The following is a 144,179-nucleotide window of genomic DNA, read 5'->3' as shown; positions in this document are numbered from 1 at the left end:
AACCTTGGAGAAAGGGCATTTAGTTGTTGCGGGATGGGAAGGGTTTGTCTTTATCTATCTCAAGTCCAGCTAATTCTCTGTAAAAAGCATATATTTTATGAAGTATATTTACCATTCTAAAAACTCACAAACATTTGATACATATATTTGGGGTTATAACAAGTAACAATATAATCATTCAATTAAAAATTCCTAGGTTGATCCTAGACAATTTTTAAAAAAATGTGTTATTATTACAAAGTATTACAGCCATCAGCATACATTGTACCACACATGACTGTATTGTGCACAAATAATGGCAAACATAAAGTACATCGCGTACATCCAATACCCCACCCAGAATTGCTGTGCCCTCAGGGGCAACCCGGAATGAGATCTCTTCCTTCTGTCTTAGGGTCCACATTTCATTGATGGAAGCGCTGTACGACTCCAACAAGAAAATCAATTGTCTTGAACATTAAATAAAACACAGAACTGGATGGAATCTAGAGAACACTGGCAGCAAGTGGCGGGAGTAACCCATCATATATATCTTGAAGTCATCTAGAGCGACACAAAAAATACATCAGTGTCCATTGCCCTTACTCCACAGAATGGACCCACAGTTCACCAAAGGACATGATCAAGGGGCCAAAACATGGAGCACCTAGCCAGGTCCACAACCATCAGCCGATAAGGCAGAGAGGTGCTAGACACCATGCCATAGGTTCATGAGACACCACCATCCCATCCCCTTGGAGACCCAGCTTTTCACAATTGAGCCTACCTCTCCACAGACCACGAGGCACATGATGCACTTGCAGGTCTCACAGTTAAACTGGCCACCCTCACTAAAAACAGTCATTCAGCCCACGCACCGGATTCCTGCATCTGCGACTGAGTACTGGAGTCTCCTACCTAGGATGTGTCCACTGTGTCCCCAACCAAATTCCCAGCTTTTGCATTCTACCGGCATTGCCCCCTAGTCTTCAAAGGTCACTTTGCATTGTCATCCGAATGAACTACGCACAGGTGGCCCTCCTCAGCTACTCCCCCTTCACACACATCAGCTCTCCACACATCCTGTTGAGGTGGTTCAGGGTGCAGCCAGTGGATAGCAGTATGCTGCTTGGCCAACATGAGCCCCAGCAAGGTAAATCTATGTTGCATTTGGGCCACAGACTTGGGGATCTGCTGGAACCAATGTTTGGCTGTCACCTCCACTAGGACCCCCGTGGCTTTCCATAACAGCTCTAAGTTCCTTGACCAATACAACTGAATCTAACCAGTGGAGGTGTCAGGTATGTGTGATGCAAGTAGTGGAATAGTGTGAGTTTAAAATGAGCATTGCTAGACGCCTCCTGAACCCGCTCAAATGTGTGCCAGCACTTTCCCTCTGTAAGAGATGATGGGCCCCTGACCAGCTGTCTTAAACCTGAGAGACATCCAACCTGCGGTCTGCCTTCAAGGCCTTACACAGATGGGAGATCAGTCTCCTGAAGAAGGCCCGACCCAGGAGCACTGTCCTCAGGTTCATCTAGAAAGGTAATCCAGAATTCAAAAGCTGTGTGCAATATTTTTGTATATTGGTATAGGTAACATTCCCTTGCGTCAGCAAAGGACAGAAAGGTCCAGTTGAAGTATAAGTCAACTGCGGCCACACATCCACTATCAAATCATCCCATCAGGTCCATCACCATTTGTAAGTGGTGGAAACTATGGAGCCTCTGAAGGAGGAGTGCTGGTGCATATGGTGCACGTCCCAAGATAAGGGTGACTGCTCGCGCCCCACGCCTACCCGACCTGGCAAACCACAAACGGCCATGTTGAGGGGTCCTTAATCCTAACATAAGGTAGCTCGGTAGACCTGCCCCCATTCAGCCAGTAGCTCCTTCTCTGTAATTGAACCTTCGGCGCAACACTGTACTGCATACTGAACGAGACCAGCAAAATAGTAAAGGACAAGGTCTGCCAGGCCAATGCCCCCCAAATCCATATCCAGTTTCAGAATCTCCAATTTCACCCTGCTACTCCTCCCAACCCAGACTAAATAGTTAAGGAGGTTGTTGAGGGTGGAAGAGGTGGATCGGGGAATGACACAGAAAGAGTTCTGGAAAACACAGAGGCAATGACGCAGGAGGATCATCCTGGCCAGGGCCACCCGTCCCATAATATACCGGGGGTGGTTCCAGAAGTCGATAGAGGACATCAGAACCAAAAGGACCACTCCCATGTGAAGGAGTATTGAGCCTCGGCGGAGTGTGTGACCTGTATACCCAGGTATCAGAAATTATCAGATTCCCAATTGAACTCTAATGCAGGGAGATCCCCTACCTCTTTCCCAGCCAGACTCGCCAGTGGAAACATAACCGGTTTCTGTTTTTTGACTCGGTTTACTTTAACTGGTATTTTATAAGTTGCTATATGCCACAATTGGCTGCAGGGTTACCAGATATGTCTGCTTTATTTGCTGCACCAGGCTTCCGGTTCTGGAATTCTGTGTGCCCTATTACTTCATTTAATCAAGGAAAGATAATTGGTAAAAAAAATATATAAGGGATTAATGAGATCAACTGACTGACTGACTGACTGTGGAGCTCATTAATGAAGCGCACTTCTTACTTATATGGAGTTTTAAATATCCATTTAGCTGGTATTTTTTGGGTATTTATCCCTTATATCTATTTTTCACCAATTATCGTTCCTTGATTAAATGAAGGAATAGGAACTATATCCAAATGGATTATTATATTTTTCTTTAGGTCCTTTGACCCACCAACTAGAGAGTCCTAAATCACGACTCTGGCGATTTCTTTGATTGTTACTTCGTCACATATTCAGGTATTAAAGACTGTTATTATAAATCTTGGTCCTTTATTTTACACCTTTGGGTATTTTGACCTAAAATGGTTCATAATAATGTTGATATCCAAAGTATCATACTAAAACCCTTTCTTTCTTTCAACAGACCTTTTTTACTTCTTATCAACTCTCGATTTGGAATAAATCCCACCGGAATTTACGTATAACAAGAAAGGTATAATTAGATATCCTTTCATTCCCCTTTTACCAACACTTGTTTGTGGCCGTGTTAGGACTAGACACCGATTTCGTATTGTCCTTCACCCTTTCCCTGGTACACATGTAATTTTCCGTTCTGTAGGAGTGAATTTCATAGTACACTCCTCATTCTTGTTTCTTGGCGCTTATTCATCTCAATTCCTGTTCACGTAACTAAAGATTCGCAAACACTTTCTTACTTTCTTGAGAACATCATCACTGGGTCTTTTCCATTCTTGGTGATTTGGCTTTTATTCAAGTCTCACAACAAGTTTCTCGTAAATAAGTGCATCTTAGGAGCTATACAAATTAAACGGTTTACCATTGCTCTTCTCTTTCGTTTGCAGCCTTGAGAAAGTTACTGTTTAAGTAACGAAACAAATGTCGGCTGTCCATTGCATTTTCGATCTGGACATATGTATGAAAGAACACGCATTGTAAAATATGTGCAGACTGTATCATAAAAAACCTTATGGAATGGTCTATGTTTTACTGAACAGAAAAGCTTAAAGATCAAAAAACAAAAAAATATTTTTTCAACATTAAATCGCACAAACTACTCAGTTGTTTTGGATGTTCTCTTGGTAGTTCCTTTTTCTAAAATAATGTATTACAACTGTGGTTAATGCATGATTCCATAACAAAGGTCATGTTATAGACAACTATTTCCATGGTAGCACTTGCCCCCATGATTGACACATGATTCGAGTGCCGAGGTACCATCACGTGTGATTAACTTTAGGTGTCTCAATCTCCTTGGGATTTCTGACATTTTTTGACATCTGTGGTAGTGGGATGTCATTGTTACCTCTACTGGCACCATCTAATCCAAAATAGAAATTAGTGTTTAAGAACAGAATTGATTTATTTGGGAAACCACAATCCCACACAAAGAATTGGCAGTGCGACTGTTTATACCTTCACTACTGTCTTGTCTTGGTTTGTAAAACCTTTAGGAGTCTAGTGAGGCATGGCTTGTGTGAATCCCCACCATTTTTCCCTGCAAAGCTCAAATTTAGCTGATAAAATCCCTTTTTCCACACATTTTTGTGTGGGATCACAATGCCAGCACTAATGTCTTACCACCCAGTGTTCCTCTTGTTCTCCCAAGTAAACTGATACCTCACTTATGTGGGTGGGCCAAAGGCCTGTGACTGTAAAGGGCCAAAACCATAGGGATTAAAAGTATAGTACAGTGAATTCTAATTCTAAGTGCAAATACTTTTTACAGCTACACAAGTGGGGTATCATTTGACTCTAAAGACAAAGGGGAACTCTGAGTGGAAGGACATTTGTTCCGGCAGAGTGATCCCAAACCAAAATCTGAGGGGAAAAGGGATTTTTTTCAGCTATATTTGTGGTGTGCAGTGCATTCTGAGTAGTAAAAGGTGGGGGGATCCACACAAGCCATATCTCACTGGACTCCCTAGGGCCCAAAAACCAGGTCCCCCCCGCACAACCAGATAGTTTTATTAAAGGTAATTTTAAAGTCACCACACTACAATTTGGGCCATTTCCTGTTGCAGCCACTATGTCTACCCACACAAGCGAGGTACCATTTTTATTGGGAGACATGGGGAAAAGCTTAGCGGTAGGAAATTTGTGTCAGCCTGGTGATCCCACAACTTTCCTACACCAAAAAGTGAGGAAAATGTGATTATTTTAAGCTAAATTTGAGGTTTGCAGGGGATTTTGGGTAGAAGAGCTTTGGGGGATCTGTGCAAGCCATAATTCACTGGACTCCCCAGGGTGTCTAGTTTGTAGAAATGTGAGGGTTTGGTATGTTTCCTGTGGTGTTGTTAGATGAATAAATAAGCAAACAGGAAACAGAAGTACTCAAGCGTAGGTTTATTAAAACCTCAGCCACGAACGCTCAGAGTCAACTGACTCACGAGTAATCTACATTCTGGAATCCAGCAGGTTCACATGGAATCCAGAGACGTGTAACTTAAAGAAACAGAGGAGAAATACAGAGAAAGCATAACATCACACATCTTCCTTCTCAATAAAAACACAAAAGAGAATGGAAAGCATAAGGAAACAATTAAACATAATCTTTCATATACATAGGAGCACTACACAATCTCATGCTCCTCTTACGGGGAGTACAAGGAGTGGAAGAGTCAGCTGCAGGTAAATTGAAAGCATTGAAAGAATCATTTTCATTTGACAAATCAGAAACAAAAGAATTAGATTTAGACTTAACCAGTACCACAGGACTCTTATTCCAAATCCTCCCATCCTGTGTTTTAATAGCATTCTTGAAGACCTTAATGACCGGTCTTACATTTGTATATTTGGACCATAACTTACATCCCACAGGCGCTTTTATTTTAACAAGATCACCCACGTTAAACTCTTGATAACGTACACATTTTTTCTCATCAAAATAAACCTTTCTCAACATCTGCTTATTCAACTCCCTTTCTCTCCATTCACCTATACTATTATCAACCAAACCTTTATTCAGGTTCATCCAACCAGGACACCACAAAGTATTGGGTATCCAACCCTTAAACAACTCAAAAGGAGATCTTCCAGTAGAGGAAGGAGGAGAAAAACGATAAGCATTTATCCTTTCTTGCAGAGCAACCATCCAGTTCAAACCATTGGACCTAGCCAATTGTATAGACTCTTTGAGTGTTTTGTTCACCCTCTCAACAGCACCATTTGTCTCAGGATGATATAGGGAACACCTTTTGTGTACAACACCACATTTTTTCAAAAAATCAGAAAACAAACCAGAACAAAACTGAGGACCATTATCGGACAAAAGACTATTAGGAAAGGTCTCCCTTTTAAATATATCTTCCAAAAACTTAATGACAAAGCTGGAAGTAATGTCTCTAACGGCAGTCACCTCAATCCATCTGGAATACAAATCAATAAGAACAATCAAATACGGAGTATCAGACATACCACTAAGAGGACGAAGAATATCAATAGCAACCTCATCCCAAGGATAACTAGGCAAAGATCTACACACCATAGGCAACTGTCTAGTTTTTAAAATCTTGTCATTTGCACAACATTCAACACACTCCCTGACCAACCTCTCTACCTCTAAATCCATATTTGGCCACCAAAACTGCAAACGCATCAACTCCTTTGTTTTTACAATACCCAAATGACCACGATGAACATGAGACAAGAGTTTTTTCCGAATACCCAAAGGAGGAACTAATTTAGTACCACGGTTCAGTAGACCATCCGTGACAGAGAGTTCGTCAGCCACAAGTGCCCAGGGTTTATTCAAACGCACATTTTCCTTCAAAGAATTAATTACAGAAATCATCTCATCATCCTTCTCCAACTCACTTTTCCAAACACTTTCTTCCACAGCACCATCAGTGACCTCACACACATTGATAACCTCTTCCATATCACACATGTCCTCCTCATCACAAGACTCACTACTAACAAGTCTTGACAAACTATCGGAAGATTTGTTCGCCACACACGGAACATATTGAACTTCAAAATCAAATTCCTGTAAAGAAATAATCCATCTCCTAATCCTTGAAGAAATAGAATCCAAACCTTTCTTTAGAAACACTTCTTTCAAAGGCTTATGGTCAGAAAATACCATCACCTTAGTACCCCAAATCAAATTCTTTAATTTTCTTAGAGCCCAATAAATAGCCAAAGACTCTCTTTCAATAACAGAATAATTTAATTCAGACCCTCTGAGACACCTAGAAGAGCAACAAATCAAAACTTCTTTTCCCTCATTCTTCTGAAGCAAAACAGAACCAAGACCCTTTTCACTCGCATCAGTAAACATGTAGGTGGGGAGACCAGGTACAAAAGCATGAAGTGAAGGAGCTTTTTTTTAACTCATTCTTAATACACTCAAATTCCTTCTTGCAGTCAGACGACCATTCATACGCAACATTTTTTGCTGTCAATTTCCTCAGATTGAATGATTTGTCTGCAAAGTTCGTAATGAACTTTCCATAAAATTCAACCATACCAAGAAACGAAAGTAGTTCATCTTTGTTAACAGGTTATTTAACCTTATCAATAGTGTCAACTAATTCTCTTTTTGGAAAAACCCCTTGACACGTGATGCGATGACCAAGATAATTTACCTCTTCCAAACCAAATTTACATTTCTCCTTTTTTAAAGACATTCTTGCCACACTCAATCGTTCCAAGACAGCACACACCCGAGAATTATGCTCCTGAATGTTCTTTCCATAAATTAAAAGATCATCCTGATAGCATTTAACCCCCTTAAGTCCTTTCAATAAGCAGGACATAATACGTTGAAATACAGAGGCTGCCGATACGAGGCCAAAAGGCATCCTCCTAAACTGAAATCTACCCATGGGTGTAATAAAGGCAGTCAAATCTTGAGAAACTTCTTCTAACTCCACCTGGTGATAGGCGGAAGCCAAATCTAATGTGGTGAAGTATTTTGCACCCTCTAATGTACCAACCATTTCATCAATGTTAGGAAGGGGAAAATGATCTACAACCACCTCTTTGTTTAAAGCACGTAAATCAATGCACAAACGAATCTCGTTGTTCGGTTTTTTAGCAACGACTACTGGGGCCAACCTTTCCGTGGCCTCAACTGATTCAATAATTCCATTTTTAATTAGCTTTTCAATTTCCTTTTGTACACTGGCCTGCTGAGAGAGAGGAATTCTTCTTACCTTCGCTACAACAGGAACAGCTTGCTCCTTTAGCCTAATGTGATGTTTGTATCCCTTTAAACATCCTAAACTTTCTTTAAAAACATTGGGGAATTTTTCAGAAAACAAAGACGAAACTTCACCAATCTCCTGAACTATAACTTGAGGAACCGAATTAGGATTGAGTTGAACACCAAGATCACGCTGATGTAACCAACTCAACAAGGAATCACCTTTCTTCGTCACATAAACTTTCCCCACCGTTATGCGACTACCCAATTCAAGCTTTGCTAAAAAGTAAGCCAACATTTTGATGGGTTTATCACCATAACCTAAAGGAGCAACATCACATTTGAACAATTTAACTTTTCTCTTATAACTCTTTATACACACTTCCTCATCAATCATAGTAATATGTGAGCAAGAATCAAATTTAAAATTAATCATCACATTTTCAACAGAAACCAAATGAGAGGGATGATCAATTTTCTCACAGTTGACTTGAAAAGTCACAGTTTTCACTTGTGGTTGAGACCATTTCTTATTTGAACTTTCACCCGTGAACATTTTTGTTCTACAGAATTCCGAATAATGTCCTCTTTTCCCACAAGTGTTGCATAAAGATTTCAACGCAGGACAATTTGAAGAATTTGCTAAATGACTAAATTGTCCACATCTAAAACAAGAAAATCTATTACTAGAATTAGAATTAGGAACATATTACATAGAATTTTTCTTTTCAAGATTGGGATTAATTTTTTGCTTAACTTGACAAACGACTTCTTCTGTCTTAGTTTCACTTTTGGTTTCTATCGTAGATGTCTTCTCCTTTTCACCTTTTAACTCTTCAACACATTTAGTCATATGTTCCACCTGCTTTGCAATGACCAAAACTTCATCCAGAGGTGGTTCATCTTTCAACCACAATTCCTTTCTTATGTTATCATGAGCACATCTCAAAACAAATTGGTCTCTTATTCTCTCATCTAAAGTTTGACCAAAATTACATGATGACGCCAATTTTCTTAAAACAGAAACATATTCTTCTACAGTCTCATCTTTCTTCTGTTCTCTTAAACCAAAATGATACCTTTCCATAATGGTACTCAGTCTTGGTAAATAATGCCGATCCAGCTGAACAATAGCGATTTCATATTCATTTAGATTTCTTTGTTCTGCTGCACTTAGTTCAGGTAAATGTTCTAAAACCTCTTGACCTTCTCCTCCCAAACAATGTAAAAGTAAAGAATGCTTTCGCTCAGCACTTAAATTAGTTCCACAAACTCTTGCATAATTTGCAACATTTTTCTTCCATTTTTTCCATTTAACATTTGGTTCACCAGGACTGGTCAAGAAAAAGGCTGGTTGCGTGACGTTCTGCATTTTCCAAGTATTTCTTATTCAATTTTAAAAATATGTAAACTCACAACTTTATTTTTTTTTTTAATTTTGAAAAGTTATTTCTTCTTTTTTTTATTTCTTACTTGTGAAATTTATTTAATAACCTTCCCTTTTGACTCCTTTCTCAGTGGTTCAAATATATTATATTTATGTATCAGAATGAAGATAAAATGTATTTATTCTTTTTTTTTTTAAAAAGACTTTTCCTTTTAAATAAACTTCAGTCATTAATCCATTTACATCACTGAAGCGCAAGCTGATATTGTATGACACGCCGTGAATATTCAGACTCTGTTGCGCAGAGAATTAGCAGACGTCACAATGCTACCAAGCAAGCAGGGTCACTGAACCGCAAGCTGATTAGCTTGAAACGCCGTGAAGAAACCAACTCAATGACGCTGATCTTTCGTAGACGTCACAATGCGTGTTTAGTCACTGACACGCAGAGAAAGAACGCCATGCGTCATTGACACGCAGCAAGGAATTGAGACGCATCAAGGAATGCGCTGATGAGCTTGAATTCCTCTCGCGCTCACAACGATATTTTCAGCTCAGCTCACGCAAAAGCCCTTTCTCTTTTGTAAATCTTCCCGATTTTAAATAAATTAACCTCCCGCCTTACTCCTCACCATTGATTTCAGGAAATACATCCGCTGGGAAGACAACGCTTCACTTGTTTGTTTTCAACCGCCGCTGGAGGAGAGACGTAGGTAGAAGGCTCAAGTTCTTATCTTCTTCGTCTGTGTTGAGGTTTTTTTTTTTTTATCTTCCAATCGTCGCCAATTTATGTGGTGTTGTTAGATCAATAAATAAGCAAACAGGAAACAGAAGTACTCAAGCGTAGGTTTATTAAAACCTCAGCCACGAACGCTCAGAGTCAACTGACTCACAAGTAATCTACATTCTGGAATCCAGCAGGTTCACATGGAATCCAGAGACGTGTAACTTAAAGAAACAGAGGAGAAATACAGAGAAAGCATAACATCACATTTCCCTAAATGGCCACTGAGCCCAGGGCCAAAAACCCAGGTTTCCTCCTCTTTCAAAATCAGGTAATTTTGTGGTAATTTTGATGTCTCCACAATTCATTTTGGGCTCTTACCTGTCGTGGGTACTTGGCCCACCCACACGAATGAGGTACCATTTTTAACAGGAGACTTTGGAGTATGCAAGCTGGGTGGAAGTTTGTGAACCAACGCAGATTCCTGAACATTCAATCACAGAAATATGGAGACCATTTGTTTGTTTTTTTACAAAGTTTGAGGTTTGCAAGGGATTGATGGTAACAAAACCTGGTGAAAGCCTAACAATTCACCCCATTCTAGATTTCCCTGGGTGTCTAGTTTTCAAAAATGTATAGGTTTGCTAGATTTCCATAGGTGCCGGTAGATCTATGGTTCAAAATGTACAGCTAGCCTTTTTGCCAAGAAAGGGTCAATTTTCACTGTAAAAATGTGGTGTGTCCATGTTGCATTTTGGGCCGTTTCCTGTCACTAGAACTAGGCTTACCCATACAAATGAGGTATAATTTTTATTGAAAGACTTTGGGGAATGCGGGGTGGGTGGAAAGTTGTGGATACACTCTGATTCTAGAACTTTCCATCACAGGTGTTGGAAGAACTAGGGTTCAAAATCTACGGGTAGACACTTTGCAAAACAGGGTCAGTATTCACGGTAAAAATGTTGTGGGTCCACGTTGCATTTTGGGCCATTTCCTGACACGTGCACTAGGCATACCCAAACAAGTGAGTACCATTTTTTTCACAAGACTTTGGAAAATGCGGGGTGGATGGAATTTTGTGGATCTACACTGATTTCAGAACTTTCCAACACAGAAATTTGAAGAACATTTGCTTTTTTTTTTACAAAGTTTGAAGCTTGCAAGGGATTCTGTGTAATAGAACCTGGTGAGAGCCACACAAGTCATGCCATCCTAGATTCCCTTGGGTGTATAGTATTGTAAAGTATAGGTTTGCTAGGTATCTCTAGGTGCCGTCAAAGCCAGGGTTCAATATCTACATCTAGGCCCCTTGCCAAAGAAAGAGTATGTTTTCACTGTAAAAATGTTGTTTGTCCACGTTGCTTTTAGGCCCTTTCCTGGTGCGGGCACTACCCCTGCCCACACAAGTGAGGTCCCATTTTTATCAGAAGACTTTGAGGAATGCGGGCTGGGTAGCATTTTGTGGATCCATGCAGGTTCCAGAACTTTCCATCATAGTAATGTGAGGAGGATGTGTTTTTTTGACAAAGTTTCAGGTGTACAAGGGATTCTGGGTATCAGAACCTGGTTAGAACCACACATGTCACCCCATCCTAGATTCCCCTAGATGTCTAGTCTTTAAAAATGTATACATGTGCTAGGTTTCCCAAATTGCCGGCAGAACTACGGTAAGAAAACTACAGCTAGGCACTTTCCAAAACTGTGTCAGTTTTCACAGTAAAAATGTTGTGTGTCCATGTTGCATTTTGGGCCATTTCCTGCCACGGCCACTAGGCCTACCCACACCAGTGAAGTCTCATTTTTATCCGAATACTTTGGGGAATGCGGAGTGGGTGGAAGTTTGTGGAACCACGCAGATTCCAGAACTTTCCATCACAGAAATGTGGGGAAAATATGTTTTTTCTTTACAAAGTTTGAGGTTTGCAAGGGATTCTGGGTTACAAAACCTGGTGAGAGCCAGACAAGTCACCCCATCCTGGATTTACCTGGGTGTCTAGATTTAAAAAATGTTTAGGGTTGCTAAGTTTCCCTTGGTGCCAGCAGGGCTAAGGTTCAAAATCTACAGCTAGGCACTTTGCAAAAAATGGGACAGTTTTCACTGTAAAAATGTGTTGTGTCCAAGTTGCGTTTTGGACCATTTCCTACTGCGGGTTGTAGACCTGCCCGAACAAGTGAGGTACCATTTTTATCAGGAGACTTTGGGGAATGCTGGGTGGATGGAAGCAGATTCCAGAGCTTGCCATCACAGAAATGTGAGGACAATTTTGTTTTACAAGGTTTGACGTTTTCAATGGATTCTGGGTAAAAGATCCTAGTGAGAGCCACACAAGTCACCACATCCTCCATTTATCTGGGTTTTTTGTTTTAAAACATGTATAGGTTTGCTAGGTTTTCTTTGGTGTTGGCTTTGCTTGGACCCAGAATCCACAGGTAAGCACATCCCGAAAAAAAGTAAGTGCCTAGTTGGGATTCTGGGTATCAGAACCTAGGTTAGAGCCACACATGTCACCCCATCCTAGAATCCCCTGGAAGTCTAGTTTTTAAAATTGTATAGGTTTGATAGGTTTCCCAAGGTGCCGGCATAGCTAGGGTTAAAAAACGACAGCTAGACACTTTCTAAAATGGGGTCGGTTTTAACAATAAAAATGTTGTGTGTCCATGTTGCATTTTGGGCCGTTTCCTGTCACAGCCATTAGGCCTACCCACACCAGTAAAGTATCATTTTTATCAGAATACTTTGGGGAATGCGGGGTGGGTGGAAGTTTGTGGAACCACGCAGATTCCAGAACTTTCCATCACAGAAATGTGGGGAAAATATGTTTTTCTTTACAAAGTTTGAGGTTTGCAACGGATTCTGGGTTACAAGTCACCCCATCCTGGATTTCGCTGGGTGTCTAGATTTAAAAAATGTGTAGGGTTGCTAGGTTTCCCTGGGTGCCAGCAGAGCTAGGGTTCAAAATGTACAGCTAGGCACTTTGCAAAAAATGGGACAGTTTTCACTGTAAAAATGTGTTGTGTCCAAGTTGCGTTTTGGACCATTTCCTACTGCGGGTTATAGACCTGCCCAAACAAGTGAGGTACCATTTTAATCAGGAGACTTTGGGGAATGCTGGGTGGGTGGAAGCAGATTCCAGAGCGTGCCATCACAGATATGTGAGGACAATTTTGTTTTACTAGGTTTGACGTTTTCAATGGATTCTGGGTAAAAGATCCTAGAGAGAGCCACACAAGTCACCACATCCTTAATTTCTCTAGGTGTCTTGTTTTAACCCCTTCGGTGCTGATGACGGCTCCCGGCCGTCATGAGTTACGGTGGGCATGTGCTGATGATGGCCGGGAGCCGTCATGACCATGCCCGTGATCGGAATATCCAGCACAGGCGCGGAATTCCGGCCGCAGCCAAGGTGTTTAAACATGTATAGGTTTGCTAGGTTTTCGTTGGTGTTGGCTGTGCTTGGACACAAAATCCACAGGTAAGCACATCCCGAAAAAAAGTCAGTGCATAGTTGGGATTCTGGGTATCAGAACCTAGGTTAGAGCCGCACATGTCACCCCATCCTAGAATCCCCTGGATGTCTAGCTTTTGAAAATGTATAGGTTTGATAAGTTGCCCAAGGTGCCAGCACAGCTAGGGTTAAAAAACGACAGCTAGGCACTTTCTAAAACGGGGTTGGTTTTCACAATAAAAATGTTGTGTGTTCACGTTGCATTTTGGGCCGTTTCCTGTCAAGGGCACTACGCCTACCCCCAGAAATAAAGTGTAATTTTTATCAGAATACTTTTGGGAATGCGGGGTGGGTGGAAAGTTTGTGGAACAACGCAGATTCCAGACCTTTCCATCACAGAAATTTAAGGGAAAATATGTTTTTTTCTTTACAAAGTTTGAGGTTTGCAAGGGATTCTGGGTTACAAACCCTCGTGAGAGCCAGACAAGTCACCCCATCCCGGATTCCCCTGGGTGTCTAGATTTAAAAAATGTATAGGATTGCTAGGTTTCCCTGGGTGCCGGCAGAGCCAGGGTTCAAAATCTACAGCTAGGCACTTTGCAAAAAATGGGTGTGTCCAGGTTGCGTTTTGGGCTATTTCCTGCTGCGGGTAGTAGGCCTGCCCAAACAAGTGAGGTACTATTTTATCGGGAGACTTTGGAGAATGCTGGGTGGGTGGATGCAGATTCCAGAGCTTGCCATCACAGAAATGTGAGGACAATATTTTTTTTTACAAAGTTTTAGGTTTGCAAGGGATTGTAGGTAAAATAACCTAGTGAGAGCCACACAAGTACTACATCCTGGATTTCCCTGTGTGTCTAGCTTTGAAAAATGTATAGGTTTGCTAGGTTTTCTTTGCTGCTGGCTGTGCTAGGACCCAAAATTCAGAGGTAGGCACATTCCAAAAAAAGTCAGTTCCTAGTGGGCTCTCTGCCTCTATGGGGAGAGGGTGATCAGTGCAATAAAGGGGGGAAGAAAGACTATGGCTTTTTTGGGGGCAGGGACATTGGGATGCCCATTCTGGGCCGCCCCCTCCCCTATGTATAAAAATGCCAGCATAATCACAGGAGCCTAGTGGGCTCTCTGCGCCCCTTGGTGCAGATCAGGGGCTACTGCCCCATCTGCCTCCTGGGAGGCAGAAAGACTGTGGCATCTTCTTTTGGGGGTGGGGGCATTTGCATACCCATTCTGGTAAGACCCCAACCCTGAACTTTGAAAAAATATGTATCAGCGGGGCCTAATGGACTTTTTGCCCCCTGAGGGGGCAGATAAGAGGCTTTAGCTCCCATCTGCCTGTCCGCGCCTGGACCGCGCCTAGTGCCAGAACCCCTGAACCCCGCGCCCCCCGCAATGCCAGACTGCACTACGACTCCAGCACCCTCCGCGCACTCAACACCGGACGAGACCACCCCTGCTACCGGTCCACCCCTAAGCGCACCCAAGGGCCGCTCACCTGCCGGAACTGCAGATTCACCAGCATCCAGCCCACCAGACCACCTACCAGAGAACCCAACCACCTCCGCTACATCCTCCTCAACACCTGCTCTGCCCGCAAGCACGCCATCGAACTCTGGGACCTCCTAGACTCTACCGCCCCCGATGTGGCCTTCCTGACAGAGACCTGGCTGAACGCCACCTCGGCACCAGACATCACTATAGCCATCCCACAGGGCTACAAGATCACCCGCAGAGACCGCACCAACGGAGTTGGAGAGGGAATCGCATCATCCACAAGGACATCCTCAGAGTCTCGACCAACACAGACAACACCCTCACCGCTGCCGAGCACATGCACTTCCAGATCCACACCGACCCCAACACGACCCTCTGAGGAACACTCGTCTACAGACCACCCGGACCAAGACCACAGTTCAGCGACACCAACGCTGACCTCGTCAGCACCCACGCCCTCGCTTCCACGGACTACATCCTCCTCGTGGACCTGAACTTCCACCTCGAGAACAACAACGACGCCAACTCCACCGCCCTGATCGCAACCTCACCAACCTCGGACTCAAACAGCTCGTGACGACACCCACTCACGCAGCCGGACACACGCTGGACCCCATCTTCTCCACGAGCCCCCATGTCTCCTTCAACCACACCACCGAACCCCACTGGACCGACTACAGATGCGTCCACTTCACCTTCAGGAAGCCCACCACACAACACCGCACCCAACAGCTGCCACGCCGCTGCTGGGGCAAGGTCACCAAGGACCAACTGACTACCACCCTCACCATGAGAACACCTGCCAACCCCACCGACCCCGACACCGCGGCAACCAACCTCAAATAGTGGATCAACGACTGCGCCATAACCCTCGTCCCTCTCAAGACCTCCACAACCAACCACACCAACAAGAAAGCCGCCTGGTTCACCGAAGGCCTCTGGATCGCCAAGCGCACCTGTCGGAAGCTGGAGAAGAAATGCCTCCACAACCGAACACCAGACAGCCACACAGCCCACAAGAGCGCCACCCGCTGACACCACCAACTCATCAGGACCGCCAATAGGACCGCCTTCAAGGACCGCCAAAACAACAACGCTCACAACACCAAAGAGCTCTTCAGCATCATGAAAGAACTCTCCAACCCCCGCTCCAACACCAATGACATCCCACCTTTACAGGACCTGCGAGACTCCCTTGCCTCCTTCTTTCACCACAAAATCACCGACATCCAGGACAGCTTCAACTCCGAGATCCCCACACCCACCACCAAGTCCACCACCCCCGCGACCACTACCCGCACCAGCCGCCTGACCGCCTGGACCAACGTCAGCGACGAAGACACCATCAAAACCATGAACTCCATCCACTCCGGATCCCCATCCTACCCCTGCCCTCACCACGTCTTCAACAAAGCCAGCACAACCATTGCGCCCCACCTCCGGAAAACAATCAACAGCTCCTTCGAGACAGCAACCTTCCCGGAAAGCTGGAAGCTCGCCGAGATCAACGCCCTTCTGAAGAAGCCCAAGGCGGACCCCAAGGACCTCAATAACTTCCGGCCCATCTCCCTGCTCCCGGCAAAAGTGACAGAGAAGATTGTCAACAAACAGCTAACCCGCTACCTCGAAGACAACTACATCCTGGACCCTTCCCAATCCGGTTTCCGCAGCAACCACAGCACCGAGACTGCCCTCATCGCCGCCACTGACGGCATCAGGATCCTGATGGACAAAGGAGAAACAGCCGTCCTCATCCTCCTGGACCTATCAGCTGCCTTTGACACAGTCTGCCTCCGCACCCTATCAGCACGCCTCTATGACGCCGGAATCCAAGAGAAGGCCCTAGCCTGGACCACTTCCTTCCTCTCCGGCAGAATCCAGAGCGTCCGCCTACCACCCTTCTGCTCGAAAACCACCGAGATCATCTGCGGCGTACCACAGGGATCCTCCCTCAGCCCGACGCTGTTTAATATCTACATGGCACCGCTCGCCCACGTCGCATGACAACATAACCTCAACATCATCTCCTATGCCGACGACACCCAGCTGATCATATCCCTCACCGAAGACCCCCACACCTCCAAAGCCTACCTTCACAGAGGAATGAGGGCCGTAGCCGACTGGATGAAGGACAGCAGACTGAAGCTGTATTCAGACAAGATGGAGGTCCTCATTCTCGGACCCACCCCACCAGCCTGGGACATCTCTTGGTGGCCCACATCGCTAGGCACAGCCCGGAACTCACAGACCACGCACGCAACCTGGGGGTCATCCTCAAATCCACCCTCTCCATGACCAGGCTAGTCAACGCCGTCTCCGCAGCCTGCTTCAACACCCTCTCAATGCTCCGCAGGATCTTCAAGTGGATCCCTCCCGACACAAGAAAAACCGTCACCCAGGCCCTCATCACCAGCAGACTGGACTACAGGAACGCCCTCTACTCAAGAACAACAACCAAGCTCCTGAGACGACTACAACGAATCCAGAACGCCTTGGCACGTCTGATCCTCGACGTCCCCCGACGCAGCCACATCACACCCCACCTGAGAGGCCTGCACTGGCTCCCCGTCAACAAGAGGATCACCTTCAAACTCCTCATCCACACACACAAAGCACTACACAACACCGGACCCACATACCTCAACAACCGACTCAGTTTCCACATCCCCACCTGAAGCCTCCGCTCAGCCAACCTCGCCTTCGCCACAGTCCCTCTTATCCGAAAAACCCCCGCCGGCGTCAGATCCTTCTCCTACCTCGCGGCCAAGACCTGGAACGCTCTCCCTAACAGCCTACGACAGACTCAGGACCTGCTAGCCTTCAGGAGACTTTTCAAGACCTGGCTCTTCGATCAGTAGCGCCACCCCGCCAGCGCCTTGAGACCCTCACGGGTATGTATCGCGCTTTAGAAATGCAGTGATTGATTGATTTATCTACCGTTTGGACAACCTTGGTGCCTATTAGGCTTTCTGCCCCTCATCCCCGGAGAGCAGATAAGAGGCTATTGCCCCATTTGCCTCCCAATGGAGGCAGAGAGACAGTAGAATTTTTGGGGAGGTGGGGGGAAGGGCATGCCCATTCTAGGCAGGCCCCACCCATATGTATATAAAAAAAGACCTTGATGCCTACTGGTCTTTCTGCTCCCCCGGGGGTAGATCAGGGGCTACTGCCCACATCAGCCTCCTGGGGGGTCCAAAAAGACTGTGACATTTTTGGGGGGGTGGGGGCTTTTGCATTCCCATTCTGGGAAGACCCCACCACGAACGTTGGAAAAATCCCTGATGCCTAGTTGTGTTTCTGCCTCCCCGGGGGGGGGGGAGGGGCAGAAATACTGTAGCAATTTTTTTCAGTTTGGGGCAGCCCCCACCCCATCATATATATAAATCCCTGGTGCCTAGTGGGCATTTCCTCCCTGGGGGAAGATCAGGGGCTTTTGCCCTCATCTGCCTCCTGGGCGGGCAGAAAGTCTTCTGCCTTCTTTGGGGGGTAGGGTGGGGGCATTGGCATGCCCATTCTGGGTAAAACCCACCCCTGGCCTATAAAAATAATCCCTGGTGTCTAGGGTGCTTTCTGCCGCCCCCCCCCCCCCCCCCCGGGAGATCAGATTGGGTGCTACTGCCCCCATAGGCCGCCCTGGTGGCAGAGAGAATGTGTGAACATTTTATGGGGGGAGCAAAGGTCCTTGCCCAAGGGGCTGCTGCCCCCTCCCTAGGGTCTAGTGGGTGGATCCCTGCTTGGAGATCGCACTCCTGGCCCAATCCTCAAGCAGGGATCCACTAGAGAAGCATACCATTGGAAAGGGGAGATTCTCCCCTTTGCAACGATACCTCATCCAAGTGTTTCGGTGCTTGGGGGCTGAGATAACTCAAGAGGCGGGGAGAGGTTGGGTAGGTTTTTCAGACCTCCAATCCCTTTGAGAACTATCTTGAGGATTCTCTCAGCCGCACCTCATGGAGCAATTTCCCTGATTTATTTACATCATTCTTCTCATTAGTCTAATACGTCTATTTGAGAAGCCACCACACTATACTAGCACTCACTACACGTTTACCTTGGTCCTGAAGAAGCTATTGGGATCTACCTGAGAGTCCATTCACTGCACGAAACATGTTGAACTTCAACATGCCCATTGGGGGTATGTTTTCTCTGTAGCTACTGACGGCCATCATCACCCTCAAGCAGCTCAACCTTTTGTTTTTTTACTGTTGACAGAGGCGCTATTCTCTATTCAATTCTCTAGCTGCCCCTCCAGCCATCTTTCAACCTCACACTAGGAATCCACTGCCACTCAGATCTGCAGGCACCCTTATAGCTTTATCTCATAAAAGATCTCAGACAAAGTGACCCTTTGGGGGACCTGTAGGGCATTGCAGCACTGGTCCAATGAGAAGCACTGCCCAATGACGAAGCATGACATTCTTCAGGGTGTGTAAGGGTACCAACTTCAGGACACACTGTCCCAGACACTATAGCTTGAGAACAACAACAGCTTTGTATTCTGATCCGACCTGACCTGGTCAGTGCCGGTCGCTCCTCCCGCCCCATGGCTGCCGCTGCCCTCCTGAGATAAGTACTGAGGCTGCATTCATTTGGTATTGAGGCTGCATTCATTTTGTATCATCGTCCTCCGTGCCCCTGCTGCCATTGTTGTGTATTGTGGATTATTTGGAGGCTGCATTCATTTTGTATCATCTTCCTCCGTGCCCCTGCTGCTATTGTTGTGCCTGCTTTTGCCCCTATTATTATTGTGCCTACTTTAGTTTCGTTTACGTCACGATCCCCGCCGCTGCTCCCCCGCGGCCCCACCCCCGCTCCCTCCAGCATCACCGATCCCCTCCCCACTCGCCACCCCGCTCCCGCCTCCCAGCTGCTCCTCCCTCCCACTAGAACCAAAAGGAGAGGTCCGCAAAGCGAGGAGCTGTGATCCGACCTGACCTGGTCAGTGCCGGTCGCTCCTCCTGCCCCATCGCTGCCGCTGCCCTCCTGAGATAAGTATTGAGGCTGCATTCATTTTGTATCATCGTCCTCCGTGCTCCTGCTGCCATTGTTGTGTATTGTGGATTATTTGGAGGCTGCATTCATTTTGTATCATCTTCCTCCGTGCCCCTGCTGCTATTGTTGTGCCTGCTTTTGCCCCTATTATTATTGTGCCTACTTTAGTTTTGTTTACGTCGCGATCCCCGCCGCTGCTCCCCCGCGACCCCACCTCCGCTCCCTCCAGCATCACCGATCCCCTCCCCACTCACTACCCCGCTCCCGCCTCCCAGCTGCTCCTCCCTCGCTCCGCCCCTTCACTCTCCACTTATGGCAGAATGGCAAACGCACAGCGTTCACGCGCAGCGGGAGCGCCCTATGCGCGCCAAAGGCACGCCAAAGGTAAGCCCGTCTACGCCCGTCGGCGCCTGGCCCGCGACCAGCCCCAGACCCCCTGGTCCCCGCAAAGACCTTCCCGCCCACCGAACCTATGACGCCGCAACCCTCACTGTATTCAACACCGGCCGCCTCATCGACTGTCACCGAGCCTCCCCAGGGAGTACCCATGGACCCTTCACCTGCCAATCCTGCAAGTTCTGTTGCATCAGGAACCACGCTCCAATCACTAGCGCCAAACTGAACTCCAACAACAACCACCTGAAGTGCATCCTGCTCAACACCCGCTCGGTCCACAGACACGCCATTGAACTATGGAACCTACTGGACACCACAGCGGCGGACGTCGCCTTTCTCACGGAAACCTGGATGAACGCCTCATCAGCACCCGACATCGCCATAGCCATCCCGGACGGATACAAGATCATCCGAAGAGACCGCATAAACCAAAGAGGAGGAGGCATCGCCATCGTCCACAAGAACACCATCCGCATCTCGACCAACTCCGACGACACCCCCATAGCCACCGAACACCTCCACTTCCAAATACAAACTGACCCCAAGACCACACTCAGAGGTACCCTCATATACAGACCCCCAGGACCCCGCACACAATTCAGCGAAGACTTAGCTGACTTTGTCAGCCCACACGCCCTCCCCTCCGAGGACTACATTCTCCTTGGGGACCTCAACTTCCACCTGGAAAATAACAATGACAACAACACCACCACCCTGCTGGACAACCTCGCCAATCTAGGACTCAAACAACTGGTGAACACCCCCACCCACTACGCCGGTCACATGCTCGACCCAATCTTCTCCTCCAGCAAGCACATCTCCTTTAATTACGTCACGGGACTCCACTGGACAGACCACAGCTGCGTCCACTTTAGCTTCAGAAAGACCACGACCCACCACCACCCGCAACGAGTGCCCCGCAGAAACTGGACAAAACTACCACCGACCAGCTCACCACATCTCTGAACCAAAACCCCCCCGCCATAACAACGGACCCAAATCAAGCAGCCATCAATCTCGCAAAGTGGATCACCCACTGTGCTGACGAACTAGCACCCTTGAAAAACCATCCCAACAAGACAGGAAGCAAAAAAGCCTCCTGGTTCAACGACGACCTCAAAAACTCCAAAAAGAAATGCCGCACCCTATAGAAACCTGGCGAAGAAACCCAACCACAGACAACATGACCGCCCTCAAGAACGCCACCCGCAAACACCACCAGCTGATCCGCACCACCAAGAAATCAGCATTCAAGGATCGACTAGACAACAACACCCATAACAGGAAGGAACTCTTTAGCATTGTCAAAGAGCTCACCAATCCCAGCGCCGGCAACAATGACATCACTCCCTTCCAAGACCTCTGCGACTCTCTAGCCTCGTTCTTCCACAGCAAGATAGCAGACATACACAACAGCTTTGGCGACCAGTCCACTCCCCCCACCACTGAACCGAAGCCCCCCACCAACACCCTCCGCACCTGGACCCCGATCAGCACTGAAGACACCATCCGCTTGATGAACTCCATCCACTCACACAGAACCACCTCTTCTTCAGAAAGCAACACAAAACCTGGCTGTTCGATCAGTAGCGAACTCATCCCCCTTAAGCGCCTTGAGACCCTCTGGGTGAGTAGCGCGCTATACAAATGTTTGACTTGACTTGACTTGTATTTCACGCTCTATGTCTCCCTTACAGGAACTATGACTCTTGCAGAATACGATTCTGGTTTTCAGGAGCACAAGTCACTGGACCTATATTCAGCTACTTGTCCCCCAGCCCCGTTATTGTTGTTATAATTATTTACAGACAGTTCATTTTCCAGCGAAATATTAACAAAATGTGCACTGATATGCAGTTCATAGTAATACATCATTATAGCATACAACAAATAATATTTTGAAATCAGGTTTCAGCATATATGTATCATTTACACATCACCAAGTAATTTTCTGCATTTGTTCTGATCCTATTCGAAACATTGTTACCATCACACTTCAGAATTACAAAACAATTTGCTTCATTTATGCTTTCCGAACTGCTGATATGTTTTTAAATTATTTGTACAGTTCATTTACAAGGATTTAAATGGTGTGGTGTGTTAAAAGAATTCGATATTCTACAGCCTTTCCTTTCACACTCCTTTCTCACTCCCAGCAAGATAATCTGACAGCTCAGTTTACAACATTCTCTAACTTTGCTGGCATACAAAGAAATACATATAGCCAATGAACACAGGAAATGGGATGAGATAAAAACTAAATTTAAAAGAATTGTTATCACTCATTTATTTTCTGAACCTTGGAATGATTATTTCGGTGCTGCGGCAGCACCTCCGCACCCTTACTTATAGTGCAATGTACGATTTATGGTTAGGAAACAACCGAACAAAAAATGATAAAACGTTTCCAGTGCAGTCTGAGTTTAACTCTGAAAGGTTTTTAAATCTCATCCAGCATTTCATGTTCTTGATCTCTTCCAGATCTTAAGCCAATCGGGGGGTACAGTGTGGTGCAGGTGAAGAGGACTGACGCCCAGGTGGAGGAGAACATCACAATAAGCTGCACTATCACTCACCCTAATGCCTGGCATCTTCTAGGGATGGGGATTTACTGGAGGGTTGGGGGAGAGTGGGGGAAGTTTGCCTACCACCCCAATGTGGAGTCTATTCACCCTGATTACCGAGGAAGGACTAGACTGACTAGTGACCCACAACAGAGAAGTTCTGCTTCCCTAGAGATCACTCATGTGACTGAGGTGGACAGTGAGACCTATTACTGTCTGGTGGTCTTCAGATTCTGCAATGGCAACAACACCTTCAAATCTATCCTCCAGCAGGGAGGAGGCACCTTGCTCCTAGTGAAAGGTAAGGGTACAATATGTTCTGGATTAAATCTATTGAGGTAACTGTTTGGCGTGAAACAAATCCCCAAATAAAGAACACTGGGTCACTAAATCTATACAAAGACTGTTTGGAGTGGAACAATGCCTGAAATAGGTATCATTGGTTAGTTAATAGGGTTTGGCGTATAAAAGTCGGCGTTCAGGACCTAGAGGCAGGTTCTGCGAGTCTCCTTGGTTTCAGCCTCGCTTGCAAAACAAATTCAGGGATTACCCATACTAGGAGAATCTGAATACTCAAAAATAGTACATTGTGACATATCTTGAAACGTCAAGGTATTATACAGAGTGAAGCTGAGTATGTATAGCTTAGTTTCCTATTCATGTTTAGTGCAGATGATTCAATAAGTAAATGTCCTCAAAGACCGATGTCCAAACTCCAGAAATCCGTGTTATTATTTCTGCCTCCAAGCATAGTCTTTTTTGGAAAAGGCGAAAGGCTGAGTTTCTCCTGCAATGATTCAAACATGCAATGCACAGGTTCAAGACATATGTCTGCTAGTAGAGACATTTTCTTAAAGAAATGACAAAGTATGACCTGCTGTTTGATACTAATTGCCTATAGACTAAATGTAATCTTGCAATGGACACAATTTGACCTTGTTATTCATGTAAGGGTGTAAACTGCATGTTATATCTGCATCCCTGCAGGTGCAAGTTAACGGCTTGATCTATCTTTTTGGCACTTGGACCTTTGTGAGCAGGTTAGACAGCAATCTCTGCAGAGCGCACATAACCCTCTCACCTTTCTTACTTTGGAAAATCTTACCTGTAGGTGACACTGCTATTTGTACATATGTATGTCTGCGTTTTTATTTATATATAGTGCAAACCTAACTAGGAGGCAATGGAGCGCTGCACATTATAAAGGGTGCTGGGAGATGATACAAGATTGTGTACTTCATGGGTGGATTGCACCATGTTAAGTCAAATGCCGAGGCAGTAATTTGAACCTGAGTCAGCAGCTCAAGCAACTAGGCCACATCTCCTTCCTGAATTTTTTACAGCGGCATTGATATGGCACACTATAACAGATTTGGAGCATGAAACCTTCAGGTGGCACACACACAGGCACACATACATACACACTGGCATGCAACAAGGACAGCACCTTACCTACCAGACAGTCCTTAACTTTTCTCTGTACAATTCTCCTTTAGAGGGAAACCGATCTCCAGTACCACATTATACGTGCAGTGCATTTTCCTTCCTTGCGCTGAATTGCACAGTGAGTTTTCCTTCAGGTGTGTCAGGCGTAATGAAGGAAAATACGCCTCATTAGTGGGAATGCGCTGCCCCAGGGCAGCCGCAAACTTGTGCTGCCCTGGGGGCAGCGCATTTACATGAAATATGGAGCAGCTGTTTTACAGCTGCTACGTGTTTCACTGTGCAGGCAGCAACCCCTCTGTACTTTTAAAGCGGAATAGAGACACAGACTGCACCCGCCTGCATGGGGATGTTTGGGGGGTCCATAGGAGAAGCGTGGCTCAGTGGTTAGAGGCGGCAGACCCGGAAACTGAAATCAACCGTGGACCAGGGTTCGATTCCCCGCCTCGGCGGGTCTCGGGCTCAAAATTCCACGGACTCGACAATTCTCGCTCTGGTGCCTACTCAACTCACGGGGTCACACTCTGCGACTCTGGGCAATAGCTTGCTTAATCTCCACTACGCCCCCTCGCGGCGGGATGCCTGGCTTTCACCTTGTGGACACCCTGCCGGGGGTTTCTCACAGGGGAATACCAGGACGGGTTCCCTAAGCAAGCGCCGGGACGCTTAAGGGCAGCCGTGCGCTTTACAAGTCCAATACATTTACATTACATTTACATTTACATAGGAACCGCTTTCCCCACTCCAGAGGGCTGCCCTCAGGGGTCCCATTGACAGTGTGCCACATTTTAGGTGACGTACTGTCAGTGGGCCTCCTGAGGGTTTCTCTGCCTCTGCACCCACGTTGGTAGTTTGGCACAGGTGCAGAGGCAAAGGGATTCCCTCATTTGGATGGGGCATGACCCCATGCAATTGAGGAAATGCCTCCTTGAAGATATCACTGGTGCTTTATGTGTGCCAGCGCTATTGGTATTACAGAAAGGGCCGCACAAGCATCTGCGGACACTGCTGTAATACCAAAGGGCCCCAGAGCACTGCTACGCCCCCAGGGACCCTTATATAGGGCCCCAGGTCTCTTTACCTCTCACCTTCTTCACAAACCCATCATTTCAAAGCTGAACTGCAGTGAGGTATTAGCACTTTTAAATCCAAATCAATGTAAGCGCAGTTGATCACAAGTTAATGAGAACTTCATCACTATGACCCCATGTATGGTAAGTATATGGGCAGGTCACTCAGGGCTTTAGAGTATGAGACCATCTGCAATCCCTGCAGTTTGTACCCAACTTCGGACTATACATGCCTTCATTAATTCATGTTCTTCTTGTATGTTACAGATACCGGGCCACTGTACACAATTATATGGATTGCGGCAGTCATTTTCCTGCTTACAATTTTAATCCTCCTTGTTGTTCTGCAGAAAAAAGGTAAAGGGTTGTTTTACAATGTGTTCCTTTACACAACACAAAATACAAATAACATGACTGGTCGAGAGAGGAACAGAACTGAAGCCCCTGACGTATTTCCCCAACTCTGTAGATGTGAATGAGGGGTGCAGTTTCCATTATCATATCTTTAAATGTTTTAGTATAAAGTTTGCCATTCTGTTTATAATCTTTTACTGTTTTCTGTCATATTTGGGTGATCGTTTTTTTATTTTTTGATAGTTTTTTGTTTTTTATCCTGTCATAATGTCTGAGACAGACACTGTGCAAACTACAAATCCCTGTACCTGATATTGCAACCATTAGGTGGAATGCACAAGAAAGTTTGTGATCATGCGTCACATAAATCAGCAGACTGCCTGATGGGCGTTCGAAGATGCTGCATTTCATGGCTCACAGAAATTCATAGAAGTCTGACAATGACGACGTCATACCTGTGGCCCAAGTCTCCTGGAAGCAAAGAATGTCCCCGGTGTCCAGTCTGTTACAGATTCTCCCTTCTTAGTTTTTAGGACAAGCCTAGAGTGGCAGCGTGCATGCACTGCGTGCTTTGCGAAGCATGCAGTATTGAGTACCGAGTGGAAGCTTTGTGGAAACGCCACCCACTCTCCGAACATTGGCATGTGTCTTTGTCCTCCGTAAATGCTTTCTACTGATTAGTTTTGAGGCTTGTTAGTCCCTCCTTATGAAGGCTATGTCATCATTTGTCACCTCCCATGGCTACTTGACCCTTTACTTCGAGTGTTACACCGTAGGTGGACTGTGAACACTCCTTTGTGTGCCCCATTCTACCCCCGCTGGCAATCCCATTGACCGTGCCCCCACCCTCCCGCCCATTGTTTGTGATGCAATATGCAATAGGTCTCGTGTAAATGCGAGTTGTATTGCATTGCAAATGCTTGTTTGTTTCACATCTGCTTGCCTGTAACTTGTTTAATGTTCTGTAACACGCCAACCCTGGCCTGCCGCTGCTGGAGCCTGGGTACAATACTGCCAGCCGTGCCTGCTTTCCTGTGCACATACTGTGAACCCAGCCCTCCTCTCCTGGCACCCGAGCACTCACCGAGTGAATCACCAACCCCAGGTTCCACACAGGCAATAAATGCCTACACATAGATTTACTTACACAGTGAGTAGATCTCCACAGGCAGGGATTCCTGTGTCAGACACCATCTTGAATTGCGCAGATCACCTCTAAGTACAATGGCCTGCAACATCATCGCTGTTTTCAGAGCAACAGGTAGGATGCAGCAGCGACCACAAGCTCTCCGTGTCATCCGCTCAAAGTGTGTGATGCAGCACCTGAGAGCAGCACAAGACAATGTAAACATAACCGAAAATAACCTTTTACAGGTTTTGGTTTTGAATGTCCTTTTGTAGTTCTGGGCTTTGGCTTGGCGGTCTCAAGCTGCAGGGCTAGTCATGCGTCATTGCAAACTTGATGATTAGATGCCAGTCCGAGCTACTGAAGAAAGCTATGGACTCAGTTTGATTTTGGGGCTCTGTGGTTACTCGAGTGGAATACCCACAGTGTACTGTTGTTCACGTGCACTCTGTAGGCCGTTGCAGTGGTTTCCTTGCTGGCCTGTTCAAGGCGAGGTGTTCACTGTAATACTGAATATGAACTGGTGTTACCGGGGCTCTGCCTGGTGGTGCTAGTTTATAAATCTGCTTCGAAGTAAGGAGCTATTAATGGTGCCTGAATCACCATGCCCTGTTCTGTCGGTACTGTTGACTGAGCTACTAAAGCTTGTACTGGTGGCACAGATACTTTACCAGTTACTAGTGGGATACCAAGGGGTGGATTGATGGCAATGGTGACTACTGAGAAACCAAGGCATCCCGTATAGTACTGGCACTGATGTCAACTTAGCTAAAAGTCTTGCAGAGGTAGTACTTGCACCAATGCTAATTTAAGATAAAAGCCTCGCAGACTTAGTACTTGCACCGATGCTAATTTAAGAAAAATGCCTTGCAGTGGTAGTACTGGCGCCAATGCTAAGTAAGATGAAAGCCATACACTGGTGGTACTGACACCAATGTTAACTAAGTTTCAAGCCCGGCAATGGTGGTGCTGGTACCGATGCTAACCTAAGATAAAAGCCTTGCAGTGGTAGTATTGTCACCAATGCTAACTTAGTGATAGCCTTCCAGTGGTGGTACTGGCACTGATTAATCACTAAATGCTTGTCTAAAATCTAGCATATCACAACAAAATCGCATTAGAAATAAAACTCAATTTTTAAGAGCTCCAAAATGACTATTAAGATATTTTTTATTTGTGAATAAAATAAAACATTTCATATTTGTGTATTTTTTTCATGTATGTTTGTTTAAGTACATTCAATTCATTTCATCTTTATTTCGGCCCAATCGAGCCATAAAAGATACATAAACATACATACAATCTATACACAAAAGAATTACCCTCTTACAGATAGCTCAATAGAGTTTGGAAATCATAACATTAAAAACTTGTTTAAATAATCTAAAAAGGCATATAGTTAAAACACATAAAATCCTATAGATAAAACAGTTTAAATCCTTTCCTATTACAGAATACATTGGATATCAGAAGTTTGTAAACACAATAGCAGCAACAATTTATAATCAGATCCAATATGCTCCATCATTAATTTCTATATTGATTTGAGTCCTAGTAGCACTAATTTCATTACAGGGTCAGGCCCATTTTTTTACGTGAAAAACTTATTGACAATAAGAACCTACTGACACCAAACACTATCACCTGCCTAGTATCGGTCATGAGAATCCCTACTGCTTCCTTATAGGAGCGAACTCCCAAAATTCGACAAACAGGTAAAATCCACTTTTTCCTCGCTACCTCATAGAAAGGACAAAGGAACAGGATATGTGCAATGTCTTCTTTTGAGTTACTCAGACATAAAGTGCATACATCACATGTCTTTTCCTTACAAGAGCTTGTCCACCTCGCGACGGTCTGGTTTATTTTCAAATTACCATACCGTAACTTCATAAATAAAGTTTTTGCCAGGGGTGGATAAACCTCATCTAAAAACTGTTCGAAGTAAGGAATATCTTTGGATACAAGGAAACTGTTTGTTAAGGTTCCCCCTGCTTGATCATTGGCAATACTGCTGTAAATGTGTGCCCAGAGTACAGTTTTTAGTTGTTTTTTCGAGTCTTTGGTCAATGTTGATGGTTCTTCCCAGAACCGAATCAGGCCAATTTTGCTTAGCCACGTGCGCACATGCTTTAGCCAAACATTTGAGGTATTACAATCTATTCCTATTACTTCCTGAAGACCTCTTTTGTAATCATCTAGCTCAGGTGTACACCAAAGTCTTACCCAAAATGATAACGGGCGCAGGATAGAATAATGGTCAGTGACATTTAAGTCTAACAGTACAGGTATTAATGGGGTGTTTATTGGTAATCTCAATATGGCCCTAAAAAACGTATTTTCACTTGTTGCGAAGATGAGAGGCCAAGTATAATACTGGGTGGAGACTTAAATTGCAATTTTGAGCCTATTATAGGGCTGAATGATATTTTTGAGGAGGAAGACATTGCCAATGGCATTCCCTTGGTTAATAGTGAAAACCCGGTCCCCTGTACTGTACTAGCTGTTCAGATCATTAGATTAACAGCAACTCATGGTCTGAGGGCAGGAAATGGAAGATTGCCATCTGATCTATCAAAAGCCCCCACTTTTATTAGGAATGACTGTCATAGTAGAATTGACTACTTCATGGCTTCCCTTGATATTTGGAGTTATGTACAAGATTTAGAGATCATACCTAGGATTGAGAGCGATCACTATCCGCTCGAAATGTCAGTTTCCAGTGGCTTATTGCTTAATACACCCATGGACAATAACAAAGAATGTGCCCCAGACAATGCAAGCAATGATGTGGTAGTAGCGTCAAACAATCGTCGTTCACTAAAATGGGTCCAAATCCTGGAACAAGGAGAAGTGTTAGCTGAAATCTATAACTTATTGGCAGACACATTTGCTAGTGTTTCGAATGTTCCAGCTAAAGGAAATTTGTTTATCAAATTGCATAATGGGTTTTTTGAACTTTTAGTGCCATTGGTAACAAGGATGCAGAGAAAAGTAATCAAAAACTCAAAAATCACGGCACATAGGAAACCTTGGTATGACAAGGATTGCCGAAGTGGCAAATCTAGACTACTAACAGCAATCAAAAAGAAAAATTGTACTGAGATCAAGGAGGCTAGTTAAAACTATAAGGTAGTACAACAGAAGGCAAGGATAACTTGGGAGGAGGAAAGTTGGGCAAATTTACTCATGGCAGCTAAAAATAAGGACCAAAGTGGGCTTTTGGAGACTGGTGGCAAAGGGGAATCGCACAGGAGGAGTTGTAAGAGATGTTTTCTTTGACGAAACAACTTGGGTTGAGCACTTCACTCGATTATATAGTGTTCCGGATAATACTAAGATCCCAGACATGGATACATTACTATTAATCGATAGTACCCAAATCCTGGAGTTTGAGTTGGAAGAGACAGTGTCTGCTATCAATGTAGTGAAAAATGGAAAAGCGCCTGGTCCTGATAAGGTTCCGGGTGATTTGTACAAACATATTAATGTCTGGGCTCCTTATATTAATCGTTTATTTAATACCTTAGCGGATGGTGCCGAGTTGCCACATAGCTGGAGAGGAGCGGAAATCATACTTATTTTTAAGAAGGGCAAAAGGAACAATCCAGGGAACTATCGCCAAATTAGTTTAATGGACATCTTACAAAAAATGTATGCAAGGCATATGTTAGCTCGTATGAACACATGGATTGACGAAAACTAAATTCTCACAATATTTCAGGCAGGTTTGGGAAGGGCTGTGGCTTCTAGTATGGATGAAGAACCTCAGTTCCAAGACACTGTTACTGGCACTGGCTGCTCTACTGAGGCTTGAACTTGTGGTACTGACACTGATAGGAACTAAATCATTAAGCCATGCACCTTGTCACTGCTGCACTGTTGGGGACTGAGCTACTAGGGTGAGTACTCATGCTACTAGCATTGATAGCAGTTGAGATACTTAGGCTTGCACTATAACATCATGACACTGGTGTACTGTGCACTAGTCCTGCTGACAAAGAGTATGACTTGGTTACTATAAGTTGTGTTGGTGACACTGTCTCTTTTGGCGAGTCACTAACCGGTGCACTGCTGGTGTTGCCACACATTTTTTTGGGTTTAATGATTTTTATTGAATTTTCAGGGAGAGAAAAACATTATCAAACAAATGAACATATAGCATATGAAATAAAAAAAAATATTTAAAGAGAAAAAAGAGAAAAGACTAAGGAAATAATAAAGGAAAGAAAAAGATAAAAAGAGAGGAGGGAAAACAATAAGGAAGAGAAATAGGAAAAAGATGTATATGAATAAAGATTCATTAACATAGAAGAATAGTAAGATCGTATAACTTAAAGCATAGGTGCATGTGCAGAAAGATAAGATGTAAAGGGTAAGAAGGTCAGATTTAATTTTCTGAGAAAGAGTAAGAGCAGAAACATTAGCAATTCTGTGCTCATCACAAATATAGTTCCACCAAGGTAATGATGACAGCTTAGAATTATATTACCAGCAGGATAAAATAACTTTCAATACTAAAGCAATAAATAGATCATGCATTAAAGAGATAGGAGTAGAATCATCCAAGTGAAGATGAACCTAGAAAAACATTTTGCAATGAAAATGGAATATTACATTGAAAAATGTTCATACACTTAGGCCAAATAGATTGCCAAAACTTCAATACATTAGAACACTCGTAAAATTGATGAATTAAGGTGCCAGTGAACTCAGAACAAGACCAACACAGGGGCGAGGAGGTAGGGGAAAACTCGGATATGCAAACAGGGGTAATAACAACTCTATTATAAATAAAATAGGGAGATTGAGTTATACAAGCGGCAGTAGAAGTTTTAAACAAGTTAGACCAAAATGTATCCCACGCAGTGACAGAAAGTGATAGAGATAAGTCTGTTTCCCAGACTAATTTTGTATGAGATTTAGGATGTTCAGTAACAGGTGATAACAACATCTTATAAATATGAGCAGCTTTAGGCCTATGGTCTTGAGAAATACTATATAACTGTGTAAGTGAGGGAGAAATTGAAGGGAAATTGTAAGCGGTTAAGTAGGACTGCAAAGCTGTTGATATTAAAAGGTATTCATGGAGAAATGTATCAGGTATATGATATTGCAATTGTAACTCAGTGAAGGGAGTAACAGAGTTATGGTGAATCAATTGATGAATGAACATAATTCCCTTCTCCTTCCAATGTTTGTAATAGAATGATTTACGTTTATATTTGAGAAATTTATTATATCAGATGTTAGAGGATAAAAAACATTGATGGATCTAGACCATCAGAGAAATTCTCATATAATAAGTGTTGGGCATATTTTAAAATAGGATTATCTGATATGAAAGTACAGTTAGACATGTATAGTATAGTTCGAAAAGAAAAATCTTTTAATAAGGAGCGTTCAAAAGCAGTCTAGCAAGGAATAGGGTTATCAGCAAAATCATAGGTTAGGGCAAAAATTGTTGTATTAAAAATGCAGAGTGATAACATTGAAAATCAGGAAAATCCACACCACCGTCTGATTTGGGACGTTTAAGTTTCATAAGGGCTGCTTTTTATTCCATAAAAACTTTGTAAAAATAAGGTTGATCCATTAAAAGTATGAAATAGGAATCCGAAGGGGTAACATAGATAATATATAGAGGACATGAGGCACAATCATCATCTAATCTACCCCACCACGATAAGTGAAGAGGGGACCAAGAAAGAAGTTGTGATTGTATTTTGGTAATTAGTGCATTAAATGTGAATTTAATTGTGGTAGACATGGTAGAAGACAACCAAATCCCAAAGTATTTCATTTTTGTGGGACACCAAGTAAAATTAGTATCATTAAACATATATTGGTAACAGAGAGAATTCAATGGTAAATCTTCTGTTTTAGAAAAGTTCAACTTATATCCAGAAATACTGGAATATAACCGAACCTCAAACAAAAAAGGAGCGAGGGAGGTATTGGGATTAGACTTGTATATCAAAATATTGTCAGCGTAAACTGACATCTTAGTTTCTATAGAATTTTTTCTAAAACCAGAAATAATTGTATTAACACGAATATGTTCAAGGAAGGGTTCAAGACAAAACAAATAATAAGGGTGAAAGAAGACATCCCTAACGTGTACTACTAGATAAAGAAAACATTTTAGAAAAATGATTATTAACAAAAATACTAGCAGAGGGACAAGAATATAACAATTTAACATAAGAGATAAAAGTCGGACCAAAACCAAACCACTGAAGAGTTTTGAACATAAATTGCCAGTTTATATGATCAAAAGCCTTTTCGGCATCTAAGGACAGCACAGCAGGTGGAGACTTAAATTTTTTCCCAAAGGAAATAACATTGGCAAACATACGAGCATTGTCCGCAGCCAATCTGCCCTTAACAAAACCAGCTTGATCAGTTTAAAATAATAGTGGAATAGTAGTCTCCAATCAAGATGCAAGGATTTTAGCAAATATATTACAATAATAGTCAATTAATGATATGGGGCGATAATTTTTACAAAGGGGATGATCTTTATCCGGTTTGGGATTAAGAACAATCAAGGCTTCCATAAAGGAACCAGAAGCTTCAGACTTAACAAAAAATGAGTTAAAAAAAGCCAGAAGTTGGGGAGCAAAAATAGATGAAAAAGTAGAAAGAAATTCAACAGAAAGGCCATCAGGGCCTGGTGCTTTTGACTTGTTTAAATATTTAATTGCCTCAAGTATCTCATACAGAGTAACTTATTTTTCTAGTAAATCAAATTAATCAGATAACAAATGGGGCTTAGGGAGGCCTGAAAAAAAGGTGCGTACATTTTGGTTAGAGAGATTTGTATCATCAGAGTAGAGTTATTGGTAATAATCATGAAATGCAGTCGCAATCTCTTCATCGGAGGCTGATAAGTTGTTTGTAGATTCATTTAAAATGGGTCCAATATTTTTACATTCAGATTTGATTTTTAAGTAATTGGCCAGCATTTTACCAGCTTTATTTTGGCCCCCGTTATATTTAGATTTAATTTTAAGAAGAAGATTACAGGCATCAACTGTAGCAAGTTTATTAAGAGGAGATTTGGCCTTAATCAGTTCATGAAGAGTAGAGGAAGATTTAGACGTAAAATAAGTATGTTCCAACAGTTTGAGTTCTTGTAGTAAAGCTGTATACTTGGCCTTTGCAATCTTCTTCTTTTTTGTTGAATATGAAATAGTAAAGGCACAGAAAGAGGACTTAAAAGCATCCCAATTATTAGAAATAGAGGTTTCCAAAGGATTATTGATAGAAAAAAATTCATTAATAAAAGCAGTGGCTTCATTTATAAAAACGGTGTCTGATAACAAAAAATTATTACGTTTCCAATGATGAAATTTTGCAGAACTCAGGGAGAGGTCAAGGACAGAAAGGACGGGAGCATGATCAGAAATAAAAATAGATCCAATCTCCAAGGATTGAATAGATTGAAAAAAGGGTTTTCTAACCAAAATATAATCAATTCTGGAACGAGTTTGATGAACATTAGAAAAAAAGAAAATTCAAGGGAGTAAGGGTTACATGTCTTCCAAACCTCATATAATGAACAAGAGGCAATGGCAGATTGAAAAGATTTGTGGGATTTATCTGGGTTGAATTTACACTTAGACTGTCTATCAGAGAAAGGATCCATCCATTGGTTAAAGTCACTAGCAACAATAATATTCGGGTTATCAATGAAAAAGAAAGTACAATCTTAATACTATTCCAAAATTCTGGGTCAGGTTTGACAGGGCCATATATATTCAATAAAGCTAGTTCTTTATTTTGTATACCAACCTTAGCCATTACCCATCGTCCATCATTATCCCATTGTGTAGATAAAATTTGTACATGCAACGACTTATGAAATAGTATAGCAACATCCCCTGTCTTATTAAATGCTGGAGAATAAACAACTTGACACACCCATTGTTGTTTTAAATGAACCTCTTCCGTGCTGATGACGAGCGCAGCTCGTCATACAGCACGGTGGCGCTGTGCTGATGAGGAGCTGAGCTCGACATGGCCTCCGTTAAATTACCCCGCTGTGCTGGGCGTTCCATTGAGCGGGCATGGCCATGACAAGCTCAGCTCATCATCAGCACAGCGCCACCGTGCTGCATGACGAGCTGAGCTCGTCATCAGCATCGCGGCGACAAGCGCGGCCCCCCTCCCCCGCGCAACGGGGAAATTAGCCCCGCGGCGATGGGGTTAAGTGATTCTGCTTCATTACAGTGCATTTCTTGAAGGAAAGAAACCTGAAAATTTAATTTAGACAAATGAGAAAGTACCTTTTGTCTTTTGACGGGGTGTCCAAGACCACGAACATTCCACATAACAACATTATACATACTGGAGAGATGGAAGGGTAATACATGAATGGAGAAGATATACTTCAGATAAATAACTGGAATACCACATATGAGATGAATCAAAAAAGCGAACTGTATGACAGTAGACAACAATCAAAAAGACATGCAGCGTGTAGAATATCATCAAGAAAAAGAAACAAACATACGAAAGTAGAGAAAGGATATAGGCGAAGGTAAGAAGAGAAAAAAGGAGTAGAGAAAAGAGAAGATAGAACAAGGAAAGAGATACAGATCTAAGAGGAAAAAGCAATGAATGAAGCATGGGGTGCAACAGCACCGAAGACAGACGGAACAACAGAGAGGATGATCTAAAGAAATAGAATTATGAACAGCCATAAAGGACTAGATATAGAAAAGATGCATGGAAGATTAGAGAGGATGAGAAGAACCATCAGCAAATTTTGTTGAGAGATTTTGGAGAAAAGACTTCAATTTTGTGGTATCATCAAAAGAACGTGTCAAGCCCTAATGATTCATTTTACACAGGCAAGGATGGAGAATGCCATAACGAATATGCAATTGTCTCATCAGTGGACGGCGAGCCAAAAATTCCTTTCTTCTTGCATTAGTGGCACAGGAGAGATCCTGTGAAAGATAGACGTGTGAACAGACCATATGAGGCGACATTTCACTTGAGCTGCTGAAAGAACACGCATGAGATCTGTGAATCCCAGAAACAACATTTTAATAGCTCTGGGTCTGGAAGCATTTGATTGAAAATGTCCAAGGTGGTGTGCACATTGGATATTTAGTGGAGGATCTGGAGGAAGATCCAAAAGTTCTGACAAAAATCTCCGTAAGGAAAGAAGAATATACGGACCCTTAAGATTTTCTGGTAATCCATATAGACGTAGGTTGTTTCATCTGCTACGAATTTCAAGATCCTCAGTGTGAAGTTTGAGACGGTGGATTTCTTGCTTCAAGACAGGAATCTTAGTTGAAACCTCATGTAAATCACTGATGCATTGTTCCATATCAAGTACCTTAGCTTCCATACTAATCCACCTGTCTTCTATTTGCTGGTGTTTCTCATTAGTCGTGGACTTAAAAGATTTCAACCCCCTCACCTCATCCAAAATGATCAAGGACAGGATTTTGAGATGACAGGATGGGATAGGGGGGGTCATTCTTAGCTCTCTTGGGCTTAGTACCTGAAGAATGATTGATTTGATTTGAATTGTATAGCCTTGATTGTATGAGGCCGTGACAGAAAGTGGCCATCTTGAAAGGACAAGTAGGACGAGTAATAACTTTTAACAGAGGTTTCAATCTGCCCATAAGCTTAATAAGTATACCGCATAAGTATTTGAGGGTCCAGAAAATAATTTATCTTATCAGGGAAAAATATGTTGCCCTCTGTCTGTACTCAAAGGAAAGAAAAAAGATGCACAGCCAACATCTATGAAGAAAGTCAATGCAGATGAATATCAAATAATGAAGTATGAGGTATGTTCATGAGGTAAAAAAGTAAATGGGAGTATGTCAAAATGTCATAAAATAACAATGTATAAGGCCCAGTGCTGTAAATCCCTGGGACTCCAGTACGCACTACACAATTATATAGTATTCCTTTATCTCATTTTGTTTATTTCAACAATATCATAATGCCACAAATTTATTGCATTTCCACAATACTCATCATCAATATCATTTGTAAGTCAATGAAATGTTCATAACAATAGCATCAAATAATGCCTAAAGCAACAATTTTCAAAACACAGGTTTACAGAAGAAAGCAAACAAAAATGAAAGAAAAAAAACCCAATGCATTTCGGGGCGCAATAGCCCCTTCGTCGGGGGTCTGAAAAAAGGGAAGATACGAACAAGGAGAATAATAATCATTCGTTCTTAAAAGGGTTGAACATTTAGACCATCGAGGTATGTTGTCAACGCTTACCTAAATAATAAGAAGTAGCGTATAGCCTGTGTATAATCTGTATAATGTTTTTGAGCAGTTGTCTGTAAAACCAAAAGGTATATAAACTCGTGAGTTTCGTATTTAGTGGCAACCTGTTCAGTATTAAAGTGTCTGAAAAAATTTGAATAAAAAAACGCTTTACCTGTCGGACGAGTTTAATAACGCTTCTACATTGTGGAAAAAAATGAAAAAAAGCGGGTTTGAAAAATACGTGTAACCGGAAAGAGTGATACATTTGCGTTTTATTTAAATAAACAGAACTCTAGAGCTCACCTGCGTATTGTGCAAGTCTCATGAATACGTGGCGAAAACCTAAATCAAACAAACGACTGCCGTCAATACACAAATGTACATTTGTGTTTAAACATTAGAGTTGTCAGTAGATAATCGATGCTCATTACCTGCGAGTCTACATTTCAGGCTTCGATCTCGCTGCAGTTTCCACTCACGAAACTGGTGAAACAGAGAGATAGGGGCTGTTATAGTTTCTTAACACGCTAAAATGCGTCTGAGGGTAAAGTTTATCAACTCTGTTCTGAGGCTTACCGTCCGATAACTGGATGTTGTTTTAAGGGAAATGTCTCCGTCGTCTTGCTCACCGACCGGAACCTCAAACGGATGTAAGAGTCCTACTTTTATTTTTAGCTCTCATGTTGATCGAGAGTAGATATGGACAACAGACTGGCACATCGCCATGCTTATAGGCTTTTCTTGTTATCGATATGTAGCGATACGAACCTTTGGACGTTGCAGAAAAACGAACGCACTTTAGAAACAGTTAAAAAATAGTTAAAAAATACGACCGAAAAATATATGAGCAAATTGAACGTCCCCAAGAAAATCAATAGTCTTTCCTTAGTCACGCATGTAAATAAAATATACGTGTTTGTTGTGCTCTAACCTTAGTGTCCAGTGCAATCCATACACCATATTGTGCAAGTAACAATCTGAATATCAACGTTACCAAATGAAATATCTGCATACAGTCGCATCATAATGTAATAATATTAATTAATTCATACGAGTTCTATGATTTAAAGGAACTTTTACCTATGGTCTTGTACCTGCCTATTTACAATCTATATACAAGTTGGAAATATGCATTATAACAAGCAGTGTATATTTATCTACGTCTCATTATTTCTAGAGTATATTCAAATGAAACACAATGCCTTTCTGGACAATCCCATGAACATTCAGTGTGTCTTTTACTGTGTGTAAAGGTGCTTTGAGCTTTAAGACTATGACAAAAATATATGTCATTTAATGTATGTGTCTATGTGCATGAAGGTGCCTATTAACTTGAGCTTAAAGAAAACATGACATCTCCATCTTGTCATTCAATCCTAAGGGGACCATTGTCTGTAATTTACGGATCCAATAAGCTTCTCTTTGCAGAAGTATCTTCGCATTGTCCATTCCTAATCTCTGGGGTACTATTTCAATGATTTGAAAGCGAAGTTGAGCTATATTGTGTTTTTTCTCAATCCAATGTTGGGTGAGCGGTGACGTTAAGTTCTTATTGCGTATCCGACTTTTATGCTCAGTGAGTCTTAATTTCATTTTTCTATCGGTTTTGCCGATGTACAGTAGCCCGCATGGGCATTTAATTGAGTAAACAACATGCTCTGAATCACAATTTGTCGAATGTCTAAGCATGATTTTCTCTCCAGTCCGAGGATGCAGTAGAATGTTACCTGTGATTACATTATTGCAATTTTTGCAATTAAAACACCTTGATGTTCCTTTATGGGCCAATTCTTGTTGCAGTGGAGTTGGTTTATTAAGGAGTTCCTTTAGATTTTGAGCCCTTTTATATGCGAATAGTGGTCGTTCATCAAATAATGTACCAAAATCCTTTTCAGCCAATAGGATCTCCCATCTCCTTGAGATTGTCCTTTTTATGTCCCTTGATGCAGTTGAATATTTGGAAACAAAAACCATTCTGGTACTCCTTTTTAGAAGTTCTGTTCTCGGTGTTGCTTTAATTTTTTCTAGATGTGCCTCAAGTAGTTTTTTTGGGTAACCTCTGTCGAGGTATTTCTGTTTTTGTTCTTGTAAACTCTTGTCGCACTGTTCTGAATTAGAAGAAATTTGTTTGATCCGCATGAATTGCGATACTGGCAAATTGTTTATCAAGCTGGCTGGGTGAAAGCTAGTATACAGTAGCGCCGTGTTTTTGTCCGTTTCCTTTTTATATAATCTTGTCTGAATAGAATCGTCCTTGATTTCTACAAGAACATCTAAGAATGGTAATGCTGTGCTGCTTACATTGTGAGTAAATTGAATCCTCGGGTATACCAGATTCAAACTGTTAATATTGTTGAGGAGTTCAGATTTGGGACGCTTCCAAATAATAAAGATGTCATCTATATAGCGTCTGTAATAAATAAAGCCTTGCTGCCAAGTTGGGTCCTCTAGAATGTAATCCAACTCGAATTTTGCCATAAGCACATTAGCATATATACATGCCCCTGGAAAGCCCATTGCTGTACCTGTCAATTGGTTGTAGTACTTATCTTGCCACACAAAGTAACTGTTGAGTAAACAGAATTCCAGTAGTTGCAGTAGCAATATTTTTAGCTCATTTGGTTTGTCTGTTCTAAGGAGAGCCCACTCCATGGCTTCTATCCCTTGTTTATGTGGTATGGATGTATATAACGCCGTGACGTCTATAGTACAAAGAGTCCATTCCATACATCCTGTTGTGTTAATGTCTGCAAGACTTCTAAGGAAGTCAGATGTGTCCTGTAAATAAGTTGGCCATTTTTGAATGAATGGTTGCATATGTGAGTCTATGAAGATACCTAAATTCTCAAATATGGACGAACAACCTGATACTATTGGCCTGAAGGGAGGATCGTTGATGTTTTTGTGTATCTTAGGCAAGAAATAGATTCTTGGTCTCCTTGGATAGATTTGCTTGAGATACCGCTTTGTAGTGTTATCTATCCAGTGCAATTCCTCCGCTTTATTGAGTATATCATCTAGGATTTGAACAATCATGGGTGTTGGATCTTGTTCGAGCTGAGCGTAAGTATTGGCATCCTTTACGTGTTCATCACCTTTTTGTGTGTAAAACGCTGAGTCCATTATAACGAGTCCTCCTCCCTTGTCTGCCTTTTGTATTGTTATATCATTGTTTTTTGCTAAACGTTTGAGGGTGCTCTGTTCTGCTCTTGTCAAATTATTCAATTTCCTTTTGTAATTGATTTTATTCAGATCCGCTTTAACCAGAAGTTCAAAGGTGTCCAAGCTTTTATGTGACATTGGTGCTATAAATTGACTTTTGGGTTTGAAGGGTCTGTCCGTCTCATCTGTTTTTTCCATTGGATTCACAACTGTAAAGTAATAATTCAATCTAAGGACTCTCATGAATTTGAAAAAAGATATTTCTGTCTCTAACTCGTTTGATTGATATGTTCTGACAAATGAGATTCCTTTATTCAGAAGTTTTTCTTCAAAATCAGAGAGTGGGTAATTGGAAATATTTATTACGAGTTTTTGGTCTGACTCCGCAATCCCGTTTTCTTCAACTGATCTCTCTCCTTCTCTTTCTCCCTTTCTTTTTCCTTTTCCTCTTCTCGTCTTTTTTCTTGTTGTATTAAATATAAATCCGGTGGTTTGTGAGATGCTTGATCTTTCTCTAAAAAAGAAGTCGATGACGTACCAGACGCACTCTCTGTTAGATTGGAGGTTTGAACTGTTATTTGTGATGATTGGGGTACTATTGGTTGTCGCGTGGTGCTTAATTCACTGTCCGATACGACACTCTCGTCAGAAGAAGCTGGCTGTTGTTTCCTACCAGTGAACCTTCTTTTTGCATAAACTTCTGCCCACGTGTAAGTTTCATTAAGTTTATAATCGATAGTATCGCGTTTAAACTTACGCAGTTTGGTTTCTTGTAGCTCCTTCCCATATTTATCTAAGCGTATGTTGATGTCTTCCAAGATTCTTTTCCATTGGTCATCATCCAATCTTTCAGATAGTTCACGTTTAGTATTCAAAATTTCTTCTTCTAGTTCTCGTATGGTTTTAGCAAGTTCTTCAACCAACAATAAAATTAGGTCTAGAGAACATTTGTTCAAAATCTCAAACCATTTTTCCATGAATTTTGGGTTACTATTAAGCCTGTATAGCATCGGTCGAATGGCCAATCTTAGCCCTCTGGGAATTCTTCTAACCCGATGATATTGGATCAGGGTTGTCGCATGCAGGCGTTGGTTCAATTCTCGTCTGGTTAGATATTCAAGTTGCTTTAATTTCTGTTCCACTGATCCTCCTTGCGTATCAAAAGTCTTAGCTTCTTTAATAAGTTGACAGGTACAGCAATGGGCTTTCCAGGGGCATGTATATATGCTAATGTGTTTATGGCAAAATTCGAGTTGGATTACATTCTCGAGGACCCAACTTGGCAGCAAGGCTTGATTTATTACAGACGCTATATAGATGACATCTTTATTATTTGGAAGCGTCCCAAATCTGAACTCCTCAACAATATTAACAGTTTGAATCTGGTGGACCCGAGGATTCAATTTACTCACAATGTAAGCAGCACAGCATTACCATTCTTAGATGTTCTTGTAGAAATCAAGGACGATTCTATTCAGACAAGATTATATAAAAAGAAAACGGACAAAAACATGGCGCTACTGTATACTAGCTTTCACCCAGCCAGCTTGATAAACAATTTGCCAGTATCGCAATTCATGCGGATCAAACAAATTTCTTCTAATTCAGAACAGTGCGACAAGAGTTTACAAGAACAAAAACAGAAATACCTCGACAGAGGTTACCCAAAAAAACTACTTGAGGCACATCTAGAAAAAATTAAAGCAACACCGAGAACAGAACTTCTAAAAAGGAGTACCAGAATGGTTTTTGTTTCCAAATATTCAACTGCATCAAGGGACATAAAAAGGACAATCTCAAGGAGATGGGAGATCCTATTGGCTGAAAAGGATTTTGGTACATTATTTGATGAACGACCACTATTCGCATATAAAAGGGCTCAAAATCTAAAGGAACTCCTTAATAAACCAACTCCACTGCAACAAGAATTGGCCCATAAAGGAACATCAAGGTGTTTTAATTGCAAAAATTGCAATAATGTAATCACAGGTAACATTCTACTGCATCCTCGGACTGGAGAGAAAATCATGCTTAGACATTCGACAAATTGTGATTCAGAGCATGTTGTTTACTCAATTAAATGCCCATGCGGGCTACTGTACATCGGCAAAACCGATAGAAAAATGAAATTAAGACTCACTGAGCATAAAAGTCGGATACGCAATAAGAACTTAACGTCACCGCTCACCCAACATTGGATTGAGAAAAAACACAATATAGCTCAACTTCGCTTTCAAATCATTGAACTAGTACCCCAGAGATTAGGAATGGACAATGCAAAGATACTTCTGCAAAGAGAAGCTTATTGGATCCGTAAATTACAGACAATGGTCCCCTTAGGATTGAATGACAAGATGGAGATGTCATGTTTTCTTTAAGCTCAAGTTAATAGGCACCTTCATGCACATAGACACATACATTAAATGACATATATTTTTGTCATAGTCTTAAAGCTCAAAGCACCTTTACACACAGTAAAAGATACACTGAATGTTCATGGGATTGTCCAGAAAGGCATTGTGTTTCATTTGAATATACTCTAGAAATAATGAGACGTAGATAAATATACACTGCTTGTTATAATGCATATTTCCAACTTGTATATAGATTGTAAATAGGCAGGTACAAGACCATAGGTAAAAGTTCCTTTAAATCATAGAACTCGTATGAATTAATTAATAATATTACATTATGATGCGACTGTATGCAGATATTTCATTTGGTAACGTTGATATTCAGATTGTTACTTGCACAATATGGTGTATGGATTGCACTGGACACTAAGGTTAGAGCACAACAAACACGTATATTTTATTTACATGCGTGACTAAGGAAAGACTATTGATTTTCTTGGGGACGTTCAATTTGCTCACATATTTTTCGGTCGTATTTTTTAACTATTTTTTAACTGTTTCTAAAGTGCGTTCGTTTTTCTGCAACGTCCAAAGGTTCGTATCGCTACATATCGATAACAAGAAAAGCCTATAAGCATGGCGATGTGCCAGTCTGTTGTCCATATCTACTCTCGATCAACATGAGAGCTAAAAATAAAAGTAGGACTCTTGCATCCGTTTGAGGTTCCGGTCGGTGAGCAAGACGACGGAGACATTTCCCTTAAAACAACATCCAGTTATCGGACGGTAAGCCTCAGAACAGAGTTGATAAACTTTACCCTCAGACGCATTTTAGCGTGTTAAGAAACTATAACAGCCCCAATCTCTCTGTTTCACCAGTTTCGTGAGTGGAAACTGCAGCGAGATCGAAGCCTGAAATGTAGACTCACAGGTAATGAGCATCGATTATCTACTGACAACTCTAATGTTTAAACACAAATGTACATTTGTGTATTGACGGCAGTCGTTTGTTTGATTTAGGTTTTCGCCACGTATTCATGAGACTTGCACAATACGCAGGTGAGCTCTAGAGTTCTGTTTATTTAAATAAAACGCAAATGTATCACTCTTTCCGGTTACACGTATTTTTCAAACCCGCTTTTTTTCATTTTTTTCCACAATGTAGAAGCGTTATTAAACTCGTCCGACAGGTAAAGCGTTTTTTTATTCAATTTTTTCAGACACTTTAATACTGAACAGGTTGCCACTAAATACGAAACTCACGAGTTTATATACCTTTTGGTTTTACAGACAACTGCTCAAAAACATTATACAGATTATACACAGGCTATACGCTACTTCTTATTATTTAGGTAAGCGTTGACAACATATCTCGATGGTCTAAATGTTCAACCCTTTTAAGAACGAATGATTAATATTCTCCTTGTTCGTATCTTCCCTTTTTTCAGACCCCCGACGAAGGGGCTATTGCGCCCCGAAATGCATTGGGTTTTTTTTCTTTCATTTTTGTTTGCTTTCTTCTGTAAACCTGTGTTTTGAAAATTGTTGCTTTAGGCATTATTTGATGCTATTGTTATGAACATTTCATTGACTTACAAATGATATTGATGATGAGTATTGTGGAAATGCAATACATTTGTGGCATTATGATATTGTTGACATAAACAAAATGAGATAAAGGAATACTATATAATTGTGTAGTGCGTACTGGAGTCCCAGTGATTTACAGCACTGGGCCTTATACATTGTTACTTTACCAGTGGGCAGGCACTAATCTGGTACAGCACACTTATCGCTCTAAACGCTTTGAACAAAACAGAAATCAGAGTGCAGCACCCTTCCTCATTCATTTTTTCAAAATGTCATAAAATACCTCATATTTGTAGAAAGAAGCGAGAAAAACAATGTTGCTGTGCGTTTAGAAGACAAAAACGCCTGTTTATCACAAAGGTGAGAAGGACTGACAAGAATAAAATAGGCAACAATACGCAGTCAAATGAAGAGTAGTCCAGAAGCTCAAAATAGAATTAAAATTAGCACATTTTAAATGATATCCATGTATGATAATAGATTAACTGGCATTGTTGCTGTAGGAGACCAAATTCAGTGAAAGCGTAGTAAGAATTAACTTATTCATAGTCTCTGCATTTCCATAGGAGATATAAAAGACTGCATTCTATGAAAATGACACGTGTAATCCTGAAGCAGAGTCACAGAAGGAGCAGGCAATTAAAAAAAATAGCTTACAGATGAAAAAGAAAGAAAAAAAAACATGATGACAAGTGTTTAAATATTGAAAAAACACTGGTTTACCTCGTAAAAGGGCAGGTGAAGCGAGCAGCAGCTACAAAATGGCTGCTGCTTGCTTTTGTGTGAAGTAACTATCACCGCCACTGCCTCTGGGTTGCTGCAGGTTGCAAAGAAAGTTGAGATGGCTCCATATGCCGCTCCAGCCGTTCCCTAGCACATGTTCAGCACCTAATCGTGCAAGTGCTAGGAAATAAGGTTGAATTAAGTAAATGAGCTCAGCATCCGAGCGGACCTCAAGTGAAAGCCGCCATCTCGCCACAGCGCATGACCAGGCCCCCCTGGTGTTGCCACACATGACCAAGTTAGCAAGGTTGTGACTGGCTGCACTGACACAGATGGTGACTCAGCAGCGATTCTACTACTTGCACTTATTTTGAATTTTCTAAGACTGTATACAATCTGTATTTGCAGCTCAGACTGGAATCCTACTGCCCACACTCAATAACTCCTGAAACCTTCCGGCTTGGTCTTAAACAGTGCCAAACATATCATCGCTGGCGTCATTCTTTAATCCCTTCCATGCTGATGACGAGCTGAGCTCATCATCAGCGTTACCTGCCGTACGCGGATGACGAACTGAGCTCGTCATGTAACGTGGTATTTTAAAAAATGCGGCACACAGCGGGAAAAGCCGCCGCAGCGATGCGGTTAAATAACTGCAAATGTACCCCTTCCTAAAATTGCTTTAATTTTCCACAAAACACCAGCTAGACGAGGAGAGGGTTCCACCGTGTACTTGGCCGATTTAAGAGGCATATTTGTTGGTTTTCTTTAGTAACATTAATAAAGTGAGCCCTCTATGTTAGATTATTTGTATTCCAGGTTACGACCATGAAAGCTCCCAGCCTTGCAGCACAGCTTTTAACGAAGCAATGAATGTGCTTCGATATTGAAATGGTTGTCTGATTTAAATTTTCAACTTCCATTCATAGGGCTGGTGTACAATATGAACAGCATCAGAAAACTAGCTGTTTGTTTCACTGAACACGAGAGGAAAAGATGGAGGTCTCAGTGGGCAGACTGGTGAAAAACTATAAAATATGTTCATAAAATAAAAAGTAATAAAATATAGTTTTTTAATCGTTTGTACTTAGTTATGCATCTTTCGAGCGCCAATACCGGTATTGTTATGTTTATAGGAAGTAAATATTTTGTCAGTTCAGTTCAGCCCTCAGCATAGCCTCTTTTTGGAAGTTCAAGGAATAGTTCACATTTACAATGCCACCTTGCTATTTGAGAAGCTAAAAATCCCAATTTGGATTAATTAGGTGTCGTACCGGCGAATATTTTTTCGTGAAAGGTATTTTTTGGGGTGTAATGGAACTTCCAAAACTTTGATTGCCATATTTTTTATAATTCTATGATGGTATGTCAAGCTGCAATATTACGCTGCTGGGGAAAAATTACTTATGTAGGTACTATTTCGCTTGATGTGTTTATTGGGTAATCCTGAGTCCAGTCAGAGCGGAATGATCATAGGTGACTTCATCAGTTTGAGTCTGTGAGTCACGCTGCCCAGACTCTACTGGCACTATGTGTGCCCCAGACCACCCTGATTTACCCCTCCAGCCATTTGTGTGCCCTCACCCCCTGTAGGTCCCTGTGCTCCCAACCCTACCGCTCTTGTGGGACATCATCCTCCCCTCCTGCACCAAAAACTATGTGCCACTCTGCGCACTACAGCCCCTCTGCATGTCACTCACCTGATGCTGCTTTGTGTCTCTCACCTCTCTTTAGCACATTCTGGTTGGCCTTCCTGCACCGCCAGCCTTTCTTTGTGCCTCTACCACTTTGCAATGCCTCTTTATACCCTTCTTCCTGTAGCCCCTGAGAGTTGCCCTTCCTAAACTTTCCTATCCAACAGGGTGCATCTTTACCATCCTCTGCATCGCTAAATACTTTTAAGGTCCCAAAGGCGAGACCGATTGCATTGCAAACGCTTGTTTATATGCCTACCACGTTCCATGAGATTATTGTTACATGTGGGCTGAGACTGAATGCATCTGACATGTTCTCATTGTGTGTATTCAGAATATAGATTAGTTTGATTTGTTAAAGACTGAGCCAACCACCCCCAGTCATTTGTTGCCACCTGGGAGTGCACCACAGTTTGCTCGTTAACACATTAAGGATTAAAATATCCTACTTTGCCATGTACTAGTTGGTGTTCATTGATAGGTTGAATCCTGCCTCTGCCTCTTAGTATGGTTATCCCCTTACTTTGAGGGCTGAGTCAAAAGCACATGAAGCCATTTCACATGTTGCTATTCCTTGCCTTCTATCCCCGATTCTGCAAAGAAGGTTGCTTCCTCTAACATTAAGTTCCGCTGGGATTGTTGACACATTCCTATATTGGCTAACTCCCTGTGGATGTTTTCAGTGAGTCTTTGGAACCTAACCCAGGCAAGATCTTTGATGCACAAGTGGACCAGAGTTGGGACATGTTTTAGTAGAAATAAGATGTTCTCCATGTTTAGTTTGCCATGGTGGCCACCATTGTCCCATGTAAGGTTAGGGTGACCAACTGGCATTGGTGCAAATTCAGGATGGTGAGTGTAAAAATTCAGGACAAAGGGTCAAAATTCAGGATACAAATTCAGGACAGGAGGTCAAAATTCAGGACAAAACTTCAGGACAATTGAATACCTTTTACAGACACTTCATAGGTTGCGCAATAGTATATAAGTAAGCCCCGCCATATCCAAACATATTCAACCATTTTCAAACCTATCCACCATATATCCTACCATCTATCATTTCACTCATCCATCCTTTCATCCATCCATTATCCATCCACCATTTCACCCTATGCATCTGTACACTCATCCATCCACTCTTCTACCCATCCATCCATTCACTCATCCATCCAGCCATTACCCTTTCACCCATCCAGCCATCCTTTCACTTACTCATCCATCCACCCAGTCACTCATCCTTCCACCCATCCACCCTTTCAGTCATCCATCCATCCTCCCTTTCGCTCTCCATCGACCCTTACACTTAGCAATCCTTCCTTCCATCCATCCACCCACCCATCCATCTACTCATCCACTCATGAATCCATGCATTGACCCTATCACTCATCCGTCCTTTCTCTCATCCATTTATCCTTTCACTCCTTCACTCCTTCACTCATCTATTCATCCTTTTGTCCATCTACCCTCCCTTTCACTCACTCATCCATCTTTACACCCACCCTTTCACTCATCAGTCCATCCATTCACCCTTGCACTTATCAATTCATCAATCCATCCATCATTTCACTCATCCATTCACCCACTCATCATCCACCTTTTCACTTATCCATCCTTTCACTCATCCATCCACTCTTTTACCCATCCAGCTACCCTTCCACACATACATCCAGCTATTTACCTTTTCTCTCTTCCATCTTTCCACTCACTCATCAGTCCATCCATCCTCTCTCGTTATCTTTCAATTCAATCTTTCATTCATCCATTCACCCTTTCACTAATTCATCCAGCCATCCACCCATCACTTCAATTACTCACTCGCCCACCTTATCATATTAATTTTGAGCTGAGCCTTTTTGAGAAGAGGTCCATCAAGAACTTCACCCTCGCTGCAGGAGCCATTCCAGGACTGGGACAGAAGCCACCCAGGGCAGAGACAGGATCCACCACAGGGGGGGACAGGAGCCATCACAGGCAGGGGGAGGGGGACAGGAGCCACCACATGGGGGGACAAGAGCCACCACTGGAGGGGGAACAGGATCCACCAGGGTGGGCACAGGGGTGGGCATGCAGTATTCTATTATAATCCTGGTCTCTTCCATGGTGGGGTAGGGCTCCTCACCCCCTCCTGGACAAGACACAGAGAAGACAGGCTCTTTTCAAAATGTTAGTTTTGCCATCCCCCACTGTGATTTACAGTACTTAAAGGAGATACTCCAAGAGAACTGATTTAACTGATTGTTCTCCATACTTTATTTATTTATTTATTTATTTTTTCCACTTGTATGGCGCTCAGCTACCCAACAAGGGTTTCCCGGCGCCTATGACATTAAGTTGGATTGAAGGAATATGCTGAGTTGTATTTTAGCACAGTTGTTTCTGGAAAAGCCAGGTTTTTACATGTTTCCGGAAGTGAACGTAGCTTTCCTCTTTCCGGATATGTGGGGGGAGTGAATTCCATAAAATAGGCCCTCTGACAGAAAACCATCTCCCGCCAGTTCTTTGCAGTTTGAATCTGGGAACAGCGAAATTTGCTGCAGTTTGGGAACAAAGGTTTCTTGTTGACAGGTAGGGGGAGGCCAAGGCTTGTATATAGGTAGGTGCCGTTTTGGTTTTGATTTTAAACATGTAACTCAGGGTTTTGAAACTGATCCGATGTTCTACCCTGAGCCAATGTAAATCATTCAGATGTTTTGATACTCTTTCTGACTTTGGTATCCTACACAGGAGTCGTGCAGCAGAGTTTTGGATCATTTGGAGTCGCTTGATCACTGCTAGGTTCGAGCTTAGGTAGAGGATGTTTCCGTAGTCAATACGCGATGTTATTTGTGCGTTGACTACGGTTTTTTGGGTGTCGAGGGGCAGCATCCAAATGATTTTCTTCAACCATTTTATTATGGTGAAGCAGAGGCCAGCGACTTTGTTTGCCTGCTGTTTCATTGACAGAGTATTGTCAATAATGACTCCTAGATTTCTTACCTGTGTAGCTGGGGAGGGAAGATTACCCAGCTCAGGGGGCCAATGGGGGGGGGGGCTCCAGAGCTCCTTATTCTTTCCCAATAGGAGGACCTCAGTTTTATCCCCATTTAATTTCAACTGGTTGCTGGTCATCCAGTTGAAGATTTTCTGGAGGCCAGTTTTGAGTAGAGAAGGGGCTGAGGAATTAGACTCTGATAGTGAAAAGATGATTTGAGAGTCGTCAGCGTAGGACATTAAAGTCAGGCCTGCGCTGTCCGCCAGGTCTGCCAATGGTCTAACGTACAGATTAAAACCCAACGGGCTCAGGATGGAGCCCTGTGGGACTCCATGTGGGGCGGGAAACGTGTCTGAGCATGCAATACTGGATTTGATCTGGAAGGTTCTCTTGGTGAGAAAGGACTTGATCCACTGTAGGGCATCACTGCTAATGCCGTTTCTCTCTAGAGTAGCCAGAAGAGTATTGTGTGATATGGTATCAAACGCCGCACTCAAGTCTAAAAGGATGAGTGCGACCGTTTGACCCTCATCGAGGAGTTTGCAAATTTTTTCCGTTACACTCAGCAAGGCGGTCTCCGTAGAGTATCCTGCTCGGAAGCCTGATTGCGATGGGTGGAGGAGGTTATTTTCCTCTGTGAAGGTAGTGAGTGCGGAATGGATATGCCTTTCCATGAGTTTGGAAAATGCAGGGAGTAAAGATATTGGTCGATAATTAGAAAGGACCGTGGGGTCAGCTAATGTTTTTTTCAATAGTGGGGTTACCATAGCGTGCTTCCAGCTTGACGGGACTGTGGAAGCTTGGAGGGACGCATTTAGCATGTCTGCTATCGTGCTCAGAGGGGTGGTGTCAAGTTGTTTTAAGATACATACAGGTAGAGGATCGCAGGGGGAGCCTGATGAGATGGACTTCAGGGACGTTTTTAGGGAGTCCATGGTTACAAGGGGCAATTTCTCGAGGGAGTTCACTTTTTCCGATGGCCTAGGGATATCCTGCTGTGAGCAATTATCATGGGGTCTGGTAGTGATGTTGAGGATAATGTTTTCTATTTTATCATTAAAAAATGTCGCAAGGTCTTGACATTGTTTTTTTTGTTAAAGGGCGGGTAGTAGCCGTTGTTTGAGCGCCTGCTGGGTCCTTCACTGTGTTGAATAGAGTCTTTGCTTTGTTTGTGGCATTGTTAATGGAATTGGCCACGTACAGGGCCCGGGCTTTGATACAGGAGGAATGATATGCGTTTCTCGCCTTGTTGTATGTTTTCTTATTTTCATGATTATAATCTTTGCGCCATTTCCTTTCTAATGCTTTACATTTAGATTTTTCAATTTTGAGAAGTTCATTAAACCAGGGGGCCGGAGGACGATGGAAGTTTCTTTTTGCCTCCGTTAGAGGAAGGCATTGATTGACTGCAGTTTCTAACCACTGGTTGGTAGCTATAGCTAGATTTTCCACATTTTGGTCGTGGGAGGGTGTGCTAATTGTTAGCGCTTGATTCAGTTTGTTTACGTTACGTGATTTCCAATTTCTCATGGAGCGAGCAGGCCATGAGGTATTTCCGGGGGCGAATGTTCTAGTTAGGCTGAAACTGATGAGGTGGTGGTCTGACCAGCATATAGGGCTGGTTAGAGTCCATTTTAAATTGGGGGTATTTGTGAATATGGGGTCTAATAGGTGTCCTACCTTGTGTGTAGGACCGGAATTGAGGAGTGATAGGTTTAGGGCAGTTAGATCGTCTATTAGATTACAGCAAGCCACGTTTGTTTGGTCCTCAAGGTGCAGATTTAGATCCCCTAGAAGTGTGAAATTTTTGTAGTCTAACAGAAATGGAGCGATATGGTTTGCTAGGCTGGCTGACCAAGAATTGGCATTCCCAGGCGGTCTATATATTAGGAGTCCAGAGAAAGTAAAATTGGGGTTAAGGATGATTTGAAAAGAGGCGGCTTCAAAGTTCGGGATATTAACTGGGAGCATATTGCAGGTAAAATCTTTACGAAATATAATAGCGATACCTCCACCCACTTGGCCTTGTCTATCCTGCATTGTGATGGCATAGTTGGCTGGGAGAGCAGTTGCTACATCCGGGCCGGAGCTTTCGTGTAGCCAAGTTTCTGTGAGGAAGAGAGCACTGGGTGCTTTTTCTAGTAGAAGGGTGAGGATATCAAGTTTGTGCTGTGGCAAGGATCTGCAATGGGTGCGATTGTGCCATTTCTTTATTTTATTACATTATAGACTGCATGTTTGAAGAACCGAAGTTTGTTTACAATTAAGTGACAGTAATTAAGCTCTGTGAAGAGAACCACGTGCTGGCTCGGTGTAATCAGGGCCGGTTCTAGGATGTTTGCACAGCCAGGGGTTGGTGAGAGGCTCCATAGCTGGCCCACCCACTGCTAGCACCTTCTGACTCTCTAAATATTGCTGCTCCAACTACTCTGCGGTGTTCGTCTGCAATTTATGAAAGCTACGAGTGACTTCAGCATGAAGAGGAGAGAGAGAGAGTACATGATCATCAGGGCTGCCTACTGACACACATTTGTACCAGCACCAGTAGCCGAAAAGGATTCCAAATATGCGTGACCCAGTCTGTGCCTGGAGAAGGATATGGTGTTGTGTTCTTTCATGACTATGGGAGAGATGCACCTTCTTACCTCAAATGCTCACTGTTGCATGCACAAGGGTCGCAGTGACGGGACAGCGCATGCACTGGCATTTGGTTTCTAGATCTGTGGATGCAAGGAGGCTATTTTCACAAATAGCAAGCCTCAGCTAAGATCTTGGGTTTTCACTTCTTCTCACCTGTTATCGATTTAGTTCAGTTTGTGACTGTGATTTAATGTTAGGGAAGCCTCTGCTTTGAAGGAGTCCTCAGGGTTTCTCCCCTCTTTCTGTATTACTTTTCTCATTTCCTGCCAAGAAAACTCACATTGTGGCTGAGGCTATGAAACAGGAGGCCATGAGGCATCTCAATTTTATTCCTGCAGAATCAATAAAAATCAGGCATACTGCCAGTCACAGACAGACCAAACCTGTGCAAAATGATGGAGCTATTTCAAAGAATTACAGCATTTAATCTAGGGGCAACCACAATCTTCTGTAGAAAAGCCCACAGACATTGTAAATGTATGTGTCTTGTAAAGCGCACTGCTGCCCTGAGGTGTCGTGGCGCTGTAGACCCCGTCCTGGCTATCCCTGTGAGATGGTCCCTACTGGGTATATCCAAGGTGAAACCAGGCTTCCCCGGCGAATATGGGGGGCCATTGTAGAGATGAGGCAAGCTAATGCCCAGAGTTGCCGAGTGTGATCCCTGGTTAGAGTAGGCACCGAGGCCAGAATTATCGAGTCTGCTGACCCTTGTCCATGACCCTGCCGTGTCGGGAGTTGAACCCTGGTTCCGGGCCGTTCTCTGCTTCCGGGTCTGCTGCCTCTAACCAGTGAGCCACACCACTCCACATTGCCTATTTTCTTCATAGGAAGGGAATGTGTGAGGCCCCTCTAAATTGCAGAGACATGAAGCATTCAGGGCTGTTTGCATCTGAATAGATGCCCCTGCTCCTGAAGTTGCCGCCCCTCCCTCTCAGTCACCTTCAACCACCTCTTAACAGCTCATCAAGGGCTGAAGGTGTGAGGGTTGCTATCCCGCTGTGCCTCTCCAATGCTGCGGGGTATCTGAGCTTTGGAACAGCATCAGAGTCAAGAAGGGAGGTGGGAGGGTGGAAGCTATGCCGGCGTTAGGGTGGCGGGACCGGGGCCCGGTTAAAATTACGGACAAATGGCGTCCGTTAAAGAATCCTTCAGGGACTCCGGACAGATGGCCGAAGTTAGGGACTGTCCGTGAAATTTACGGACAGTTGGTCACCCTATGTAAGGTGCGCACGCCCCAATGCTGCCGTGGCACGCCGTTTCTGATCTGAACCGCGCACACCATGATGCAGCAGGTAGAGACCATTACAAAGCAGATTACAGTTTTCTCACGTCACTCGTGTTTTAAAAGCAGTGGCGCCAAAAACAAGCATTTGCAAAGCAACAGGTCTCGCATTTAGGCGAGTTTGAGCAATTGGCATTGTAAATGACAATGCCTTTTATTTATGTTTTGGTTTTTGAAACATAAATAAAACGCATTCTTATTTGCATTGTCAATAGCTCAAACTCGAGTAAATACGAGACCTATTGCATTCGAGACCAATTGCATTTATTTGTTGGCAGAAGGTCACAAGTTGCACAGAAAGTCGCTTTTGCAAAGCCACTTGCTGAGCTCGTGTCAGGAATAAGCGAGGCTGCTGTGCTACCATGCAGCAGCACTGCCTAGGGGCATGACACGCGCTTGACTGTATTTTTAAAGGCCATAAAATAATCTGCATTGGTTGTTTCTCAAGGAAATAACATAGGCACGACTAGCAGCGAATGTCTTTTTATTTAATTGGTATTGGGACATGTTATTTATGAGCGGACCCCAGTTGCTCCTTCCAGGGAGGGCTTCTGTTGTTTCACTTCTGGCCGTGATATCAAGAGATTTCGGTACAGATCTCGAGTGCCTTTTTAAAGAAAACATACCAGCTACTTGTTTCATGTTGAAGACACTGTAAAGGCTCCAACAGCTGCTCAAATGGACTTCATTTAAAATCACATTTGTTCATTTTTACCATGACCTTTGTGTTTTTTCTTTACTTGTCAGTGCAGGATCATTATAGAAGCTCTAGTACACATTTTTAAGTGTTCTCTGCATATATTTAGAGCAGGACATTTGCACTGAGAAGGAAAAAGTATACCCGCCTTCTGTGACTTTGCCTAGTTTGTGTTGCAGCCAGTACATAAAATACACTAATGCCAGTAGAAAAACATGTAACAGTCACGTGACAGTGGTAACAGTCACGGTTCTAGAGGGAGAGCCAGGTAGGTCGGGCCCTCCTAAGTTAGCACTATGGCCCATCCAAAGGCGATTTACAAATAAAGAACACATAGCTTGGGTTTTTTTTTTAATGATTAATTTAGGCCTGCAGCTTCCCTTACGCAGACTAGTTGCTTAATTTCCTTGAATAGGACCAATGCCTTGGGCTACTTGAAGTGCTTGGGGACAGATGTGTCGTCAGTGAGGATGGCTATTATCATGCACATGCGTAAAGGAGGAAATGTTATGTTATGTTATGTTATGTTATGTTAGAACTGTATTTCTTGAGCGCACGGCTACCCAGATCGGGTGTCCCGGCGCTTTGGCAGAGAGTCCTGAACACAACCAAGAAAAACCCAGCGGCAGAAACACTGTAGACCCACTGGTTAGGCGGAGAAGAGGCGCGTCTTGAGCTCCTTTCTGAAGGCCAGGAGATTGTTAGCCTTGCGGAGTGACAGAGGGAGCTCATTCCACAGACTGGCCGCCATAAACTGGAAAGACCGGCCTCCCATCCGCACGCGTTTGATCACTGGTACCTCCACTTTAGCCAGGTCAGCAGATCTCAAACTCCTCCGGGGGACGTAGAGAGCAATCCGCTTCCTGAGGTACGCTGGGCCAATGCAGTGGAGGGCTTTAACCCCTTCGACGCTCATGACGAGCTGGGCTCGTCATGAGGTAGCCTCCTCGCACGCTCATGACGAGTCCAGCTCGTCATGAATAATGGGTTTTTTAAAACATGAGCACAGGAGCGGAATTTCGCTAGCGCTCATGTGGTTAAACGCCAACGTGAGGACCTTGAACCTAATTCTGCTGGGGATAGACAGCCAATGCAGCCTGCCGCGCAGTAGAGAGGCACTGGCTCTCCGTGGAAGGCCAAAGATGGCTCTGGCCGCCGAGTTTTGGACAACTTGCAATCTGTATACCAGATATTTAGGCAGGCCAGAGAAAAGTGCGTTAGCGTAGTCTAAACGCGAACCCACAAGTGCTTGCACGATGTTCTTGCGGTATTGAAGGGAAAGCAGTGGGAGAAATTTCCTCACCATCTTCAAGATACCGAAACATTTCCCCGCCAGGCCCGTGATGTGGGGACGAAAAGAAAGACTGTCGTCAAACACCACACCCAGATTTTTTACTTGGGCAGATGGTTTCTCAGGGGGGAACATGTCGGAAGGCCACCACGATTTCCAGCCAGGGTCCTCGGCGCAGCCAAAAAAGAGCAACTCGGACTTATCCGAGTTACATTTCAGGTTCTGGTGCTGAAACCATGCAAAAACAGCACTCAGGCAGTCTCTGATTCTGTCGCCATTAAAATCATGAAATCATGAAATCTTGTGCAGCTCCTACCACCTCAAAATAGACACAACAGCTCTCAACACACATAAGAGATGACATAGCACAGAAATAATTGGATAGTATTTTGCCTCCCATCGAAAGTAATTGAAAATATGAAACTAGTATTTATATCTTAGTTTTTTTTAAACTTTCTTCTTGCTTTATTCTTAACTTGCGGCACTACATACCACCAGTGCCACATCTTTTGATTTTTTTGAAGCGAAGACTTTTCACAAGTTTTACTAAAGCAACACACTCACAGCATCAGCAGGGGCAGAAAAGTTTCCATTAAACGAAAACCAGCACTGGCGGCTCTCCCATGGCAGCACTGCCTACTCTTAGTTTCCGGATGTACTCGATGAGTCTACCATAATTAGAAAGAAAATAAGGCACACACACTACACTTTGTGGGCGACGGTGACTGTGCATCAATTTTGTCCCAACAAATTCTCGTTGTTTGTGATATAAGTATATAAAAATGGACGATATTGCTGTTGTAATCCATCAGATCCTGAATAGATGAGATAAACCAGTGGGCTAATGCACTGGCTGCCGAGGTGTTCCTATATTCTGTGACTTTGTAAGTTATAATCTACTCAGCCTTTTATTTCTGACACATGAGTGGGGTAACGTGTATGCCATGTCATCAATATAAATGTCCAGAGCTGCTCGGAGTCCCATACCTGGATTAACAACACAGTGTTTTGAGCTTAAAATAAATGTGACCTTTTGGGGCATTTCCAAAGGCAGAACACATATCTCACTAATGTTAAAAGCTATTGATTAACATTAACTAGTAGCTGGGGGTTGGTGGGGCTTTAGGGGCGGTGTTCTTTCATCAGTAGTCCAGAAAAGCCCACATGAACAGTTTTTCATACCTATGGCTCTGTTGGTTAGCAAACACGATCTATAATTGTAGAATCTTGATGAGGAAATGTTGATGAGGTGCTGAGATGGGAAATGGAGGAGGGTGATTAGAGGATGGTGTGAGGATAGAAAAGATGAAGGTAAGGACCAAGAAGGATACAACAAAAGAATGGTAAAGAAAGAGGTGGATGAAGTAAGAGCAACAGAGTGAGTAGTAGGCAAAAGAAGAAATAGATGTTGGTTATAAACAAGCATGAGGATGATGAATGTTAAACTAAAGAAGGTGATGAAAATGGTGTTAGAGGTGGACTCTACGATGAAGCATGTCTGTGGGATGCTGTATATGTGCAAAAGCTCATCCTGTTCACTTTTAAACAAAAGTTTGAAGTGGTATTTGCCACCAAACATCACTATTTATCTCTGCGCTCGCATAGTTGGTTTTTTGGTGCACATAGCCTTGGCTGCAGTGCACAGAGACCTTACACTGCCACACACAGAAGAAAAAAATTAGAGGGAACATTGGTGGCCACTTATGTCATAGAAACCTAGCCTGGACCCAGCTGACCCCAACAATTATCGTCCCATTTCACACCTTCATCTTCCTGCAAAAATAGCGGAACAGGCAACGAACATGAAGCTCAACCATTACTTAATACGAGACAGTCAATTGCTTGATGGAACACAATTTGGACACAGCTTTGATCAAAGCTACAGAGGAGATTAGGGTTGCTCTCAACTGAGGAGGAGCCGCAGCACGTATTCTCCTTGACTTGTTGGCAACTTCCGACACAGTCGATCATAAGTAGACTACAATCTGTAGCTCTGGGCCATTATGAATCTTCCTCTTTTCCCTTCCTTGTGGGGTCCCACAGGGATCTTCAGTCATGCTTACATTGTTCAATATTTATGTCAGGGAACTGGCCACCTTGACCTCCTATGCTGATGAAACTCAGATTTTCTTGTCAACTTAAAAAAATGGTGACAAAGTCTCCACTCAACTCCATGACTGTAAGCAGGATATCAGGTTATGGATGAGCAGAACCTGCTGAAACTCAGTTCAAATAAAAAACAGAGGTGGTGCTGTTCAGTAACCTCTCCCCAGTCTGGCCCCCACCCTGGCCTTCCCCCATCCCAGTGACAAAGGCCAAATACCTAGGAGTTCAAAAGAACATACAGCTGAACTTCAGTAACCAGGTAAACACCACTGTTTCCTCTTGCTTCTTCTTACTCAGGAAGATCAAAACAATTCTTCCCTTTATCCCAGTTCATAACAAAAATACAGTAATTACCACCTTAGTTTTATCAAAAATAGACTACTTCAATGGCCTATATGTGAACATGCAGGAAAAAAAATCTCAATAGACTGTAGACTGTGTAGAATGAGGCCGCTAGGGACCTCTTAGGCATTCCCAAATTCAAATCTATCTCTAAGAAATTTGGAAACTTCATTGGCTCCCAGTGAGAAGCTGTATCAAATTCAAAGTCCTCTGCATCACCCATAAGTCTCTACATAATACTGGCCCGGAGTTCCTGAGGCACTCTTTTAAGTGGTGCACCCCCAGCAGATTTCTCCTTTCTGCAGTGGCCAAAAAAATGGTGGTTCCCAGATTCCGAAAGACAAACTGGAGGGGGCAGAAGTATCATCACAGCGACCACTAAGCTCTGGAATAACATCCTCCCTTATATCAGAGCCCTGCTCATTTTGATTTCTTTCAGGAATGAGCTCAAAACGTGGCTTGGCAACAATTAGGGCTCTTTGACAACTAGGGTTTCCAATATTGTTATGGTGAAGTCAGTGTCAAGAAACCTTTAGGTATGCGCGTGCTTCACTTATTTTTATAACACAACATAACATAACATAACTGGAGGGTCTTCGTTATTTGTTTCCAGTGGTTTTATACATGGTCCGTCGGCCATTAGATGATGTGGATCCCTGGATATATTTTGTAGCAGGGCTTGCTGAGGCAATAATAGAGTTGCATAGCTGTCCATTTAAGGGAGGAGACATGTTACTAGGCCCATAGGCCCAGTCCTTCAGGACCCGGGGGTTTCCATGCATGGCATTTTGTTGACTTCAACTTGGGTGCTTCTATTCACTCTTCCCTTGATGAAGAGGGTAGAATTATCTGTCTCATTGTTTAGCCTTGGTAGAGCGGCGCCTGGAGTGTTCAAAGGGCCATCCTTAGGGACGAATAGTGGGTACACTTTGCTGTGGGTTTATAGGGTTTGGAGGCATTTAATGCTAGAGCTACTTCTTTGCAGTTGAGCTTATCTTAATCTGTTTCCCTAATGTTTTCTCCATTCTCAGAGAAAGTGGCTGAGTGTTCTGGTTTGGAGGGGATTTTTTCTCATCGCCTTCAGCTGGAGGAGCAATGTTTTGTGTGCTGCAGCGGAATTCGAGGATTGTTGGTTTAGTAGCGACGCCTGACTGTATTTCCTCCATTGCTCTTGGAAGGCTTTCCCTGCCTCCATTGATGTAATAATGCTTTCTCCCAGATTTTATTTTCTCTTCCATATGTTCGGTGTTTGCTGCTGGGTTCTTAATGCTTATAGATGTTCCGGCCTGCTTCTGACTGTGGTGACCAGCCTGATAGGATTTCGGGTATTGAATACAGGTTATCAGTGATGAAGGCTCATGGGCATTGCCTTCCTCTCACCTCTCCCTGGATTTTGGCTTCTATGGAATCCAGATTGGTGCTCAGATCTGCTAAGCAGAGGGCAGATGATTGTAATAAGTCAATCTGAAGCTCCATTTAGGATGACTGCCATAGCAATGCTCTAGCCATTGCATATTGGGAGGCGCTGATGGAGGTCAAAAGCAGAACAGCAGGTTGGGATGGTTCAGAGGGATTGTCCTTTGCAGTGTTGGGTGCTCTGAAACACTGCACCGGTGCCTAGTCTGGCCATTTCCGCACCCCTCTGGCTTGAAATACTGGCCGCAGTGTTAGTGCTGCCGCCACACGACTGTTTCCACGCACTCCTGCCTAAGCGGATCAGCAGGTTGGGAAGTTTCAGGGGGTTTATGCTTTGCAATGTTGGGTGCTCTGAAACACTTTGGAGTAAGCTCCAGCGTTTTTTTAATTTGTGATTAAATGTTGTGGAAAAGGGTTGCTGAAAGATAGCCCAAGTTGTGGTTATAATCAACTGTACTGTTCTATAAATTGGAGTGGGAATAGTATATGTGTTATTTACATAATTTTACAGTCTACTTTATTTCAAACTAAATTATCATGTTTTGTGTAGGGAAAAATCTAGTGATTATAATTATTAATATTTAAAAAAGTTAAAATATTTTTATTAAATTGATAATTTATTATGTTAATTATACATACATTGGTATGTATAGTTTTATTTAAATATTTTTGTCATTTACATTATAAAGAAAGCATGACAATATTTTGGAAAATGTTTATGTGATCATATTTTGCTATGGCGATATATCCACAGGTGATATTTTGTCAGTGAACCTCTACTGGGCTCCGGTCACAGTTGATATATACTGTTTTGCTCCAATTGGCCTGTATTTCCAAGTACTGGAGGCCATTCTCATTGATGGAGCGGCTGTATCTATCCATCAAAAGTGTATTTGAAGAAGTATAGATTTACTTCTTTATTTTGTGTCCTGAGAATACTCCACACCCCTGGAGCATGCTCAGTAGTTAGGGTGGAGACTTGAAGGGGTTTCCTAAGTACAGGAGGATGTCTCTGATTACAGCGATATTCTGTCATCTACCCCTGCCTCCCACTAAAATCCATCAATCCCTCAGTAAGTACTAAACCAGCAGCATAGGTGCTTCCACTCTAGTGGAGAGAGGGATCATCCCTTCTCATTCCCCTACCCAGTTGAAAATTGTGTGATTACTATGACTCCATTCACCCTAAACTGCACCTTGAAATCACCAGTTAGGCGTTGTCTTTATTTCTGAACTTTGTGTGAATCACTTGATTACAGACTATAGCTAATCACACCAATTGGAGTCAACTTTTTCAAAATAACTTAAAAGAACCATCAGGAGCTGTTCCATGTCCTCAAGCTTATTGAGTTCCAGAGCCTACAGAGACTCATTCAGGTTGACCATTGTGATGGTAAACACAACTGATCAGGGTCATTATGGGACGATCTGCTGTAAAGTGCCTGCTTACCAGCATCTCAGCATGCACTTTTGTCTGTACATTTAATACGACAATAGATGTTATTATAGCATGTCAGAAGTCCTCCAGTGATCATCCCAATGTCCCTAAACTATTGATGCATGCACAATGTATGCTCCCTCTTTTATGAAGTGAGCCTGTTAAAAAATTCTGCTGGGAATTCAGTGGGCCCCATTATCTTGACAGTCTGTATCTGTATGATTCACATTATTGCTGTGAAGAAACTGGAGCATGGACACTAAGGAGCTCCTCACATCTACCCTCAAAAGCAATGCCCCCCACCGCGACCAACGCCAACCTCGCAGCCAAATATCTTCAAAGATGGATCCCCAACTGCACAGACGAGTGTGCTACCCTCTGCAACTCCAGCAGACAGTACCCCAGGAAGGCCACCCGGTTCACCCCCAACCTCCAACAATCCAGACGCACCTGCAGATGTCTCAAGAAGAATTGGAGAAACACCAAAACTTTGGAAGACTGCAACACATACAAGGATGCCTTGACCGAATACCACCATCTTATCAGATCCTTCAAAGGAACCTACATCCAGAACAAGATCCTCGCCAACTCCAGCTACTCAAAGGAACTCTTCAGCATCATTCAGGAATTCACCAAACCCCCCAGCATAACCTCGGACATCATTCCCTTCTAGGACCTCTGCAACAAACTCGGCACCTACTTCCATCTGAAAATCAAGGCCTTCTACGACAACTTCGACGAACAGACACCTAACTCCAAAACCACTCCCTCCTCCAGCAACAACGGCCCACCATTTCCTCCTGGAACTCAGTCACCACCGAAGACATAGCATCGACCATGAAAGGCATTCACTAAGGAGCCGCAACAGAACCCTGCCCTCTGCCCTCTGCACAGCTTCCACAGACCTGCCGCCACCGTCACACCAGAGCTAGGATGCACCATCACCGCCACCTTCAAAACCGGCACTTTCCCAGATGACTGGAAACGCGCAGAAGTCAAGTCCCTACACAAGAAGCCCTCAGCAGATCCAACAGACCTCAAAAACTACTGACCCATCTCTCTCCTCCCTTTCGCAGCCAAAGTCACAGAATAGACCATCAACGTTAAACTAATGAAATTAATCGAAGAGAACTCCATCCTCGACCTATCCCAATCTGGATTCTGCAGCAACCACAGTATCAAGACTGCTCTACTTGCCGCTACAGGCAACATTCACACTCTCTTCGACCAAGGCCACACAGCGGCGCCCTGATCCTAGTTGACCTCTCAGCAGCCTTCAACACCGTCTCCCACCGCACCCTCACCACCAGACTTCATGACGCCAGCACACAGAGAACCACCCTCAACTGGCTCCGCTCCTTCCTCACCGGCAGTACCCAAAGAATCAGACTTCCACACTTCCTCTCTGAACCCAAAGAGATCAACTGCAGAGTACCCTAAGGATCATTGCTCAGCCCTACGCTCTTCAACATCTGCATGGCACCCTCGCCACCTTCCTAAGACAGCACAGACTCAGCATAGTAAACCCAGCTTATTCTCTCCCTCACCAAGGACCCCACCTCCACCAGACTCAGCTTCCAGGAAGGAATGAAAGACGTTGCATCCTGGATGAGCAACATCTGCCTAAAGCTCAACTCAGAGAAGACAGAAGTCCTCAGACCCTCCTCATCTGCATGGGAGAACACCTGGTGGCCCAACGCACTCGACAGCCACCTCACCCCCACGTACCATGCCCATAACCTCGGCATCATAATCAACTCCTCCCTCTCCATGACCAGGAGACTGGACTACAGAAATGCCCTCTACACCAGGATCAAAAAATCTCTGCTTTACAAACTCCAGACCATACAGAACACCACAGCCAGACTCATCATTGGCATCCCTCTACACGAACACATCTCCCAACACATGTGAGACTTCCACTGGCTCCCCTTCGAGAAGAGAGTCACTTTCAAGATACTCACCCATGCCTACAAATGCCTCCACAACACAGGACCCTAATATCTTAACAATGGAATCTCCTTCCACGTACCAGAGAAAAACCTCTGATCCGCCAACCTCGCCGAGGCCTTGTGCATCCGCAGAGCAAGAACGGGTGGAAGAACCTTCTCCCACATTGAGGCAAAAACCTGGATCGAATTCCTGATTAACATCAGATGCGCCCCCAAATGGCATATTTTGGGTAAGACCCTCAAGACCTGGCTCTACGACTGACCGGAGCTGCCCCCTTAGCGCCTTGAGACCCTCAAAGGGGAGTAGCACGCTTCACAGTTCCATTATTGATTGATTGATTGATTACCTCCTCAACAATTAAGATCAGCATACAGAGAGGCAGCCGGGGGCATTGGCAACTGCACAGCCTAGGCCAGTCACATAGTATATTTGGTATCTGTATTGGCCATCTCAAATGGTCCGCTGCCACATGACCACAACTAGAAACATACAAGAGGATGGATGAGAGGCAATACACACAAGCAGCAAGTTAAAGATGTACAAGGTGATAATCAGTCAATAGTCGATTGTCGATGTCGTTGTATGTCTTTATTTCACACACACTTGGTGTACATATTTGGAGACAGCCAACACGTTTCGCCCTATCAAGGGCTTCTTCAGGGCAAAGAAATAGTGGTGGAGTACGTATGCCAAAGGGATTCAATCAGGTAATGCGTAATCAGTATGAAGCATCCCACTTATGGACATTATCTCAAAAGAAGAGGCCTTAGGCCAATAAGAAATGCATGTGTCTTAATATTTGAGCAATACCAGGCTGAGGTAAAAGGCCAAAGGCCAAAATAAGCCTCCAATGTCCTTTAGAGGAGTATCTTACTTGATTCGATTGATGTGTAGTAAATACTAATCCGTGTCCGTCTGGTGCCTCCCTCACATTCCTTCTCCTATTGCCATTGTATTAGTAACTCATTGCAATTGTTTGGGCAACCTTCATTCAGTTATGATGAATCTTATGCTTTCCCCCTGAATCCCACCTTATTAGTCTCTTAGATGGTCTTCACTGACTGCACTTTCCCCACACGTTCTTCAAAGTACAGCTTTCTACCTATGTTAAATTCTCTACTGTTTCTTTGTAAGCTCCCAAGCTTTTAGCTGTCAGATATCCCTAGTGTTTCTCCTCTCAGCAGCTATTCCCATCTGCAGCAGGCATGAAGACTTAGGTTCCTAGCTAGGTATTCTACTCTCTCCATACAAGATAGCTCTGCTCTTGAGATGTCCATGAAATCTTGCTACATTTATGTTTCTTTTAATATTGTATGTTGTACATCATACAGTGTCTTAACACTGCTGCTGAGAATTGAACAATGTTTAACACATGTGCCTACAGACAGTCTTACATACAGCATGCCTAGTGGTTTTCACAAGTAGTGTCTAATTGTATTTGCTCTTAAATAGAGGGGTAAGCTAGCCAGGCTCATGGGTACAGGAAAATAAACTGTGATTATGTATATGGCAACATACATCAATTACTTTAATGTGACCAATCTTACCTTTCCAAAAAATGAACCTGGTCCTTAATAGCTCAGCTGAAAACATACTTCCATAACTTTCAATCCACCCTGATTGTTTTTGATTGCAAGTACTTGCCAATGTGATTAATATGAACTTCTGTTTTCTGTTTGTAACCTGCAGGTCTGATTCAAAAATGTTCCAAAGCAAGGTAAGTTGTCTTGAAAATCTAACTTTCTTTTTAAAGAATTCTGTTTTTGAGATACCAGGTGAAAATGATGCGCACAGAACATTGGGCCTGGTAAAGGAGTAGAACATCAAAATATACTTTCGCAGATAGTGATTCTTACACAGAGACTCACTTAAGGTAATCTATACACATAACCAGCCTTCAAGTGATTAGCTGGAAGAGAGCGGATGTCTTTTAATCTTAGGAAAGTGTCTGTATTAGATTTGAATAATATTGGACAGTATCCCCCTAGCCAGAAATATAGAGTGTGCATCTTACAAGGACCATGAAATATGTTCATGTGTATTACTAAAAATAAAGGCTAGCTGACAAAATAAGGAGACTATTAACTATTGAGGTGCAAGATTCTACTAACAGCTCATACTGGCTACACAGTCGGTCAAGTAGGAAATGGGTCTCACAACCTTGGTCTGCAATTCACTTTTGACACTGAGAACACTGTATTCCCAGGACCAGTTAAAAGTACAACACATCTATGTATCCCTTAAAAAGTCTTGATTTCCTGATACCATGTAGAAAAAATGCCATCCCTGTTACCTTGTCTGAGGAATTTGAAAGTCATAGATCACATGAGCAGGCAGATACCACTTGTTGAGTGTGTGCTATAGGGAAACGATTTTTTGTTGTCTGCAGGTCCATATGTATGCTCCAATCGTACCACAGTGAGTTTGGCACTAGAGTTTAAGCTTGAAGTTGTCCACACATGCAAGGTGATAGAGTAGAGATTGTGAATTGTTCTGTGAATGAAGTTATGAATGGTATTGATTGTTCCATGCGGGAAGTGTTGAATGCTATGTCTGAGGTCAGAATCATGTTCTGACTGTGTCTCACAGACATGTTCCTTCAGATAAAGTCTCAGAAAAGTGGGTATCAGTCAATCAGGATTTAGAGAGTGAGTATGGCAAATCACCTGTGAGGGTCTCAAGGCGCCGGAGCGGCTAACTGTTTCATGGTGATCTGTACATTTATTTGCAACTAGCTGTATCCGGCCACGCCTTGCTGTGGCTCAGTCTGGCTAAATGGAAGAGAAAGAAAAGAGTAAGCGCACGTTTCTAATATGTTTAATTTCACAATGCTTGTGGGTATACAATATGTTTTTGTGACTATTGTCTGTATGCGTCCCTTGTAGTTGCTGCGCAGCAAGCAAATCGATAGGGTGTGTTCGGCCTATCGATTAAAAACACGCGCGTATTGTACACGGGCGTATTCTAATCCAACGTTGTGTATCTATAAATGCGCTAATGTTGCAAAGTAAACCAACTCTCCCCCCCTCCCTCAATCCACTTCCCGGTCTCCCATCCTGACACCAACTGTCCATCCTAATATATGTAGATATGTGTCTGTATGCGTTCTTTGTATTTTTTGCGCAGAAACCAAATCGATAGTGTCTGTTCGGCCTTTTGATTAAAAACACGCGCGTATTGGACACGTGTTTTCGAATCCAACGTTGTGTATATATAAACACGCGCTAATGTTGCAAAGTGAATCAACTCCTCCCTCCACCCACTTCCCGGTCTGCCATCCTGACACCAAATGTTCATCCTAATATATGTAGACTATTGTCTCCATGCGTCCCTTGTAGTTGTTGCGCAGCAACCAAATCGATAGGGTCTGTTCGGTCTTTCGATTAAAAACACGCGCGTACTGGACACGTGCGTATTCAAATCCAACGTTGTGTATATATAAACGCTCACTTAATCAAATCCAACGTTGTGTAAAAATTTCAAAGCAATTGCTGAAGAACTTTCAGAGATTTCAGATTTTGAACAAACGAACATTGACATTTTTATGTGTCTGTTTGGGCTTTCGATTAAAAACATGCGATTCCAACGTTGTGTATATAAAAACATGTGCCTATTCGAATCCAACGCTGTGTCAAAATTTCACAGCAATCAGTGTTGAACTTTCGGAGATTTATGGTTTTGAACAAACGAACATTTACATTTTTATTTATATAGATAGATGAGGGAAAAACAAGGAGGGGAAAAAGCAAGAAGACAGGACCAAGAATAATGCACAAGCAGTTGGAGAGCACGGCCTGGGCCCTGCTCAATTGTATCACGCTGCGGCCTCCATTCAGTAGCTCCTGGGAGGAGGGAGGGGCACTGGGAGGCGGTGGGTGGGGCTAGGTAGGAAAAAACGGACGGGAAGTACAATAAAGGAAAAACAAAGAGAAAACTATGAAAACAAGGGAAAGGCAGGGAAAAGGCACCCACAAAAACGGGGGGAAAGCAAGGAGAAAGCAGTGAAAAAAAGGGAAATGCATGGAGAAGGCACGCTAAAAAGGTGGAAAAGACAAGGAGAAAACAGCAAAAAATGAGGGAAAATCAAGGAAAAGGCTCTCAAAAAATGGGGGAAAATAAGGAGAAAAAAGTGAAACCAAGGGCCAAAGCAAGGAGAAGGCACTCAAAAAACGGTTGAAAAATAAAGTAGAGAGCAGGGAAAAGGAGGAGAAGGCACAAAAAAAGCAGGGGAAAAGCAAGGAGAAGGCAGTCAATATGAGGGAAAAGCAAGGAGAAGGCCCTCAAAATAGGAGAAGAGCAGGAGAAAGCAGCGAAATTGCGGGAAAAGCAAGAAGGCACTATAAAACAGAGGAAAAGGCAAGGAGAAGGCAGTGAAAATGAGGGAAAAGCAAGGAGAAGGACCTCAAAAAACAGTAGGAAAAGCAAGGAGCAGATGGGACCAAGAGCAATGCAACGGCATGGGGAGAGCTGGGTCTGGACTCTGAACCGTAAATCCATACGTATCTCCTTGGCCATTTTGGTTTATAATTAAGAGTTGATTCAAGATTGATGCACTTTCGACAGTAGACTGAAAAACATGTGAAAAGTAAGAAAAAAGGTGGAATCCTACTTTGAGAATTGGAAACAATACTTACCTTTTCATACCCCATCAACTTAAATGAAGGTCTTCAATTTTTCAAATGCATGCTGGTAGTGAGTTCCGTAAGAAAAGATGGTCATTGCAAGTTGGTCTTGGTAAAAAGGGAACTTAGAACCTCGGATGTTTCTTAAAAGGTGACTCCTTTCACTTTGATCACAGCCAGTTCATTGTACAAATGTGTCATGAATGATACGCAGCTCTATTTGGAAGTATCTCTCACTTCAGAAATCCAACCCGTTAAGTGTTAAAACTTGAACGTCTAGCACCTACCTGAAACTTAACACCAACAAGACAAAGGGGCATATTATCAAGGAACAGCGTTATAATTATCGCTGCTTTAGCGGCAGAAAACTGCCGCTAAAGTGGCGATAATGGGCTTGATAATATGCCCTTGAGAATTCCCATAGAAGTCCATGTTCTGGTGTGAACATGGGCTTCTATGGGAATTCTCTAGGAGGAGCTCCTTCAATTTTCTTTTAACGTTTGTGAAGGAGAGGTCAGTCCTGAGTTCTACTGGTAAGAAGTTCCAGATTTTGGGGGCAGTGCATGAAAAGGAGTGATTCAGGGCATTTTGTTTATGTTTTGTGTGGGGGATGAGAAGTAGGGTGTTGGTGCTTCTTAGGTTTCTCGTTTGGCCTCCCTTTGTGTGTTTGGCCGTCAGGTAAGCTGGTTTAACAGTGTGAAGAACTTTGTGAGTGAGACAAGAAGTTTTAAAGTAGCAGGGAGCTTCAATTGAGAGGCACTTTAGGTCTTTCAAGGAGTACGAGATGTGATGGTGTCTTTTGATTTCTATGACCATCCTTGCTATTGCATTTAGAGTTGTTCTCAGGGGCGGCTACGTGGGAATTCGCTGTGCCTGTGAGGTTAGCATTCCTGTAGTCTAATATGTACTGAACCAGAGTTTGCATTACAGTTTTGAGATCATTTAGATGGAGGAGGGGCTTGATTTTATTTATGAGTTTTATATTGTAAAAGACAGTCTTTGGTGTATTCTTTATGTGTGATCCCAGAGATTTGGCAGAGCCAGCCAGGGACATTTTGCAGTTAAGAGAATCAATGAAATTAAGCCACTCGGGGGAGGTGGAGGGGTGGGGGAGAGGGGTAGTCTGTCTTTTGTTGCACAGGAGAAGAATTGCCGGATTTTACTTGGTTGAGTTTGAGATGATTGTGGAACAGCCAATTTTGGATTTTTATGATTGTGTCATTTAGCCATTGTATGTCATCTAGTGAGGATAATTCCAGGTATAGCTGGATGATGTCAATATAGAGCGGGTAGGGCAATGTTTGCATGTTTGAGTATCATGTGAGGGGCTCCATGGTGATACTGAAGAGTGTAGGTGAGAGGACTGCGCCTTGGGGACACCTCTGGTTATACCAGCTACAACAATGGTTTTCTACTAGTGACACAGCAGCCTATGATCTTGAATAAGCAGTAACAAGGCCCCCAGTGGACTTACAGCTGCCGCACGGTGAGCTCTTCACCTGGTCTGTTGGCAGCGTGGGTGAGACTTCAGTTTGCCCAGGGAGCACCTGTTGAGGTCCCACACTGGGACATTTCTCTCTTGATGCCATTGAGCTTGGCTGGGTGGCCACAGATGATGCTGCATCCCCACCTGCTTCCAGGGGGTGATATCAGAGACTCCAGGTGGCTGTGGTCGCCTGGCAATGTGTCTTCGGCCAACTTTCCTCCGCTTGCTCGTTTGGGTCACCCACGCTTAGTGCGGCACCTCCCTCTTGCCAGCACTGACGAGGTAGCGTCAGCCCTCATTGGCTTGAGCCGTTGCTTCTCCTGTTGTCAAAAGTTGCTGCAGGGCCACACTCCAGCTCAGCAGGTCACCCGGTATCCTCTTTCAGCATGCGGCTGTGTCGGGAGATGCTAATGCAACTCCTTCTTTCCATGGCTTGTCGGACCGGGTGGGCGCATGTGCTGGAGGTAGAGAAAGGGACACAGCACCTTTACGCTTGAGCTCTCCCCTTGGGGCACACACCAGACCTCTCGGGCTGCCTCCTGGCTCAATTAGGAGCACCTCATACACTGTTTGTAGTGGAAGAGGTTTACCCAACTAAAGCGCTCACCACATGCTTCCTGGTACACTGGGCAGCTTTCCTCTCCATCATCTTCATGTGCTTTCCCCGTTTCCTCACCACCAGAAAGGTACCAAGAGAGTCCAGTCCTCTTCCTGCTCCAGGCAGGCAAAAACACTACAGGCAGTCCAACCCCACATACGTTAGGGGCAGCACTCCTCACACAACTTCTCCTGCTCTCCTCCCAGGTAGGTGTATTGTTCTCAGATTGAAGTCTTTTATTTTCCTGAAACTTCGAAGAGGAGGAAAGCATATACAAGCCCTTGGAGATTCTTCTCAAGCAGGATAAGACAGGAGGGCAAAAATAGTCTGTCTTTTTCCTCCACCACATAAGCAGCAACTGCTGGCCAACCCACCCCTCACTCAGAACAGGCAGCACTTCTCACACAGTCCTCCTGCTCTTCTTCTTGGCAGGGTCCTCTTATTCCTTGAAGTAATCTAATGTCCTGCAGTTTTAGGTGTAATACTTATACCCCAATTTGTCACTGTTGTCTTTGCTATAAGTGTCTCTGAACCCAGTTCAAACCAATCTTGTCCTCCCTGGTGCAGCATGACCCCAGGAGGCTGAGACAGTATTGTGAAAAAAGAGACACATCCTATTCAGGGGCAATCAAAACACCTTCCCTCCACTCTAACTGCAGACCAGGTCTATTCAGCCCTGCAATGAGTCACCCAGGCAAGGCAGGGCACACCTCAAACCCCCTTGTGACTGTCTAGAGTGAATGCACATCCCCGCTCCTGTCACTCAAACACCAGATGCTGAATTCACAAACAACCAAAGGCACACAGAATGGTAAAGCGAGAAAATGGCAACTTTCTAAAAGTTGCATTTTCAAACACAAAATTTAAAAACCACCTTCACAAAAATATGCATTAATACATTCTAAGTTTAGAGAGCCTAAACTCTATTTTCCTATCTTGTCGCGATTGCACGTTACACATGTAAAAAGGTTACAGTGCAACTCCAATGATAAGCTTATGAGGTAGATAGCCTTTCAACAGTGAAAAACAAAATACAGAAGATTTCACTATCAGGACATGTCACATACACCAGTTCATGTAATACCTTTGACATACACTGCACCCCGCCCATGGGGGCACCTTGGGCCTCCCTTCGGGGTGCCTTACATGGTGGGTATGGGAATGTTGGGCCTGGAAAGCGGGTACACTTGCCAGGACAACATGGGAGTTTACAACTGCGCACACAGACACTATAATGATTAGTCTAAGACACATGTTCCGGGCTACTCATGTGGGTGGAACAACCAGTGCTGCAGGCCCACTTGTAGCATTTGATTTACAAGCCCTCTCACACAATATGCACTTTACTAGGGACTTACCAGTAAATCAAATATGCCAATCATGGATAACCAATAATTGTCACAACTTAAACAGACAGCATGTGCACTTTAGCATTGACCAGCAGTGGGAAAGTGTTACAATCCTATAGCCACGAAAACAGGGTCAGAAAATTGGAGGCAAAAGGCAAAATGTTTGGGGGTAAAACTGTCTAAAGAGCCTCTATGGGTGTTTCATGGTGTAGTTTGATTAGTCTAAGTTTGAATTGTTTGGTGCAGGAGCTTAGAGATTGGAGGGGGGTAAGTAATGAAGAAAGCAATTGGTCTGTGAGATTTCATGATATTGGGTGAGGCATTGGGTGAGTGTTGCTGGCGTGTAGGCAGGCATAGTTACTTGGGCATGTGGGATAGGTTGATGTTGAATAGTATCTACTTTTTCTAACCCCTAGCAGAGAATCCAGCAGTCCAGTGTGCTAGTTACTTGACATAACAGAAATAAAGAGGCCACCCTAGGGCACTCCACATCTCAAGATGTGGATCTGTGCAATAGTGCTTTCCATGTCTTCTGAGGTATGTTGCCATGGGCAGGAGGTTGAGAAATTCTGAGTCAGGATACTATCATCTTGTTGATAAGAAAGGCTTTTTTTATAAACAGGCATTTTGTTGTAGGAGCCTTGAAAGCTCCTATTGAAATAACCCATCCAGGATGGACCGAGATATCATGCCAAGTTAATTGAGGTGCAATGACTGGTGGCAGACAGTGAGGATAGAGAAGCAGTCAAATTAATTCAATTACCCAATGTAATCATGTGATTATGACTCCTCAGTGTGTAGGCTGCTCTTATGAGAGGGGGCAGAAATGGTGGAGTACCTAGTTGCAGTAGTAAGTCCTGTGGCAGGTGTCATTTGAGCAGTTGGTGTTACAAGCAATCACCCAATCCAAAATAGTTACCACTCTGAGGGTTTAGAAAGAGATCTTATTTGTTTCTATTACTTTTGTCATGAAGGAAAAGGGCCTGTACTCAAAGTGGCTTAGGTGGTTCTCTTTTTATTCCCACCACCACTGGAGATGAAATATATCACCAAGATGGAAACTCCACCAGGAAGAACATCCAAGATGGAAACTGGGGCTCCTCACAACAGACAATTGGCAACGAGAATCTGGATGGGCAAGTCTGCACCTACCTCACACAGCTATCTCTGCAGTCAGGACATGGGGACAAAAATGAGGCGGTAGATTGGGAGAGAATCGATGCCCGAGGGGGATGTTGCAAAGGACACAGTTCAGCCTATTCACCCTCCTCAGTGTCTGAATCCCTGCAGCTTCGCTATGGGGCCATGGTGCTCCTCCTGCTCTCTAGTTGTGAGCCACAGGAGCCTAGTCGGACACCCACGTCCCATCTTCAAGGGTAACTGGATTGCTCATCCAAAACCCTGATCAGCACTTTTGTGATATCCCCAATGCGATGAATGGACTAGCCATGTAGAGGCGGGATCGTGGGGGTCTGCAACACTGATTTGGCTCAGCCAGGTCTGCATGCTCACATCCTGCATCCGTTGGTGACCACAAGGCAGAAAACAGTGGCAGAGTGGACCCGCCACCCACCCTGACCTGGTCAGGGCTGTGGTGTAGTCCACACCTCAAGGCAGGAAATCCTTCCAAACTCACTGTCACCAGCAGCAGCATGGATCCAGGGATAAAAGTGATAGCAGTCCTGCTCAACAAGTATTTGTCCCTAAATGCAATCCGTATAAATTGGCTGAAAAATCAACCCTCGCCTAAAAGCAGATTGGAAGTTGTCGTTCAACAATTTGAACAAACTTACTCAAATATCAGGTATGCATTACTTTTGTGTAGTGGTGCAGCAGAAAGAAAACAGTTATATGACAGAATATCAACAACATTATTGAGACAGCAGAATATTGTGCCATAAATATTGTTTACAAAAATATTGAGTTTGCATTCTTTGTGTGTAAACTACCAAACTTTCAAGTACAAAATATTGTTAAACAAAATATACTCAAAATTAAGCTAAGTATTTAAACATATTGACAATTGTTCCATTAAATGTAATTTTGATTTCAAATATTAAAATTCGGAATAACATATAATTAAAACTGAAGTTTTAATAAGTAATGTAAATTAAATATTTTTTACAATAATTTTAATTGTAGAAATATATATATAAATATCTCTACTAGGTTTCCCCAAATCGGCACACAAGCCAGCACTCCAGGATGCAAATGCTGTTTATTCCACAACAACAACAAGGGGCCCCAAATTAGTCAGCAGGGACCTTGGGGAACATACTTTGTACATGCAACAATGGTCCCATGCATACAAACTATACGTAAAGAATAAATATAGACAGAGTCAATCTATATTGCGAGTGACATGTCCAGCCGGACAGTGGTCTTCAAAGTTTACTCAATTTACAGGTCATTAAAACACAAGGAGTACCTTCCACAATTCAACCAGTGTGGTACACAAGCCTGTGCCCAGCACTAACAGAACGGGTACAGAGGGTGAATATAGAGAGCGAAGAAGGGCTTTTTAAGGCAAAAAGACGTTTTCTGTCATAAATACAGTTGTACAGAATTTTTGTAAACATAGCACCATTACATCACATAGTAATCACGTTTAGTATTAGGTGCTAAATAGGTCGACGGCGTTTTGGACCCCCTAGTAAATCACGGGGACCATCATCAGAACATTTCAATGAAAGCCTTAACAATAATTAGCCTCTAATTGCCGATAAAACCCAATCGGAACCGGCATTATGGAAGGTTGGGATGTGACCGCTCACATGATGCCAGGGAGCACACCCGCCGACCGACTCACCCGGTTTCCCTAGGCTCCGACGGATACCATTACGTTCCGCGGACTTGCGCGCTCGACTGTGAGCGGTCACATCCCAACCTTCCAAATTGCCGGTTCCGATTGGGTTTTATCGGCAATTAGAGGCTAATTATTGTTAATGCTTTCATTGAAATGTCCTGATGATGGTCCCCGTGATTTACTAGGGGGTCCGAAATGCCGTCGACCTATTTAGCACCTAATACTAAATGTGATTACTATGTGATGTAATGGTGCTATGTTTACAAAAATTCTGTACAACTGTATTTATGACAGAAAACGTCTTTGTGCCTTAAAAAGCCCTTCTTCGCACTCTATATTCACCCTCTGTACCCGTTCTGTTAGTGCTGGGCACAGGCTTGTGTACCACACTGGTTGAATTGTGGAAGGTACTCCTTGTGTTTTAATGACCTGTAAATTGAGTAAACTTTGAAGACCACTGTCCGGCTGGACATGTCACTCGTAATATAGATTGACTCTGTCTATATTTATTCTTTACGTATCGTTTGTATGCATGGGACCATTGTTGCATGTACAAAGTTTATTCCACAACAGCATCAATACATTTTGGCTACAAAAGTGCCCTTGTCAAACTACTGAATGTGCTCAATTACCTCTAAAATACATCTAAGGAGCATAGATATTAAGAAAATACTATTGTAATGTATTCGGGATATCACTATATTGTCCATCAAGATCAAGAACCTTGACAATAACAGAAATATACAAAGCATATTTATAAATATCTGACATTCTGTTGGTTGTGCATAGAAAGAGAAGACAGACTTCTCAACTTTTACATGCAAACTGGTTGCACTAATTTAAGTGATACATTGCATGGTTCCCTAATTTATACATTAGTGTTTAGTCATGACAAGAGGATAATCTGTCCACTTTTAACTCATACAAAGTGTTGCAGCATGATATGCATTGCTCACCATCCACATAATTGTACCAGTTAATTGACAACTGTGGGTAATCTTATTAATGCTATATTCAGAAATGAAAGTAAATAGTGTGCTTCATGAATAAAAATCAATCAATTATTTTTTCAATACTGCAACCCACTGCTAAATTACAAACTAATAAATAAACTTAAAAGCACAGACTTAAATAATCAAAATACTATACAACCATTATAAATAATTAGGAGAATATATTACCACGAAATCTCTTATTAAAATAAAAAATAAACACTAACAATTTATAATGTAACCATTTTGCTGCGTGCGTTGGCCAACAGCAGTTACGTGTGCTACCTCTGTAGTGGTGCGCACGACCGTTGGCCGATGCGGCCACGCCAACTCATTTAAACGGCCGCACCGCTGAGAAATTCACGCCGCGGTTAAGCGGTTAAATAACTAACAACAACAAACTCAACAACCTGCATCTACATTTTAAATCACTAATTCAAAGTAAAAAAACTTTTAATTTCATATTAAACTTTCAAAGTACACTAAAAAAACGAGTGTTATAATAGTAATCCCTAAAATTAATATAATGATTAACATATATGAAATTAACCAAAAAGGAATTTATTTAAACTCTATTTAGGTAGACTATATTACATGAAGCAATACTTTTCAAAAGATATTGAAGGACACATACACAAAGCTATGGTATGTTGTGGCGGTTAGGACCTTGAACTCAGAGCTTGAAGAGTGTAGAGCGGAGCCATGTGAGGTGTGGTGGCAGCAGAAGAGGAACCTCTTTGCTGCCTCATGCCACATTGATCGTGGCCATTTTTCCCTGATCCCTGTGGCCCAAGACTCTGACCAAAACTCTGACCGAGTGGCCCTACGATCCAGACCTCTTGCCCCATCTACATCTTCATCTCCTTATCCCTACCCCCCATGTTGGACATCAGTGGGGGGTGTGGTGAGTGGGGTGGGGAGGTGAGATGAGAGAATGATGCTATTTATCCATTGGCCTGAGTACTCACATTGAACTCTGCCCTTTAGGTCAACCCAGGACACACTACAGTAGGTGTGTGACTTGTTTTAAATAAATTGTAAAGGAATGTGAGGATTGCAAACAGCATGGATTTATGATTATGGCTGTGATCAAGGCCCTTGATACTAGACTGAATTTAAAACACAGAAATTGTTTGAGGGCAATTTGCATTTAGTAAAATTCACTAGAGGCTCATGAAGCATAAGTGGCTTTAGTCAGAAGTAGAGGTGTAAGAGGCATAAGGGGAGTTTACTTCATAATTTAAAAAAAATCTGCTCTCCCAAACCTTGTCATTACCTGCTAGCCCTATCATCACCACCAACCGCCAACTGCCAACCATGAGGAGAACTTGAAGAGAAGAGTGTTTGAGGCACAAGCAGCATAGCAGCAATTTTTAGGGACTGCTGCCAGAGGGTAGAGCCGGGGGAAGTGAGGACAGTCTGGCCAGGTCCAGGTGCAGTCTGCAAGCCCCTTGTGTACTTAAACATGCTTGGACAAAAATCAGTAGTGGAGAAAAGAGTCCGGGCATACGCACAACATCCTCAAGAGGCATTGCAGCCCTTTCTAGGGAATGCTTCTGGAGGGTTAAGCCGAGGGGAAGTGGCATCAGCCTGGCTGGGCCCAGGTGCGGTCAGCAAACCCCATATTGCTCTGAGCCTTTCTTATCCACTGACAAAAGATATGATTACACCTAATATTAATTTCGAAACAGAATTTGTCGAGTCTTGATACAGGTAGTGAAAAGGCAGACATAGAATAGTTCCTTTTAGCCCAGTTTCATCCATAGGAACTAGAACTACAGATCAATAACCGACTCTATTCTATTGAAAACTACTTTTGAACACTCGAAACCCATATATACTAGAGAAGCTAATGACCATCCCTTACTAGCAACAAGTTTGATAATGGTTGACCATATGGAATTCATTAAAAATGTAAACAAATCTGCAGAACTCTCCTTTATGGCAAAATATGACACAGTACGTCTCCAAGTGATCCATGTCATGACTCAATGGGCCCATGGAGCAAATCGCTCAACATCATGGATGCATTAACAGCTGCCCTACACTTCCACTCAGACAAAATGAATGTTCAGTTGGAGTTGCGCAATATCCTTGCTCTCTTTGTTGCAGGAATGGATTACAGAGACTCAACGATGCGTGTGACAATATTCTGATCTGTGAGAACAAGTGGGGACTTAATTAGTAGTGTCCCACTGATGAAGGATGATGTAAAACTTCTTTTCAAAACTCAAGAGGCAAATAAAACAGACAAGTTGAAAAATGGTGATAATACATGGCCAATGTGAAGTCCATATGTGATTCTTTCACCATTGCATATAATGCGGAGAAAAGTGACCCAAAATTAATGATCAGAGGCTATATATCAAAAAAAGGCCTTTTGACAACAGGGGCGAAAAAATATATATAAGGGGGATAATGCTTACCTATCCGTTAATCTTTGTAGCTGAAAATCCAGCAGCACATCATCTGTGATCAAATGTGGTGGGTAAAATACCCCAGTCTAATGAATAAATAGAATAGATCATATAAGCTGTAAGGTGTATGCCACGGTAAACTATAAGTTGCAGGTACCCTAATGACCTAAAGCGAGGAACAACTCTGCATACCTATTTAACAGTGTGCATTAGGTGTGCGAGAAACATTCTGAATATGATCACCACCGATCTATATAAAACGGTGTAACCAAACATGCCTACCCTCGGTACCAGCACAAAGAAAAGGAAGAAAATGGTCCCTAAAGCTATCCCACCGCAAAAGTACCCGAACAAAATTAAGCTAAACCCATCCCAAATCGAGGACCCGGTTTTCCCACAAGCCGCTTTCCGGAATTTGCTAAAACCGAGCAGTCCAGTATCTTCCAACAGTGAACCACAGCGCTTCCTCCGACTCTGAATATTATACTGAGGAAACATGCTTCTTTTATAACGCGCGCAATCAAGCAAAAAGGAAACACTTGTGATCCGTAAACTAGCGGTTGCTTCTCTGCGGGTCACGTGGTAAATGCTCCTACATACGGCGGCCATCTTATAATGTATAAATATATAAAGGGCCTAAGCGGTATACCAAGCTAGTTATTACCGATAATACAAAGCAACCTAATATAGCCTTATAGCCCACCGTAGAGGGCTATACCGGCTATTAAAGGCCCTCTCCAGCGTTAAAGGCCCCGAGCCAAAGGCGAGGGCCTTTAACAAGGGAGAGGGACTTTAATAGCGGTATAGACCATCTACGAAGGGCTATAAGGCTCATAGAACATTCTGTCACTAGAGGACAGAATGTTCTAACAAAAAACAAAGCCTTTTGGGAGCGTGGGGGATTGGAATCCCCTCAGGTTCCCTGAAGCCTTTGTTCACAGCCAGAGCTGTGAACAAAGATACATTGGAATGTTGGAGCTCCAGGCTTATACCAGCCATTATAAGCCCAGAGCACTCCATTGTTTTCAATGGAGCTCCCAACATTCCAATGTTCTAATATCGTATAAAAAGGCGGCGATAATAATTAAGAAACATGATTTGACGAATTAAGAATTACCTAGGATAGCGCAATTATACAATTATACAAAGCACAAGCAGGGATATCACACGTGTTGGTTATAATAACTTCCAACACAAGAGGCATTGAGTACCGTTAGCAATCAAAACGTAACTTACTGGGATAATAACATTATCTGTAGTATTGTATCTAAGATCCATGCTTCTTGTACAACGTGCATGGCCAAACCAAGAAGGGCAATACCTTCGATCCGTAACGTGTTCGATCTTATTACTCATGGCGGCCATCGTATAATGTATATATATAACAAGGGATCCTAAAATGGTACTGCAAGTTAGTTGATATCCAAGATACAAAACAAAGTGGCATCCCGTTGTAGGGCAGCGGCACTAGTTACAAAACACAAATGGCAATCTTAGCGTTCCCTCGGTTGGTGCATCCATATAGAGCACAAAAACGGACACACCGTGTGCCGTCTATCGTAGCTTTCACCACAGGGGACATTGGGTGCCGATGACAATGAAAACAAAATAAATAAAAACAAAACTAATCTTATAGCAATCAATGTATCGATATGTACCTCGTTGGTATTAAAATAGATCTATGCGCTCCTCGCGGCCAATTAAGAATGGCTGCAGTTGTGGAATCAGATACCAATCGGACAACACCGTATATAGCCCTTTTCAGGACCCACAGCAACTGGACACTGCATATGAGTGACCCCAAATGGACCAAATATTCTTAATAATAAGAACAAATGTATTTTAAGAGAACACTAACAATTTAGATGATAAAAATGCGTTCCATTGCAGGAGAGATAGGGAAAAACGAAGAGATTTCCAAAAGTAGTGATAAATATAGACCAGGAAGATGAAGTATAGAATGAGGATAGATTGATATACAATTAGACATCTCTCTCATGGCATGAACGAAAAACAGACGTATAGAACGACATTCTACTCGTAATGATACATGGATATAAACAAAGCAACAGGCGAGTACAGAAAGAATTGTTTCAGAGACAAAAATTATCCCATATTTGTTTTTACAAAAAAGGGGAGTATAATATTGCGATCGAGGCCAACAAAGAAGAGCAAGAATACACATATAGTAATAGATTCTAAATGCTGCAATATGACCTCAAGGCCTGGGATAGTATCCCCTACCCTCTAAGTTATTCCCTAATTACTTGCAAGTATATCCTGATTGGCATAGACTCTTCTAATCATAACTGATCGATCTTGTCTTTCAGCGGATGTCCTATAATCACAGATGATATGTTTAGAGACCATAATTTCCTTCATCTGGAATTATTCCAGGAAATACTGGAGTTCGTCCTCTGTATTATGACCCAATTCTATACAATGTAATCTGCATATCCAACCTGCTTCCTTTCTTCTCAGGGCCAATTCCCTGTTGCCACCCTTAGGGTGCGCAGGTTCATGATCAATACCAATGAACCAAAGGTTCTCCTCCACTGTGACCTGTGACCTGTTCTCAGGACACCCCCGTGCCGCACGGCCCCCCAGCTGTGTGTGTGCCCTCGCTGCTGCTCAGTCACGATCTGCCGCTTTTGACTGTTCCCTAGCTTCGTGTGTTTGTATCCCCAGCTCACCTTGCTGGTACTGCCTCACTGCTTTTCCCCTACTGTATATTTGTATTTCTTTGTAAATCCTGTGCTTTGTATTCCGTATTGCCTGTTCCCCTGGTTGCCCTGCTCCCCGCTTCCCGCCCCCGTGATCCCGCGGCCACGACCCCTTTTTCTCCGTGTCCTCCCCGCTCCCGCCTCCCAGCTGCTCCTCCCTCCCACTTGTCCTTAAATGGCGACCGCGCGGCGCAGGTGAGTGTGACCTGTTCTCAGGACACCCCCGCGCCGCACGGCCCCCCAGCTGTGTGTGTGCCCTCGCTGCTGCTCAGTCACGATCTGCCGCTTTTGACTGTTCCCTAGCTCCGTGTGTTTGTATCCCCAGCTCGCCTTGCTGGTACTGCCTCACTGCTTTTCCCCTACTGTATATTTGTATTTCTTTGTAAATCCTGTGCTTTGTATTCCATATTGCCTGTTCCCCTGGTTGCCCCGCTCCCCGCTTCCCGCTGCCGTGATCCCACGGCCACACCCCCTTTTTCTCCGTGTCCTCCCCGCTCCCGCCTCCCAGCTGATCCTCCCTCCCACTTAGCCTTAAATGGCGACCATGCGGACGCGCAGCGGTCACGCCGATTGTGCGCAGAAGGCCGCGCCTGGACCGCGCCCAGCGCCAGGACCCCTACCCCCCGAGGAAGCCCGCCCTCACGACGGACCTACGACGCCGCCACCCTCAACGCACTCAACGCCGGCCGCACCCCCGCGTGCTACCGAGCCACCCAGAAATGCACCCACGGACCCTTCACCTGCCAAGCCTGCAAGTTCTCCTGCCTCCGGACCTGCACCGCACCCGCCAAGCCGAGCACCCGCAGCAACCACCTGAAGTGCATCCTGCTCAACACCCACTCCATCCACAGACACGCCATCGAACTTTGGAACCTGCTCGACACAACTTCACCAGACGTCGCCTTCCTCACAGAAACCTGGGTGAACTCCTCCTCTGCACCCAACATCGCCATCGCCATCCCAGACGGATACAAGATCACCCGGAGGGACCGCGTCAACCAGACTGGAGGAGGCATCGCCATCGTACACAAGAACACCATCCGCATCACGACCGACTCCAACGACACCTTCTCCGCCGCCGAGCACCTCCACTTCCAGATAAACACCGACCCAAAGACGACCCTCAGAGGCACCCTCGTCTACAGACCCCCGGGACCACGCACACAATTCAGCGAAGACATCACGGACTTCATCAGCCCGCACGCCCTCCCCTCCACTGACTACATCTTCCTAGGGGACCTCAACTTCCCCCTGGAGAACAACAAGGACCGCAACACCGTCGCCCTGCTGGACAACCTCGCCAACCTCGGACTCAAGCAACTGGTCAACACCCCCACCCACTACGCCGGCCACCCGCTTGATCCCGTCTTCTCATCCAGCGAGCATGTCACCTTCAGTCACTCCACCGGACTTCACTGGACTGACCACAGCTGCGGCCACTTCAGCTTTAGAAGAACCACGACCCACCACCACCCGCAACAGGTTCCTCACAGGAGCTGGAGCAAGATCACCACCGAGCAGCTCACCACCTCCCTCAGCCAGAACCCACCAGCCAGCACAACGGACCCCAATGAAGCAGCCCGCAACTTCACACAGTGGCTGACCGCCTGCGCCGACGACCTCGCGCCACTGAAGAACCTTCCCAGCAGACCCCGAAGCAAGAAAGCCTCCTGGTTCACCAACGAACTCAAGGACCACAAGAAGAACTGCCGCACCCTCGAGAAAGCCTGGCTCCTCGACCGGACCACAGACAACTTGACTACCCTCAAGAACGCCACCCGCAATCACCACCAGCTTATCCGCACCACCAAGAAGAAATCACTGAAGGAACGACTGGACAACAACGCCCATGACAGCAAGGAACTCTTCAGCATCGTCAAGGAGTTCTCCAACCCCAGCACCGGCAACAACGACATTACTCCCTCACAAGATCTCTGCGACTCTCTCGCCTCGTTCTTCCACTGCAAGATCGCCGACATCCACAACAGCTTCGACGCACCATCCATGCACCCAACCGGCAAACCAACGCCCCCCACCGCCACCCTCCGCACCTGGACCACGGTGACCACCGAAGACACAGCCCGCACGATGAACACCATCCACTCCGGATCTCCAACAGACCCCTGCCCCCACCACGTCTTCAACAAAGCCAACTCCACCATCGCACCCCAACTCCGGAACATCATCAACACCTCCTTCAACACCGCCACCTTCCCGGAGAGCTGGAAGCATGCCGAGCTCAGCGCCCTACTGAAGAAACCAACAGCGGACCCCATCGACCTCAAGAACTTCCGCCCCATCTCGCTCCTCCCTTTTCCTGCCAAAGTCATCGAGAAGACCGTCAACAGACAGCTTGCCGCCTTCCTCGAGACGAACGGATCCCTCGACCCCTCGCAGTCCGGCTTCAGAGCCAACCACAGCACCGACACCGCCCTCATCGCAGCCACCGACGACATCCGAGCCCTGCTCGACAACGGGGAAACAGCGGCCCTCATCCTCCTGGACCTCTCCGCAGTGTTCAACACTGTCTGCCACCGCACCCTAGTTCAACGCCTCAGCAACATCGGTATCCAGGAGAAGGCACTGGAGTGGATCATTTCGTTCCTCGCCGGAAGAACACAGAGAGTCCGCCTCCCCCAGTTTCAATCCGAGGCCACCGAAGTCATCTGCGGCGTACTGCAAGGATCATCACTCAGCCCCACCCTCTTCAACGTCTACATGAGACCTCTTGCAGCCATCGCACGCCAACACAACCTCAACATCATCTCCTACGCCTACGACACCCAGCTGATCCTCTCCCTCACCAGAGACGCCGACACCGCCAGAACCAGCCTACACGAAGGGATGAAAGACGTCGCCGAGTGGATGAAGAATAGCCGCCTGAAACTGAACTCAGACAAGATGAAAGTCCTCAACCTGGGGCCATCGCCCTCTGCCTGGGACGACTCCTGGTGGCCCCCCGCCCTGGGCACCACTCCCAAGCCAACAGACCACGCACGCAACCTGGGCTTCATCCTGGACTCCTCCCTCTTGATGACCAGACAAGTCAACGCCGTCTCCTCATCATGCTTCAACACCCTACGCATGCTCCGCAAGATCTTTCGATGGATCCCGACCGAAACCAGGAAGACGGTCACCCAGGCACTCGTCACCAGCCGACTGGACTACGGAAACGCCCTCTACGCAGGAACCACAGCCAAGCTACAGAAAAGACTCCAACGCATCCAGAACGCCTCTGCCCGACTCATCCTGGACATCCCCTGACACAGCCACATCTCCGGCCACCTGAGGGACCTGCACTGGCTCCCCGTCAGCAAGAGATTCACGTTCAGGCTCCTCACCCACGCACACAAATCTCTCCACGACCTGGGCCCCAAGTACCTCAACAACCGCCTGACCTTCTACACGCCTACCCGCCAGCTACGTTCTACAAGCCTCGCCCTCGCCGCCGTACCACGCATCCGAAGAGCCACCGCCGGAGGCAGATCCTTCTCCTACCTGGCGGCCAAGACATGGAACTCCCTCCCCATCCACCTTCGGCTGACCCAGGACCATCTCGCCTTCAGGAGACTACTCAAGACCTGGCTGTTCTAGAAATAGCAGACCCCTTCCCCCAAGCGCCTTGAGACCCTGCAGGGTGAGTCGTGCACTATACAAATGTTATGATTGATGATTGATTGATTGACTGTATGATTTTCCTGCATGTTTTATGGAAGAAGGTATTTTTGGTCCCCATTGTATCTTGCCTGAACATGCTCCTGTATCGGAATTTTCAGGGCCCTCTTGGTGCTACCTACGTAGATCTTGTTAGATGGGCAGCCCAGTATATACGTTACATATTTTGTAATGCAATTATTAAGATGTTCTATTGTGTGTCTCTTTTTAGTATTAAAACAGAACTCCTTAGTTCTGTTTTTTCCTAATTTGCACACATTGCAATCATTACATGTATAGAAGCCTTTTGTTGTTGAAGTTAGCCAACTCGATTGTTTGGGAGTCCCAATGTAACTGGGTCATTGCATGTTACGCAGATTTTTCCCCCTTCTGTAACATACTTTCGGATTTCCCGCAAGTGTGCCCTGTAAGCTTGGTATACTCAGAAGAAGGTGCCAGTGCTTTCTCAGAATGTTGTACACCCTACTGCTGTGATCATTGTACTCAGTACTGAAGGCAATTGACCTGTTTGTCGTGCCTTTCCGTGGTGTAGGGGCTAGGGTCTTATTTCTCGATACCGACATCACCTTTTTGTGTGCCTTTCTTAAGGTATCCTTGGGATATCCTCTTTCCAGAAAGCGTTCCTCAGTTTCCCTTACATTTGAGAGGAACGTTTCCTCAGTACTACAATTCCGACACATTCGGATCATTTCCCCATAGGGAATGTTGTCAATAACATGTTGGAGATGAGAGCTCTCGTAATGTAAGGTGCTATTGCATGCAGTAGTCTTTCTGTGAGTGCGGCTATGTATATAATTGTCCTGAATGAAGAACGTGACATCCAAAAAATCTATTGACTGCTTGTTATAGTCAACTGTAAAGCGCACATTAAATGGATTATCATTCAAGTAGGCGTAATAGGACATTAGTTCCGGGGCAGGTCCATCCCAAATCATGATGAGATCATCGATGTACCTGCCCCAGAATATGACATGCTCCATCCATCCTGCCGCATGTTGTCCCCAGGCGTGCTCCTGCTCAAAGCAGCCCATAAAAAGGTCGGCATAAGCGGGAGCAGACCTGGAGCCCATTGCTGTTCCCTGTATTTGATGATACCATTTGGAAACATGGAGGAAATAATTTTTCGACAGAATAATCTCTGTCATTTCAAGTAACACCTCGTTATGTGATAGATGATCTGCAGTTCTTGTCCCAAGGTAAAATTCTAATGTCTTTAATCCAAACTCTTTTTAATACAGGTGTAGAGGCTGGTGACATCTAATGTAACAAACAACAGGGTCTCAGACCACGCAAAGACTTCAAATTTACCTAAGATGTCTTTCGTGTCCCTTATGTACACTGGAAGATTTTGTACCATAGGTTGTATAAAAAGGTCAACATACTCAGAGAGTCTTTCCATAGGGGAGTTGACACCAGAGATAATTGGGCGGCCAGGTGGAAAAAGGCCGCCCTTGTGGATTTTAGGCAGCCCATAAATACAAGGGAAAGAAGGGGCAACAACTGACAAGCATCTACATTCCTCTTCACTCAAGAGACCTATCTCCCGCCATTCAACGAGTCTCATATTTATATGAGCGCTGAGAGCCTCTGTTGGGTTACCCACAACCTTTGTATAACAAGACTAGCAGCCCGTCCCGACGTTGTCCGGGTATGAATTGCTGCCTGCCAGTAGTAATTTGTTTTGTAGGATTTCGTTTAGATACCATTTCTTATCTGTGACAGGCCTGTGAAACGCTCCAATTCACAGTGCACAGCTGATGCACTTAAGAATGCGCGTTCAGTAGTGTATGAACTCGAGTTTCCCTACTTTATTTTTCCTTGCAATATTATATAGTGCGAACTCGAAAACATGGCATGAGCACAATTACATTACAGAAGAACACATTCATTTGTGGTAGGCACGGGGAGACAAAGCGATTTGCCTGGAATCACAGGATGTTGAGCTGATGCCGAGATTCGAACGTAGCTCCCCAGCTCTAAAGTTCGCATTCCAGAACTTGTGGTGGGAGGTGTGTCTAAAAGTGTATGTCGGTGCTGGCCATATATGAGTGAGACCTGTGCATTTTTCAAATGGGTGGTGAAAAAATATGAGTATGTTGCTGGAGATGTGGGCCGCCGTGCCACCAATGTACTTACCGGGAGAGGGTAAACACCCATTATTCCGCAACTTTCTTTCCGCATACCATCACTCCACATACTTTCATTACGAAAGTACCATGACTCCGCAATGCCATTATAACGCATGGCATTACATTTTATATGCTTTTACCACGCATACATTTGCAACGAAATTGGTTGTAAATGCATGAATGGTAAAAGCATGTTTTTTTTTTAATGTCTGGATAAGGTAAGTATGGGTATAGGGGTATATGTTTTGGGGTACTGAGGTATATGTTTTGGGGTGTTTGGGTATTTTAAGGGTTCAGATATTGTTTTGGGTTATGGGGTACAGGGGTAGTTTTAGGGTTTAGGGATAGGTATGGGGTTTGGTTTACAGGGGTATTTTTAGGGTTCAGGGCTAGGTTTGGGTTTTGGGGTATAGGGGTATTTTTAGGGTTCAGGGGTAGGTTTGGGTTTTGGGGTACAGGGGTATTTTAAGGGTTCAGGGCTAGGTTTGGGTTTGGGGATACAGGGGTATTTTTAGGGTTCAGGGCTAGGTTTGGGTTTTGGGGTATAGCGTTATTTTAGGGTTCAGGGGTAGGTTTGGATTTTGGGGTAGAGGGTTATTTTTAGGGTTCAGGGCTAACTTTGGGCTTTGGGGTACAGGGGTATTTTTAGGGTTCAGGGGTAGGTTTGGCTTTTGGGGTACAGGGGTATTTTAAGGGTTCAGGGCTAGGTTTGGGTTTTGGGGTACAGGGGTATTTTAGGGTTCAGGGGTAGGTTTGGGTTTGGAGTACAGTGGTATTTTTAGGGTTCAGGGCTAGGATTGGGTTTGGGGTACAGGGTTTTTTTTAGGGTTCAGGGGTAGGTTTGGGTTTTGAGGTACAGGGGTATTTATAGGATTCAGGGTTAGGTTTGGGTTTTGGGGTACAGGGGTATTTTTAGGGTTTAGGGATAGGTTTGGGTTTTGGGATACAGGGTATATTTATAGGGTTAAGATGGGTTAGTGTTTAAGGGTGTTGGGGTATTTTAAGGAGTAAGGGTGGGTTCTGATTATGGGCTGCAGGGGTATTTAAAGGGAGCAGGGTGGGATTAGCACACGATATGAGACATGGCATGAAGGGCGGAATGTACCACACGCCCCCAGCGTTTGTCACGTCCCCAGCACACGCCCACAGCACAACGCAGACACGCCCTCAAGGGACTACTTTTGCTGGCACGTTCTTTTACCTTTTAAATGTATATGGTGGGCGTCTGCATAGCCTATGTCCTTATGCTGCAACTGCCCTTTCCAACGCTGTATTGGGTGTTGTGATTGGTGCTGTGGTTCCTGAGATTACCCGCCTCAAAGGTTTGGGCTCTCTCTTTATTATATTAGTATGGATGTATCTGACAGTTGTCGATTTACTTCCCCCATATAGCTTTCCTTGTCCATAAGGACTACGTCCCCCCCCCCCTTGTTCGCCTCACGGATGACAATGGTCGGGTCCGATTGTAAATTTTTTAATGCTGTAGATTCATTTAATGTCAGATTGTTATTGCGCAAGCCAGGCCGTGTTGGATGTTCCTGGAGTTGGTGAAATCCTTGTGTTACTCTATTCCTGAATAGGTCTATATTGGGATGTGTCCCAATCGGGATACATTTGGATTTGGGTTTTAAACCGCTATTAACTAGCAATTCATTGCTGACCAGTTCGATATTAACAGAAGTTTCCAACTCTACAGACATCATTGCTTGTATTGTATTTATTTCATTTACAGAATGTACAGTAGAGGTTGTTACATTATTAGGCTTTTCACAGGTCAAAGGATTACGTACAAAATGATCCTTGAGTTTTAATAATCTTGTGAATTTCATCAGGTCAACAAACAGTTCAACATCACCTCCCAATTGATTAGGGCAAAATCCCAATCCCCTACTTAAAACTGACATTTCATCACCTGTCAAGTTCCGCTTTGACAAATTTACAATTATGGACGTTTTTGGCCACACCTCGCCTGTGCATATGGGAGTTGCTAATTCCCTGTCTTCTTGGATCTGGTTAATCTTCCCACGGGCTCTGGGGTTGTTTTTTTGGTGTTTCTGTTTACGCTCCTGCCCTTTCCTCCCCCGCCCTTCTGATTTTTGATGGTCTTTGGGTGTTGGTCGAGCCCCTTATCTCATTTACAACAAGGGGTGGTGATGGACAGAGTCTCTGAATTAAGCAGAGTACTCTCACCCAGTCAAGAGATCAGGGCTAGATCCAACACCGTTTTTTAGCTCATTGCACCATCCCAGTTTCAGAACCTGGCTGTATGCAAATTAGTCTGTCCCTGGCCCAGTGCATCATGGGAACAGGGCAGACCAGACTACAAAAGCCAATTCTTACACTGGGAAGGAAACAAGCTTCCGGGGACCGGTTTCTGCCATTTCAGGCGTCTTCGGCCCGGCTTGCTTGAATCCTGATGGTGCAATGAGCAAGGGACTCACATCTGAGTATACCCTTCCACGCTTAGGGTGGACAAAATTATTTACAACAAGGGGTGGTGATGGGCAGAGTCTCTGAATTAAGCAGAGTACTCTCACCCAGTCAAGAGATCAGGGCTAGATCCAACACCGTTTTTTAGCTCATTGCACCATCCCAGTTTCAGAACCTGGCTGTATGCAAATTAGTCTGTCCCTGGCCCAGTGCATCATGGGAACAGGGCAGACCAGACTACAAAAGCCAATTCTTACACTGGGAAGGAAACAAGCTTCCGGGGACCGGTTTCTGCCATTTCAGGCGTCTTCGGCCCGGCTTGCTTGAATCCTGATGGTGCAATGAGCAAGGGACTCACATCTGAGTATACCCTTCCACGCTTAGGGTGGACAAAATTATTTACAACAAGGGGTGGTGATGGACAGAGTCTCTGAATTAAGCAGAGTACTCTCACCCAGTCAAGAGATCAGGGCTAGATCCAACACCGTTTTTTAGCTCATTGCACCATCCCAGTTTCAGAACCTGGCTGTATGCAAATTAGTCTGTCCCTGGCCCAGTGCATCATGGGAACAGGGCAGACCAGACTACAAAAGCCAATTCTTACACTGGGAAGGAAACAAGCTTCCGGGGACCGGTTTCTGCCATTTCAGGCGTCTTCGGCCCGGCTTGCTTGAATCCTGATGGTGCAATGAGCAAGGGACTCACATCTGAGTATACCCTTCCACGCTTAGGGTGGACAAAATTATTTACAACAAGGGGTGGTGATGGACAGAGTCTCTGAATTAAGCAGAGTACTCTCACCCAGTCAAGAGATCAGGGCTAGATCCAACACCGTTTTTTAGCTCATTGCACCATCCCAGTTTCAGAACCTGGCTGTATGCAAATTAGTCTGTCCCTGGCCCAGTGCATCATGGGAACAGGGCAGACCAGACTACAAAAGCCAATTCTTACACTGGGAAGGAAACAAGCTTCCGGGGACCGGTTTCTGCCATTTCAGGCGTCTTCGGCCCGGCTTGCTTGAATCCTGATGGTGCAATGAGCAAGGGACTCACATCTGAGTATACCCTTCCACGCTTGGGGTGAACAAAATTATTTACAACAAGGGGTGGTGATGGACAGAGTCTCTGAATTAAGCAGAGTACTCTCACCCAGTCAAGAGATCAGGGCTAGATCCAACACCGTTTTTTAGCTCATTGCACCATCCCAGTTTCAGAACCTGGCTGTATGCAAATTAGTCTGTCCCTGGCCCAGTGCATCATGGGAACAGGGCAGACCAGACTACAAAAGCCAATTCTTACACTGGGAAGGAAACAAGCTTCCGGGGACCGGTTTCTGCCATTTCAGGCGTCTTCGGCCCGGCTTGCTTGAATCCTGATGGTGCAATGAGCAAGGGACTCACATCTGAGTATACCCTTCCACGCTTGGGGTGGACAAAATTATTTACAACAAGGGGTGGTGATGGACAGAGTCTCTGAATTAAGCAGAGTACTCTCACCCAGTCAAGAGATCAGGGCTAGATCCAACACCGTTTTTTAGCTCATTGCACCATCCCAGTTTCAGAACCTGGCTGTATGCAAATTAGTCTGTCCCTGGCCCAGTGCATCATGGGAACAGGGCAGACCAGACTACAAAAGCCAATTCTTACACTGGGAAGGAAACAAGCTTCCGGGGACCGGTTTCTGCCATTTCAGGCGTCTTCGGCCCGGCTTGCTTGAATCCTGATGGTGCAATGAGCAAGGGACTCACATCTGAGTATACCCTTCCACGCTTAGGGTGGACAAAATTATTTACAACAAGGGGTGGTGATGGACAGAGTCTCTGAATTAAGCAGAGTACTCTCACCCAGTCAAGAGATCAGGGCTAGATCCAACACCGTTTTTTAGCTCATTGCACCATCCCAGTTTCAGAACCTGGCTGTATGCAAATTAGTCTGTCCCTGGCCCAGTGCATCATGGGAACAGGGCAGACCAGACTACAAAAGCCAATTCTTACACTGGGAAGGAAACAAGCTTCCGGGGACCGGTTTCTGCCATTTCAGGCGTCTTCGGCCCGGCTTGCTTGAATCCTGATGGTGCAATGAGCAAGGGACTCACATCTGAGTATACCCTTCCACGCTTAGGGTGGACAAAATTATTTACAACAAGGGGTGGTGATGGACAGAGTCTCTGAATTAAGCAGAGTACTCTCACCCAGTCAAGAGATCAGGGCTAGATCCAACACCGTTTTTTAGCTCATTGCACCATCCCAGTTTCAGAACCTGGCTGTATGCAAATTAGTCTGTCCCTGGCCCAGTGCATCATGGGAACAGGGCAGACCAGACTACAAAAGCCAATTCTTACACTGGGAAGGAAACAAGCTTCCGGGGACCGGTTTCTGCCATTTCAGGCGTCTTCGGCCTGGCTTGCTTGAATCCTGATGGTGCAATGAGCAAGGGACTCACATCTGAGTATACCCTTCCACGCTTAGGGTGGACAAAATCATTTACAACAAGGGGTGGTGATGGACAGAGTCTCTGAATTAAGCAGAGTACTCTCACCCAGTCAAGAGATCAGGGCTAGATCCAACACCGTTTTTTAGCTCATTGCACCATCCCAGTTTCAGAACCTGGCTGTATGCAAATTAGTCTGTCCCTGGCCCAGTGCATCATGGGAACAGGGCAGACCAGACTACAAAAGCCAATTCTTACACTGGGAAGGAAACAAGCTTCCGGGGACCGGTTTCTGCCATTTCAGGCGTCTTCGGCCCGGCTTGCTTGAATCCTGATGGTGCAATGAGCAAGGGACTCACATCTGAGTATACCCTTCCACGCTTAGGGTGGACAAAATTATTTACAACAAGGGGTGGTGATGGACAGAGTCTCTGAATTAAGCAGAGTACTCTCACCCAGTCAAGAGATCAGGGCTAGATCCAACACCGTTTTTTAGCTCATTGCACCATCCCAGTTTCAGAACCTGGCTGTATGCAAATTAGTCTGTCCCTGGCCCAGTGCATCATGGGAACAGGGCAGACCAGACTACAAAAGCCAATTCTTACACTGGGAAGGAAACAAGCTTCCGGGGACCGGTTTCTGCCATTTCAGGCGTCTTCGGCCCGGCTTGCTTGAATCCTGATGGTGCAATGAGCAAGGGACTCACATCTGAGTATACCCTTCCACGCTTAGGGTGGACAAAATTATTTACAACAAGGGGTGGTGATGGACAGAGTCTCTGAATTAAGCAGAGTACTCTCACCCAGTCAAGAGATCAGGGCTAGATCCAACACCGTTTTTTAGCTCATTGCACCATCCCAGTTTCAGAACCTGGCTGTATGCAAATTAGTCTGTCCCTGGCCCAGTGCATCATGGGAACAGGGCAGACCAGACTACAAAAGCCAATTCTTACACTGGGAAGGAAACAAGCTTCCGGGGACCGGTTTCTGCCATTTCAGGCGTCTTCGGCCCGGCTTGCTTGAATCCTGATGGTGCAATGAGCAAGGGACTCACATCTGAGTATACCCTTCCACGCTTAGGGTGGACAAAATTATTTACAACAAGGGGTGGTGATGGACAGAGTCTCTGAATTAAGCAGAGTACTCTCACCCAGTCAAGAGATCAGGGCTAGATCCAACACCGTTTTTTAGCTCATTGCACCATCCCAGTTTCAGAACCTGGCTGTATGCAAATTAGTCTGTCCCTGGCCCAGTGCATCATGGGAACAGGGCAGACCAGACTACAAAAGCCAATTCTTACACTGGGAAGGAAACAAGCTTCCGGGGACCGGTTTCTGCCATTTCAGGCGTCTTCGGCCCGGCTTGCTTGAATCCTGATGGTGCAATGAGCAAGGGACTCACATCTGAGTATACCCTTCCACGCTTAGGGTGGACAAAATTATTTACAACAAGGGGTGGTGATGGACAGAGTCTCTGAATTAAGCAGAGTACTCTCACCCAGTCAAGAGATCAGGGCTAGATCCAACACCGTTTTTTAGCTCATTGCACCATCCCAGTTTCAGAACCTGGCTGTATGCAAATTAGTCTGTCCCTGGCCCAGTGCATCATGGGAACAGGGCAGACCAGACTACAAAAGCCAATTCTTACACTGGGAAGGAAACAAGCTTCCGGGGACCGGTTTCTGCCATTTCAGGCGTCATCGGCCCGGCTTGCTTGAATCCTGATGGTGCAATGAGCAAGGGACTCACATCTGAGTATACCCTTCCACGCTTAGGGTGGACAAAATTATTTACAACAAGGGGTGGTGATGGACAGAGTCTCTGAATTAAGCAGAGTACTCTCACCCAGTCAAGAGATCAGGGCTAGATCCAACACCGTTTTTTAGCTCATTGCACCATCCCAGTTTCAGAACCTGGCTGTATGCAAATTAGTCTGTCCCTGGCCCAGTGCATCATGGGAACAGGGCAGACCAGACTACAAAAGCCAATTCTTACACTGGGAAGGAAACAAGCTTCCGGGGACCGGTTTCTGCCATTTCAGGCGTCTTCGGCCCGGCTTGCTTGAATCCTGATGGTGCAATGAGCAAGGGACTCACATCTGAGTATACCCTTCCACGCTTGGGGTGGACAAAATTATTTACAACAAGGGGTGGTGATGGACAGAGTCTCTGAATTAAGCAGAGTACTCTCACCCAGTCAAGAGATCAGGGCTAGATCCAACACCGTTTTTTAGCTCATTGCACCATCCCAGTTTCAGAACCTGGCTGTATGCAAATTAGTCTGTCCCTGGCCCAGTGCATCATGGGAACAGGGCAGACCAGACTACAAAAGCCAATTCTTACACTGGGAAGGAAACAAGCTTCCGGGGACCGGTTTCTGCCATTTCAGGCGTCTTCGGCCCGGCTTGCTTGAATCCTGATGGTGCAATGAGCAAGGGACTCACATCTGAGTATACCCTTCCACGCTTAGGGTGGACAAAATTATTTACAACAAGGGGTGGTGATGGACAGAGTCTCTGAATTAAGCAGAGTACTCTCACCCAGTCAAGAGATCAGGGCTAGATCCAACACCGTTTTTTAGCTCATTGCACCATCCCAGTTTCAGAACCTGGCTGTATGCAAATTAGTCTGTCCCTGGCCCAGTGCATCCCCCTTATCTCAGCCTCTCCATTTCCAATAAAAAATTGCTTGATCTCTTTTCAGTTTCAGTTGTTCCAACTTGCTCGGCTAAGGATACAGAGCTTGCAGTCGAGGAGATTGAGGTTATACTGCTGGCTGAGCTGAGTTCTGAGGTATCTTCCCTTGGTCTTTTGCCTTCTCCAGGAACCTTCACATTATCATACTTGTGGGAGAAGGTATATACCCTCCCATCCTTGCAATCTTTATCATCCCTCTTGATTTTTTGACTTTTTTATCCCTCAAATATGTTTGGTGACTTTCAAGGATCCCATCTAAAATGGCATAGTTCTTTTTAACAATGTCTTTAAGCTCAGACACCGCTATTTCTTTTTCTACATCCTCAATTTCTTATTGTAATTTGGCCCCCTTCTTTTCTGCATTTTTATTAGAATGCGCATCATCGTGAAGGAGGCATTCCGAAGATTACCCTCCCAGTCCTCCAGTTGTTCTTTATCTAGATCTTCAAAGGTGGGGAAGATTAAGATTCTAGCACTTCTCTTCCAGCAAGGACATCGCCTTCAGCCACGCCACGGGACTCCCATGGACGGACCACAGCTGCGTCCACTTTCAGCTTCAGAAGGACCACGCTCCACCATCACCAGCAACAGGCTCCCCGCAGAAGCTGGAACAAGATCACTGCAGACCAGCTCACTACGTCCTTGAGCAAGAACCCTCCCACCAGCACAACGAACCCCAGTCAAGCAGCCACCAACCTCACGAAATGGATCAGCGACTGCGCAGACGAACTCGCCCCGCTGAAGACCCCGCCGAGCAGACCCGGCAGCAAGAAAGCCCCATGGTTCAACGACGAACTCAAGAGCTCCAAGAAGAACTGCAGAGCACTCGAGAAAACCTGGCGCACAGACCCAACACCGGACAACATGACTGCCCTCAAGCTCGCCACCCGAAAACACCACCAGCTGATCCGCGCCACCAAGAAAACTGCATTCAAGGAACGACTGGACAACAACGCACACAACAGCAAGGAACTCTTCAACATCGTGAAAGAGCTCTCCAACCCCAACGCCGGAAACAACGACATCACCCCTTCGCAAGACCTCTGCAACTCCCTCGCCTCCTACTTCCACAACAAGATCGCGGACATACACAACAGCTTCAGCACTCAACCAACGCACGCCATGACCGAACCACCGCCCCCCACCACCACCCTCTGCGCCTGGACCCCGATCAGCACCGAAGACACCATCCGCACGATGAACTCCATCCACTCCGGATCTCCGACAGACCCCTGCCCTCACCACGTCTTCAACAAGGCCGACGCTGTCATCGCACCCCACCTGCGGGACATCATCAACACCTCCTTCGACATTGCCACCTTCCCGGAGAGCTGGAAGCGCGCCGAACTCAGCGCTCTACTCAAGAAACCATCAGCAGACCCTACCGACCTCAAGAATTACCGCCCCATCTCACTGCTCCCGTTTCCGGCCAAAGTCATCGAGAAGACCGTCAACAAGCAACTGGCCGCCTTCCTCGAGACGAACGGCTCCCTCGACCTCTCGCAGTCTGGCTTCCGGGCCAACCACAGCACTGATCGCAGCCACAGTCGACAACGGAGAAACAGCGGCCCTCATCCTCCTGGACCTCTCCGCGGCCTTCGAAACTGTCTGCCACCGCACCCTAGTACAGCGCCTCAGCAACGTCGGAATCCAGGAGAAGGCACTGGAGTGGATCACCTCCTTCCTCACCGGAAGGACACAGAGAGTCCGCCTCCCCCGTTCAGATCGGAGGCCACCGAAGTCATCTGCGGCGTTCCTCAAGGCTCCTCGCTCAGCCCAACTCTCTTAAACGTCTACATGAGCCCCCTCGCAGTCATCGCACGCCAGCACAACCTGAACATCATCTCCTATGCCGACGACACCCAGCTGATCCTCTCCCTCACTAACGACCCCGCCACCGCCAACCTGCACGAAGGGATGACAGAAGTAGCCAAATGGATGTCGAACAGCGGCCTGAAACTGAACTCAGACAAGACGGAAGTCCTCATCCTGGGATCCTCACCCTCCGCCTGGGACGACTCCTGGTGGCCCCCCGCCCTGGGCAGCGCACCCAAACCAACTGACCACGCACGCAACCTGGGCTTCATCCTGGACTCCTTCTCTCCATGACCAGACAAGTCAACGCCGTCTCCTCGTCGTGCTTCCACATCCTGCGAATGCTACGCAAGATCTTCCGATGGATCCCCACCGAGACCAGGAAGACGGTCACCCAGGCCCTCGTCACCAGCCGTCTGGACTACGGCAACTCCCTCTACGCCGGAACCACCGCCAAACTCCAGAAGAGACTCCAGCGGATCCAGAACACCTCAGCACGACTCATCCTGGACATCCCCCGCCGCAGCCACATCTCCGGACACCTGAGAGACCTGCACTGGCTCCCGGTCAACAAGAGAATCACCTTCCGGCTCCTCACCCACGCACACAAAGCCTTACACAACCAAGGACCAGGATACCTCAACAGCCGCCTCAACTTCTACGCTCCCACGTGCCAGCTTCGATCGACCAGCCACGCCCTCGCCGCCGTCCCCCGCATCCAAAGAGCCACCACAGGAGGAAGGTCCTTCTCCTACCTGGCCGCCAAGACTTGGAACTCCCTTCCGACCCACCTCCGCCTGACCCAGGACCACCTCGCCTTCAGGAAGCAGCTCAAGACCTGGCTATTCGAGCAGTAGCGAACCCCCCCCCCCCCAGCGCCTTGAGACCCTCCGGGTGAGTAGTGCGCTATACAAATGCTCTGATTGATTGATTGATTGAAGCCCACGTGGTATTTTTTCATTTTCTATATATTTCTCCAGGGTGGTCCCGTCCCACCATCTGGACATTTCGTGTTTTTTCAATTTTTGAAATTTTTGAAATTTTGCTTTTAAACTCTCTGTTATAGGGATTGCAGTGCTAGTTGTTTTAGGACCAGTTGAAAATAGGTCCTGCGCAAGTTCTCGCCGTCTGTCTTTAAAGCTTGTCATGGTTGCTTTCTTCTATACACGATCTCAACCCTGATGTAATTGGTTTAGATTCGGGGTATATATTAGTGCTAATGAAGGGAGGGAGATATGAATCAAAGAGACCTTACAGTGGGACCTTCTTAGACACAGCACCTAACAAAAGAGTAACTCCAATTTGATAATTGATACACCCAATATTTAAAGATAGGTGGGTGTGCACACTGAAAAGCACCCACTGTTACAGTGCTAGTTCCCTATGGAACGTAGTAGATTAATTACAACAGCACAGGTGCACCACAGTTTTTTGGCATTTAGTTCACAAATTTCAATAAATCACGAAAGATGTGGTTCCTCATTTTCATTTCTTTATTTCAACTCAAGGGGAATGAAGCACCATACAGCCGACACGTTTCGTCCCAAACAAAGGGGAATTCTTCAGGGCTGTTAAAAATAGACATTTAAAAAGACATATAAAAAACATATAAAAACACATGTGTACAAATATGCAAACACACCAATCTATATACAAATAAATACATATCAGACATTGGATAACAAAGCAGGAAGAAAACAGCAAAGATGTTATTTAACAAAAGCTGTTGTTGGTGTCCCACTTATTGGTATTATGTATATAAACAAGCTTCAATAGACAGACAGCATGAACAATTAGATATAATCAAGTAGCATTTCATGAGTAATAACATATTCAAATTGGAATGAGACCATGTATCTCAAGGACAAAGACGTCATTTAATATGTCCGGTATATACCAGGAATTCAATAACCTTTCAGAGATGAGTCACATGATACAAGATATAAATAGTGGAATGGAGAAGAGGAGAAAGAAAAGTAGAAGAGGGCAGAGACAGAGGTGATTGTGACCATGTACCTCAAGACGGAAAACCGCACTCAATAAGTACCAGCAACCTGTAACCAACAGGATATCTAGAAAGATTCAAATAAAGATCTACCTTATATAAGTAAAGCGAAGTTTCAAATGATGATGATAAATAGTGGCTTGAACAGAGTAGCGCCGCAGACAGAGTGACAAATGATCCAATTAGATCTAAAAAGAATATAATCAGACAAAATGAAAGTCAGTGTGCTTCTGTGTATATAATTTAAATGGCTGAGAACAATAAAGCCGACCCCGTGGAATAAAGGACAGGCACAGTGAAACTTACTAGTCAGAGCTTCCAAGCAAGTATAACTGGTCAATGTAATCGTAGGTTCACTGGGGGAACTAAGGATCCAGAGGCTCAACAATGCCTGCGACAATATTCTGATCTGTGAGCACATGACCCACCCAACCTCTTTTCAATTTGGCTGCTTCAACATCTGATAAGTGAGTTTCTTGAATGAAAGCAATATCAGTATTTAATCTAGCTAGATGGGTTAACACACGTTGTCGTTTTATAGGATTGTTAACCCCTTTAACATTCCAAGGTAAAATTCTAAATGAGAATAATGAAAGTGAACATGCACAGTTAATAAAAGGGCATCAAAATAATAATGTCCATCGAATAGAATGAAAACAAGAATGGTTAGAAAACATGTAATAAAGGGAATCAGGATTCTGTTGAAGAACATGCATAACACTTCTAAAATCAGTTAAGGAATAATTATGAAATATAATAACAGCAACAAATAAGCAAACAACATAATTAAGCAAAACATTATTACCTGGGTAAAATTGAAGAAGGAACAGAAGGAAGAAAAATAGATTCAGGTTGAAAGAGGAGAACGGGAAAGAGAAAAAGGGTACAATGATAAAAAGAATAATAGGTAACGTAGAAGGAAAAAGACACCAAAAAAGCAAGGGGTAGAACAGGGAAAAGAGCAACGGAAAGATCAGGAAAAAGGAGATAAAGTAATGAAATAGAAGAAGATTAAATAGGTAGTATGATATAAAATAGAAAAATGAAAAAAATAGAAGCGAAAAGGAGAAAACAAGAGAAAGAACATGTGAGAGGGAGGGGAACACGGAACATGAAAGTAATTCAATATAAACACTGGGCAATGGAAAAATACAACAAAAAGACATACCACAAGGAAACAATGAGACTGGGGGTGGTGGGGGTGGTGGAACCACATGAGGAAAACAGCACACCGGACCAAGGACTCTGCAGGAACGCGCAATGGGAGAAGAACCCCCAAGTAAAACGTGTAGACAAAATAGATGAAGGGATCGCAAAACCGTGTCTGGAAGAGACAAAAAAGAAATAATGTAACACATGAAATCACAGTAAAGTATTAATAAAATACAAAATTCAGATCACAAAATACAGAATAGAAAATACAAGAGACATCTGGGATGAGTTAAGGGAAATGATCATGACAGAATATCGATTCATAAGAAGAGGAAAGGCATTTCCTATTCTGGTTGAGGAATGTCCATTGAATCAGTTGTACCAAAGTCAAGAAATCGTTGGAGCATCATTAATCTTCATAAGCTGTTGTTTTATTATTATAGGTCACTTTAAATAGGCATGGGTGAAACAAGCCATAACGGGCATTTAATGAACGAAGAGCAGGTCTCATTTCCAGAAACTTCTTTCGGCGATCAGCTGTGATTTTGGCATAATCTTGTGCAAAGAAGAGATTGGAACCATTCCAAGCGATCTTCCCTTTCTGCTTGGCAGCTTGTAGAACCTTGAGCAGGTCCGTATACTCCAAAAAATACAGGACAACACCTATAGGCTTTGTTGCCGAAAAAGAAGAGTTAGGAGAACGCGAAGGTGGACCCAGCCGATGAGCTCATTGAATATTCAGAGTTGCAGAGCTTGGAAAACCAAGGAGCGTAGGTAAAAAAGATTAAAAAAAGGATATGGCATTCGATCCTTCAAAACCCTCTGCAAGCCAATAAATGCGTAAGTTGTTACTCCTATTGCGATTTTCTAAATTTTCAACTTGTTGTTTGAGGTTTTGAATTTCTTTTTACATGCAGGGGACCTGGTCAGTGAATACCTGGACTGAAGCAATTGTCTTTTCAAGATATTCCACCCTTTGTTCGGAATGTGATCATTTATCTTCAAGATTCCGAAGGCGAGAATTTGTCTCCGTCATATAGGGTTTAAGAGAGCGTATTTCCTCTAGTACAAGTTCCATAGGAATAGACGACGCTGTGTTGGTCGAAGATGGTGGATTTGTTTTAACTTGTTTTCCTGACATAGAAGTGGAGGGTGATGGTAGTTTGGAGGAGTTTTTGGTGTTCTGACGGGAAGTGACAGGAGAAGAGCATTTTGAAGAGAGGGTATCATTGGGTCAATCTTCCATATTCTCCTGTAAAACACTACAAGGGTTAAAGTCCTTTAAAGGTGTTTTCGCTGTGATATTTTGCTGAGGAGAGTTGCAGCTGCCACGAGGCATTGCCATTGAAAATAAATATAGAGAGCAAACAGAAGCTTGAGAGTCAAAGCAGACAAAAGTCCTCAGGCGCAGAGACAGAATGTTGTAGCACAATAATTGAGTACCATAAAAAGGCAAGCAGTACTGCCACTGAAGGAGAAGAACCAGCAAAATATTGTGATTGCTGACTGAAAACAATGGCACGCAGAATTATAGCATGTAAACTAAACAATGCGTTAGAGGAACAAAAAAGAGCAAAAAAGCGGACATTCTTTAGGCTCAGCAGAAATTGTTCCTTAAGTCAGCTAGAAAACATCACAGCCCAAAGGTTTAAGTCATGTAGGGCAGAAAACGAAATTTGAAAACAAATGAAGTAAAACTCTCCTCAAAATGGCGGCCAGAAGGCAGTTTCAACCTAGGAACCCTTGAAATATGCAGACTTTGCATGGAAGCGTCATCATGCTAGCAAAATCATAAAAAGGTGCAAACTTGGTGTGCAGAGAAGGCAGGAGCATTCTAAGCGCTATTCCATAAACAGATTTGAGGCACACAGAGCGTAACGCTCGCCGGGCATCGGAGAAGCCAAAATGGCGGTCGCGTCACAGGCGCGAAGTCGCTGAAGAGAAGAAAAGCGGAAAAATGCTCGTCCGCTCACTGTACTCGAATGTAAACGCTGCAGAACAGATCAGCAGGTATTCTGGCGGCAATATTCATTGCATTGCGGTCCGGAAGAGCAGTGAAAGCACTTGGAGGACTCCCATCACCGCTATGATCGACGGAGCTCCTCGGGCTAGCGGCCATCTTCCTTAGCGCCGCAGCCATGCCCCTAACAGTGCTGTTCTGATTACTCATACAGCTAGTAGTCTTCAGGGCCTTTTTATTGTTTTTATGAACAGCATGGATCTGTCCATAATCTGACATTCACGTCCTCTCTTCACAGCTTTATAATTGATGAAACCATTATTTCAAGCGGATTGCTTCCACAGGTCATTATTTATGTGAAAACGACAAGAATGGAAGTGACCACAATGCACAAGAACTATTTTTGGATTTATCCATCTGTCTTATTCTGAAATCCAATGTATTCCTTGAAGTTGCTTCTTCACATTATTTAAAATGTGTGGTTTGGAAGTCTAATACACAGGAATATATACTGCAATTTGCTAAGACAATAATATCTGCTTTGGTTTATCCTCTTGGAAAATATTTACTGCCTCTCTTTAGTAATGTTGGATGTATTTTCATATCAGAAATAAACTGTATTTTAGTCTGTGACATTTTATATGATGTCACAATTATTTATATTATTAATTTATTATGTTCTACCTGATGGTAATGATTTTAATTAATCAAACAATAAATGTATATATATAAATAAAAAAGATGTTTTGTGTATAAAACAATATACCTTCAATATTCTGCTCCTCTATATTTTTGACCTTAAGATATTTTTGATGCAATATTATTGCTCCACATTAGTTTGGAAACAATGTGTTGGTCATTCTCCAAGAAAACAGCTCATTTGAAAACAGCAAGCAATGTGAAAGTAACCGGTGCATTAAGGTCCTGGTTTCCAGAAACAGGCTCTGGGATGGGCTCCTGTCTAAACCAAGCACAGGTCGTCTGGAAAGTATTAAGTGTAGATGTAGACTCACTCGGTAAAATATGTGGAAATAGTCTTTGGGAAGAGTTTGGCAACAGCAAGTACCTCAGATAAAGTTAATGATACTAGGGTGGAATGAGACTTAAGATGCATAATGTGAAAAAGCACCCATATCTGACCGCAAACGATGGGAACGACAATGGACCCATCGAAAGAACATGTGTGACCTAGCCAGCTCCTTCATATTATAGTAAACTTTTCTGGTGTAAATACACATAGGTGCTGATTTGATCGAAGAGGAGTTCAATTAATTATCTCCATTTATCTTTCGATAGTTTAGCATCTGAAGTGTAAATATATTTATGAACCTATTTTAAAGGTTCTAATTAAGTCCTCTCTAGGGAGTTGTTGTTTTGTTGATAATTTAGAAGGGATTGCTTAGCAACCATTAGAAAATGTCAGAAATGTGTTAGAGTCAGATTTGTGGAGTTAAAAGCAAAGCCTCTTACATTTTTGTATGCTGACAGAATGATTTCAATTTTAACAGTAGTGCAAGAGAGCTGAAAGCAGGTTTAGAGACAACAGACCTCTGTTGTTTCACATATGAAAGTACCTGATGCACATGTATTAGAAAACCTCATTGTCAAATAATACAACTTTCAAATTGCCTTTTTCTTGTTACGCATTTCAATATTGTAAGTATTGCCTAAGGTCTGAAGCAAAACTCTTATCCAGTAATTTCTGTGTTGTCAAATGACAAAGTCAATGTTAGAGCCTTTAGAAATACTACACTCCTCTCTGGTCTCCAGTTTGAGTGGATATGGTTAGTTGGAGCCTGGATCTCTGTTTTGCATTAATTTATATATTGTGCATATGTTTGGCTATGTTTCCTTATGGCATGTGTCTTTGTGTCCAAGAAGCCTGAGGCTAAATACCACACTGTAAGTAAATGACATTAATTATGATTGATTGAAAAAGCTTTATTCGAGTTATAAACTCATAAAAGCACAACATACATTTTTAAAATTCATACATTTTAAAATACATTACAATTAAAATTCATGTTTCATACATAAAAAATACATTTTAAGCAGTTGTGCAAGCTTTAACAAGAAAAATATTTAAAATTACTATAAGATTTCAATTCATGTTGAGAGATAAAGCCCTCCGCCTAATAGACCATGCCCACCCCAAGTACTTTGCTGTTCCCAGCACAATGGGCATCTCAGTGGAGGTACAAATAATTCTCAACCCCTCAACACCACTGGATACCCCAAGATTTCTACAGACTTGCGCCAACCATACTTTCCTTGGGTTTGCATAGGCCTCACATAGAAATAAGAAGTGAGCTATACTTTCGTTGGGGGCACCACACACCGGGCAACATGAGGTGTTAACACTCCTCCACTTACCCGTCAATGACCTCAGGGGGAGGGAACCTGACCTTAACTGGAAAAATAACTTCCTATCTGTCCGGACAGTGATACTGTCCCAATACATTTCTAGTACAGGTCTCGGTTTAATTTCCAGGAATCTACCCCCCATTGTTTCTGGTTGTGTACTCCTCCAGAGCCTTTCTTCTACATGATCCCAGTAGATGGCCTTGATGATGTTTTTACTTGGGAATACTTCCCCGGAGGGATTTTCCCAAAGGTTAGAGAGACCAAGATCTCCAAGAACAACCCTGAGCGTCTTTAACCATGATATTTTGTGAAACGTGTCTGATTTGATTAAAGCTAGAAGCCCATCAGCACAGTGTCGGATCTCTGGGGGCGTCCAAAGCCGTCTCCAATAGAGGATAGGCCTTAATCGAGCACGGTCGCTAACCGATCTCCTCCCTAGGTCAAGGCCAAGCGGTTTTAATGGCGCACTCTGGGGGAGACCCGTTATTCCTCTCAGAAACCTATTCTCTGATATTTGTAGAGTAGGAAACCTCTCAAAGCCCCATACTTCTGCCCCATATAGGGCTGCCCCCAAAGCCTTGGCATCATAAACCATAAGGGCCGGTCTTATAGGCCTAGTTTTTGATTTAGCTTGCTCTATCCGAAGCGCCCCTGCAATCTGCTGATGTCTAAGTACCGCCTTTTCTATATGGCGTGACCAACCTGGCTTGTTCGATATCTCTACCCCAAGATAAGTAAAAACATTTACTACCTCGAGTTCAATGTTATTCAGAGATACCCTTGGTTGGGGTCGGCGCCTTTGGGAGAAAACCATCAGCTTTGTTTTTCCGGCATTGACCTCCAGGCCATACTCCCTACAAAAAGTGTCAAATATATTTAGGGCACGCTGGAGTCCAGCAGGGGTTTTGGACACAATTAGGGTGTCGTCAGCGAACATCAGGATCGGAACCCTGATGCCCGCTAGCGAGGGTGCATCCACGCTAGCGCCCAACATCCTATCCACAATACCATTAATGAATAAGGAAAAGAGCAGGGGTGCCATTGCACATCCCTGCCGTGCACCCCGCTCGACGGGAAAATTAGCAGTAGATTCCCCGTTCCTCCCCCATTGGACTTTGGCAAAGTTACACTCATGGAGTCGCATTATTAAGGTGAGCAACTCGGGTGGGACCGCTATCCCTTTCAAAACTGCCCAAAGCTTACTCCTTGGGACTAGGTCGAAGGCAGCCCTCAAGTCTACAAACGCGACATATAGGCTGCCTTCGCCAAGGAGTACCGTCCCCCACCGCAACATGGTAAATCGAAATATTTGATCTACAGTGCTGGTAGCCCGCCTAAAGCCTGCCTGGTAGGGGGAAAGGGCATTGTTCTCTTCTACCCAGTCCATAAGTTTATTAGTCACCATCTTCCCCACCACTTTTTGGACAGTGGCAATCAAACTTATCGGCCTATAATTCGCCGGGAATGACCGATCACCTTTCTTATAGATCGGTATGATTATTGCCCCCTTCCATATTTCTGGGATTACAGCCCCTTTAGCTAATGCGTTTCCCAGTAAGGTCACATACCTAGCCCACCGTGCTTTGTCATTCTTAAATATATCAGAGGGTATCCCGTCCAGACCCGGTGCCTTCCCCCCTTGTAAGGATGAAATTACCAATTCTACCTCTTTGTTTGAAAACAAGTTTTCCTTACAAAATACGACTGGAATTGGTTCTTTGGCCACAATCTCCCTATTCTCTGCATATTGGGGTTTAAAATACTCGACCCATGATGCCTCATTGACATTATTATCTGGGTTGCTAGGGGTACCACCTCGGCCCCACTTCACGATTTTCCAGAAAAGTCTGGAATCCCTTACCCCGGAGGCTTCCAGCAACTCATCCCAATATTCTTCATCCCACTTTTTCTTGGCCTGGCGAATACTAATATTATAGTGTTTTCTGGCTACGCTGATCAAAACCTTGTCCCTACTTCTGATTGCCCTACCCAGTTCCAATCTAGCTAACCTGCACTGCTTATTGAACCACCTAGCCATCTTAAGTGGGGTTTTTCTGTTTGGATTATTCAATCTCATAAAATGTGGTTTTAAAAGGGAAAAGAAGTTATCGTGTATGGCTGTCGTTGAAGTGGACCCAGGTGTTACAGGATTTGCTATCTCCATGGCGGCAATTGCATTGTCCACCTCCGAGGTTATATAGTCCATGGACGCTACATTTGCCAGCACATTTGGCCATTTAACTCTACGCATATCATTGGCCATAACAAGTGCCACTTCACTGCTTGACTCCTGATTGTCCGGAGTAGCCGTCCACCAAGTGTGAGTGACACAAAGGGGATTATGATCGCTTTCTAATCTACCCTTTATTTCCATGTCACCTATCCCATACCATAAATTAAGGCTACAAATGACATAGTCTATTCTGCTTTTGCTATGACCATTGTCAAATGTATAATTTCCTCCCCGATCGCTCTTTGTCCTTCCATTTGTAGTGTAGCTCCTATTTTCCCAATAGGCTCTGCGCATTGGAATAGTACCTACAGCAGTAAAGACCTAGGCCAGACGTTAACTAGGTCTACTACTGTCGAAACTAGACTTAATTTTTGGGTTTGCCAGCTAAGCTCAGAGTTCGCTAGAAACTTTCTCGAATGTTCAAGGAAGGATGAACTCCCCTGATTAGACAAGAAGGGATTTAGTTTCTGACAACCATAGAACATGACAACTTTGCTCTCCCCTAATCAAGAGTCAATCTCAAGAGTCGTGTGAGCACAAGGCAATTATTTTACTCAGTCAGTACGTGCATTCTTAGTCTCATCAGAATGTAGAGAAAAGGAAGAGACGGGCGTGTTCAATAAAAGATGTTATTTATTGATCAGTCTCTTTTCTCGTACAAGAGAAATGGATCGATATTATTGCAATACTTATAGTTAAGTAAAGTGCATACATTAGAAGCAATAGTATAAAATAATACTGTAAAAACATTGATATGGTTTCTGAGCCATATGATGTTTAAAATGATTAAAATATATTTACATACACATATACATTTGACTAAACGTACTCAACTGGTGTTTCTAAATACGCCTACCCCGTGTACCTGACCTAAGTCTAATGCGTGGGCGGGAATAGAAAGTTACAGTTTAGTTTAAGTTTGTTTTTGCCAAGTGAATAACTAAAGAATTCTCTAGGAGGGGTTATTCAGTTCTGTACCTGGAATTTAGGATGAATGAGGAATGGTATCTCTTTCTCTGCTCTCGATATTCCAGGCTGCCTGCGAGGGCTGCCCAGAAGCGCCGGTGCTGGGTCTCTCGGCTTGAGATAGCAGCGCGTCTCTCAGCGCGTCAGGAAGGCGGGGCTGCTGCCTGCGGGGTCTGCTTCTGCTCTCGGCTTCGGCAAGTATGGCTGCTCCGTCTTGTCACCACGCGTGTGTTTGCATAGGGCAAGGTCGGCAATATTTATACCTTAAAGGTGCCGAGATTGACGTAAGGATGGACATAGGTACGTCAATAAAGATGTCATACGACTTGCTCGTTAGCACATTCTTTACTAAAGTTCTCTGTGAAATCAAAACAATGGCCGCACGGATTATCCAGGTTGTCATAGGTTTGATTTGTTATGAGAACGTCGTATGCCTTATCAGGGGCTGGAGGAATATTGCTTGTCTAATTAGATCTCAAGCGTTATGACCTAATCAGATAACACGTTCCTGTGCCGTAGTGTGACTGCGTCAGATAACGGTATCTGCATCATGGGGGATTTCTTGCCTCATGGGCTGACTGTTAGTTAACTAGCTAGTAAGTTTAACCAGAATAGGGTCAGGAATAGGGGGATCGAATCAGAACCTATAGAAATACACGACACCCACTCCACGCTAACTATGGTCATATCTACTAATCTATGCATAGTATAACATAGTACAACATACTATAGAGTATAGTGTATACCTTACCACCCCAAAATACATAAATGCATTTCGAAATTTTCAAATATACTGAAAAATTGCAGTCATATATATTGTATGCACTTAAGCTATGAATTAGATGCAAAAGTGAACACGCATTGTTATGCATTATTGATTGTTGGTATATGAGAAATACACATGAAATGGCTCTTAATATGGCTATACAGAAAAAAAGTCGAAACCATTTCATCACATAAAATCTATTGCGAACATACCAGCGGGCAGCTAAAGTCTATAATGTCTATAAAGTATCTAAAATAGGAATCTTAGTTCTCTAGGAATAGTCTCTTACTTTAAGCAGAAAATCAGTGTCCCGGGAAAAAATATATAGAAAAATATTTTAGGGGCTTGCTGAAAAAAGTTGCTGTCCGTGAACTGGATTGTAATTGTTCATGTGACTTTATTTTTAAAGTTGAAGGCCGAATTCAGGGAACGCCGTGTGCGAGTTTACTCAAAAGTCTCTATTTCTGTTCCGGAGAGAACATCATATCATTCAGGCTTTCGAAAAAACTGTCAACAGCTTCATGGGAAAGTTCCTCTAAGTCGGAAATAGGGGTAACCATGCATTCATGCGCATGATTGTCTCCATTGACATTCTGATTTGCATTGCTGACAGAAGGTCGTACCTGTTCGATGCTGCTTTCATCTTGAACTTCACTACTCTTCAATCGCAGTGGTGAAGATTCCAGGAATGCCGTCATCAGAATTGGCAGCCTTTGAGGGCAGCACAGTGCGTGAACCTTGGTAGGAACCAACAGTGTATCTGCATCCACCGGCGCATCCGATTGTAGCGTCAGACAGGTGTCTAACACGCATTCTTCTCCGCATAGCAGACACCTTAGTACAGGTAAAACACACCTTTGCCACATTGGTCGAAATGATAGAAACCAAGTCATGTTTAGGTCTCTAAGCCGGGATAGTCCCAGGATTTTTGATATCCGGTCCCGGTATCCAATGGCTAGGATCGTATCTTCCATTGTCGCGAGAGTTTGATCTGTGACATGGGTTGCCATAACGAAAAATAAGGACTAGGAATAGGATTCCTGCAATTAGTCCTAGGATCAGGGGAAGTCCGCCAAAAATCGAATGGACGAAGTCTGGAAAAATACCCAGTATGGCTTTGAATGGTGTTAATGCCATCGAAAATACTGTCTTAAATACCTTTGAGACCCCTGTGGTATCAGAAATATTTAAGATTTCGCTCAGGATTTCCGCGAAATGTACGGGGGAATTAGTTGATAATAATGTATGTATCTCTGCAGTCGTCCTTGCGACTTGTAGATCATACGTTTCTTTAGATGACGTGAGCCTTGTAGGCGTCTGAAGAAGCACTGTTTTCATTCTGCTTAAAGTGTCTATTCGAATAGAAGTAATTTTCAAACTGGGCCATGCCCTCGCCTCCCTGTCTGGAAAGGAGCTGGGGAACAAAGAACGTCCACAGCACTTGACCTTCGCCGTCGTAGTGACGAGATAAGGAGTCCCGGGCATAAGACTACAGCATCTGCGGTCTACAATAAGAATGTAACTCCCATTATAGAGTCTTTGAAAGAATGGTTCTATTTCAGTTGCAGGTGCGCCTTGCTGGTGACATGAAAGGTTGTATGAATTCCCTTCACAGGCTCCGTGCAAACTAATACCGTTACACAGAAGCGTGCCGCTTAGTGACATAGCACAATTGATGCCACTAAGAAACACTTTCTGTCCTTTGTTACTGACACATGCATGTGAATAGGGCAGGTTCCATGTTGTTTTAAGGTACCCCTTTCCCAATTTCTCGTACATGCCAGCCTGTATATATTTTTGGCAGTATTGAAACCTGAAGGTTGAGATTGGAATATTTATGATTCCGTGGATTATCCATTCACTGACCGGTCGTTCTGACATTGTCAACGGTAATCTTTCTAGTTTTTCAATGCTCAAGATTGTATAATCAGCACCCTTCTGCGCCATACCGATTTGTCTATCAGTAAGGTTAAAGATTTGAAATAGTGACGTTGTGTTGATTAAACGCCAAGGCACATAGCCTGAACGCAGATTTTGTAACGTCCAGCCAAGCTGTACAATAGAACGCAATTGTGACTGACCATGTTGTAATAACAGTAAGTCTTGCGATAATATATCGATTGCTGAAGACACAATGCTGTCCAATGAAAAAATTCTGGAGGACAGAGTCATTAACCCATTGTCCACTACAGAAAGTGATTTTTCCAAATTAATACGGTCAATTTCCCGTATTCTTTCTGCTGTCTCAATTTGAGTAACCTTCCAGGCCTCATTGTATGCTGCATATACAGAGGCTGCTATGAAACGCTTTTGACGCTGTTTGCGTGGTCCCATTATGAAATCACGCAAGTCAGCACCATCAGTAAGTAAAGTTAGGTGTTGCTTAATTTCAGGCAGTGTGGAAGTTTGTAGCCATTGAAGGCATAATTTGCCCACACTGTAGGTTGTTATTATCCCTGGGTGATGTCTTTGGGGATATCTAGGGTCTGGCCTGTTCATTTTGAAACCCTGTGTTTTATTCAGGAATCTATCTTGACAGTTATTTGTATCTGTGGGCCAGATCAACCATTGTTTCCAATCAGAATGTGTTCTGTTTTGGTTAAGTATATGGTTTATGTCTATTTCTTCATCTGTTTCAGAGTTATTGCTAAACATTGTTGGCTTTGGAATAGACAGGTTATTTAAATCTTTGATTTTGGCTAAGCCAAGACAGGTGGTTTGTTGAACGGTGTCATTTAAAAATATCATTTGTTCTGGGATCATGCAGGCTCTAAACAAAGCTTCTATACCCTGTACTTGCCATTCTTTTGTACCCCAAACACTTTTCAAATCAACATGTTTGTCCCAATAATCAAATCCAAAAGTATTAATTTTTTCAAAGAAAGAATCTGAATATATCAATTTTGTGTTGGTTATCATGGTTTTCATCCCTGTCTTGTTTGACAATTTGTAATAAAATGTTTAAGCATTAGTTATGTTAAAACCTGAAAAATATGAATATTTGCCATACACGGTTCTAGAGCTCCCTTTTGGAGGTGTAGCACAATGTTCCCATTGATTAAAATTTAAAACATTTCTAGGTTGTGCAGATTTATGCAAGAAATGGTTACCATAATGGTTATAGCAGTACATGCTGTCATAATTTGTAGAACCCTGCAAATAATCATGTTTTGTAAATTTAGCAGACATTACTAAGTCAGACATCATATTGTTTATACTTTCAAAGTCCCAATCCTCAGCAAATGAGTTTGGTTTTGCAAAGTCACTCAAGGAGATCTTGATTTGGTGTGGATATTTCAGGATCTCGACCGGACCATAAATTTCATAGTCAGTGTTGTCCCAGGCTACCCCACCAGATATTGGAATTGCTGTGAAGTTGGCTGAAGAAAGTTCTGAAGAAAGTTCTCTTTTCTCGACGTGTGAAGATGTGTGTGGTTTGAGGACCAAGTTGATGTTCTGACTTGCTGTGTCCATTTTAGCATATTTTCCCTCAATGAAGCGTCCCAAGGTAAATACCATGATGAGCCAAAGTATGAGGATAAATGCACCAAAACCCACCCAAAATTCAATCCATGGAGAAACTAGATATGTTTCTTTCAGTTGTTTCAAAAGTTCCTTCGCTTTGTCTTTAAAGGATTTTGATGATGGCTGTGTCTTTTGTTCGCTGAAGCCTTCAGACGAATCATCGAAGTTGATGAAGTAACCGGATGCAGTTCTGTCAATTGTTCCAATTGGTTCAGGATTTTTGTTTCTTGCATTTTCACTTGGTACTTCTGTATAGATTGGTGCGTCTCTGCTAAATGTCTTTATTTGGGTTTTCAGAGGTCTAAGTTCTATTGCATTGTTGCATAGTCCTTGTTGTTCTTCTGTAGGCGTTTCGAATGTGATGAGCCTCTTTGATAGGACCTCTGTACTGGTAGCAAACCTTGGTGTTCTGCTACTTATTGGGAGTCCACTTGGCCTACTGTTGGTTATCGGCCACATGTTGTGGTTTTACCAGGTCGATGGATACAACTCGGTTCTCCTTTTTTCCAGCAAGTGGCGGTAGTACAACTGATCTTGTCCCGTTGACAGACAATACAGGAACTGCTTTTCTGTAAGAAGGCCCAAATTCCTTCTTTACCGCGATCTTCTCCCTGACTAGATCCCCGACTTTTGGAATCCAGACAGGTCTTGCTGGGACAGGTGGTGATTCTTCAGTGGTCGTTGGCTGTTCTTTCAACTGTATGTTGCTCAGGTCTTTTCTTGTTTTGTTTAAGTCCTGCAAAATAGCCAAACGGTCTTTGACATCAAAGCTTTTTCTTGTTACCACTGAAGTCTGACTATCAAGGTCAGAGATCAACATCCTAGTTCCGAATAATAATTCGTACGGACTGAATCCCTTCAGAGAATTTCTTGGCAAGTTATTTAGACTACGTTGGACACTTATTAGATGTTTGACCCACCCAGCTCCCGAACCTAATATCCTTTCTATTATAGATTGCTTTCTGTCTTGGTTTTTTCTTTACACCATCCCATACCCTCAGGAAGGAAGTGAGAAGATTCCCGCTGGGCTGTGCTCATTTGGCCATTCTTTCCCCCCCCCAGGCTGGATTGCCTGAGAAAAAGAAAAAAATGGTCGAACGTAGCATGCTCTTAGCGTATATGCCATTTAGACTCGCAAATCTTGTATAACAGTCCGGACGTCAGCCGAGTGCTGTGGATCTACATTATAAGTGGGAACTAGCCTGTATATGTTAATCGCAAGCCATTCTTTTTAGTGGTGATGTTATCTGCCTTGATACGACGAGGTATTAAACTGCTTCTCTCCCCACTGCGATCTCTGTTGCAGTTTGGGCAGTTTTTTACAAACATGGTGTAGTGCAGGCTCATGCCTGGCCACCAGTACCGTGATTGTAATTCTTCCAGAGAATCTTTTAATTTAAGGTGTCTGAGACCCTCGCCCATGTGTGCGTCTGCGATTAACAAGTTTCTCCTGTCCATGTTTGGAATCACTCTATCCCCCACTCCAGGGATTCGAGCAAAAGGAATGGAGTTTGCATCTATGATGTATGTGTAATTGAGTGGATAGTTGATCGGTAACGCCGAGCAGTCGCCTTTTGATGACGTTTTTACTGCCAGCACTGTTTCGCCGTCAATGTATTTTAATGTACGCTTTTTTCGATCTACGGGAGCCGGTTTACTGGCTGCCGCTGCGGCTGTTTCAGCCAATGAATTCCCTACAACGTGAACGCCATCACGCTGGTGACTCAGTGAGTGTGTCACGTGAGTCTTTGGTAGTTCTTTTTTCAAAAGAGCTACCTGTTCCCAGAGCAGTCTCTGCTTTATTGGTGCATCCGTGTCATCTTTGTAATCGTTCTGAATCCAGGTCTGCAAATCCTTGTTATATGCTTTGACGCAGAAATATGAATCTGACACTATAAGTGTCGGGAATTCGCGATCCGCATTATCTAGCGCCATTTTCAAAGCTAATATTTCAGTTTGTAGTTCTGAATTAGTTTCTACTGAGTGTGATTTTTTTAATAGAGGTCTTAGTTTACCTCCGTGCCACACTTCTTTTGTAATCTCACATGTGGGATTGTATGCATGTTCTCCCCAAACGGAGGGTTGAGCATGTCCGTCTGTATAGATTACACAGGCGTAATGTCGTAGAGGCAGAATGTCGATTGGCAGAGGATACGTTTTTTCATATTTTAGATTTTTTAATTCTTCTAGTTCTGGATCAAAGAAGTAATATACTTTGTCCGTTGTGATTGAATTTACCCATTGTAACCATTCTGGATCCAATGTTGTTATTGGTAAATTACACGGTGTTGTTAATGCCTCAAAGGCTGATTCTGCTGTTCTGACTGTGATATGTCTACCGTCAGCTATGTCTTTTTCTCTAGCTATTGCGTTTGAACTGCTTGAACAATTTTTCCTTTGTTGTTGAATCTCTGTTCAGCTTTTGTGTACAAATGTGATTTGAATGCAATTGGTACCTTATCTCCCTCATTAGAGGTTAGGTATGTGAATCCGCATCTCCCTGGGATGACTCGGATCACAAGGTTGCGTGTATTATCACGGGTTTCTAATTTTGTTTTAATTAGCATGTCTGTTTGTAAGGATCTCAAAATTTCTGTGTGTGCTTGAGTCCAACTGGATCTTTTAAAGTCTGGTTTAATTAGATCGTAAAGGGGTTTGACCCTTTCTGCGTAATTTGCAATATATGTTCTTCCGAAGTTTAGGAAGCCTAGAATTGACTGTAGGTTTTTTAGTGTTTTAGGAGCTTGGATTACGGCACATTTCTCTAGGAAATTGTCTGCCAGGCTTTTGCCTTCACTTGATAACTCATATCCTAAGAATAGGACCGTCAGATGGGCAATTCTGGACTTTTTGAAGTTGAATTTGTAACCCTCTGCAGCGAAACCAAGTATTATGGTGTTCACTCTTTTCAAGTGAGTCTCCAAGTCATCATCTGTTAAGTAAATGTCATCGACATAAGATAATGCTTCATCATCATATAGTTGTAGTAATTCTGTTACTCTCGCTGAGAATACCCCCGGGCTGTTCTTGTACCCCTGGGCTAACCGACAGAATTGTTTTTGAGTGCCATTTACTGAAAATGCAGTTAAATATCTGCTCTCTGGTGCTATGTTTTGACAAAAGAATCCATTGGAGATGTCCAAGGTTGTTTTGTATTTTTTGCGCACTATGTTATTCATTAGTGCAGCACTGTGTGAGTTTTGCACTGCAAAAGTTTTGCAACATGTGTTAAGGTGTCGGTAATCCAAAACTAGACGATATGAATTGTCTGGTTTGGAGACCGGAAACAAAGGATTGTTCATTTGTGAGGTGCAAGTTTCAATCACCCCTTGGTATTCTAGCTGATCTAGTATTTCATTTACTTGTTTTTTAGCTTCTTGCTTAATTGGGTACTGCCTTTGTGCAGTTGGTTGTGATTTTAACTGGACTTTGTGAGGAGGAGAATCCTCATCCCATCCTACGTGATTTTTATATAAAGCAGGTGCTAAGGCCACTGCCCACTTTCTAGCAAGTGTATATTTTTTATGAATCGGTATTTGATTCGAGAAGGCAGGCATAATTACTTCTTCGCCATGAGGGCACTCCCTGACAAACTCCGGTGGCCAGTCTTTTTCAGCTAGAAGGATGTCATAGCCCTTGGATAGGTTATCCCAAAATAGTCCCCTTATTTTCCTAGTCTTATCTCCCTCTATACGTAATGTTATCTCGTATATTTTGTGGGGCTTGCTAACTCTGGTATCTGCAGTTTCCACTTGAAGGTATTCATTCGTGTCCACTGTCTCCAGATGATTCATAAGGACTTTGCGAGCTATGCTCACCTCTGCTGCGCTGTCTAGCATTGTCTGAGCCCATTCTCCGTTTTTCAGTTGTGTCCTCAGTATTCTCGGCATTGTTAACTACCTTGATACTGGCTACCTTCTTTTTTGGAAATTGTGATTTCTTTTTCAGTTGAGCAGGTTCCTTGTCTTTGGACTTGGCGTGCTCTTCTGATCGTCCTCTTCTTTCCGATTTCTGCGAGGAATTCTGAAAAGATTGAGACGGACGTGTATCAATGTCTTGATATCTATCAGGTTTTTTAATATTATCCCTATTTCTAAGGTTATATCTATTCCCAGAGGGTTCACTCTGAGGTGACCTTTGTCTCGGGTTTGGAGATTTCTCTCTTCGCCTAGGAGACCTTCCTCTGGACTGGAATTTCTTTTCTTTAGGATTGGATTGTTTATTTCCATCCCAGTTCTTTTTTGGTGAATTATTATTAAAAAATATTTTTTCTGGACTTGTAGTCAGTTGCGGTTTTACTGGTATTCCACCTAGACTATCTCTGCCTAGTTCTTCATAGGATTTTTCTATGATTCTGACAATTTCAGCTGGTTGGTCTGCTATATCTGTCTCTTTTAACCTCTGGCGGATCGCCACGTTTGCTGCTTCACCCTTTATGTTGGCTAGTAATATAGCCGAGACCTGCTTGAAGTCTTTCAGTAATTTCATACCAAGAGTTAAAGCAGGTTCTGGACCGTATTCATCTTGAATTTGTTTTAGCACATCTGGTATTACCGAAATGGATGGAACACCGTGCGTTTTTGTGTAGATTGAAGCAAAGACCGTACCCCAAGTGTCACAGTCCTCAATGTGTGGTGCGATTCCCATTGGGAGACATATAGTCAGAATCCTGTGCTTTTCTAATGGGGTGGTGTCAGGAAACACCGCCTCTATTTGGGTGATTTTCTGTGCCAACCAGAATGGTATCTGTTCCCGTTTAGCTGGAACTTTACCTAGGCAGGATTAGATGTTCTGTGGTGTGATTTTATTTGTGTTCCCCTGGTGAGGGGTCAGCTGTGGAATTTTAATCGCTGGCTGAATTGTTGAAGTCCGCATTACATACTGAACTAATTGTCTGTGAATTTTTAGTAGTTGTTTTAGCTGTATTAATAGCTCTGGTGCAGTCATCTCGTCGATGTCTGGATGTGGTGTGTATCCGGCTAAGACCGGCCACGTTGCTCCTGGTCTTCCTAAAGGACCGAGCCTTGTAATGTGATTATTATGTTTTAGGGCGCCATCAAATAAGAGCAAATGCTCTTGGAATTTGAGTGGTACTTCCACCTCCTCGAAAGGAGTGTACGTTTCAGGAGGTTCCTCTACTTTGTAATAGTGGAAGTACTTTGTTACAGCATTTGCTGCTGGAAAATGTATCCATGTATAGTATACCTCTGTCTGCCGATATTCGTGTGCCTCAATTACGAATATGACTGTGCCACCTCTAGGTGTCAGTCCATTTTCTATAAGTTTTAAGGTTATAGATCTCCTTTTGGCGACCTGGATGAGTATTATATCCGGGTCTGCTGTTTGCATGGTAGCATCAGCATCTGCTATTTCAGTAGCTAATCTAATTGCCTCTCTTTCTCCATCACTGTCTCCCATTTTACTGACAGGATGGTATTATTTTTATTTGCAGATCAGGTTTCTTTATGGAAACAGAGATTAGGTGCACAATATTTTGGAACTGTTTTATCCTTCAACGTTGACTAGACCAAGAACCGTACATAGGAGTTCCCTCCTGCGAGGTTTTGGAGGATATAATAACCTTTCACCCACTCCAGACGTCTTTGGAGTATTTGGGAAAAGGGGTCTGAGTGAGAAAGCACGACTGAGTTACTCTAAATGTCTTACGTTAGTTTTATCGCCCTTTCCAAACGCGTTGGGCGCCATGTAGTGTAGCTCCTATTTTCCCAATAGGCTCTGCGCATTGGAATAGTACCTACAGCAGTAAAGACCTAGGCCAGACGTTAACTAGGTCTACTACTGTCGAAACTAGACTTAATTTTTGGGTTTGCCAGCTAAGCTCAGAGTTCGCTAGAAACTTTCTCGAATGTTCAAGGAAGGATGAACTCCCCTGATTAGACAAGAAGGGATTTAGTTTCTGACAACCATAGAACATGACAACTTTGCTCTCCCCTAATCAAGAGTCAATCTCAAGAGTCGTGTGAGCACAAGGCAATTATTTTACTCAGTCAGTACGTGCATTCTTAGTCTCATCAGAATGTAGAGAAAAGGAAGAGACGGGCGTGTTCAATAAAAGATGTTATTTATTGATCAGTCTCTTTTCTCGTACAAGAGAAATGGATCGATATTATTGCAATACTTATAGTTAAGTAAAGTGCATACATTAGAAGCAATAGTATAAAATAATACTGTAAAAACATTGATATGGTTTCTGAGCCATATGATGTTTAAAATGATTAAAATATATTTACATACACATATACATTTGACTAAACGTACTCAACTGGTGTTTCTAAATACGCCTACCCCGTGTACCTGACCTAAGTCTAATGCGTGGGCGGGAATAGAAAGTTACAGTTTAGTTTAAGTTTGTTTTTGCCAAGTGAATAACTAAAGAATTCTCTAGGAGGGGTTATTCAGTTCTGTACCTGGAATTTAGGATGAATGAGGAATGGTATCTCTTTCTCTGCTCTCGATATTCCAGGCTGCCTGCGAGGGCTGCCCAGAAGCGCCGGTGCTGGGTCTCTCGGCTTGAGATAGCAGCGCGTCTCTCAGCGCGTCAGGAAGGCGGGGCTGCTGCCTGCGGGGTCTGCTTCTGCTCTCGGCTTCGGCAAGTATGGCTGCTCCGTCTTGTCACCACGCGTGTGTTTGCATAGGGCAAGGTCGGCAATATTTATACCTTAAAGGTGCCGAGATTGACGTAAGGATGGACATAGGTACGTCAATAAAGATGTCATACGACTTGCTCGTTAGCACATTCTTTACTAAAGTTCTCTGTGAAATCAAAACAATGGCCGCACGGATTATCCAGGTTGTCATAGGTTTGATTTGTTATGAGAACGTCGTATGCCTTATCAGGGGCTGGAGGAATATTGCTTGTCTAATTAGATCTCAAGCGTTATGACCTAATCAGATAACACGTTCCTGTGCCGTAGTGTGACTGCGTCAGATAACGGTATCTGCATCATGGGGGATTTCTTGCCTCATGGGCTGACTGTTAGTTAACTAGCTAGTAAGTTTAACCAGAATAGGGTCAGGAATAGGGGGATCGAATCAGAACCTATAGAAATACACGACACATTAAGGGCCCTCAACCCATGTTCCAAACATAGCGCATTTAATAGCAATATGTCTTTTGTCCACCGTTTGACTGGTGCAAGATTTAGAATTGGGACATCCCATTGAGCATCTTCCTCCTGCCCTATCGGATTTTCCGTATTTTCCAACGGTTCGAAGGTCCTATTGAGATCACCGGCCACAACCACTCTATTTCCCAGGGACTGTGATTCAAGGAAGGTGGAGAGAGCTTCTAGAGTGGGGGAATTCGCAGCATTAGTGCCCCTAGCATAGATGTTATATACGTCTATCCCACCCCCCTTATCTGATGACATTCTTAACAATTGTATATCCTTGCAACCCAAGTCAAGCACTTTTATTTTAACTTGTAGACTTTGCTTGATCCAGATTGTTAAGCCTCCCATGGGTCTACCCCTAGGGCCTCTACTCGCTGGGATACAAAAATTTAAATAGCCTGGGAGGAAGATCGGGTTGCATGCCCATGTCTCCTGAAATAGGCACATGTCAAAACCGTTGACAAAGTCTATCCAGTTTTGTAACAATAATCTAGAACCTAGCCCCGCGATATTCCACGAAAACAGCCTCCCCGGGCTAGTGCCATTACAGGTCCCTACGTCGATGACTAACATAGACGATTGGTTAGCCAAACTCTCACAATCACCTTCCTCATCTATAGCAATATCCACACAATTAACATCAGTTCCCTGGATAACGCCCGTATTTAATATTGGTCTTATTTCACCCCCCAAAATTTCACCCCCCAAAATTCCCGTGCACACCCTACTGTCCGCCCTCCCATTCTCATTCTTCCCATTAATAATCACTTCTTTTGGACTTGCCATTACATCCCTAATTGATGCCACAGATTTCTCGAGTGTAACCTCCCTACCCGCATTGTCCCCAATTTCGTTGAAAACAGCCAATTTCCGTCACCATCCCCACCTCAAGTTTTCCTGCCCATCATGAAAGTTATACACTTGATCGTAACAAACATTTGGTTGTGGAAAAGGGACATTAAAAGAGATGGTCTCTGCCTGTGGAGGGAAGCTGAATCTCCCTATCTCGTTATTACCTCCAAGATTAACACCAACTGGTCTTGGATAGAAAAAAGTGAGATCCACAATACCAATCCCACCACTGCTAATGCTCCAGCCAGGCCTCGTGATCAGTCCTACCACCCTTGGATCCTGGAAATTAATTATAATACATTCACCCCCTATGCTTTTCGGGGTACATCCTATCCAGTTGACCCTTCTTACCCCGATAATCAAACCATCCACTTCCCCGGGCAATGGTCTATTAACCCTTAGCCAGTATATAACCTTGTTTTTTAACATCTGGTAGGTTTCTCTTTTCCCTACCAATAGAGGTGGAACATTGGTAAGGATAGCCACATAGGGATAGGAATCCGGAGTAAGATTTATTGGGGGTATCCTGATTGGAGGTTTTGTCACACAAGGTATTGGTCGGCTTTGTTCTGGGACAACAAGGCATGGTAGGGAAGCATTCTTTAATACCAAGGAAGCCTTATTTTTCCCAGAGATATCGTTACCACCACTTACAGAACCATCCCTATTTTGAGCTTGTGGAACGTGGGACTTATTTGTTCCATCACTATTTTTACAGAAATTTCTTTCGTTACTGACCAAAGGACCCTTCGAAGTTATCAGAGTACTTGGTAGGGATTGGGTAACAGTGGTAACAGGGATAACGTTTTTTGGACATTCCTTACTACCTTTAGCCACCATACCATGGGACTTGATTTTCCCACAATTACTTTTGACTGGGATAGTTGGCAATTCGGTAGTAGTTTTCCTACTTTGTCCATTCCCCCGATGATCAGTTGTAATGCTAGCGACAGGAGAGTGTAATTCTACCAAGGGGGCAGCTATATCTCGCTCAACTATTTGCTGTTGATTCCTGTTCTCGCCTGTTTTAAGACAGGACTTGATTAAGGATTTGGTTGAAAAAAAATTATCTAGACTAGCCTGCTCTAGATGGTTCAGCTGGTCAAATAATTTTTTTAGTCTGTCTTCAAAGGGGTTCAAGAGGGCCCGTATTAATTTTTCCAACTCCAAGAAAAATTGCGGGTTAGGTGGTGGTGTCCCAGAAGATGCTATTATTATGGGATCGGAGCCTGGCAGAGCAGCTTCTCCCTCGCCCATTATTGGCCCAGTAGAGTTATTCCCTGTAGTATCATGAGGTTGTATACACGTTCCTAATTTCCTATATTTCCTTGAAGGTTTTGGCGCATAACATTTCTTTGTAACTACACTCATTTTCCTTTTGGAACTGGGTTTGGTCTTTGCAACATGTGTTGAAACACTAGATTGTGGTGTAATCTTTTGCCCAGTGGATGGATTAGTAGGAACACTGGGAGGAGTTACAAGCAAAGTAGAGGTTACTAGTCCCAAAGGAAAAGTAGCCAATGGCTCAGTCGTTGGGGGTGAGAGGTGTGGAATTTCCTGTGCAACAGGCAGCGTAATGGATGATAACGGAGTGACCAATGATGGAAAGCTTTGGCTTATACGTTTATCAACAGGGGTTTTTAAAAGCTCAACGGACAACCTGCGTCCCGCACGTCTTTCTGCCAGGGCAATTTCCCTATCAATATCCTGTGGCAGCCGTTTAAAATAGGTGTCTAGGGGGCCCATAACAGCAGCCCCTGACTCATTCAGCAAGGGCAGCAAGGTAGAAGTGTTAGTGAGACAAGCCATAAGAGTAACCCTTTTTCCACCTTAATAACAGAAATAAAAACAGGTTAGATCACCAACACTCCCACAGATGACAATATATATAAGATACCAGTTCAGTAAATGTCAATGGGGTGGCGCAGCCCGGCCTCCTTTGGCCCCGGACGGCCACAGACGGTCCCGCCCTTGTCCCGGGCTTCTCCCGGCGCCCTCCCGCGCGCTCCCGCGCAGCGGGACTCGCCAATTGATGGTATACTATCTAGGGAGGAAGAGGAGGAGCCTGCAGGGAGAGCGTCCCAGCTGGTAACAATTGGGGGTTGTGGGCGCTCCTGGGACTTGTAGTCCTGCGCCCACAACACGCTCGCAGCCCTGCACGTCCAAACACCCAGAGGCAATGTTCCAGGAGTAGTGATGTCCAGAGGTGGCCTCTAGCGAAGCGGGACCCGCGCAGCGGGTTCCGCGAGCAGTTTCCAAGGGATGCGAGGGAGATTTTAAAAGCACAGCAAACCCTACGTGAAAACAGCAGCAGCAAAGATGTAGAAATCAAATTAATTATAGGATTCCTGATTATGCAGAGTTCAGTCAGAGGTTTTCAAAACATTGTGTTCTTTTGTTCCTAGCTCTTACTTTTATATTAAGGTGTCCATCTGGTGTGATGTACTCTTTTTTTCATGGCAAACATCTGCATGATCTGCCAGAATGTGTTCTCCACATATTCTTCACCCATTCTCTCAAACAGACCCATTTAACCAAACTAGAAGGAGAGGAGTTGGCCTAACGGCTAGGGCAGTCGACCTCGAATCTAGAGAACTATAGTTCGAGTCTCAGCAATGAAGCTGAACATCCTTTGATTCCTGGCAAATCACTTAATCACCCCTTGCCTAACAAAAATGAATGTTATCTCATGTTATGAAACTGGTGCTATGTAAAGCTCTCTGATACCCGATTCGGGTCAAGTTTGCTCTATAAAACTACATAAAAATTATAAATAGTGTTAGGCCAATAATATTGCGTGAGAATCAATTAATTTAACATTGCAAAAAGATGATCTCTACATAGATGCGCTGCTTGTACCTGCATCATGGTATGCCACATGCTGCTGAGGGCCAGCAGCAGACTGAAGAGGCACTTGTCCCTCCACAAAGCTGCTTCTATTGTTGCCATTTCGAGAAACATGTATTCTTTGATAAACTACACAACTAGTTTCACAATATGAAATCATCACAATCATTGACAGTGAAGTAAAATGAAGTTGCTAACTCCAGCTTCTCCCTGGAGGGAAAGAAAGACATCCAACAATGGCACTAGAAAACTGTAGGTAAGTGGGTACAATAGTAAATACATCGAAACTAATTTGGGGTAACTGGGCAGAGGATGTAGCCTAACAGCTAGGGCGTCAACCTAAAATCTGGGGAACTGGGTTTGAGTCCGGGCAGCGATGCTCAACATCCTCTGATTCTGGGCAAATCAGTAATCTCCCCATGCCTAAAAAAATGAATGTGCACGTCTGTAATGAAATTGGTGCTCATGTAAAGCGCTCTGATACCCAATACCTTTGGGTCAAGTTTGTGTTATATAAAACTCCATAACAAAAAACAAAAACGTAAAAAGATCTCTAGATTTCTGGAGATAAACTGTTGGTGGAGGAAATGTATTTACCTCCAATATATTTTTGGAGTGATGGGCAGGTTGAAGACACTTTTTTATGGAACAAAATAGCATTCGAATACCGATTCTGGAGGAAATACTTCAGCCTTTTAAAATTGATTTGACTCCACATTAACAAACATACTTCAATATCAGCCCCCTCGTGAGGCCAGTCACTACGCCTTGAAATGCCTCTCCTGCAGTCCACTAATTATCCTCAACTCTTGACTATTAATAAGGAACACCTTCAAGGCCACCAAATTGAAAAAGGACCTCAAAGTGTCAAGCAAAGATTAAGATTGTGTAATTTGCTGTCTCCAGTTAACTGCTTGACACTAGTCCTCTTTTGAGATGAATGCTCTAACCAGCCGCGGCCTGTGGAGGGAGTTGCGGTGGGGCAGGCAGGCAGGGCGAGGAGGGGCAGGGTGGGGGGTGATAAACAACGGAATCTGGATGATTGCAGGTAAGTAAACAATTAAATTAATAAAACGAATTTCGTAGCGCGCCCTGCATCACATTTTGCGGCTGGCTCTAACGTAACCTGTGTATCATCGATCCAGTTCATCCCTACGCTTCCCACGTTCTATTAAAGGCACCCTAGACATTACAAACCATTAAATTTGAATTTGACAAAGGTTTTGCAACAAATCCACTGTAAGTGAAAAATTAATCAATTTCTCAGCGTGATTCTCCGAAGACTAATACAGCTCCATTATGCTTTGTAAATAGGCCTTCTGAACAACTAAAACACTGACTTTTGTTTGGCATATGAAATTGTTGAAGTAATGTGTGCTACTTTCACAGAGTGAGCCCACCTCCATCTGGGAATAGAACCTCACTTGATGCACCAGCTGCCCATCAGGCCGGTAGGTATTTCATCTTCACATAAAGAGAATATTTTTGTTCATTGCACACACTAAATACTTATATCTTTTTATTTAATGTGCAGATTCTCAGAAAACAGTCTATGCAGTTGTGTCAAAATCAAATAAGAGACACAAGGTAAGTTATACATTGTCCTCCTCTGAAAATAGCTATAACTTTACCCAGATATTAAACTAGCATATTGCCTTTTAGGGTAAATCTAGCCTGTGTGTTTCACTTAAGAGGAATATTGTACATCATGAATGGCATTATTGTAAATGGAAGTCATCAATAATTTTAGGTAATAGTAATGTACTTAAAGCAGTCTTGTTGCGACCTTTCTACTTCGTCACATGCAGCGCCAGGAGGAATGTATGGTCTGAGACGATCTCACCTTGACAAATGTGTGACTACAGGGAGCTGTCCTCGCTTCCCCACCTGGTCGAACAAGAGTACAAAGTAAAGTCAGATATTTTCCACTGAATGAGTTATGATACCTTCACAACCTGAGCATTTATACAGGCTGTGACAATGGTCTACTCCTCAAGGTAGGAGATAGGGAGAGTTTCTAAAGGAGCCTGTTTTTTTAGTCCTGATGAAAGCCCGAGAAGAAGCAGTAGCCGGCAGAAACATGTCGACATTTAGCAGAGTGGAGGAGTAGTTGGCTCATCATCGAGCAGCGTACCACCAACCACGTGGTGATTAGAACCCTTTTAACCTAACCGAGGAGTGCACTAATAAAGGGAAGATAGGATATCCCTGTGTTAGTTTTAATGTTGCTATATCTGCACCTTTGCTCTGATCCTGCATTTTTTCTTTATGTTTTTCTTGTCTCCCCCACCCTATTGTTCCACCTCTGTCGTTGTCTTGCGCGGAGGTGTTGTAGCAGCCCTATAATGAAGTATGCCACAACTCTTTGTGGCTGCGGGCAGTTTTAATAACATATGTGTCTTGTCTACTCACCTTTCACCGACTAGTGACATACATTTTTTTGCCCCACTTTTCTGTGTAAAAAAGCTCTGAACAGGAGGCCAAACAACTAGGCCTTGAAATCACTTTATTAGTCATAGGTTAAACAAAAAAAAACAGAGGGCAGTTGCAGGCAAGCGGGGCAGCCCTCTAAGAGCTGAAACGCAGTCCTTTGAAGTACACAGCAGGTCTCAGGCAGCAGGAGAGTCCTTGAAAGATCTCTGCAGTTCCAGAAGTGAATTTAAAAGTGCATCTGAGCTATGCATGGTGACAGTTTTGAAGTGGGAAATCTTTTGTAGTCTTTCTTCGACAGATGGATCTGGAAATCCTTGCCTCCCTGCCCTGGTCCCATGATGTCTGGAGTAGCAAAAAGCTTGTGGGAACATCTGTGTGTTTGAGTTGAGGTAGACTCTTTGTGGTAAAATATAAGTGTGGCTATGCACAGCTCTGCCCCTCCTATCCTGTCGCGATTGCTTATCCTGCCAACCCCAAGTATCCCTTTGCAATATTTTGTGGGAGGAATACACAAGGACCACCTGCCAACTTCATCTAGCTATGTGACCCAGGAAACAGGCTGCAGTCACTAAAATAGTTAGGACAGGAAAATGCCAATTACTAAAAGTGGCATTTAAATGTGCCAATTGGGTGTAAGACACTTTGACCATGTTTAAGGGAGTGAACACAGGCATCTTAGCACTTGACACAAGTGATAAAGTGCACTGCGTCTTAAGGCCTAGAGAAACAAATTCCAGCAAAACAGGAGGATGAAAGGCAAACTGCTTGAGGATAGACCAGCCTAAGGTTTGCAGGTCTAGCAAGTAACAAGTTGTTCTTACAGAGCTGAAACAAGGATGATTTCAGAGCTTAAAAACTGCTCCAGAGTATCTTCTGCAACTACTGGTTCTCCACTTGAGCAAATGTACCTTAAGGAGAAAAAGAAAATCCTGAATGAAGCAGATGATTAGGTTGGAACCATACATTCTTTTTTGCATGGCATTCTGAATACAAATCATGAAGACATGTATATATATTGGTTAAGAATTCTGAAACCGATTGTTAGAAATTGGGTAACTATTTGACTGGGGCGGCCCTGGTCAAGTAGATACCACAATACCACAATCCTATTCAGGGTAAGGCACAAATAACCCCCAAATGAGTTTGTGCTCACACTCCTAGTAGCTTGGCACAGAGCACTCAGGCTTACCTTAGAGGCAATGTGTAAAGTATTTGTGCAACTCTTCAAACAGTAAAACTGTGAAAACACCACACAAAAAGATTCCTACACCATGTCAGCTGTGGGTATCTGGATGCACTTGTCCTGGACAAACTCCTAAGTTTAGTCCAACCGTAATGGAGCATGGGCTTGTTACAGGGACCCAGTAAGGCCCTGAACTGAGCACATTAGATCCTGGTTTGCCAGCAGAGTGTGGATCGTTGGTTAAGATGTGTTGAGGATCCCGTCAATGAGGGCTTACGATATGAAGTCGGGAAATGTATCAGTTCCAAAGAGCTGTGGAGGCTGCATTGCAGAGCCTGACATCACCATCGAGGCTGCAGTCAATGAGAGATACGAGGGAGCCAATCAGGGTTCTGGGCTCAGGTGATGCAAGTCCAGTCTTTCTTACCCAGGCAAGAGGACAGCAAGCAGCAGGTCATCACAGCAGAGCAGGAGTCCAGCAGAGTAGCAATTCAGCAGAGTGGCAGTCCGTGTAGCAGCACAGTGATCTTTCTTACAGGGAGAGTATCCACAGGTGAAGAAGTGTACCGAAGTGGTGGTGTCTGAAGTCCTTTTTTTATACACAGTTGTACCTTTGTAGTGGTGATAAACTTTTATAGGCATGCCTTTGAAGTGCACAGGTGCCCTACCTTCTAGGCCCTGGCTCCAAATTAACTACAGGGGGTATGCAGCCCCTTTGTATGGAGACAAGACACAGCCTATTCAGTTGTAAATGAAGTCTGGACCCAGCTCCTCCTTCCCATCCTGCCAGAGGTAGCCCATCCAGTCACACCTAAGCTCCCATTGTGTGTGGCTGTCTAGCAGGAATTGACAAAGCCCAACTGCTAACTACACCCAGACATGTGGCCATAGGCATACTGCAGGCACCAAATGGCTGAGGCAAGAAAATGCCCACTCTCTAAAAGTGACATTTTCAAAATTGCAATTTAAAACCTGACTTCACCATAAGTTATGATTTTAAATTAGCAATTATGAGACAACAAATCTGAAGGGATTATCTCTTCCCATTGGAAATTACACTTATGACATGTAATACGTAATCTCCAATGTTATCCTACAGGAGAGTTAGTCCTTGCAGTAGTAAAAAACGAGTTTAAGAGTTTTTCACTACCAGGGCACGTGATACTTAAAGCACATGTCCAACAATTTAGATACATAGCACCCTGCCCTTGGGACTGTCCTGGGCCTAGCACCTGGGTTCAGTACCGAGATTGCAACTCTAGAGGTAACAGATTCGCTACGACTTACTGTCGATGCAGGAGGGTCAGCAATCCTAGTTCTATTGGGTCCGCAGCCTTTGATACCATCTCGCACCGTAGGTTGGCGGACAGATTCATGTAAGCAGGGATCAACGCAATGGCACTCGAGTGGCTTAACAACTTTCTCTCAGAGAGATTCCAAACGGTGGTACTGGGCCCCTAAAATATCACCTAAACAGAGGAGTGCCACAGGGCTCCTGTCTGAGCCCGACACTTTTTAATTTATAAATGGCCCCGCTGGCTAGGATTGTGGAGCAATTAGGTTTTGGTATCGTCTCTTATGCAGACGATACGCAGTTGATCTTTAATATCGGATCAAACCCCGCTTTAGACAAAAGACGTTTTGCCAAAGGAATGCTTACCATTGCGAACTGGATGACTGCAAACTATCTCCAATTGAATCCGGATAAGACCGAATTGATGCTACTAGGTAAAGCTACTGAAATCTGGTCAGATGATTAGTGGCCACAAGAGTTAGGGACTGCTCCATCACCCAAAGAGATAGTGAAAAGTCTGGGACTAAAGCTTGATCAAGCTTTAAATATGAAAGCTCAAGTCTCGGCAATCACAAGCTCATGTTATTATGCCCTCCGACTAGTAAGGAAAATATTACCTTACATTCCGCTCCACCATCGGAGAACCCTAGTCCAAGCAATGGTCACCTCACTATTGGACTGCGGGAATGCTCTATTGGCGGAAGTCGGGGAGACGCTTATGGCCAAGCTACAGGTGGTGCAGAACACTGCCGCAAGAATGATCCTCAATCAACCAGCGGGTTCCCCCTTAGCGCCACTATTAAGGAAACTTAATTGCCTATCAGTAAAAAAGAGGTCATTCTTTAAGATCTGTTGTCTGACCTTTAAAGCAGTCAATGAGACTGGCCCAATGTACCTACGTAACAAGATAAGGAAATATACCCCTAGTAGGCATCTGAGATCAACAACTCAGCATTTTCTAGAGTCCCCGCGCATTCGACTGGTCAGGACGGGAGGGAAAGCCTTCTCGTACCTGGCACCCAAGTACTGGAATCAACTCCCGTTGGGTCTGCATACTATGACAAGCTACAACGGTTTTAGAAAACAGTTGAAAGCCTATTTATTTTAACCAAGAGTATTCTCATTTTCAGCTTTAGGGAGGTTGTTTTTTTGACTGGATAGCGCCGCGATGCCCCAGGGTGAGGTGAGCGCTTTATAAACTATTAAACTAGACTAAACTAGCATATGGGTCACTTATTTGTATTAAAAAGAATGTTTAGGCCTGGCAAAAGGTTTATTTTCCCAGGTCATAATGGTAGGTTAAACTGCATAAACAGGCTCTGCAGTGTTAGGCCTGAGACATGTTTGAAGGGCAATTTAAGTGAGTGGCAAAGTCAGTGCTACAGTCCCAGTAGTAGCATTTCATTTAGAGGCCATGGGCACATTGAGGGCCACTTTACTAGGGACTTATTAGCAAATGAAATATGCCAATTGGATATAAGCCAATTACACCATGTTTTAAGGAGAGAGCACAAGCACGTTAGCACTGGTTAGCAGTGGTACAGTGCATAGAATCCTAAGACCAACACCAATAGTTTTAGCAAAAAGGAGCAGAGAAAAACAAAACCTCTGGGGATGACCCTGCAGAAAGGGCCAAGTTTAACAGCAACCCTTTTTCTGGCATTTAATGAATAGATTTCTTCTGATGTGAAATATGTTCTTGATTTCAGGCACCTCCAGCAGATGGACCACTTTAAAACTCAATTTAGAATTAATCAACACCCCTACCACCCTAAAAGAGTCTTCAGCTTGTCAGGAGAGTCTACTGACAAACAATCAAATTTGTACCAGCAGTATTAAACCTTAAGTAAATATATTGACATTAATAATAATCATGCAAGGGACCTAAACAAATCTAAACTTTTGGACTAAGTCAGAGGAGTGGGTATGAATGTTTAAGAAGGTGTGTGGACAAAGGCAAAGTGTAGGTAACGATCACATTTATTCAGGGCCGAGTAACTTACTTTCTATTGAATCTGAATCAAACGTTAAGCTGTTAATTCCCAGTCAATGCACGATCCTAAAAGGCTTGCTTTCAAGGTTTCAACGTTTTGAGACAGACTACCCATCTCATAGGTGTATGAGTGTTATTTTAACAATCCAGGATTTCAAGTCATTAACCCCTTCGCCGCGGCACAAATTCCGCTGCGGTGCGGGCGGGGCTAGGGGGTGAGCGTGGCGCTGCGGTACTCATGAAGGCTCCCGCCCATCATAAATCAGAGTGGGCATGTGCTCATGACTGCTGGGAGTCATCAAGACTCCGCCCACTGATTATTTCTCCTGCACAGGCGGGGGATTAACAGCACATGGGCAGAGTGGCAACGTTCGGACAGCTCCCGGCCGTCATGAGCACATGCCTACCGTGACTCATGATGGCCAGGAGCTTTCATGAGCACCAATGAGGTTAAAAATGTACACAGAAGAGCAGTGGTTTAATATGATTTGTAATAGTTGCAGGGGTCATTTACGGTGAGGGTGTACCCATGCATTTTAAGGAAGGAAATAATCATACCACTGTTTATGAGAATACTGCAGGTTACCTTCTTCACAATCAACTTTGAAGGAATTACTCCTTCTAGCTCATTCTTGTGTATGCTTTATATGTTCATTGAACTTCTAAATGACTGCAACCATTGCTATAGCATAAGAGATCGTGTACACAGGGTCCAAATAGATTCAGGTAGTATATCTGAAGGACTTACCTTATAAACTTGGAGTTAGAAAACTTCCTAGGCAATTCCAATCAGTGAGTGCAAATGTCAGAGCATAAATCAGGGAAGAGTAAAACAACAAAAATCATGTAAAAAAGCATAATATTTTTAATTATGTTAAAAAAGACATAAAGTTAAAAACAACATTAATTACACATTTGAAAAAATGATTTTTCATTTCATTACAGTTCTAAAATATACAAAATGTATAAAGGTGGCACTTTTAATGTTCTTTATTTATTATATCGATGAGCGTTTCGGCGTACTCAAAACGCCTTCTTCAGGACAAGCCACGGATATTACCTACAAACAATAATAAAAAAACATTCAGAATTGTTGCTAATCAACTGTCGTAGAAGCATCCAATTTTCACAATTACATAAACATTTTCTATCCAGATATTCTAATGGAGGTAATAACAATGGAGTTTTAATATAACAACAATACAATTCATGACATTTGCACTTACTGATTGGAATTGCCTAGGAAGTTTTCTCACTCGAAATATATCTCCCTGTCCTAGGAATTGAAACATATCGATTTATCAGGGGGTCCTTGTTTTTCACAACCACTTACCTTGTAAACTTACTTTCAGTTTATCTAATAATTAATTAACCCTCAAATGACATTTATTTAATTGACTCCCCTGTTATAACACCTTTTTCATTGGATGTAGTTTTCTTTTATCTGTGGAAAATGCACATAAACAGCATTTCACGACCTTCCACAACACTGTCCTCCATAGCCATTCCACCTTTCTCATTCTTTTCTATCTCTCGACACTTGCCTCAAAGGCCCTTGGGCAAAGCAACAGAATGATTCTCTACCCATATGTTAAACTGCTAGTTCTCGGTCTCACACTTCTCTTGTTCTTCTTTGCATGAGTGTAAGATCAGTGCTGAACTATTTCTTTTTTTCAGATAACAGCAATCCTCTTGGTGGCTTTAAAGTCTCACCGGTTTTCTTTCTCGCAAGGATCAAACTCAATTCTTCATTCCAGTCCCTCCCTTAACTTATCTCTTTCTAGATAATCTATTGACTATCTGCTGTTCATCAGACACTAGGTAATCATTCACGCCCCAGTGCTTAAAGTGCGTATAGGACAAAAATAATAACTTCTTCGATTTGCTAGCCCACATTATCTTTCTCTCTCATTCTAAGACCCTTAATTCCAGTGTGCAAAACGATTCCTTCTTTACATGTACCACCACAGATTCTAGGTACCAACTGCTCAACATCTGACACCTCAACTACCAGTTTGCATTTTACCTGAAGTATAGAAATCTGGCTTCAGGAATTTTGTTGGTTGCTTAGCAGCACTGGCTACTGAGATGGAAAAGGTAAAGGTCCTTGCAGTGATGCTAGTGTTGCTGTGTTTCTTTTCAAAGAATGCAACCTTTATCAGGTAAACATAGAGTGACCACATATTAGCTGAATTATCTAATTTTGGATTTTTCTGAGGATGGAAGAATGGTACATTGAAGGTAGTCTACAATTTCACAGTGATGTAGTGATGCATTGACATACTCAGCCGATATTGGGACTAGGGGTATGTACCAGGTTTCTAGTGAAGTAAACTGGACTTTAAAATATTTAAGCGGTTAAAGACATGATGTTAAAACTTTTGTTGTTGTTTCAGCTGAGAGAAGCGTGTCAAGTCTCGGACTGGTGATTCAAATATTTTGATTGCTGTAAAGTGCGTTTGCTTGGCAATTTTGTGCTTCATGAGGAAAGGGTTTATACCCTTTTGGATAGGAAGTCCTATTTTTTATCCATCTGGGCTGGGACAGTGCATTATCGCAGGTGTGTGGTCGTTGCTACTAACTGAATTTTCATTAAGGATTTCCAGGGGATGGGCACCTCATTCTGTAAACTTGAGGTGTGATTCTGACTCCGCAAGTTTTCCTTATTCGGTTCTGATTTCTGTCACACTCATCGGCATATAAGGTGTATTTTGTAATCACCTTGCAATTTGTTGTAATATTTATTTGCTGACTTTCATTCTGTTTTGATTTTTTATTCCTTACTTTTTTAAATAAGTTTTATTTAGCGCGAATTCGACGCAAAGGTATCAGAACACTTTACCTGAACAACAGTTGGATAACATTTTGCGTTACAGGTTGACTACGTGATTTGCCCAGAATCACAGGTTGTTGAGAGTCCCTGTCAAGTCTCGAACCTGGTTCCCCAGCTTTGAGTTTGATCGCTCTAGCTGTTAGGCCACATTCCTCTCCCCCCACTTTAGATAGAATATCTAAGGTCTGTATAGGCTACCTGCAGATGCTGCTTCTCAGCAAGCTAACAGCAACCAGGGATAAATTAGACAAAAATCAACAGACTACTGGTGATGAGTGAGGAATCTACACTGCATTGCAGAAAGATGTAAAGCTTTTCTAACTCAAAGCCAGATTGACAACTAGTGTCAATAACATAACAGCTTATGACATGTGACAGCATCCCTGTGAGCAGGGTGAATCTCAACTTAGGCGTGTTTGTGACAAGATTCTAAGACTTTGTTCAATGGTTCAACCATCAGGACTTTTAGGTCAGGTTATTCTCTGACAATGGCTGGAGATCAAAAGATATACTTAATAAGTGTTCCCAGAAATCTGAAAGATACCATAGGACTACCTATATGACTCCAAGGGTAAACATGCTATTCTCTTTGCATTTGATTATATGATGCTTGTATGTTGTCATGGTTAATTATGTTGTCTCCAAATATTACTGCTTCTCTGGATTCACTATTGATACTTCTGTCTCAAATTCTAAATCCCCATACTTGCAGAGAATATTGATGTCTCTTGAAAGCATGACATTTAAAGTTGCAGTGTAGCTACAGATAAACTATGTCTCTATCATGTCTACATGGTTAATGCTGTAGAGTTTGAGGAAGTCCTCGGGATCCATTTTTTTACAGATCACTGATTACTAGTGAGTAATATTTTGAAGTTTAACAGGAGCTGCCATTCCATATCTGCACTGTCTAGGGGATGTATGCTAGACACTCAGATATATCTGTATTTGTTTGTGTCAGATGGGTTTCACATGCCCAGAAGACATCTTAGTCATAGGGAGCTTCTTGGCACAAAATGCTTTTTAGTGCAGGTTATTGTTTTCAATTATGTTGCCATTAACAGGAGAACCTTTCTATTGACGGTGGTTCACTGTAGTATGAATGAAATCCACTCTTGCTCATTGATGGCGATATTGAGTGAGGGCTTCATAAGGCTTATTTACCATTGTTATTCAGGGCAAAGAGTATTGTCTGAATTCTGCCAGATGAGATACTCCATCAAAAGCAGGCAGCTCTTCTACCTGCTGTATTACAAGTGCCATAGGCTATGACACACTTGGAATATGGTTGACAAGACAAACCTCTAATTAAGGGCCAAAGTTCATTCTTAATATCCCGGGACAGCTGTCTGCATGCTCAGGTGATATGAAATTTTGTAGTTAAAAATATAAAGAATGAATGGTCCTAAACAAGGTTACTACACAACACTAATCATTTCTTAAGTAAACTCTTCTAAAAAGAAGGGAACTCAATAGATTAATGAAGTTTTAACCTTTTCCAAAATAACCCAAAGCCTGCCTTCATACTGAAATCAATGGGATCATTATTTAATCTTTAGGAAATAATGGAACATTTGAGATACTAACTTAGCAGTTGCAATCAAGAGCTTTGGCAAAGTGGGACAATCTCTGAATGGATGCTATGGGCCTCTGGTGGTCAAAGCATGATGCAAGGTTGACAGATGCACTGGGTAAATTCCCTCAATGGGTTTATCCTATGCAATTTAACTGAATAGGAATCTCTTAGGCCATTGGACAGTCACAGATTTAATTGGCAAAGCTCACATTTATACATATAGCAAAGTTAAAAAATGTGAAATGATGACATTTTGGCTGGAGAGCCAAATTGCAAAGTTAAACTACCCATGGGATTGGTACAAATAATCCACAATATCAAGTTTAGGGCAGCTGAAATACAGGACTTTTGGCTTTGCTGAATTTATTCATACAAAAAAGGTTTATGTAGTGGCAGCTAGTAACATTGGAAAGTGGTGAAGCATAAAAGTTGGTTATGACTTTTATGTAACGAGCGAAGCAAGCAAACTTAATGGACGAATGTGGAGTGTGCAAGGGGTACTCCGCCTGAGAAAATATAGAAAAAATTGGCAAGTAGTGCATTTTAAAGCAAGGTTTATAAAGCAGTGGGAAATTAAAATCTTGAAACATTGAGCACATTAAAAAGTATGTCATAGCTTTCTGCATAATTTCTGCACAGTTACGGTAATATGCAAATTGTACAGCGCAACAACTTCAGGCCCTTTAAAGTGTGTGCTTGCCCGGTGTCTTGCACTGCATTAAGCATTAATTTTGGATAGAAAATGCTCTAACCAAGCTTTGGAAAGCACCCATAATTGCTGGCTGCAGACTAGTGCATGGATGAAATTATTTACATGAATTACGTACAAACACCAGTCAGCATGTGATGATAATACATGAATAATCTTAGTTGCGTAAGTGTCTGAAAAAATAATACAAAATGAAAATGAAAACATTTCTAGAGTAAAACTAAATAAAAACACATGTTATCATAAGCTGCAGTAAAAAAAGTGTCAGCCATCTTGGAATGGGACTATATGCCAGATTATTACATGTGTTTCCAGTTTGCAGGAATATTGTTAAAGCTTTCCTAAATTATGTTCATAAGAAGCACATCACATGCTGACTGGTGTTTGTACGTAATTCATGTAAATAATTTCATCCATGCATTAGGATGATTTATTACTGATCACTCAGAATTTTAAGCGCGTAATTGTGTTACAAATACACTGTAGTAATTGTATTTAAGTTTACATTTGAAAATTGTGGTATCGAGTGTAATCACGATCACGTGACCGCAGCATAAACCAACCAGACTGCTTAAAACGTAGGAGTGAAAGCCTCAGTGTGTCTTCTACATGCTGATTGGCGGATAGACTAAGGCGCGAAACGCTTTACATTTTCTGTAAGTCTTCGTAACAAAACGTTCGTTTTTCTATGAGAGTGTATTAGCGAGGAAGATAGTTTTTAGAATGACAATACGCTATGAATTGTGTAAGACTTTAACCATAATGATTTGGTGTATCTTAGTTTTAAGCAGAATATGATCGTATGTTACATAGTAGAATTAGCTTGTTTCAGTTCTTCACTGATGAGATTATTTTGTAGCGAGTGGCAATATCGAATCGCTGGATGATCTTGGTTTGATTTGAACACAATTATTTTGTTTTATGTCTATTTTGGGACTAAAAGTTAGACAGTATTATTGCATTATTAGGGAAAAGAGTGTAATCATATGGTTTGATATTAGTCACATTAACTGTTGAATACATGTTCATGAGGCTTATTGTATTTCCTTGGTTTTTCCCACACAGACCCCTGAGAAAGGGTCTCCCAGGACCCGAAATGCATCGGGTAGATGTTAAATGTAAAAGTTTGAAGTCGCCATAAAAATTGATTTGCATCTATGAAGAATTAATAGTAATGAAATTAATAAATTTTCGTTTGAAACTGAGATGAGCTTTGAAAGAATAATTTTTCTAACGATAAGCTGATTAGGACCATCCCGGTCCAAGTATAAGTGTGCACACCACCATTTGCAAGTGGGATTTCCGCTTTCTCTAAAATTTATATTTGTTATAGTGTTCGTAGACAAAACACTTGGAGGGAGTCGCACAACAAAAAATTGTGAAGAATTTGATCTACAAAAAAAAGAGTAAAAATTGAGTGCTGGATGGACATTTATATGATTTAATAGAATTCTGTTCTCATGAATATTCACTTATAAACCTGCCTCTTTTCTCATAGGGGGAGGAGCCAATTGTTTATGCTTCTTTGGAGCTGGAAACCAGGACAGAAGTGAAGCCCAGCCCCAAATCAGGCCAGAAGAATGACATTGTGTATTCAGAAGTGAAGTTCAAATAGAATGACCACAAGCTGATGATTTCTGTTCTTGTTGGACTCTATGATGTGTATTGTAAATACGCAGTAAGGCGAGCTCAGGGTGGCCAGTAGCCCTGTGGGCAGGAAGGCAGATCCCATACTCGGTTCAGGTGAATGTTTACAGCTGAATTTGACTGAGAGCATTTTTCATAGCTGATACCACTAAATACTACTAACCTTGCTGATAACTTTGGTGAAACCTTTATATATATGTTTCCACTACTTTAAGTTACTTAGTGGCTGCTTTCTAACTATCAAGCGTTGGCAAAGCCAATAGGTCTGACTCTAATATGGCAAAGCATATAAACACACACATTTAATGATGCTGTTTACTAGCATTGCATGCATAGTATCTTAAACCGCTCCCTGTTGCCTTTGCCAATGCGGGGACAAGTAGCAACAAAACATTACTTTTTCTTTAAAATGCATGCAGGAGATAAAGAGCTGAAGGTGTTAAACACCAAAATAATTAAACCCACACTTCATGTGTAAAACAGACTCCCATGCATTCCTTAGGAAGTGTATCATGAAAGGTGGATGAATATACCAAATAGACAGCAGTTTGAGGTGAGAGAGGGACACTCTGGAAACACCCAAACACAACAATATGTACATTGTAAAGAGTTGGTACCAATATGCTACTCTGTCAATTCAGCCTTAAAGAGGTAGTAAAATAGTAAAATAGTGTTTCTTTTCAGGGGAGAATAACATTTTGCTTGAGTAGAAGGATGGAATCCTTGAATGAACATTGGGAAGGTACTTTTTTGATAGAAATTCAATGACCTCTCCTATTTTTGCATTTCAGTTAATTTATACTGTGCACAAATGTATCTATGGGGCCAATTACGATGGCGGGAAGTCCGCCACAGCCGGGCCGCCGGGCCGGCGGTGAGGACTTCCCGCCATCACCCGGAATATTCCCACCGCCAAATTAGGATGGCGGTGGGAATGGGAAAGGTAGCGCGGCAGACGGAGAGACCAACCGCCGTGGTCCCGCAAGACGGTCCTTTTCCGCCCGCCTTGTAGGACAAGGTACTATGGGGCAATGGCGGTGGTGCTGTGCAGGCACTGCCTTGTGCATTTGCATGCCTGTCTTTTTGGGTGGAGATTCCGCTGCAAAAAGACAGGCGGTCAATGTCTTTGGGGGCCCATTGCGGGCCCCCGGGGTGTACTGCACGTGGGAGATACCTATGGTACCCCCTACATATGCATGTACAGGGTGGCAGGCACCACACATTGCCTGTCACGTTGTACATACATATGCACAACATGTATTTTTACATTGTGGCGGATGCTGCTGCCCGCCGCAATGTAAAAATACAGGATGCGCCCGCCAGTGTGGCGGGTGCATCCCAATTCGTTTAGCAGAACTGCTGCACCTATGGCGGGTGGTCCCATTTGCATCTGCGATGGTGGGCCGACTTTGTCCGCCCGCCATCGTAATCGGCCCCAATGTGCCTGAAGACCATAAAGCCAACTGTCACAGACTACATATAACACATTTAAAACAAAAGTAATGCAATCGCTAAATGTGGGCGGGCAAGTTTATAAAGCCATCAGAAAGGCTAATCTGAAAACTGATGATAGTAATTTTGCACAGACTAAAATAACATTATTAATTGAATTATAATTAATGAGGAATCTTCAAAAATAGTAGTAAATAAAATATAGAGCACAAATTCAGAATATATATATATTTTTTTTTAAGGTATATATATGGGGAGTTATTTATAGTAAAATTTTGCTTACCTTTAAAAACTTACCTTCACAATATTTTCCCTAATCTACTTAACATGATATTATGTCCCACAATATCTTTTCTTAGATAGTCTGTCTAAACACCCATTTGAGCACTCTTACATGGGGCTAAGATAAACTTCTTAGGTGCACACGTAGAGATCTCAGGAATATAGTAGGACTAAAGAAAAGTGTTGACTGGACAGAACTGAACAATAGTAAAATTCAGGTTTTATATATCTGCTTATTAACCATGAGGAAAAAAAGTAGAGAACCAATAGAGTGTTTCAGAGCCTAATAAGTCATATAGAGCTTATGGTTTCCATTCACCTAATTCTTTAGTTGCACGAGGATTTTTGCAAACTGAGAAAAAAAAATCGATGAATGGAACGGTTGATTTAATCTCAGCGAGTGATAATGTCTTAAAGACATATTTTTATCTACATTGTTCTGAGTACCCTACTGCTACAGATGAGGACGAACCATACGCAATACTTCGTCCTACTTCAAAAGGAAAAGTCCAGCCTAGACTGCTAGGTTGAGCTTCAGCCATGATTGGCATGATCAGGGTGGTACAGCTTGAATGCTAGGCACAATGAGACACAATACTCTAGTCCATCATATCCATTATAATTATGGTGTCTGACTGAGCAAAACAAATAAACAACTGGAGGAATCTTCAATTAATGTGGTTTTATCTGAATAGAGTGTGGCAACACAAGTTTGATGAATAGCATACACGTAGGTGTATTGAAAACCGGCAAACCTATTACTGGTTTTTAACATTGTTATGGTTTAAATTAACAAAACAATAAAGTTTCTACTACTAATACTCTCAGTGCACCCAATATTGAATCTTCTCGCTGGATGTATTTTTGATTATCTGCTAGTTTGCAACGTATTAATACAATTATTTCAAAAAGAGATTAATCTGTATATTTGATAATGAGCAAATGCAGAAAAATGTAGCTAATTTCAATTAATAAATATATATATATATAATAAAAAACGGACAGGAAAGGTTTTTGAACTGTCCATATTTATTTTAATTAAAGAAAAAATCACCTGTTTTAGTCCTTCTTTGGCTGAATGATGCAGATATCTGATGGTTGACTGCAGTGTTTGTATGAGTCAATTACAGCAATCTAAATGTCCAATTTTCACAGTGTTTAAAGATAACAGTGCTTCCTGTGCTTAAAAAACATTCTTTTGTATAGACAATAAGTGTCAATGAGGCAGTAAACACAAACACCTATTATGAGAAGGCACATATGAACAGCTATGGAAAAATGCATCGAACTAATATGCATAGCAGGATTTTATTGCAAAAAGATTTGTAACATTCTGTAACAAATAAATTGTAGGTGCTAAGACAAATACAACCCACCATACCTCCACGAGAAGAAGAAACAAATTAATAAGATCCTTAGTAGACATTTGTTGTTCGAGGGCGCACCTAAATCACACACTAACCCATCATCAACTCTAATTGATAAATTAGAAACATGTAGGAGGTAATTTATTTGGACATAGCTTCATCAAAGATGATGGATGGGTTCCAGAAGAGCATTACCATCTCTTTGGGCCTAGATGTGCATAACATCCCTGCGCTTTTTGTAAATGACAAACCTTAATGCCACACTGGCAGTAACAAGCCTAGCGTTCACCGCATCGCCACTACCAGTTCACATCAGTGGATAGTGCTGGTCATAGATACAGCACTTGGGCAGTGTAAAAACAATAGCAAGACATAGCATACATGGGAAAAACTAATTAATGAGTGAGACACTGAAGAGAAAGTAGAAAAGACAATCTTCGAATGTCCTAATGTTTCTAAAACCAGAAAAAATCATATACGGTGACCAGCGACACACAAAACTATAAAATTGAGAAGATCTATTCTTACATATCTAACAATCTGTTCTTCAGCAACCTAATTCATTACTAATCAGGGATACAGCTGTCCCTGGGATTGTTTTAATAAACATTACAAATGGGTACTTTTTCTGAATCTATTATTCTAACCCACAGTGTATGTGTAGATGAGGAGAGTGAGACAATTTTCCATGAGAACCAAAGGATACAGTCTCCCTAGCCAAAAATAATTCTACCATCCCTTCTTCTTTGCCTAATATGTTATCTATCTCCAGTTTCTAAAATACAGATGATCCTGCATTAATTATTTCTTCCTTATCCCTGTTATGCACATCATGACCATGTATCAAATAAGCACCAATAGGGACCTCTCCAGCCAAAGTACAGACAAATAGGCCTGTCCTCTGCACTAATGCATTTTTATATAAATAAATGTTCATCTAGTGATCACAAAGGGCAGTTGACTGACTGAAAAAGTAGATAGGATACCAGAAATACTGCAGGAGAATACAGCCATCAAAGGTTGTCTGGATGAAAGCCCAAGGCTGTTTAGAAAGGCTGAAACGTGTCAACATGCAATAGGGTGCAAGGGTAGTAACGTTCTTCTAGATAGTACCAACAGCTTTTTAATCATACCAGTGGCATCCAACAATAAAATTGAACCGCAGTGCAAAATAGGTAGCTTTACAATATTTACTATATTTTTATAGTCCCCGTATTGTAATATGGTTTTATAGGACCTTTAAATTAGGAACAATGTCCAAAGTGCTCTCAGGAATATGGTTGGGCCCATCCTGGTTTTAAGGGACCAAGGTGTGACCCGATGAAGAAGCACATCACCAATAAGGTGAATGTGGCTCCATAAAGAATGGGTTTGAGAAAAGGCAGACACGCACTACTAAGGCAAAGAAGAAGGGGCGTAGGGTACTTTGGTGATATACATTTTCTGAATCATCAGCAGAACCAACTGACAACTATTGTATTGGACAGTCCAATTTCTGGTTCCCAAAGAAGCTGCTCCCCAACATTTTCATGGGAAGGCAAAAAGGGTGGCATCATTTCCTACAGTAGACCGACAGATCAGGCAGGGTGCCCCAGAATGAGGATTAACTCTGAAACAATTCCCATTCTTAACCTTTCCTCCCACATTTTGTTACCCACAGAAATATCTATTCTCTTTGTCTTTTGTTCCCACTGAAAACATTATTTTTGGACCCCCAGATTGAACTTTTGAAGTTTACTCAAAACATCAGTCCAACAGCTTTTCTCAATTCTAATTCCATCCACCCCTCTGATGACACAACATGCCTCTTGTTTCCCTCTACTTTCAACTCCCCCTTTTCAAAAATATTTGCGGAAGTACATACCTCCAAAACTTGTCTCTGAGGGATATTACAGCAGGAAAAAACAAAGAAAATGTCATCTCTTTAAATATATGTGTAGGTGAACTCTAGTGGTACAAACAGTAATCTTGGCTTGACTGAATTACTGTAACTCCCTTTATCCTGTTCTTTCCAGACCCTTACTCCACTGACATGTTTCCATTCAACTTGCTGCAGCTCACTTGATTCTCAGCTTACTTTAACATTACGGCTTTTATCAACATATAAAAACACTACATTGGTTTCCTGCACCATCACATATCATGTCTAAATCAATATGTATTGTCCGTTGAGCTGTCCATATCCTGGCTCCAATCTTCTTGCTCCTCAAATTTAAATATTACCCCCTACATGTCATTTGCACTCTGCTGGTTTGAAACTGTTCAAGTACAAATAAAAAAAAAGTTAACATGGAGAAATACTATTGAAACTTATTTCTTTTCAGAGACATCTTTCATAGTACGCAGTCTATAAATTCATTCATCATCAACACTTGGTGCTACAGAGTTCATGGGTAGAAATTATCTAGTAATTAAGCCAGCTGATATGGCAGGTCGGATTGCATTTCAGAGGATCAACAAATACAAACTCAAAAGACACTTGGATAACACACAGCATTATACCAAGTTAGGAGGTACTCTTTAAAGGAATTACTGGATACTATTTTCCAATTTACTACAGTAACCAAAGATGTTTTGATTAACTAATGAACTTGACTTCCAAAACAAGTAACTTTCTAGTGACAACTATACTTTACATCCTGCCTGTAGCCTAACGACTAGGGCAGTCAATTGCAAATCTTGGGACCCAGGTTTGAGTCTTGGCATCCTGTGTTTCTAGGCAAATCACCTAATCTCCCTGTGCCTAACAAAAACAATGAATGCAACTGGTGCTCCTGTAAAGCGCTCTGATATGCTTCTGGTCAAGTTTGTTCTCTATAACAGTACACAAACACAAATGAATAAGGATTTTTGTAACCCTCTACGAAGACCCATTACCTCTGGTTGTGGGTTTGAACTGGAGCCCCTCGTAAGATGCATAGAACACTTCATTAGAAATGTTCTAAAACTGACAGAGACATATATTTGTGATAATATGCTTTGCAACAATATCATAGAAGACCAGTCCTTTGATCTTCAACTGAATTACTGGTGAACCTTGACATTGAATAACTATTTACCACTAAACCCTCAGGAGATGGCATTTTAGTCATCCAAGGTATTTTGAATTCCAGAAATGTACCTGTTCCATTGCTCCCAAATTTTATCATCTCTCGTTTACGTTTGGTCCTGACCAAGCACAATTTTTAGTTTGACAATCAATATTACCTCCAAATCAAGGGTATGTTTGCCGGGCAAGATTTTCTCTCCAATTTTATAGAACTGTTTGTTGAGAACTTAAGAAAACATATTATCCTGAATCCATGAGTCTATAAAAAGATCAGGATCACATTTGGAAACCTCATATAGATGATAACATCATTATTAGGGATGGAACTAAAGTTGTGCTTACTAAGTTCATTATTTGTTTATATTCTCATTCACACTCCATTGTACTAATTCAACCATTGGGTTCCCTGATTTGAAAGTAAAAATTACCATTACAACCAATATACTAAAAAATACCGAAAGTCCATGGACAGCAATAATTTGTTACAGTATTCAAGTTATCATCCTAAGTCCATTTGTGAGTCACTTCCCAACACTTCCTTACAGTCAGTTGCTATGGATCTGGTGTAATTGTAAGCAAACCAAAGGGGCGTTTTCATGAGGTACAAAATCTTTGCACTAAGTTGTCGGAGCAAGGGTATACTGGTTGAGCAACGTGTTGTATGTAGTTTTGCCCTGGAGAATGTCTGTTGATGCCCATACCCAAAAACCCTGATTATATTCTGAAGTGTTTTTATACTTTCTGCCTTTTCTTGAACTTTGTCACAGACTGCATCAAGAAACATTAATAGTTCACAGGGAAACTTGCCTTAGCAATCCTTATGTTTGCATTTAGAATGGCAGAATTTGAAATATATTCTCAGCTAAGGCTCACTCCTAACCACACATAATGTACTACCTGTTGTTTGTTATTTCAAATGTAGGAATCTCAACACTTTTAACCTGAATGCCCTCTTATATCCCAGGTTCTATAATGCAATTCTTCTGAGAACAATGTGTTTGGCAAGTGGTTGAGATTCTACAGACTCCTTTGAGTGCAAACTCCTCTACAAGTTAGAACTATGATGTATTTTGTGACGCAACACTATCAATGCAGGTGTTATTGCAGCTGAGGACTGGCACACACTACGCTAACAGTCTGCTATTTTTTTGCAATAAATTGTATTTCAGATGCCTATTGATATATATTCTTGCATGTGTCTGTGACACTCTATTCTTTAGAGCTACTACTACTCACAGGATGATTTATAATGATAACTGGATATTGTTCCTGTACGTTTTTAGACTTGTGGTGACATTGTGATTCTGCTTCCCAAATATGATTGTGGAGGAATTGTATTATGTGCCACTGCTGCCAGGTATTTTCCATATGTGAATAATGGCCTGCTTTTCTCAGATTGCTATTCATATAATTCTCTGCTTTAAAATTCCATCTCAAAGTTTGGTTAACCTGGGCTCTTGTTTCCTATGCTTGCTAAATATGTAGCTGTGTCTTTTGTCTTGAATAATAAGATCCAAGGAAGAATAAAAATCATTTTGGTACTGTGCTTTTTCAATTTGTTTGGCCACATCACTAAACCTGACTTATACTTTACACTAGTTAGAGTATGTTTTAAATGTATTATATCAATTCCTATTGGCATGATGCTTGTGTTTGAGTTACTCCCACAGTACTGTTTCTAACACTGATATTTCATATTGCTTGGACCGTTCTCAATTGCTATGTCCTTATCACTCTACCCTATGACCTTTCCTATTTTTGAGTGTCATTAATACATGCAATTGTATGAGACTGTATTTGTTCTGATTATCCAAATAGGTAAGAGTCTTCAATATGAGACTCACTACTATATTCCTCGCTTGGGAAGAGACGCTCTCTCTCACACCCATGATCCTACACACACTTCAATCTCCGGATCCATTGACATGCTTCGTTCATTACATGATTACATTATTTAAGTGTTTTCTCTACACATGCATAGATGGCAACAATTGTGGTCTGAGTGCACAAGTCTGATTTACTCTATGGAAACATGCATCCTGACGCTGACAGATGCTTGTGTTACAGCATAAAAGTTATTGAAATGTGCGGTTTCATTTTCATTTGACCATCACTTTCCAGACCCACTTAGACCCAGTGCTTCTTTTGAGGAATTTGTCTAGTGGGCATGCATCAGCCCTGATTGGACTCCCTCTACTTCAAGATCTGTCTCCATTGGTCCTATCTCTACAGTGAGAAACCTTATGATTTGTAACTACCTACATATATGTGGTTTCCATAGTACTTGCAGCCTTCTACTTATTGTTTTTGAGATCCAATTACCTTCAGACAGCCCTCTTATTGTTAGTATTACACAACTGTGCATTTCACTCCTGCGACAGTACCCATTCTGTCTCCTCATTTAAACATATTTCGCTCTCCTATAATTATGATTTGGAATCATTGGCCCATTCCTTTTTAAGTGTTCTCTGCCTTGGTTCTATTTGTCTCTTTAAAACATTTTGCAATAAAAACCTGTATTTTATCATGAGGTATTTTCCTCTATTTGTTCATATATACAATTGTAACTTGTCAAACTATGTGCCTGTGAACCAGTGTTGTTTTGATACTATAATTGCCCCTGGTTCCTCGGTCAAACCAATTGGTACACTCTTCTTTTGTGTTACACTATATTTGCAGTGGCCATTAAAATAGTATGTGGAAATGTAATTGTCATTATCTATGTACTTTGAATAAATAAAAGAACATGAGGAGAAACATTACTTTAAATTAATTTGAAAAAGTCAAATACAAATGAGGAATGCACTTTTTAAACTAAAATTAATATATATTTTAAAATATATATGTGGGGGCAAAGAAAAGGTTGGGAGTCCCTTCAATAGAACTTGATCATCAATGTGACATGTGATGAGGTCTATTGTAGGTAGTCACCATTCTGATCTGAAAAGACGAAATACACAAACAGGTTACGATTGTAAAAGTACTAATATTTATTTATTACAGTTACAGTTTTAGCACATAGTAGATGTAGAGGTGTCAAAGTGTTTTACAAATTATTAAATGAGTCAAAGAAAAGAGTCTACAGTGACCTAAGGGCTAGTGTTAGCGTATATATACAAACAAATGAGTAGGAATGCAATTTCTAAGACATCATTTGGAGAGTAGAAGCATGGAGTCCTAACTATATCCATAGGAAATAAAAAATATAAGCCTTTTAAATGGTTTGTATTATAAGTATTTGTTTGCAACATGTTGTTTTACAACTCATTAAACATTGTCACAGCTGATGCACACATAAATATATACAAAACAAGCTATAGTTAGTTCAGTAAACTATTGCTTGTGAATTCTAGAGTTTTTTGTTTGATATTGTAGTTTTTATGTTATCATATGTGCAAATGTATCATTAGTACATTGTTATATACTATATGCATTGCTCAAGTGGAAAAGTCATGTGGGAGCCGCATTGAGTTCCTCCGTCCCAAAATGGTGGCTGCAACATTACTTTTGATGTTGCAGCAAGCATCTCAGATTGTTACTGTCCCACAGTACAAAAGGGCAGACACATAAAAGCCCTCGTGACAAACCAGATTTTACTATCTTTTTAATTTGCGGTAATGCAATAGTACTTTGGTACTCCTGCGGTATCAACCATTAAAACAACTCAAAAGATGTGCCAAATCACAAAAAGCTTGCTTCCTGTGTAATGCAAGCCATTTTTTCTGCTTCATTTCCCAAAATTCCTATGGGAAGTTGCAAGGGAAATATGCTTTTTGATTCACTTCGTTCTCAG

General features: G+C 43.1%; 1 long non-coding RNA gene across 1 annotated transcript; it reads left to right on the top strand.

Annotated features, from left to right (window-relative positions):
• Positions 1 to 25,463: 25,463 nt before the first annotated feature.
• On the top strand, positions 25,464 to 134,350 carry LOC144799078 (uncharacterized). The gene is made up of 5 exons (XR_013603744.1): positions 25,464 to 25,560; positions 64,292 to 64,319; positions 121,958 to 122,019; positions 122,103 to 122,155; positions 134,088 to 134,350. It is a non-coding gene; the product is annotated as an uncharacterized LOC144799078 (long non-coding RNA).
• Positions 134,351 to 144,179: the final 9,829 nt, after the last annotated feature.

This window comes from Lissotriton helveticus, chromosome 12 (genome assembly GCF_964261635.1).
Source record: "Lissotriton helveticus chromosome 12, aLisHel1.1, whole genome shotgun sequence".
NCBI classification, from domain to species: Eukaryota; Metazoa; Chordata; class Amphibia; order Caudata; family Salamandridae; genus Lissotriton; species Lissotriton helveticus.
The sequence above is the reverse complement of the archived record's forward strand: the minus strand, read 5'-3'. Positions and strand labels throughout refer to the sequence as shown.